This window comes from Hyperolius riggenbachi, chromosome 3 (genome assembly GCF_040937935.1).
Source record: "Hyperolius riggenbachi isolate aHypRig1 chromosome 3, aHypRig1.pri, whole genome shotgun sequence".
NCBI classification, from domain to species: domain Eukaryota; kingdom Metazoa; phylum Chordata; class Amphibia; order Anura; family Hyperoliidae; genus Hyperolius; species Hyperolius riggenbachi.
In genome coordinates this window covers 433551014-433667999 of record NC_090648.1, presented here as the reverse complement: position 1 = coordinate 433667999, position 116986 = coordinate 433551014, and the positions used below count along the sequence as shown (strand labels likewise).

At 45.4% G+C, this 116986-nt stretch overlaps 2 protein-coding genes across 2 annotated transcripts; one reads left to right on the top strand and one right to left on the bottom strand.

The window, feature by feature from the left end:
• Window positions 1–49356: 49356 nt before the first annotated feature.
• On the bottom strand, window positions 49357–50674 carry LOC137562389 (uncharacterized). The gene is made up of 2 exons (XM_068273726.1): window positions 50505–50674; window positions 49357–50341 (listed from the first exon to the last, which is right to left on the bottom strand). The coding sequence occupies exons 1-2, from the start codon at window positions 50672–50674 to the stop codon at window positions 49357–49359; spliced, it is 1155 nt and encodes a 384-aa protein (XP_068129827.1).
• Window positions 50675–60588: 9914 nt separating this feature from the next.
• LOC137561643 (embryonic protein UVS.2-like) lies at window positions 60589–116779 on the top strand. Its single transcript, XM_068272955.1, has 14 exons — window positions 60589–60697; window positions 66610–66637; window positions 72071–72118; window positions 72235–72300; window positions 76205–76336; window positions 80671–80788; window positions 84184–84359; window positions 86973–87054; window positions 87150–87277; window positions 92589–92704; window positions 97206–97431; window positions 98730–98851; window positions 112040–112256; window positions 116524–116779. The coding sequence occupies exons 2-14, from the start codon at window positions 66610–66612 to the stop codon at window positions 116529–116531; spliced, it is 1467 nt and encodes a 488-aa protein (XP_068129056.1). The 5' UTR covers window positions 60589–60697; the 3' UTR covers window positions 116532–116779.
• Window positions 116780–116986: the final 207 nt, after the last annotated feature.

The following is a 116986-nucleotide window of genomic DNA, read 5'->3' as shown; positions in this document are numbered from 1 at the left end:
ATAAGTGCTACTTACTTGTTTCTTCCTCCAGTCCCAAGCTCTCAGCATGTCCCTCACTGCAGCACTGCGATGAGCCGTTCCGCCGCCGCTGCCTCCCAGTCCCCGGCGATGATGTCAGGCCAACCCGGAGGTCGGCCTGTCCTGCACCTGCGCGAGCGGCGCTGTTAATCACTGCCACGTGGACCAGAGCATACTGCGCGGAGTGTACTGCGCAGGCGTACTGCGCAAGCGCAGTAATCAAGAAACTGACAATCCATCCTACACCATCCTAACATCTATCCTACAATCATCCCCACCTTCGATTGACTATTGATAAAAATGGAAAATGTGATTTTTTTTTTTGTTTTGTTTTGTACAACCAAATATTTATTATCGTATTGCCTCAGAATAATATCTTTTTATTATATGGTGTGTGGGCACCTTTACACTGAGAGAGAACTACACTGGGATTGGACTCAAGCTTGAAGACATGGGTGTAAGCAGACTTTTAATCAAGGTTGAAAGCTGGAGGACACCACAAAACAAGCAATTGAAAAAATGTTGTTTTTTTTTGTAATTTTAAACTTCTAACACAATTAGCAGTAGCAAATTATTTTCTTTTATCTGTGCTAAACCTCTCCAGATTTTTCCTTATTTCTATCCTTATGTGACTCACCGTCTATCTCCAGGACTGCCCCCCGGAGTGTACCAATAAATTTAATTTGCTCTAAATACACAGCTTGTTGTGTCTGCTTGCTGGAGGTAAGTCCACCACTGCCTCCTTCAGCAATTTTTAAACTTTTTAAATATTGGTTTTATTCTTTTGGCGCCTCTGTCCTTGTTATATCGAATATCCACCTTTGGTGGAGGGGGATACCCCACTTTTTCCTGTCTACAGAGAGCGACTTCTTAATCCTGAGTGGGGACAGGCTAATCTCCTCACCTGCTTATATAGTGGTTACCTGGAGGTAACCCGTGTTTGTGAGTATATTATTGTACTCTGCTTTATTCTCCCATTATCAAAACTTACTACACTATATTTTGGCTCTCGGTTCTTCTCTTCACATAGGTCTGTAATGGTGTGTGCCATTGGAAGGGGCATCATTACTAACCTACGGCGGTGTCATGCGCCCACATACACCGCAATGCGTGCTGGCAGTTGTAGTTCATGGATGGGAGTACAGAGTTGTACTCACATCCACGGACTATATCTCTCAGCATGCATTGCAGCATAAAAGCCAAATGGAGAGAATGGCGCATGTTGTACGGGGCGGGGGCCAGAGGAGAAGCACCCTGTAGTCTAGATAAGTAATGATGCTCAGTCCAACTTTCCCCCCAATGCCATGCACCTTTATGAAACTAAATATTCAGTGCTCAGGTCACTGTAACCTCTAGAGAGCTGGTTAGAAGGGAGCTTTTATTTAGTTCTGTTTTCCACAGCTCCGGGGTCTGGAGGATTTAGTCAGAATGGTCACATGATCACCACTTCTGCTTTACAAATAAAAGAAAAATATGAGGGTGCAAGGTTAAGAATCCTATTCTAATCAGTGTTGCTCAGATACAATCCGTGATCACAGCATAGCCCTGATTCACAAGCATTTTTTCACTTTCCGACTTCATGATCCGAATCTCTGATTGGAAATGGATCACCGCAGTCAATCACAAATTCAGCCGTTATTCCAAGTATTCGGCCTGTGATCATGGTCCGGATCAAGGGAAAAATATCCGTGATCACCAGAAAACCCGCCGACTTTAGCGGTTAATAGCAAAGTCTCCTTACATGGTAGAAACACCAAATTTGCCAGATATGTTAAGAATAACAGTGGGTATAAGAGGAAAAATCTTTCAAAAAGACCTTATAGTTTTTGAGAAAATCGATTTTAAAATTTCAAAGGGAAAAAGTTACATTTAAATGCGGTAAATTACAGTTAGTTAATGAAGCAAAACCCACCAACTTTAGAGGTTAATAGCAAAGCCCCCTTACATTTTAGAAACACCAAATTTGCAGGATATGTTAAAAAGATAGTGGGAAAAAATAATCTTTTCCTATTTTTTAAAAACTTTTTTTATGTTTAGATGGTGGGAAATAATATAAAAAAATGACGTGGGGTCCCCCCCTACCCAGCATATTTAACCTCTTGTCCTCCATGCAGACTGGGATAGCCAGAATGCGGAGCCTCGACCGATTTGCCTTCGCACCCTGAGCTTTACCAGCCCGCATGGTCCATGGCATGGGGGGGGGGGGCTCTAGGGGAGAGGGGCGGCCAAGCCTTCCCCTCTCCCCCCAAGCCCTTGTCCAATCCATGGACAAGGGGCTCTGCCCCACCTCCGGTGCCCCAGGAGGAGATGGGGTGATAACTCCCTGGGGGGGGGGTTCATGGTGGCATCTAGGAGTCCCCTTTAAGAAGGGGATCCCAGATGCCCGCACCCCTCCCAGGAGAAATGAGTATAAACGTGCCTCGGCCGACACACGCCGCTCACCACCGCAGAGAACACAGCTCTAGCTATTTTCTGTATTGCTAGAGCTGAAAGCATCTTTGAATTTTGGCTCCAAATCTCCCCATTGGTCTATTAACAGACCAATGGGGATCCTCCAGACCCCCATACTTTCTCGGTTTGAAATTCTAAAATCAATTTTCTCAAAAACGAAATGTTCTTTTTGAATTTTTTTTAAGTTGTAGCCACATCTCACCTATAATCCATGCCATTTTGGTGATTGTAGCATGTATGGGGGCTTTGCTATTAACATTAAAGTCTAATCTGTGATCACGGCCGTGATCACAGATTTTACAGGCAATCACGGGGAAAATCAAATTCGAATTCGTAAGTCCATTTCAAATCCAGATCACAATCACGACTTATCCGGTTCTTGATACTGCCGTGGCTGGATTTATTTGAGTCTGTGATCGGGGGAATCCGAGCATCACTGGTTCTAATTCTGCTGACTAAAAATCCTATTTCACTGCCTTGACCATTCACTTCAGAGAGGCCAATTTATTAAGACAGATGGAGTAGTTGTTGACCAGATAGTTCTCAGTTTCAGCTCTTTATTGCCATAACAATTGTGATAGGTCGCTTTGGGAAACTGCTTTATTTTTTTGCTCCTTTTTGGGGTTTTTTTGCAAATCAGTGCTGGAATCTAGGGATGATCAACGAGATCAGTCAAATCTTTGCATTAAAATTTAATGTAAATGTAATGCAGCTTGAAGTTGGACCAATAAAATTGACAGTAAGTTATTCTGATTGGTGCACACATTCAAGCTGCATATAATTTACCTGAAACTTGTAATCTCCTAGTTATTATTCATAAGAAAACCATAATTACTCTTGTTGACTTCCATAATCGCAGAGAAGGTTCCAGGAGATGCTTCGGAATTATGAGCTTCAGGAACTGCAAAAAAACATAGAAGTTATTCTCAAGTTACTTACAAACACATAAGAGCGACAAGGCTATTTTGGGGCATGCTACAATCACAATTTAGTGGTCATTTTTTTGTTGGCTCTCACCTGAGGGAGGGCCAGCTGCCTCTTTGGAAAAGTCTTGGACATCCTTATCTATAGTTTGAAATACAAATAAAATGAGTAAAGGACTAAATGTTAGTGATGAGCAGAAATTACGCCTATGCATAATTATGCAATTCACAACTACGCATCATAATCGTAATGCGAAACTTTGGGGAAAATTGTAATTAATATCATTTGTAATTGAAAAATTTCATAATTTCGCTTAATTTTTTTCGCGTTATTCTTGCGTAATTTTGTGCCGACTTTAGCAGTTAATAGCAATAGCAAAGCCCCCATACATGCTACTGTTACTAAAATTGATACATATGTTAAGGAGTGAACTGGATGTTCTTTTTGAATTTTTATTTAAGTTGTAGCCTCATCTCACCTTTATAATCCATGGCATTTTGGTGATTGTAGCATGTATGGGGGCTTTGCTATTAACATTATCTGTGATAACAGATTTTACAGGCAATCACGGGGAAAATCAAATTCGAATTCGTAAGTCCTTTTCATATCCAGATCACAATCACGACTTATCCGGTTCTTGATACTGCCGTGGCTGGATTTATTCGAATCTGTGATCGGGGGAATCCGAGCATCACTGGTTCTAATTCTGCTGACTAAAAATCCTATTTCACTGCCTTGACCATTCACTTCAGAGAGGCCAATTTATTAAGACAGATGGAGTAGTTGTTGACCAGATAGTTCTTAGTTTCAGCTCTTTATTGCCATAACAATTGTGATAGGTCGCTTTGGGAAACTGCTTTATTTTTTGCTCCTTTTTGGGTTATTTTTGTTTGCTAATTCAGCTTGAGGTTGGACCAATAAAAATTGACAGGAAGTTATTCTGATTGGTACACACATTCAAGCTGCATATAATTTACATGAAACTTGTAATCTTCTAGTTATTATTTATAAGAAAACCATAATTACTCTTGTTGGCTTCCATAATCGCAGAGAAGGTTCCAGGAGATGCTGTGATATTATGAGCTTCAGGAACTGCAAGAAAACATAGAAGTTATTCTCAAGTTACTTACAAACACATAGGAGCGACTAGGCTATTTTGGGGCATGCTACAATCACAATTTAGTGGTATTTTTTTTTTGTTGGCTCTCACCTGAGGGAGGGCCAGCTGCCTCTTTGGAAAAGTCTTGGACATCCTTATCTATAGTTTGAAATACAAAAAAAAATGAGTAAAGGACTAACTGTTAGTAATGAGCAGAAATTACGCCTATGCATAATTATGCAATTCACAACTACGCATCATAATTGTAATGCGAAACTATGGGGAAAATTGTAATTCATTTCATTTGTAATTGTAATATTTCATCATTTCGGTTAATTTTTTTCGCGTTATTTTTGAGTAATTTTGCGCCGACTTTAGCAGTTAATAGCAATAGCAAAGCCCCCATACATGCTACTGTTACTAAAACATATGTTAAGGAGTGAACTGGATACAAGTCAAAAAAAAGAATTTTTCAAAAAGACCTTGAAGTTTTTAAGAAATTTTTTTTCGAGTTTAAAAAACATTTTTCTTTGCATTTTTTTTTTTATCTTGTAGCCACTATTCTCCTTAACACATGTAGCAATTTTGTTGACAGTAGCATCTATGGGGGCTTTGCTATTCACTGCTAATTCGGCCTGAAATTACACAAAAATTACGCAAATTTAATTTACAAATCGTAATTACGTATAGGTGTAATTGCGGAAATGTATGCAAAATTTTACGAAATTATCTGATTACGATCATCACTTCTAAACTTCTACTTCTGAGCAGAGGCTGGGGACAATGAGTTGAAGGATAGTTCACTACAAAATTCAAATGGAAGTTCATATTTGGAAATATAGATACTCCTTTCCCAATAGCATATAAAATGTAGGGTGAATAAACCGTTTTATCCCTTTTCAGCCGATATATAACTTAACCATTGGAATCTAAGCCCTATCTTGCCTGTAAAATTCATCAGGTACATCTGACTAGTGCTGCTCATCAGGATTCCAGATATCCAGGTAACCCGGATAGCTGAACTTTTTTACGCTATCCAGATCGGATTCCGGATTTCTCGAGAAATCTGGCTAGCTATCTGTGGATATTTGGCCGCATAACCTGGATATCCGCATATATTCCGTATATCCGGATCCAAAATACTGTAACTAAGGAGATGACATCCTGGAGCCAATCAGAGGGCTCCCAGCAGAAGCCCTAGCAACCAATCACAGAGGGGAACCCTGGCCAGCCCCACCTGACCTCATTGAGCCAACCAGAGGGCTCCCAGCCTAAACCCTGGCACCCAATCACAGAAAGGAACACTGGCCAGCCCCCCTGTATAATAAGGAGGGCTGCCATGATGAGACATATCGTCTTAGCTTGCTGAATGCTCACTGAGAGACATGCTCCAGTGCTGGTGGCCTACCAAGGGCTGTACACAGTTATAAACCTAAAGCTGTTCAGTGATTAACCCCTTCACTACTATGACTACACTATTGTTAAATCATTAATTAGCTTGATTGATGTCATAGTGTGACAGTCAGAGTGTGTGCTCCAGTGCTGCTGGGCCTAGTAGCAAGGGCTGTACACAGTGATAAGCTGTTCAGTGATTAACCCCTTCACTACTATCACTACACTATTGTTAAATCGTTAATTAGCTTGATTGATGTCATTGTATGACAGTCAGATTCGGATCAGAAAATTTTGAAAACGGATATCCGACCCGGATCGGATATCTGGGTATCGGATCCGGATTTTGAAAAGGGGTATCCGAGCAGCACTGCAACTGACATTGTTCCACTGACATTCCAGGTCTCATTCCTGTTATGTCACTTTGGTTAGGGTCTATTTCTACTAGGCAGAGCCAAAGTGCGCCCCCCCCCCATCACTCCAACCCAGTGGCGTAGCTAAGGAGCTGTGGGCTCCGATGCAAGTTTTACATTGAGGCCCCCATGCACTCTATACATAACAATTTACATGATGCACCAAAACCTGCCAATGGCGACTATAGTGTCAGAGGTGCAAGAAGGGGATGAGGAGCAGTTTGTTAATGATTACTACTATTCAAAGTATCTATAGAATGCTAATACTGCAGCTGAGGGAAGGCCCCTCTGGGCCCCTCTAGCTCAAGGGGCCTGATGTGGTCGTAACCTCTGCACATCCTATTGCTGTGCCCCTGCTTCCACCCCAGCCAGTACACTGATTGCTATTAGACTAAGAGGCGCCCCAGTTATATGTAGTTATCTGGCGCGCAGTCACTGCCATGTATACCCTAATTTCTCTCTGCTTAAAACACAAAAGGGGAATGACAGCTGAGTTGAGTTGTGCCCCCTCCTACTCTGCCCTCTGAGGCCGGAGCATCTCTCGCCTCTGCCCAGCCCTGCTACTAGGATATTACATTTCACTCCTTTTTTCCAATATGCAATTTTTTTATGTGTCCAACAATCATTTCATGGGAAATGGATGCGCTGTGCAGAAATCTGCAGCATGCAATCAATATTTTCCATATTTTTTCTGCATTGCACCGCATGCAAAAAAATCACATTCAATGGAAATTACTCCATTGTCATTCATTGGTTTCATTTTTTAATGTGAAAATGTGCATTGCGAATTCATACTTAAATTGGACTGAACTCAGAATGTTCTCTCTGCTCTAAAATAAACACAACAACACAATAACCTTTAGACAAATAAACATTTTTTTTGTTACAGCTGATACAAATCCTAAAATAATCTGCACTGTTTCTACTTCCTGGTTCATGGAAGCAGACATATTGTTGTTAAAGTGGACCCAAACCAAACATTTTTTTTTTAATTCAAAATATTTAGTTGCACCACTCTGACACATACAAATATAAACAAACACTTCAAGCCTATGAGCATTTCAGTGCATGCTTTTCACCCTTCTCTTTGTATAATTAGGGTTATACAGGTGGCAGCCATTAGCAATTCCTCCTTTGCTGGACACCATCTACTCCACCAGTTTGCCAGATTATTTGCCAGCAATATGAAAGGAAGGGAGGGGTTTCTCCAATAAATGTAAAATATTTTATATTTGTCATCATGCAGCTGAAAAAAAGGCTGCTATTTATTTTTATAATTTAGAAAATAGATTTTATTTCTGAAATCTTGTATTTTTAATTTGGATCCACTTTAACATCCTGTGCTTGCCTTTCAAATTAGCTTATCTGCCATCTCTGCCTTGGCAGTCATGTGACACAGGGAAGAGATCATATTACAATTTGTGATTAGACACAAATGGTTAAACAGGCTAAACTCAGTAAATACACTGTAAAGAATAGCGGAGATGCCGCCGCGGAGACAGGCGGCATGGCGGGTGTCTCCGCGTATCAGCCGGCGGCAACTGCCGTGCAGTTTCATGCTGGTGATCTGCCTGGTCCTTCCATTGCACATAGATTGAGGGCTACGCGCATGCGTGCCAGGTGACAGGACCTTTATGCGAATAGAAGGGGAGTCAGCTGATCTGTCAAGTCAGCTGACTCCAACAGTACTTCGGATTGGCTGAGTGGCTGGGGCGGCGCTGCGGAGCAACTTAGTATATATAGTACCAGACTGTCAGTTGCTCGATGTCTGCTGTTGCCAATGCTTACGTGTGAGCGCTCAGACCTTAGTCAGATCCCAAAGTGTGCCAGAACCAGTCGGAGCTGGGAATCCACACTTAGCCAGATTCTGTTGATAGCTTAAAGTATTAATTACATTGTATTATCTGTTATGACCTTCTGCCTTCCTTGACTATTCTCCTGCTTGCTTACTCTGTACCTCTGCCTATCTGATTCACGTTGCCGTCCCTGCCTGAGCACAACACTGAATCAGCCTTCTGTCTTGGTACCTTGTCTGTCCGTACGTTGCCTACTCTGCTTGTCTGACCTCTCTATCCTCGCCAGTGGGCCTAGCCACGGGTGAGGGATTGGTAGCAGTCACCTGCTCCTCAGGTGAAGTTTTATTGTAGTACTGTCTTAACCACCTGCTCCTCAGGTGATTATCTTGCAGCTACCGGTGGCACCTGCTCCTCAGGTGTCCACTGGCTACAGTACTGTCTGAATCACCTGCTCCTCAGGTGATCTACCTTGCAGCATTACTAGTAGCTCCTGCTCCTCAGGTGCTCTTTAACTGTTGTACAGCCAGACTCGCTTGCTCTTCAGGTGATCCTCGGCTGCAGTATTGTCTGTAGTCTCCCGCTCCTCGGGAGACCTTATCTTCCTCATTACTGTTGCACCAAACACTATCTCACATTGGTAGTCCTGTGTCTGGCTATACTAGCATTATTGGTGATTTTGCAGATCACCACATAATCAGGTATAGCGTCTGTATTATTGGTGATACTGCAGATCACTAATAATCAGAAAATCTGTTTAGCTGACACGAATCGTTACAGAACAGCAGACCAGACATTATGGACGCACTGCGTGATCAGGTTGAAGTCCTGACCACCGCGGTAAACAATTTTACCGGGGTGATTAACACCCAACAGTCCCAGATCACACAATTATCTGGGACTGTGCAGGTACTTCAAACAACCGTTAATGCAGTGCGATCCCCTCCAGTCACGGACCTTCGGATGTCCGTACCTGAAAAGTTTTCTGGACATAGATCTGACTTTCAAAACTTTAGAAATCGTGTGCTATCTTATGAGTTGAGGCCTAATTTGTCAAGTTCAGAGCACCAGAGGGTTACATTTATAAAGACCCTTTTATCAGGAGATTCGCAAACATGGGCATATAGTCTTCCATTCAATAACACATTAACTGTCTTCAAACAATGCTTGTATTCTGTGCCATAAGACCTTGTTTTTACCCTCAGCTTATGCTCGGGTCAAGCATTTTCCCCCTTTTTTTTTTTAGGTAAAAGTTGGGGGGAGGTCTGCTCATACTCGGGTCGGCTTATACTTGAGTATATGGGTATGTGTGTAAATGCAGCTATTATTTAAAGGACTTAATTTCATCCTAATCAGTAGCTGATACCCACTTTCCCATGATAAATCTTTACCTTTTCCCACTGACATCACACTGTGGGAGCCTTGTTGCATTGTGGGAAATAACAGCTGTTTCTAACTGCCAAAAAAGCAAGCAGTGTCTCCTTCCACTGACATTACCTGCCAGCATTAAAAATGTCGCCATGTGATAAATTTCAGAATGAAAATCAGGCGAGGAAAGATTTTAGAATGGGCAAACACTGACTAAATCATTTACACATAAGTATTGTAAAAATTAAGCTCTTTTTTTCATTACGTTATTTTCACTGGAGTTCCTCATTAAAGTGTAACTTGTCGAGATTTCCATATGGCGGAATATCGTTTTTCCGATAAACTGAACTGTACATGATCAAATACAAATAAAACCTAATTAATTTCCTTCCCCTAAGGTACAGGAGACAAAGACTTTTTAATGTATGGTGATTGTAGGTTAATATATACATTGATCATTGAGAAAGGCAGAGCATATTTTTATATGGCGATATAATATTGCCAAGTAATACTGAATTGCACAGTATGTGTCCCTCTAGAAAGATTAGTTGGGAATAACAGGCAGTCAGCTGAGTGCTATTTGCAATAGGTAATCTCATTCACCTTACTTGAACAATGGAAGCAGACAAGTACCTTGTTTGACCAAACAATTGCCAAACAAGAAGAGTCTTAGGACAATGAAAGAGACAGACCAGACCTTAACTAGCTTTTGTCGGTAAATGAACCAGTTTTTGTAAACAATGGCTCAGACCTGGCTGTATTTAATGCATAGAAACCTTGGATGGGGGTTGTTTTCCTTTCACAATGTATGTGTTTCCAAAGTTCAGACACAAAAACAAAGCTTGGGAAATATATTGACTGTGCTGTCAGCAATAGTTCATATTAAAAAGCATAAAGTTATATTACAATTCCCCATCTAGGTTAAGAAAACAGACAGCACATGTATGCATCATTGCATAACAATTAAGAATGAATATAAAAAAAAGGTTATGGCATTGTATATGTATTAATATAAAGATTATTTGAATGAATATATCCAGGATGATATAGAGATGCTATATGTTTACCAGTGTTGTATGTTAAACAATAATGTTAGAGATATAAAACCCTGCTAACAAGCACAATGTGTTATAATGAGAGATCCATGGTGGTTTTAAGCATGCCAATGATTTTTGGATCAAATCCAATCTATCTTAAATATGGTAGAAAAGGTCACTGTATAATAAATAATAACCAGTGATTCCAGCAAGGTCAGCTATCCATAGAGGAATTATAACATTGATTTATTCACTGTTGGGTTATAATAAAACATGATTTTTGTTTTTAGTTTGCCAAATATCCCAGTAAGTCTGTGATTAGTTAGCCAACAGCACCTACAAAGGGTGAAAGCCAGTATTACACTTGGGTTAAAGATTAGTCACAGAAAGCTCCCATTGGTCACTCCCACTGCCCAGTGATAGGCTAGAAGATTTAATCTCCTGGGCAGGACCATAGGTAGTGAGGGGAATAAGATGAGAGGGGTCATTCAATGAGGAGGATCAGACCATCAGGAGATCTGAGCAGACCAGGACATAGAGGATTCATGCCATCTGAACACAGCCACGCCTAAGAGGAACACGCCCAGAGGCCATCTTGGTGACTATACTTGAACCCAGTTCTGATTTTCTTGTTAGTTAGACGGCTTATTACAGCGCAGAATATCTGAACATATGATGTATTGATTGAATTTCATTGGTTGATATTTTAAAAAGGGGTGAGCTTTTCCAAAGTTGCAAGTTGGAAACAACTCACCTAAGTTCTACCATATGTTCATTGATAACTGGCTGTTTAACTCAGTCTTGAATAAAAACTAGACCTTTCAAGCTACCTCCTCTAGATATTTTGATACTTTGCCGCAGCATGTGCAAGCCACACCTAGCCAAGTTTAGGACGACTCAATAGATATTTTATTCCAAAATTATATGTATTTTACCCGCCTGCTCTGTGTAGTAACACAGGCCAGCGGAGGTTAAAGTGTAGACAGAGGGAAAATTCCTGTCATTTATAGTTGATTGCATAGCGATTGTGGGGCAACGCCCAGTCGTCAGATCCACTGAGTCATCCTAAATTTGTTATATTGAATGGTATAGCTGACATCAGCCAGTTTATTTTGGATAGCGCATTTTTGATTTTGGACTGCGAAATTTTGATTTTTGATAGCCACCATTTTGTTTGCGATAGCAGCCATTTTGATTTTTGATAGCAGCCATTTTGATTTTGATAACAGCCATTTTGTTTTCGTTCAAGTCATCCATTTTGTCTCCAGACACCCTGTGGTAAATTGAGTAACAGGGCCGACGGCCATATTTGAGGAGTCACATCTATGCATTGTATTTGAATTGACTGCTGAATGGTTTAAGCCTTTTGTATTTGGTGATTAAGTATAATAACATTTTGATGTTTTACTGAAATTATTATCCAGCTCATTGCTTATTATAAGAATGACCTTATGAGTTTTGTTATATATCAAAAGTGCAATTTTATATTGTTTTGATATTGTAATATTTATTCGATATTAAATTGATATTTTTATAAATTGGTCTACGTTTATTTACATGTTTAAACCAGTACTGTAAAACCTCGAAAAACGAGCTCACACAGTTAGGCGTATGTTTGTATTTTAGCTCCTCCTATTTTCCCAGGAGCATTACATTTACATTTTTGATTTTATATTTATTTTTAAACAAGTTATACAAACATTGACAAAACGCCCGACAAACTCTAGTCACAGAAATGGGGTAGTACAGTTTTAAAGGGTACATGAAGCTATTTTGAGCACTTGTTTTGTTGCTGCTGCCTTGCTGCTTCATGCCTGCCGATGCCATCAGCCATAGTATCGCCTCTCATAGGTGCCCCCTGTGCCGCATTAATCCTGGATTATTGACAGTGCCGTAATTAGGAATCACTGGGCCCTGCTGCAAAACTTTGGATGGGGCCCCCTCCCGTGTGCAGGGAGCTCCACTGTGCAGAGAGCAGAAAGCTATTTTGTCCTTTAGTTGTGAGTCTCTCAGGACAGGGAAAAGAAACTTCTCTCTGACAGGGCCCCCTGCGGCTGCATCCCTTGCAGGGCAGCCAAACAGAATGAGAGGCATCAGCTGCAATCGGAATACCCAGTACACGCCCATTGCAGACAAAGATGCGCCCCCTACACGCCTCCTGCTCCGAAGATGCACCCCGCCCTCTCCCAAAACCCGCCAATCTGCAGTCTCCAAAAAAAACATACAGCTAGAATGCTCATATCTTTAGGAGCCCCTCTGTCCTAATTTTAGCCACTCCCTACTCCTTGTATGTGATTCAAAAACAGTTTATAAAATGTAATTATATTTGGGAAGATGGCCGCGACCCCACAAATACAGTAGTTACAATACTGAGTAAAAAGTGCTATTTAGCTTTGTGTTAATCTTTTCATGGCTAATATGAACTTTCACCTTGTGTAGGGGGGGGGGGGGGGGAGAAGAGGTAAAAAAAATTGTAAAAAGTATTGTAACGGACTAACGGGAGGGAAAGAGGTAGAAAAACAACATACTATCATGATGTTAGAGAGGAAGAGGAAGAAGCAGGGAGATATGTACAAACATAAACAGAGATAAAACTTCATCTTACCGCTCTCATCACTTCCAGGCTGGGACATCTGAAAAGTAAAGGCTTTTAGTCTATAGGTGTTTTTGGTGCAGCGGTATTCATGTTATAATAACTCTGATTATGGCTCTCAGCACTCACACACCATTGTTTGATCACACAGCTCACAGAATAGCTGCTGGCTGCTACAGCATTCCCTGTGGATTTGTATTTCATTCATATCATTCTAAGCACCTCCCTGTCTGCAGGAGTGTTGGGGTGCTATGTGTCTCTTTGAGGGTTAGGACCCACTAGGCGCACTTTGGCAGCACTTACCAATCACCAGCGTTTGGTAAAGTGCTATGCCAGTGGATCCCTATGTGGGTGGTCGATCACAAAACGCTACTTGCAGCATTGTGAGAGTGATCTACAGTATCCATATTGCAATTGCTCCAGGAAATCATGGCACTTCTGAACCCTCACAGCTGCATGGCTGACAATTAGAGATGCGGCGAACTGTTCGCCCGGCGAACATCTCTGGAGCTCATACTACTTCCGGGTCGCACTGACCCGGAGTAGTACGCCTGCGCTGCCCGGCGGAGCGCGTCCTCGATCGCGTTCCTGTAGCCGAGCACTCTCTGCGCATGAGCGTGACGTCGTTCATGACGTCACGCACACGCGCAGAAAGTGCGCGGCAACAGGAGCGCGATCTAGGACGTGCTCCGCCGGGCAGCGCAGGCGTACTACTCCGGGTCAGTGCGACCCGGAAGTAGTAAGAGCCCCAGGGATTTGGAGATGTTCGCCACATCTCTACTGACAATATGATTAAAGCTAGCAGATCTTTCCTGGTAGCACTTCCTGCTGGGAACTCAATGTGAAACATACAAAGCAGAACAGGCTGAAATGTCTCCTAAAAAGTGTATGGCTGAGCTTTAGGCGCAATTTCAATGGGAAAATCGCGGCAACAAATCCACATGCGGTTGCGGTTTCGTTGTGGTTTCTATGCGGATTTTCACGTGGAATCGCTCGCGGTTTGCACAACGCGAATTTAACCATGTCAATGCCGGCAAGCATTGACATGGGTTTTTAAGCGGAAACACACGCGGAAACGCCGGGAAAACTGCAAGACTAAAATGCTTGCGGTTTTCCTATTTGCAGTGGCTTGCAAAAGTATTTGGCCCCCTTGAAGTTTTCCACATTTTGTCACATTACTGCCACAAACATTAATCAATGTTATTGGAATTCCACGTGAAAGACCAATACAAAGTGGTGTACTCGTGAGAAGTGCAACGAAAATCATACATGATTCCAAACATTTTTTAAAAATAAATAACTGCAAAGTGGGATGTGCGTAATTATTCAGCCCCCTGAGCCAATACTTTGTAGAAACACCTTATGCTGCAATTACAGCTGCCAGTCTTTTAGGGTATGTCTCTACCAGCTTTGCACATCTAGAGACTGAAATCCTTGCCCATTCTTTCTGGCAAAACAGCTCCAGCTCAGTCAGATTAGATGGACAGTGTTTGTGAACAGCAGTTTTCAGATCTTGCCAAAGATTATTGATTGGATTTAGATCTGGACTTTGACTGAGCCATTCTAACACATGGATATGTTTTGTTTTAAACCATTCCATTGTTGCCCTGGCTTTATGTTTAGGGTCGTTGTCCTGCTGGAAGGTGAACCTCAGTCTAAAGTCTTTTGCAGACTCCAAGAGGTTTTCTTCAAAAAATTGCCCTGTATTTGGCTCCATCCCTCTTCCCATCAACTCTGACCAGCTTCCCTGTCCCTGCTGAAGAGAAGCACCCCCAGAGCATAATGCTGCCACCACCATATTTGACAGTGGGGAGGGTGTGTTCGGAGTGATGTGCCGTGTTAGTTTTCCGCCACACATAGAGTTTTGCATTTTGGCCACAAAGTTCTATTTTGGTCTCATCTGACCAGAGCACCTTCTTCCACATGTTTGCTGTGTCCCCACATAGCTTGTGGCAAACTGCAAACAGGACTTCTTATGCTTTTCTGTTAACAATGGCTTTCTTCTTGCCACTCTTCCATAAAGGCCAACTTTACTTTGTGCAGTGCACGACTAATAGTTGTCCTATGGACAGATTCCCCCACCTGAGCTGTAGATCTCTGCAGCTTGTTCAGGATCACCATGGCCCTCTTGACTGCATTTCTGATCAGCGCTCTCCTTGTTCGGCCTGTGAGTTTAGGTGGACGGCCTTGTCTTGGTAGGTTTACAGTTGTGCCATACTCCTTCCATTTCTGAATGATCGCTAGAGATGGGCCGAACCTCCAATTTTTGGTTGGCGAACCGGGTTTGCGAACTTCCGCAGAAGGTTCGGTTTACGCGAACTTTCGCGAACCGCAATAGACTTCAATGAAGAGGCGAACTTTTAAAACTAGAAAAAATTATGCTGGCCAGAAAAGTGATGGAAAAGATGTTTCAAGGGGTCTAACACCTGGAGGGGGGCATGGCAGAGTGGGATACGTGCCAAAAGTACCGGGGAAAAATCTGGATTTGATGCAAAGCAGCGTTTTAAGGGCAGAAATCACATTGAATGCTAAATTGCAGGCCTAAAGTGCTTTAAGACAAGACAAGACAAATAACATTTATATTGCGCTTTTCTCCTGGCGGACTCAAAGCGCCAGAGCTGCAGCCACTAGGGCGCGCTCTATAGGCAGTAGCAGTGTTAGGGAGACTTGCCTAAGGTCTCCTACTAAATAGGTGCTGGCTTACTGAACAGCCAGAGCCGAGATTCAAACCCAGGTCTCCTGTGTCAGAGGCAGAGCCCTTAACCATTACACCATCTTGCATGTGTATACATCAATCAGGTAGTGTAGGTAGTGTAATTAGTGTACTGCTTCACACTGACAGATCAAACTCACTGTGTAATGCACCACAAACAGCTGATTGTGTAGTGATGGCCTCTAAGCCTGGGTACTTTGACACAAATCTTTGAATGACCAGATTCAACACATGTGCCATGCAGGGTACATGTGTCAGCTTTCCCAAATTAAAAGCGGAAAGGAGATTGCTGTCGTTGTCACACACCACGTTGCCGATCTCCAGCTGGTGCGGGGTCAGCCAGTGTTCCACCTGTGTGTTAACAGCAGCCAGGAAAGCTGGTCCAGTGTGACTCTCCGCTTTGAGGCAAGACATGTCTAAGATGGCATGACACCGTCGTACCTGGCATGCAGCATAGGCTCTGGGGAGATGGGGCTGTGTAGCGGGAGAGGAGATGGCAGCACCACTAGAGTTGAACTGCCCCTCAGCCAAGGAGGAGGAGGAGGAGGAGGACCACAGCGAAGAGGATGTAGCAGGAGGAGTAGGAGAGGAGGTGGCAAGAGGCCTGCCTGCAAGCCATGGAGGTGTCACTAGCACTCCCTGCTTGCCATCGTTCACCAGGTTGACCCAATGGGCTGTGTAAGTAATGTAGCGGCCCTGGCCGTGCTTGGTAAACCAGGCATCCGTGGTCAGGTGGAGCCTTGACCCAGCGCTGTTCGCCAGAGATGACACCACTTGCCTCTGAACTTCACGGTACAGTTTGGGTATCACCTTTCTAGAAAAATAAGTGCGGCCTGGTATCTTCCACTGCGGTGTCCCAATGGCCACAAATTTACAGAAAAAAAAAAAGAGTCCACCAGCTTGTATGGTAATAGCTGGCGAGCTAATAGTTCCGCCATGCCAGCTGTCAGACGGCGGGCAATGGGGTGACTGGCAGAAATTGGCTTCTTCCGCTCAAACATTTCCTTCACGGACACCTGGCTGCTGTGGGCAGAGGAGCAGGAACCGCTCAAGGGCAGAGGCGGAGTGTAGGAGGGTGGCTGTGAAGGTGCAAGGGAGAAAGCGGCTGAAGATGCTGCACCTGAAGGAGGAAAAGGAGAAGGAGGGTGGCTTTTCTTTTGTGGTTTTGCTCAGGTGTTCTTCCCATTGCTGTTTGTGCCTTTTCTCCAGGTGCCTTCGTGAGGCACTTGTCCCTACGTGAGTGTTGGCCTTTTCATGGCTCAATTTTTGGAGACAGCGAGAACAGACGGCTTTACTCCGATCTAAGGCGGACACATCAAAAAAATTTCACACCGCTGAGCCACCCTGGGGTTATGGCACTATGGTGGCCTCAGAGTCAGCAGCTGACGTTGAAGGGCATGTTGGCTGGCTGTCCATAGCTGGCGATACATGGCGCCAGACACTGCCACCAGCTGTTTCTGAGAACGAGCTTCCCCTGCTTCTTTGAGAAACTCGTCTCCTCTTACTTCTCTCTGACTCCCCCTCCGAACTGTCCCCCTGTTCATCTCTTCTATTGGGAACATACGTGGTATCCGTATAATCGTCATCATAATTATCCTGCCCAGCTTCGCTTTCCCCAGACACCTCCAAAACTGCACCAACAGCAGGTACTTCATCATCATCCTCCTCCTCCATTACGTCCATATTGTCGCCTAACTCACACATATGAGGTGGTGTAACTTGCTTAGCGCCTTCATAATTTTGTAGCAGTAGTGGGTGTGAATCAGTGATTTCACCACCAAATAACTCCTGCGAAGTGTCAAATGCAGCGGATGTGGTGTTTGTAGTAGCGCTGGTGGCTGCGGGAGATGAGGTGTTCTGTGTTAAATAGTCAACCACGACCTGACAATTTTGGGAGGTGATGGGACGTGAATTCCTCTGAGCACTGTACTTTGGGCCAGGGCCGCACTAAATCACATCAACACAACCACGCACACACCTGCCAGGTGGCCTTCCTCTGGGTCTGCCGCTACCTCTACCGCGACCTGGTTTGTCCATTTTGTCCATATCGGGAGGGGGGAGGAAGTGAAAGATATGCACTGATTTGATTAATACAATGTGCAGTCACACAGGTGCAGCAGGTATGCACGGAGTGGTATATCACACTGCTATATCACACTGCGTGCACTCATGTAGGTAGGTGGGTTCACTGAACCCAACAGCTAGGTAGGTATATGCAGTAATGGGTATTACAATGTGCAGCTGCCTATCACACACACAGGTACAGTAGTCACTGAATGTGCTGGGCCTGGGCTGGCAGTGGCACTGCACTCAGTATGAATTACAAAAGCTGTCGCCACAACACAAGTGCAGTAATAATGGGTATTACACAATGTGCAGCTGATACACTTAGTCACTGAATGTGGTTGGCCTGGCTGCCTGGCAGTGACACTGCACACAGTATGAATTACAAAAGCTGTCGCCGCAACACAAGTGCAGTAATAATGGGTATTACACAATGTGCAGCTGATACAGTTAGTCACTGAATGTGGTGGGCCTAGCTGGCAGAGGCACTGCAAACAGTATGAATTACAAAAGCTGTCGCCACAACACAAGTGCAGTAATAATGGGTATTACACAATGTGCAGCTGATACAGTTAGTCACTGAACGTGGTGGGCCTGGCTGCCTGCCGCCTGGCAGTGACACTGCACACAGTATGAATTACAAAAGCTGTCGCCACAACACAAGTGCAGTAATAATGGGTATTACACAATGTGCAGCTGATACAGTTAGTCACTGAATGTGGTGGGCCTGGCTGCCTGGCAGTGACACTGCACACAGTATGAATTACAAAAGCTGTCGCCGCAACACAAGTGCAGTAATAATGGGTATTCCACAATGTGCAGCTGATACAGTTAGACACTGAATGTGGTGGGCCTGGCTGCCTGGCAGTGACACTGCACACAGTATGAATTACAAAAGCTGTCGCCACAACACAAGGGCAGTGATAATGGGTATTACACAATGTGCAGCTGATACAGTTAGACACTGAATGTGGTGGGCCTGGCTGCCTGGCAGTAACACTGCACATAGTATGAATTACAAAAGCTGTCGCCACAACACAAGGGCAGTAATAATGGGTATTACACAATGTGCAGCTGACTGACACAGGTAGTCAGTGTCACTAGTCACCTGGGCTGGCACAAACACAGTATGAATTATCAAGGTTGTCTATAATGCAACACAAGTGTTAGTGACACACAGAAAAAAAAATCACAAGAACAGGATTAGCTCTCAAAAGAGCTGTTGTGGGGTGCTATTATAGCAATAAGAATCAGCCAGGAGCAAGCTAACAAGCCAAGAGCCTAACTAATCTTTCCCTAGGAGAAACAGTCTGCAGCACCTCGCCCTACTCTCACTATAGCAGGCACACGAGTGAGTGTAATGGCCGGCGGAGCCTGTCTTATATACAGGGGGGAGTGGCTCTAGAACTGAGTGTAGCCTGATTGGCTACAATGTGCCTGCTGACTGTGATGTAGAGGGTCAAAGTTGACCCTAATGGAGCATTATGGGGCGAATCGAACTTCCGGGAAAGTTCGCCTTTGCTTGCGAAGGCGAACCACCCAAAGTTCGCCTGAAACCGTTCGCCGGCAAACCGTTCAGCCCATCTCTAATGATTGCTTGAACAGTGCTCCGTGGGATGTTCAAGGCTTTGGAAATCTTTTTGTAGCCTAAGCATTCTTTAAATGTCTCAATAACTTTATCCCTGACCTGTCTGGTGTGTTCCTTGGACTTGGTGTTGTTGCTCCCAATATTCCCAATATAGGTCATCACAGAGCAGATGTATTTGTACAGACATTAGATTACACATAGGTGCACTCTATTTAGTCATTAGCACTCATCAGGCAATGTCTATGGGCAACTGACTGCACTCAAACCACAGGGGGCTGAATAATTACGCACACCCCACTTTGCAGTTATTGATTTGTAAAAAATGTTTGGAATCATGTATGATTTTCGTTTCACTTCTCACGTGTACACCACTTTGTATTGGTCTTTCACGTGGAATTCCAATAAAATTGATTCATGTTTGTGGCAGTAATGTGACAAAATGTGGAAAACTTCAGGGGGGCCGAATACTTTTGCAAGCCACTGTAGTTACATTACCGACGAATCGTGTGCAGGTGTGCAGTGTGCAAATTCTGATGGGTCAGCCGTGCAGATTTTTTTCTGCACGACAAACTGCACAGAATTCCGCACACAAGTGGAAACAGTCCCATCCACTTGTATTGTCTATGCGAATCTGCATGCAGGAAACGCATGCAGATTCGCTCTAGTGGAAACGGGCCCTTAGGGTACAGTCTGTTTGCAACGAAAGGAAATAATGAAGGTTCAATTTACAGCACACCTAGCTCCAGAATAAAAAAAATCAGATGAGACTTATGCAGGTCCGGTTGTATACATTTTGCGGCCTAAGGCACACTTTTGAGGATGCACAACCCCCTCCCCCTTCCCGGGCAAAATTGTGAGTAATCTGAGGATGCGCCAGCACACTGGCTGGCTGTGAGTCTGTGACAAACAAACTGCTCACCCTCAGCCACTCCATTACTCCTCATTCAGGACAGCAGTGCCACCTCCTCCCTTCTGCTGTGCAAGTCAAATGAAACACTGCTGCTCTCCTGCATCCCCCCTCTTCAACACTGTCAGACTCCTCACACAGCACAACAAGCTGTTTTTCCCCAATGAGCACCTCTTCACCTCACTCTCCTCTTGTTTCTCCTCCTGCTCTGTTATTAGTATAAACACAGTACAAAAATTCCGCCCCTGTAATCTCTGCGCCTGATGCAAATGTTTCACCGTGCCTCATGAGAGAACCGGCACCTGGACTTATGTCTTTGCATTCTCTCACCTGTGATGATAGAGAGTCCACCGGGAGACTCATCACTGAGCCAGCAGCACAAGCCAAAACCAAGAGAAAGACTCTTCTATCCATCATGCTCAGACTTCTTTGCCGTAGTGTGAAATATCGTCAGTCTGAAGCTGTTGTTGTGCTCAGTCTCCAGAACCCTTTTTATACAGATCTGGGGAGGTCCTGACCAATCACAGGCCAGGATGGTTGACGTGAGCGTGACACACATGGACATTACATTTGGGCTCATGGATATTGTAGATGTATAATTATACTGTATCAGGCGTGGCAGAACAGTGTTATTATAACAGTAATATTTCATATATCAGAGAGGAATCAATTTTCATGGTCTTCTGACAAGGAAAATCCTTGAAATTATGTGAATGGACTGGAAAAAGGCCTATTTGCCGGACAGGAGCTGATTGGGCCATAAATGACTTGAAATAGAAAGGCATCCCCATAATTCCCCAGAGATCATTACAATGAAATTTACAGTAGAACAGTACTGCTCCGTCAGTCCACCCATTATTGGGCAAGCTTAGAGGAAAAGGAGAGGGGAGAAAAATGAAGTGTCCAGTAACTCCAAATAGGGGCTTTGAGAGAGTAAACAGTGCACAGGGCCGGATTTCTGGGAAGGCCACAAAGGCCATGGCCTAGGGCGGTAAAATCAGATAAGTTAAGATAAGAAGGGCGGCATGACTTGGAGAGAGAAGAGGTCATATGTCAAAGTTAATCACCTCTTCTTGTCCCACAGAGCAGCCAGCCAGCGCCCTGCTCTGCACTAATAGCTGAATTCCAGAGTTCCCCAATTCCAGCAAGTCTCTCTCTCACAATTCCTGGTGTGTTATGACAATCAACATCTGCTGACACCTCACCTGATGATCCATTCCTCTGTATCATGATCATACAAGTTGATGTGAGAAATACCAGGGATTTAAATTACAAAGCAGATAGAACTAAGTTCCGCTGAGTTTTAATGCAGGCATTCACAGACATCAGTGAGCTCTGCTAGTTTCTTCACTTTCTTCTTTACAGCTGTGACACTGACCCCAGCAGCTGTAAAGTACACTTTCTTATCTCTAGTCTATGTAAATTTATGGCTTTAGGTTTTTTTTTTCTTCCTAGCCAGCAGTGGTCTCAGTTAACTCTTTCCTGACTCATTTTCTGTCCTTCAGTTCCTATCATCTATGAGAACTGCAGGAATAAAAATGCTGTTTGCTTTACTTTCATTGCTAAACTGTTACTGTTACCTGAACTGTTACTACCTCTTGTAACGATTGTATAGCGTTTTGGTGTAGCAACACAGGCATCTGATTATGTGGTGATCTGCAGAATCACCAATAATACAGACGCTATACCTGATTATGTGGTGATCTGCAGAATAACCAATAATGCAAGTATAGCTAACAGGAACACAGAATGAGATGTGCTTGGTGCAACAGTAACTGATTAGTTTAATGTGACCTCACCAGAGGAGCTGGTGGGTACTATCAGAAACAGTAACTGAGTAGATTTAACTAAACCTCACCAGAGGAGCTGGTGGGTTCTATCAGAAGAGCACCTCACCAGTGGCATGGAACCACTGGTGAGTAGAGCGGTCAGACAGGCTAGGTTCGGCAACTGAGAGGCAGATACAGTACAGAATCAGTAGGCAAAAGAGTAGTAGGTATTCAGGCAGAGGTTCAGCAACTAGATCAGATGGGCAGAGGTACAGAAACGTAAAGCAATAGCAGTCAGAGATAAGCCAGAGTCATACACAGAATATCAATAATAATACAATAAAGCAATAGTCCTAGTCTTGTGTGAAATCCCTGGTTTCCTCCCAGATCAAAGCACACCGGATACTAGTCTAAGGTCTGAGCGCCAACAGGTATGTATTCGCAACAGCAGACAGGTTGCGAGTGAACCATGAAGGCTTAAGAAGCAGAGGAGACCTCACAGCCACGCCCACTACAATTAGCCAATCCTGAGCGGCGTGAATCCCCTCTGACGTCAGCCGACCAGCGGGTCAGCTGACGCGCCTCCTCCCAGCATAAAGGTCCTGTCTACGCGCGCGGCCGCGCGATACAGCAACCCTATGTGCCAATGACAATTCCGTCCTCGGCGTGCTAGATGCCGGCAGAACGGAAAAAAACTCAGAGCAAGGAACCGAGGCGGCTGCGGAGACACCCTGCGTGCCCGTAGCCGCAGATGTTACACTACCCCACCCCCCCCCCCTTGAGGCGTGAACTCCGGACACAGGCCACCAGGTCTGTCAGGATGCAACCTATGGAACTCTTTTCTAAGTTCTTCCTCATGCATACGATGACTGGGAACCCAAGATCTCTCCTCAGGCCCATACCCCCTCCAATGAACCAGTTATTGTATAGAGTTGCGCACAAACCGAGAATCCAAAATTTGTTCTATCTCATACTCAGGTTCCCATCAATCACCAAGGGGGGGGGGGGGGGGAGGGAGAGGAATCCACATGTACTGCAGGTTTTAACAAGGACACATGGAATGCCTTAACACCTTTCCAACTGGACGGAAGTGAAACAGCAAGCATATGTGACCTTATTGATTCTCTTGGAGACAGGGTATGGGCCTATATATCTAGGGCCCAATTTGGCAGAGGGCTGCTTCAGAGCTAAATGTCAAGTAGACACCCACACCAGATCCCCCTGTGCAAAGTCCCACTCTCCCGAACGTCTCCTGTCTGCCTGTTTTTTCTGGGTCACAAAAGCCTTCTTGAGATTTTTCTGAACCAAGGCCCAGATCTCTTTCAAAGTTCCCTGCAACTCCTCCAGTGCTGGGAAAGGAGAGGCCACCACAGGCAAAGAAGAGAACTTAGGGGATCTCCCCGTCACAACCTGAAACGGAGAGAACCCCGAGGAGGAACTCTTCAAATTATTATGGGCAAGCTCTGCAAACGGCAAGAATTTGACCCAATCAGTCTGGGTGTCTGCCACATAAAACCTCAGAAACGGTTCCAGGGACTGGTTAACCCTTTGCGTTTGCCCATTTGTCTGTGGGTGGTAGCCGGAGAAAAATAATAGGTTCATGCCCAGATGATTACAAAAGGCCCTCTAAAATTTGGAGACGAACTGGACTCCCCTATCTGACACCACATTCTCTGGGATACCATGCAAACGAAAAATGTGGTGAATGAAGAGCTCTGCCAGTTGAGCAGAGGGGAGTCCATCCAAAGGAATGAAATGGGCCATTTTACTGAACCTATCGACTACCACCCATATGACAGTTTTTCCCTGAGACCTGGGCAGTTCCCCTATAAAGTCCATGGACAAGTGTGTCCATGGCTGCTCAGGCACAGGTAGTGTAAAGTGCCAACGGGAGCTCGTCTGGAGGGTTTACTCCTGGCACAAACAGAACAGCTCCCCACAAAGTCCTTACAGTCAGATACAATGGAGGGCCACCAAACACATCTGTCCAATAACTCCTGCATACGGGCAACACCAGGGTGACCTGCATTTTTATGGGAGTGAAACACATGAAGAATCTTAAATCTAAACTGGAGAGGTACAAATAGAACTCCATCTGGTTTCCCTTCTGGGGCTTCCTGCTGAAATGGGCTCAGCATAGTTGCCCAGTCCTTCCACGCCTCAATATCAGTGGAACCAGAGGAGTGAGACGGCAACCCCTCCACTTGGATCTCGGTAGCTCCTACTGTGACTTTCTCCAAACAATGACGATGACAGTAGGAGGACCAGGCTAACAATTGTCTGGAACTCCAGTCAATCTGAGGGGAGTGTTTTCTAGGCCACGGCATACCGAGAATCACTGTGGAGGTTGACATCTCTAGAACCAAAAACTGTATCTGTTCTTTATGCAACACCCCCAACTGACACAACAATAACAGAGTCTGAGTGAGTGGTAATTTCCCTTGCAATGGTGAATAATCCATTGCAGTCACTATAATCTGACATCCCACAGGAAGGAGAGGAAAACCAAACTTAATGGCAAAGTCACAGGGGCGTAGCAATAGGGGGTGCAGCGGTAGCGACCGCATCGGGGCCCTTGGGCCAGAGGGGCCCCGAAGGGCCCTCCCTCAACTACAGTATTAGTTCTCTATTGGTCCTGTGCTCATAATAATCACTTCTATATATACATTGAGTAGTGGTAAACATTAACAAGCTCTTCCCCATCCCCTTCTTGCACCTCTGACACTGTAGTTGCCATTGGCAGGTTTTGGTGCGCCGTATCAATTGTTATGTATAGAGTGCCTGGGGGGCCCCATTGTAAAACTCGCATCGGGGCCCACAGCTCCTTAGCTACGCCACTGCAAAGTCATATGCCATTACGTTAACTGCAGAACCCGAATCTACAAAGGCCTGGGGGGAATGGACTTGATCCTCCCAGGTAATAGAACACGGGAGAAGTACACGCTTATTCTTTAGAGGTAAGACTGGATCGCCTAGGGTAGTACCTCCAGCTACACCTAGGTGATGGAGTTTTCCGCCTTTTTGGGTCAATTTGCTACGATATGCCCCTTCCCTGTACAATAAAGACAGAGTTTCTCGGTATGCCTCCTGTTCTTCTCAACCTCAGTGAGCTTGGACTGTCCAATTTGCATCGGCTCATCAGGCGGAGGAGAGGGAGGAACAGGAGGAGAGAACATGCAAGAAGCAAGTCTCCCTGGCATTCTGACTCGAATCTGCTTCTGGTATCGCATTCGGCAATCAATTTTAATTGCCAGGGAAATGGCCTCATCAACTGACTAAGGCTCAGGGTGACCTAACATAAGATCAGCCACTGCATCGGATGATCCTGACAAAAAACAATCTAATAATGCAAACTTATATATTCTTATATCTGCGCCAGATATACAATAAGTCCCATCAGCTGCCAAGAGGCTAAAAAGTCCTCAGAAAGACTCCTAAATGTATACTCTTCAATACACCTCAGCGCTACAGGACATTCCTCACAGTTGTTGCCATCACCAAACACCCTTTAAAGTGCAGGCTTACCGGATCTAGGTCAGACCCAGATTATAAGGTCTCATGCGCTCAATCAAAAACCTCTACGATCACCACCGCATCCAGGTTCTTCCCAGATCCTCAATATTCACCTCTTCTTTAAATGCCCGTTGCTCTCAACAACGCCGGCGGAAGCGAAACCGGTCGGGCCTACGGATGATAGATAAAGGCAGTACTCCAGAGGAGATTGGTATTATACGCGAGAATACTTCATGGGTCCCTGTCGAAAGGGTCCGGAAGTGAGTATTTGAGAACATATTGGATTTGTGATTTTACATGGATGTGCAATAAATGTACTGGTTTTAAACGGTATACGCATAGATCTGCTTTTTTTGGTTTTATATTATATACCATATGTTGAGAGCAACGGGCATTTAAAGAAGAGGTGATTATTGAGGATATGGGAAGAAGATATATTTTACTGTATTGTGTGTAGCTGAGGGAGACCTTTCAGGAATCCCCCCCTTGAAAATCCTGGGTTTGCCCCTGTTGTATGTTTTTAGAGAGCCTGTGTAATTCCCCCTCATCTGTGTCTAATCTGAAGTTGTAATTTGATCTCTCCCCTGTGTCCCCTGACTGCCACAACATCTAAGATCATTTGAAAGCACAGGATGTTAACAATATGTCTGCTTCCATGGAAGCAGGAAGTAGACACTGCCGATTTATTGCAGGATTTGTATTAGCTGTAACAAAGAAATGTTTTGTTTTTTTATTAAAGGTTATTATGTTGTTATGTATCTTTTGAAGCAGAGATGAAGTTCTGAGTTCAGGTCCGCTCTAATTACAACAGAACATCCAAAGTGGGAATTGAGAGGATGTTTGCTACATACGTGTTCTCTGTTTTGAATGGGCTTCTCTCCATTGAGCTGCCCTGCCACCTGTTTGTGGCTCTGACTGCAGCCAGTCGCACAGAGGAAAAAGAAGCCGCGCATGCTCTGGCCACTTGCGACTTGCGCAAGTTTTCTGCTCCTGCCCAGATGTGCACAGCAACCAACGCCAGTATAGTGTTACGCATTCTTGGTTACATTGGTTACATTCTAGGGGTTACAGCAGGCCTAGGGCACTGGAAAGTACAAATCCGGCCCTGTCTGCAGCCAATTTTATGGACTATGATTTTGTACTTCGGCTTGGCCTTCCTCTCCAATCATTGGGTCAACACTTTGTTGTTACTGCAGTGGATAATTCACCACTGCAGGGCAAACGATCTCCCTCACAGACTCCTGTATTGTTATGTCAGATTGGGGCTCTCCATAAAGAGAACATTCAATTTCTCGTTATCAAAATGGCAACCACCTCAGTCATCCTTGGTATGCCTTGGCTCCAGAAACATTCCCCTCGTATTGACTGGAGTTCCAAACAATTATTAAGCTGGTCCTCCTTTTGTCAGAACCACTGTTTGGGTAAAGTCACGGCATGTACTACCAAGGTTCAGGTGGAAGGGCTGCCTAGTCAGTACTCTGATTTCGCAGACGTATTCTGTCCTCGGGCTGCTGACAAGCTTCCACCACATCGAAGCTTCGACTGCGCCATAGATTTAAGATCAGGTTGTATGCCCCCTAGGGGCCATTTGTATAATTTATCGGGACCTGAAAAACTCGCTATGCAAGAGTATATAACTGACAATTTGGCCAAAGGCTTTATTCGGCCGTCAAAGTCCCCGGCCGGGGCTGGTTTCTTTTTTGTTAAAAAGAAAGACGGTGGTCTCAGACCATGTATCAACAGGGGTTTGAACAAGATTACTGTGAAAAATCGTTATCCTTTGCCCCTGATCGATGATTTATTCTCTCAGGTTACGGATGCTGGGGTCTTCACCAAACTTGATCTTAGGGGGGCATACAACCTGATTCGTATAAGAGAGGGTGACGAGTGGAAGATGGCGTTTAACACGCCCGACGGGCATTACGAGTACCTTGTTATGCCCTTTGGATTGTGCAACGCACCTGCCGTCTTCCAGGAGCTCATCAATGAGGTCTTCAGGGAGCTTTTGGGGCGAATCGTCCTAGTTTATTTGGATGATATCCTCATTTTTTCCCCTACCTTGTCCGAACATAGGGAACATGTAAAATATGTTTTGGGCAAATTACGACAAAACTCCCTTTTTGATAAAATTGAAAAATGCCTCTTTGAGGTTTCTGAGGTCCTTTTTTTGGGGTATGTAATTTCCACGGCGGGATTATCCATGGACCCCAAAAAGGTCTCTGCGGTAATGGAGTGGCCTCAGCCTGTGGGCTTGAAGGCACTCCAGCGATTCTTAGGCTTCGCCAATTATTATAGGAGATTCATAAAGGGTTTCTCTTCTATAATTGCACCCCTTACAGATCTTACCAAGAAGGGGGGCGGACACTTACAACTGCTCCTCAGATGCACAGGCCGCATTCTCATCACTCAAGCAATTGTTTTGTTCCGCCCCCATCTTGAAGCATGTGGATGTGTCCCTTCCCTTCGTGGTAGAAGTGGATGCTTCGGAGATTGGGGTGGGGGCTGTATTGTCTCAGCAGTCCGGCATGCGGGGTAGATTGCATCCTTGTGCTTATTTTTCTAAAGAATTTTCGCCAGCTGAGAAAAACTATGATATTGGGAATCGCGAGCTCTTGGCCATTAAGTTTGCATTCGAGGAGTGGCGTCACTGGCTTGAGGGGGCTGAGCACACAATAACAGTGTATACAGATCATAAAAACTTAGAGTATATTGAAGGGGCCAAACGGCTCACTCCTAGACAGGCTCGGTGGTCCCTATTTTTTACGTGGTTTAGGTTTATTATCACCTACAGGCTAGGTAGCAAAAATGTGAAAGCAGACGCGCTGTCAAGATGTTTTGAGCCTGAGTCTGTGCAGTCACTCACTCCAGTTGGCATTCTTCCTGAAAGTATTGTTATTGCAGCCATGGGACTTCAAGTTGGGCAGTCTGCCAGAATTGGTTCACTCTTTGATGGATAGTGGAGGACAAATAGTGGATTGGAAAGTCAGTCCAGCGGAGATACTTTGGGCTTTGCCAGCCAGGCCTAGGAGGTCAAGAAGTCTCCGCCTTTCGTCCTGTATTTTTGAAGCAGGGACATTCCTCTCCCTCCCGCCCTGAGATGGCTGGGGTAAACAGAGTGGGAGAAAAAGTCCAGGGATCGTGTCCGGAGTCCACGTCTAGAGGGGAGGGTACTGTAACGTTCAGTGAGTTGGCGGCTGCGGATAAGCAGGGTATGTCCGCAGCCGCCTCTGTCTCCTGCACTCAAACGTTGTTTCTCCTCTCGGCGTCTAGTATGCCGAGAGCAGCGCTGTCTCCAGCTCATAGGGTTGCTGTCTCGCGCGGGCAGGATCTTTATGCGGGCAGAAGGCGCGTCAGCTGACCTGCCGGTCGGCTGACATCAGGAATGACTCTCGCCGCTCGGATTGGCAGATTCCGAGGTGGGAGTGGCTGGGAGTCTCCCTCTTCTTCTTAAGCCTTCGTTCGGCATTTGCTCACTGTCTGCTGTTGTGAATACATTGTGTTAGCGCTCAGACCTTAGACTAGTATCCGGTGTGCTTTGATCTGGGAGGAAACCAGGGATTTCACACAAGACTAGGACTATTGTCATTATATTGTATTGATTATCTGTGTATGATTCTGGCTATTCTTTGACCTTGCTTCTGCTTAATGTTTCTGAACTTCTGCCTATCTGACTAGTTGCTGTACCTCTGCCTGATTACTGATTACTCTTCTATCTCACGATTCTGTACTGATACTTACCTCTCTGTTGCCGAACCTAGCCTGTCTGACTGTTCTACTCACCAGTGGGCCCTCGCCACTGGTGAGGTGATTATTACCCCCCAGCTCCTCTGGTGAGGTGTAGCCTTATTTAATCTGATAGTGACTATTAGGGCCTTTCCAGTTCCCCTGGAAAGGTCTGTTCAAAACTATACTAGTCACCTTCCTATTTAGTCCCTTTCCAGCTTCTCTGGTAGGGACTAGCTTCCTATTTCTGTACTCTCACTGTTAGTACCTTTCCAGCTCCTCTGGAAAGGCCAGGTTAAACTGCACAGTCTGAGTATTGATAGTACCCTACCAGCTCCTCTGGTAAGGTCTCGCAAAATTATTGAGTTACGGTTGCACCAAGCACTATTCACACACTCTCTTGTTACTATACCAGTATTATTGGTGATTCTGCAGATCACCACATAATCAGGTATAGTGTCTGTATTATTGGTGATTCTGCAGATGACCTAATCATCAGACATCTGAGTTGCAACACCCAACCGTTACAGGTAGAGAAAGAACCATCGAAAGTTGATAAGGCAGACCGACATTACCTAACCAGACATCACTGAGTGAGGAAGAGCAATCCTCGCCATGGTGCGCAGTAGTCCAGCACGGCCGTCACTACACAAAAAGCTGTTTGCAGTGCGTTACACAGTGAGTTTGGTGTGTCAGTGTGAAGCAGTACACTAATTACACTACCTGATTGATGTATACACATGCAAGATGTTTTAAAGCACATTAGGCCTGCAATTTAGCATTCAATGGGTTTTCTGCCCATAAAACGCTGCTTTGCGTCAAATCCAGATTTTTCCCTGGGACTTTTGGCATGTATCCCACTCCTCCACCTGGGGGTCCAGGTGTTGGACCCCTTGAAACATATTTCCCATCACTTTTCTGGTCAGCATAAGTGTTTCTAGTTTTCCAAGTTCGCCTCCCCATTGAAGTCTATTGCGGTTCGCAAACTTTTTCGCGAACTGAACCTTCCGCGGAGGTTCGCGAACAGGGTTCGCAAACCAAAAATCGGAGGTTCAGCCCACATCTACCACCTACAGTGTCCTCACATATACATGCTGAGACACACTTACCTGTTATTATCTGTGTATCTCTCACTTCTCCTGGGTATTGTAGTGAATCTTCCTGTCACGGCTGTTTCAAAACACCGGCATTTCCATCTACTAACATCCCCACATGGCGCAGGAGGAGATGCCAGCCACTAGAAGGCAGTGGTGCTAATCCGGATTCCGGATATCCAAATTACCCGGATAATCCAAACTTTTTCCACTATCCGACTCGGATTCGGATTCCAGATACCTGGGCCAATTCCGGAATGCTGTATACGGATTGGCAGCGGTATCCGGATAGGAATTCGGATATCTGGTCGGATATCCAGATTTGGGTACTGTAACTTTGGAGAATGACGTCCATGACGTCACTGAGCCAATCAGAGGGCTCCCAGCTAGGGATGATCGGAATGAGCAAATTCCGTTTTGCCGGAATTCCGCCAGCGCTAAATTTTGTCGCCATTACATTTCTGTGGAATTCCGCATTCCGGCGGAAAAATGAAAGTAATCGCAAATGAATCCTCGTTTTGGCTACATGGTAGCCCATGGGTCCTAGTGGCTGTTCCTTCGGTCATTTTTTTTTTTTTAATTTATTTTATTTTTATTTTTTTTGCAGCAGGAGGTGTCGCTTACACAATGGGATCTTGCGGTGGTCCCATGGCGGTCGTTTTGGCACCGCAGGAGGTGTCGCTTAAGCCATGGGACCTTGCGGTGGTCCCATGGCGGTCGTTTTGGCACCGCAGGAGGTGTCGCTTACGCCATGGGACCTTGCGGTGGTCCCATGGCGGTCGTTTTGGCACCGCAGGAGGTGTCACTTATGCCTTGGGACCTTGCGGTGGTCCCATGGTGGTCGTTTTGGCACCGCAGGAGGTGTCGCTCAAGCCATGGGACCTAGTGGTGGTCCCATGGCGGTGGTTTTTGCGCCACAGGAGGTGTCGCGTAAGCTTTGGGACCTGGTGGTGGTTCCATGGCGGTGGTTTTTGCGCCGCAGGAGGTGTCACTTACGCCATGGGACCTAGCGGTGGTCCCATGGCGGTCATTTTGGCAATGCAGGAGGTGTCGCTTAAGCCATGGGACCTAGTGGTGGTCCCATGGCGGTCGTTTTTGCGCCGCAGGAGGTGTCGAGTAAGCTTTGGGACCTGGCGGTGGTTCCATGGCGGTGGTTTTTGCGCCGCAGGAGGTGTCGCTTACGCCATGGGACCTAGCGGTGGTCCCATGGCGGTCATTTTGGCAATGCAGGAGGTGTCGCTTAAGCCATGGGACCTAGTGGTGGTCCCATGGCGGTCGTTTTTGCGCCGCAGGAGGTGTCGAGTAAGCTTTGGGACCTGGCGGTGGTTCCATGGCGGTGGTTTTTGCGCCGCAGGAGGTGTCGCTTACGCCATGGGACCTAGCGGTGGTCCCATGGCGGTTGCTTTGGCAATGCAGGAGGTGTCGCTTAAGTCATGGGACCTAGTGGTGGTCCCATGGCGGTCGTTTTGGCGCCACAGGAGGTGTCGCGTAAGCTTTGGGACCTGGTGGTGGTTCCATAGCAGTGGTTTTTGCGCCGCAGGAGGTGTCGTGTACGCTTTGGGACCTGGCGGTGGTTCCATGGCGGTGGTTTTTGCGCCGCAGGAGGTGTCGCTTACGGCATGGGAACTAGTGGTGGTCCCATGGCAGTCGTTTTGGCAATGCAGGAGGTGTCACGTAAGCTATGGGACCTATACAAAGTGGTTGGGATAACATAGGATTGATTTTTTTTTGTTAAAGGACTTACGAGCCCAAATAGGTAAAAAAAAGAGAAGTACCTTAATCACTTTTAAATGCACGGAGGACGCCATCCGCGCCCTCCGTGCAGTTCCGCCGGGTCCCCGCAGTGTGATAGCCCCCCATGCCGCTCCTAAGATGGCTGCCGGAGCTAGCCGCGGCTGCGCAGTCCGCATACACGTTAATGCGGCTGCGCAGCTCTAGGGCCCTCCCCCCCCGATCCACCCACAGTAGCGTGGATCGAGGGGGGAGGCCCTAGAGCTGCGCAGCCGCACTAACGTGTATGAGGACTGCGCAGCCGCGGCCAGCTCCGGCGGCAATCTTAGGAGAGAAAGGGGAGCCCGACCCTGTCCGTGGGGTCGGGAGCGGCACGGGGGGCTATCACACTGCGGGGACCCGGCGGAACTGCACGAAGGGCGCGGATGGCGTCCTCCGTGCATTTAAAAGTGATTAAGGTACTTCTCTTTTTTTTTACCTATTTGGGCTCGTAAGTCCTTTAAGACTGTAATTGGTGCTGAAATAATTCCGATTTTCATGCAGAATTCGTTTGGGTGGTTTTTGTAAGCCTCTGATTGGTGCAGAAATTCCTATTTTCATGAAGAAATCCAGTTGTTTTCACTTTAAGCTTCTTCTAGGGGCTTTCTTGTGAAAATTCCGCATTCCGCCACAATTACGGATCGTTCCGCGGAATTTCCACTATAGTGCTATAGCAATTCCAATCCGATGCGACGGAACGGAATCACCAAATTGCGTCCGGAATCGCGGAAAATGGAATTCCGCGGAATGCGGTGAGCATCCCTACTCCCAGCAGAAGCCCTAGCAACCAATCACAGAAGAGAACCCTGGCCAGCCCCTCCTGACCTCATTGAGCCAATCAGAGTGCTCCCAGCCTAAGCCCTAGCATCCAATCACAGAAGGGAACCCTGGCAAGCCCCCCTGTATATTAAGGAGGGGTGCCATGATGAGAAATCTCATCTTTGCTTGTGACTGCTCACTGAGAGACATGCTCCAGTGCTGCTGGCCTAGCAAGTGCTGTATACAGTGATAAACCTAAAGCTGCTCATTGATTAACACCTTCACTATCACTACACTATTGTTCTATTGTTTATTAGGTAGCTAGCTTGATTTCATTCAGTGACAGTCAGTGTGTGTGCTGCAGGCCTGCAGCAGCTGCTATAGGTCCTGTCCTGTGTCTGTGTGTGTGCTATGCACAGACCAGGCCAGCTACTGGCCTGCTATTAGCCTAGCCTTAGCTACAGTATAGGTTAGGGAATAGGATTACTGTGTTATTGTGTAGTTAGTACTGCAGTCAGTGCTAGTTAGTTGTTAGAGTAGTACTACTGTGTTAGCTTACTACAGAACTGCTGTGCTGCTGAGCAGTGCCAGTGTGACAGTTAGTGTGCACTAGTGTCTTCTCCTCTGCTATCTGACTGTCACTCCGTGCTGATTTGCTTTAAAGTCCAACCCCGATTTTAATAAAGTACAAGTACCCCACATCATGTGGCTGAAGCAAGCTGGAGCACCAGAACCCCCTCTGCCACTCCTGCCGACACTGAGGCCTGTTCAGGCAGCCAGTCCTCAGTGGCCTCCTCTGCTCCCTCCATCGCTTCCCGTGCAAGAAAAAAATGCTGCCAGACCCTGTTAGGCGAGTCTTTCCCTCTTGTTGACAAGAGGTGGACATGAAGTGGCTGGGAATCACTATGCCTGCCTTACCACCCTTTACCACCACCACCACCACAACCTCCTGGCTCCTCCTGATTAACTATTACTAACTAAGCCGCCTGGTTCACAATTTTTTTTACAGCTGTGGTACCAACAATGCTACGTGCCACGTACACGTGCCACGTGGCATTTGGCACGTGTACGTTGCACTTGACACTTGGACGTGCCAAGTGCCACATGCCTATACATTCCCCCCCCCCCCCACACCCCCCACACTTAAATTGTTTTTCTTTTTTAAAGAAGAAAAACAATGTTTGTTGCATCTCTGGTGAGTGTCACTGACGAGAGGCGGCGACTTGGCTCTGCACATGTATGTGCAGATTTATATACCAAAGTAATTTGACCAAAACTCCCCCACTAGTTTTGCAAACGCTGTAGCACAGGTCAGACAATGTCATGGCCTATACATTTTTACCCAAAATTGAACGTTTAAAAAAAAAAAAGTTTGTTGCATTCCTGGTGAGTGCCACTGACAAGAGAGCCATTGTCTACTGACTAGGCTGTGCAGATGATGGTGCAGGTTTACACATACAAAAATTTTTCACATATGAAAAAAATAGTTTTTTGGCAGCCACTGTAGCAGAGTCCAGAACAATGTTGTGTCATGGCATATACATTTTACAAAGGAAAAAAAGCATTGTTTTTTTTGGAAAAAATATATTGTTGTTGCAGCCGCGGTGACACTGACTGACAAGAGATGCAGTGACTTGGCTCTGCACATGGTACATGGATGGTACAGGTTTACATACAAAAATGTAAAAACGTGCGGTGTGTAAGTACATGGTGATCAGGTAGTGTAAGGGCTAGGGCCACTTGACAGACCAAACTCCCCATTTAACGCACCGCAAACAACCGCAAAGAGCTTTGACAACAGTTGAAACCTCAGGACATAAATGTCAGTCCTCTCAGCGGCAATCTTTCTGTAGTGTTAGCTATGCTCGTGCACAAGTTTGCGGAAGGCCAGGCGATGGTGGATTTTGATCCCCTATGGTCGGGCTGAGGTAGTTCAATGATAGTAAAGTGAGCAAAAAAACACTGATTCTGCAGTGTAGGCCCAGTGTTGGCTTAGTAGGCTTTATTGATCACCTGAGGTGACCATAAAAAAATTTGGTCTGTCCACAATGAAGCAACGACCTTGTCGTCTTAGGTGTGCAAAAATGACCATATAGGTACCATGTAGATACGCAAGCCCCTTCACCACAAGGAAATGATCACGAAGGGTAACTGACATCATGTACGTGCTTTTTTTTTTTTGGTTGTTGCAGCTATTATGTAGCACCAGAGGCCAGAAACATTGGACATGTACAGTCACATGCCAGAAACATTAGGTTTTGTAAAATTCAGGATTAACCTGTCGAAAATGTTATACCATATTGCTTCTTGGACCCTGGTTGGTGGTGGCGGAGAAGGACAGCTGTGAGGGTAGTCAAGGTATGCATCTGGCGTGCAAAGAGGAAAGACAGTTGTGTGGGTACTGAGTCACAAGTCTTCTGGTTTGTAATCCTTGGGGATCCATGCCTCAATCATCTTAATAAAGGTCAGGTGGTCATTAGTCAATACTTTGGTGTCCTAGGTGACTTCTCTTGTCAGTGACAATCCTTCCTGCTGTGCTGCTGAAGGTCCTTTCTGACAGGATGCTTGAGGCGCTTGAATCTGACAGTCTATGTGTCTGCTTCAAGGAGGTAAGTCCACCCACCACTGCCTCCTTAGTATTTAAAAACTTTTAGTGAATTTTATTATTTTGGCTCCTCTTTTCGCTGTATACTATACCAGTTTCCACCCCGGGTGGAGGGGTGTTTTACCTCCTTCTTTCTTCTGATCTACGGAGAGCGAATTCTTAATCCTGAGTAGGGACAGGTCTAATCTCCCCACCTGCATTTACAGTGGTTGCCTTGGAGGTAACCCTGGTTTGTGAGTATTACTTATCTACTCTACATTCAGGGCGGATTTACCATAAGGCACTGTAGGCACATGCCTACAGGCGCCTGATGATGGAAAGGTGGCTTACTCCCTTCCCCAAGTACCTCCCTCTCTCCTTCCATATGCTGAGTCCTGAGCGGAGTGTAAATAAGAAGTTACTCACCCTACTATCAGCCTTCCACTGACGAGATCTCCCTTCAGTCAGGGGCGCCTCTGGGTACCTAATACTGAGGGGCACCTGTAGCTACCTATAACAGACAAGGGAAGTAATGGAGAAGTGACAGCTGGGCAGTCAGCACACTTGCGGGGGGTTTGTAGATTCAAGGAGGTTGAAGTCTAAGGTGCCAGGACATCTGTGCCTATAGGCTCCTGTGAGGTAAATCCAGGCCTGTCTACATTTCACCATCCTGTACCAGTACGTACTACACTATATTGGGCTCTCAGTGTCCCTTTCCTTTCTATACACTGTGACCAGGCATGCTCGAATGTACCCAAATTAGATTCGAGTACATTCGAATTCGGGTCCAGGGCAAATTCGGGTTCGATTTGATCGCAACCACCGAATTCGATCTGAATTCGGTTCGGGTTCGGTAACTAAATTCGGGAAAAATTCGTGTTCACGAATTTGGGTGGTTTTTCTTTGCTTGTTTTTATTTTAAAGGGGAATCACATTTAAATACAGTGGTTTACAAAAGTATTCGGCCCCCTTGAAGTTTTCCACATTTTGTCACATTACTGCCACAAACATTAATCAATTTTATTGGAATTTCATGTGAAAGAACAATACAAAGTGGTGTACACATGAGAAGTGGAACCAAAATCATACATCATTCCAAACATTTTTTACAAATAAATAACTGCAAAGTGGGGTGTGCGTAATTATTCGGCCCCCTGAGTCAATACTTTGTAGAATCACCTTTTGCTGCAATTACAGCTGCCAGTCTTTTAGGGTATGTCTCTACCAGCTTTGCACATCTAGATTTGAAATCCTTGCCCATTCTTCTTTGCAAAACAGCTCCAGCTCAGTCAGATTAGATGGACAGCGTTTGTGAACAGCAGTTTTCAGATCTTGCCACAGATTCTCGATTGGATTTAGATCTGGACTTTGACTGGGCCATTCTAACACATAGATATGTTTTGTTTTAAACCAATCCATTGTTGCCCTGGTTTTATGTTTAGGGTCGTTGTCCTGCTGGAAGGTGAACTTTCGCCCCAGTCTCAAATCTTTTGCAGACTCCAAGAGGTTTTTTTCCAAGATTGCCCTGTATTTGGCTCCATCCATCTTCCCATCAACTCTGACCAGCTTCCCTGTCCCTGCAGAAGAGAAGCACACCCAAAGCATGATGCTGCCAACACCTTATTTGACAGTGGAGATGGTGTGTTCTGAGTGATGTGCAGTGTTAGTTTTCCGCCACACATAGCGTTTTGCATTTTGGCCAAAAAGTTCCATTTTGGTCTCATCTGACCAGAGCACCTTCTTCCACATGTTTGCTGTGTCCCCCACATGGCTTGTGGCAAACTGCAAACGGGACTTCTTATGCTTTTCTGTTAACAATGGCTTTCTTCTTGTAACTCTTCCATAAAGGCCAACTTTGAGCAGTGCATGACTAATAGTTGTCCTATGGACAGAGTCTCCCACCTGAGCTGTAGATCTCTGCAGCTCGTCCAGAGTCACCATGGGCCTCTTGACTGCATTTCTGATCAGTGCTCTCCTTGTTCTGCCTGTGAGTTTAGGTGGACGGCCTTGTCTTGGTAGGTTTACAGTTGTGCTATACTCCTTCCATTTCTGAATGATCGCTTGAACAGTGCTCCGTGGGATGTTCAAGGCTTTGGAAATCTTTTTGTAGCCTAAACCTGCTTTAAATTTCTCAATAACTGTATCCCTGACCTGTCTGGTGTGTTCTTTGGACTTCATGGTGTTATTGCTCCCAATATATAATACTACCTCAGAGGCCGTCACAGAGCAGCTGTATTTGTACTGACATTATATTACACTCAGGTGCATACTATTTAGTCATTACCACTCATCAGGCAATGTCTATGGGCAACTGACTGCACTCAGACCAAAGGGGGCTGAATAATTACGCACATCCCACTTTGCAGTTATTTATTTGTAAAAAATGTTTGGAATCATGTATGATTTTTGTTCCACTTCTCACATGTACACCACTTTGTATTGGTCTTTCTCGTGGAATTCCAATAAAATTGATTCACATTTGTGGCAGTATTGTGATAAAATGTGGAAAACTTCAAGGGGGGGGGGGGGGGGGGGGAATACTTTTGCAAACCACTGTAGGTGTAATTTAATAAAAAAAATTAATTTGATGGAAAAAATTTTGTCTGCATTTCTTGTGTCACGTGGCACTTGGCACGTGTCAAGTCATGTCACTTGGCACGTGTCAAGTGGCACTCGTCACTTGCCACTTGGCACATGTCACGTTTTACTTATCACGTGTCACTTGGCACGTGTCACTTGGCACGTGTCACGTGTCACTTGGCATGTGTCACTTGGCACATGGCACATGGCACGTGTCACTTGGCATGTGGCACATGGCACATTTCACTTGGCACGTGTCACTTGGCATGTGTCACTTGGCATGTGTCACTTGGCACATGGCACGTGTCACTTGGCATGTGGCACATGGCACATTTCACTTGGCACGTGTCACTTGGCACTTGGCATGCATCACTTGCCACATGGCAAGTGCCTAGTGACACGTGCCAAGTGGCAAGTGCCAAGTGGCAAGTGCCTAGTGACACGTGGCAAGTGACATGTGCCAAGTGGCAAGTGACACGTGGCAAGTGCCAAGTGACACGTGGCAAGTAACACGTGCCAAGTGGCAAGTGACACGTACCAAGTGACACGTGGCAAGTGACACATGCCAAGTGCCACATGCCAAGTTCCACGTGACACGTGGCAAGTGCCACGTGACAGTCAGACAGCAGAGGAGAAGACACTAGTGCACACTGTCACACTGCCACTGCTCACAGCACAGCAGTTCTGTAGTTAGCTATCACGGTAGTACTACTACTCTAACAAGCAACTAGCACTCACTGCAGTACTACAGTACTATAATAACTACACAATTACACAGTAATGCTATTCCCTAATCCTAACCTAACCTGTATTGTAGCTGGCTAATAGCTGGCCAGCAAGCAGCGGCTGGCCTGGTCTGTGCAGAGCAGTACACACACAGACACAGACACATAGCTGCAGCAGCACACACTCTGACTGTCCGTCAGACAATGACATCAAGCTAATTAACCCTCCTGGCGGTATGAAAAAATCCGCCAGGAGGCAGCGCGGCAGTTTTTTTTTTTTTTTAAATCATGTAGCGAGCCCAGGGCTTGCTACATGATAGCCGCTGCTCAGCGGCATCCCCCCGCCCGCTTCGATCGCCTTCAGTGATCTCCGATGAGGAAATCCCGTTCAAAGAACGGGATTTCCTGGAGGGCTTCCCCCTTGGCCATGGCGACGGGGCGGGATGACGTCACCGACGTCGTGACGTCATTGGGAGTCCCGATCCACCCCTCGGCGCTGCCTGGCACTGATTGGCCAGGCAGCGCACGGGGTCTGGGGGGGGGGCCCGCGTGCCGCAACGTATAGCGGCGATCAGGCGCGGGGCAGCGGCGATCAGTGTGCTGGCGCAGCTAGCAAAGTGCTAGCTGCGTCCAGCAAAAAAAAAAATTAAGAAAATCAGCCCAGTAGGGCCGGAGAAAACCTCCTGCGCGGCTTACCCCGAACTACGTTCGGGGTTACCGCCAGGGAGGTTAAGGAATGAACATAGTGATAGTGAAGGGGTTAATCACTGAACAGCTTTAGGTTATGTATACAGCACTAGGCCAGGCAGTAGGCAGCACCACACTGGAGCATGTCTCTCAGTGAGCATTCAGCAAGCTAGGGACGATCTGTCTCATCATGGCAGCCCTCATTACTATACAGGGGGGCTGGCCAGTGCTCCTTTGTGTGATTGGTTGCCAGGGTTTAGGCTGGGAGCCCTCTGATTGGCTCAATGATGTCAGGTGGGGCTGGCCAGGGTTCCACTCTGTGATTGGTTGCTGGGGCTTCTGCTGGGAGCCCACTGATTGGCTCAATGACGTCAGGTGGGGCTGGCCATGGTTCCCCTCTGTGATTGGTTGCTGGGGCTTCTGCTGGGAGCCCTATGATTGGCTCCCAGGACGTCCTGCACCTCTTACAGTATTTCAATGGTCATATTCCCCAGAATACCGAATCAAACCCAAATTTGCGATCATTCGGCCAAATTTGAGAGGCACTATTTGGGTAGCTTCGAATTCGCCAACAGCATCAGAATTCAAATTCGGATTCAACTTCAGCAACCATGAAAACTCACCCGAATTTTGGGGTACATAACGAATTCACGAATTTGTAGAGCAACCCTGGCTGTGACATACAACTCAAGATACACTGCACAGAAAGATCCGCAGTCCAGACCAGGTTGAGGTAAAAAGCTGATATGTTTATTCAAAAAATCCACAGACATGCAATAAAATCACAGGATCAACTCACGCGTATCGGGCCTACCATCTGCCCTTAATCGTGTTACACCCGGACACAAAACTTAAAACAATCCTGGATAAGGGGTGTCGTTTTTCTGCTAGAAGGGCCCGAACTTTAGGGTCCATTCTTTCACCCAGTCTTTTTTGGTCTCCCTCCATGTCTCGCACTCCTACATGGTTAGCCACAGTGGGTTCTTACCCTTGTGGGTTCTCCACATGCAAATACTGTCACTGTCACAAAAGAGGCAACACAATATTTTCCTTTGTGCATAATAAGGATTTTCCTATTAAACAGTACGTAAATTGCGACACTAAATGCACGATTTATGTGATATCTTGTTTGATATGCCACATTCAAAATGTGGGGTGCACTACCCGCCACCTAAGAGCGCGTATAGCGGAACACTATTGTGGCACCAATTGGAACACTTTTCGTAAATCCGCTGTTTCTAAACACTTTGAAACTGTGCATAGGGGCGATCTATCCTCTTTCAGTTGGTGGAGCGGGTGGTAAGTCCAATTAGGGGGTGTGACATTCAAAGATTGATGTTAAAACGTGAAGCTTTTCGGATTCATAGATTGGGCACTCGCACACCACAGGGTTTGAATAAGAAGTGGGATTTAAGCTTAGTTTACACATACTGAGTATTTGTTCCTCTTTCAATTGTAATATGTGCTATGCCCAATTATTGCATTATGTGGTCTGTCACTGACGTTCTTCTCTTTCTTTTGCTTACATAGAATTTTGTATATTTCAGTGGTAACGAAACATTTTTACATCTTTTTATATGCTATTTTTCAATGATATTATTGTATTTTTGTATTTTTTGTATTGTACCTTTTGAGGATGTTTGTCTCTTTAAGGAGCATTTTGCATGGCTCCGGGGGTGGAGTCCACTCCTCCCTGGTCCCATATAGATTTCTCCTTGGACAGGTTCACTTTTAACTACGATTAAGGGCAGATGGTAGGCCCGATACGCGTGAGTTGATCCTGTGATTTTATTACATGTCTGTGGATTTTTTGAATAAACATATCAGCCTTTTACCTCAACCTGGTCTGGACTGCGGATCTTTCTGTGCATATCTATTTCGTTATGGCTTGGCTTGCCTGATCCTGCACCGACTGGTATGATGCCTGGGGGTTCTGAGCATATATGAACTTTCCTTGCTCAAGATACACTGCACTGGACGCAGAGAGCTGTGAGATAATCAAAATACAGCAAGAATGGCACTTATGATGTTGTGCACTTCTGCACACACACTCACTGGAAGTCTGCACAAAATCACTGTGACGTACAGCTCAAAATACACTGCACAGGACGCAGAGAGCTATGATATAATCAAAATACAGCAAGAATGGCATTTATGTTTGTCGAACGGTTGAATGGATGTGAGTCTTTGAATGGTATGTACGAGTGTGTTGTTGCTTATTCTGACCTGATCTGTCGACGCGGTCCCGCCCTTCTGCTCCATCTTGCGCAACCTGTACAGAGTGTACTCCCTTCTCTTCTGGCCTTAATAAATAAACCTTTAATATGACTGATAAATTAAGAATTCTTACACTTAATGTTAAAGGTGCCAACTCCGGATGTAAACGTAGAAGAATTATTGATGAATTAATAAAGAATAAAATTGACATAGCCTTTATTCAAGAAACACATTTTCAAAAGGGAAAAACCCCGAGATTCTTTGACAAAAGATATAAAGAATGGATCATTAACTTCAATGAGCAAAAAAAAACATGCGGAGTTGCGATTGCAATAAGATCTGGGATGGACTTCTGTATAAATCGCGTATACAAAGATAAAGAAGCCAGGGAACTGATAGTGTTGGGGACGGTTAATGGCAGACAAATAACATTAGCTAATGTGTATACCCCCAACAAAGGTCAAGTGGCCTTTTTGACTAACTTCCTCAATAAAGTCAAAGATAAAGCAGTTAGTTTAACCGTTATTGGTGGGGATTTTAACCTCACGATTGATCCCAAATATGATACCTCCAAAGGGCTATCATGTATTCCCAAACGTGACATTGTTAATCTCAAAAATGAACTCAAGACCTTAAAACTTGTCGATATATGGAGAATTAAAAATCTAGACGAAAAAGACTACACTTTTTTCTCTAGCGTACATCAAAACTATTCCAGGCTAGACTACTTCCTAGTCCCTGAAAATCTTATCACTTCAGTTTCTGACGTCTCAATTGGCCATATTACTTTTTCAGACCATGCCCCCGTAATTATGACAATCTATTTAGGACTTAAATCACCTCAGAAAAAAGTCTGGAGACTAGATAAAACGTTACTAGAAGAAGAAGACACCAGACGTCAGATAGCTGAGTCATTAAATGAATTTATTAAATTCAATTTGACGTCTGTAACGTCACCATTGATCCTCTGGGACACTTTAAAATGTGTATCTAGAGGAGTTCTGATTCTGGTAAGTAATAGGAAAAAAAAGGCAAAACAGAAAAGGATTGTTGAGCTTCTGGCCCACCTACAATCAGAAGAAGCAGAACATAAAATCTGGCCCTCATCTAAAACTTTGCTTAAGCTCACAAAGATTAAGACAGAACTAAATCAGTTGCTTGATAACAAATGTTCACAGGAGTACAAAAATTTAAAAAAACAGTTCATACACGGGAAGAACAAACCAGGTAAAATACTATCAGACCTACTCAACAAAAAACAAAGAAATAACTTCATTCACCAAATAAAAAATCAAGATGGAAGCATTGTTCAGGACACCGAAACCATAGGTAAGATATTCTCTAGTTTCTTTGAAGGTATATACAATACTGACATACCAAAACCCACAAACACAAGAGAATATTTAGAAAATATTAACCTACCTGTCTTAGATAACAGTGACCGCGAAATGCTCGAAACACCAGTGACTGAAAGTGAATTTCTGGAAACAGTGTCTAAGCTTCAGAAGGGGAAAAGCCCGGGCCCTGACGGTTACTGCATAGAATTCTATCAGCACTTTGCTCATATTTTGGCCCCTCTTTTCTGCAACTTGGTCAATAACAAAGAAGGAACTGCTACCTTCTCAAAAGAATCTAACCAAGCTATACTAACACTAATCCCTAAAGAAGGGAAATCAAATTTAGACTGTGCAAACTTTAGGCCAATTTCACTATTAAATTGCGATGTGAAAATCTATGCAAAAATATTGGCAAATAGACTGACCAGGGTTGCCGATAGAATTCTGGGCAAACAACAATCGGGCTTTGTCAAAAATAGCCAAATTCAAGACAATATCTACGCTGCAACAAATCTGATCCATACTTGTAAAAAGAGAAAAATAGAAGCAGTTATGGTTGCAGTAGATGCAGAAAAGGCATTTGACCGTCTATCAAGGGAATTTGTCTTTGCTATATTGGAAAGATTGGGTTTGGGCCGGAACTTTATAAACAGAATAAAGAAATTATATATCAATCAAAGTGCAGGCGTCAATATAAACGGATCCGTATCCAATACTTTCAATATTAAGAATGGGGTTAGGCAAGGTTGCCTATTGTCTTCATGGCTCTTCAATTTTAGTTTAGAAGCATTTATACAACTAATTCAGAATGACAACATGGTTAAAGGAGTTAAAACAAAGACGGAGGAGATTAAAATACTTGCCTACGCCGATGATTTATTACTAACTTTGATCAAACCAATCCAATCCATCGCCAGGTGTGAGAAACTTCTCGAGGTATTCTCGTTACACTCTAATTTTAAGATTAACCAGGTTAAAACTATAATCCTGAATTTGGGTTGTTCACATGACACCGTGAATGCTATTAAAACACACAGTAAATTTAGATGGAGTGATCAAGCAATTAAATATCTTGGTATTACCCTCACTAGAGACCCTAACGACCTGTTCACGGCTAACTTTTCTAAGACTGTTAAAGAGTACAAGGGTAAACTCCAATCATGGGATCGACCCTGTTTTAATGTCATCGGTAGGATCAGCATATTAAAAATGCTGGTTTTACCAAAACTTATTTTTCTCTTGCGGAGCCTGCCAGTGGCTATCCCCAACTCATGGTTCCAAAACTGGCATAAAATTTTTCAAAATTTTATCTGGAGTAAATCCAGACGTAGAATTAGTTATAAACTTATTTCTAGGCAAAAAGAGGAGGGAGGCCTAGCCGCACCAAACATTATAAATTACTATAGAAGTGCACACTTGGCAAGGGTCTTGGACTGGAAGATAGAATCTTCCCCCATTGGATCTGGTAAAGCTTGGTCTATCTTAGAAAAGGACGAATGTAACTTAGATTTAATTTTCTCGTGGATTCCAGTAAACATCTATAAAGTTTACTCCACTACGGATCACCCTTTGATTAAACCAACAGTAAAAACTCTTTTTTGGTTCGTCTCAAAATGGCACAAAGACACAGGCCCATCCCCACTTACCACTTTAAGGGAGAATCCAGATTTCATGCCTGGCTTGGTGAGGTCCTGGTTTTCCAGAAACACGATAAGCCCCGATACGCGCATTATCAATCTCTGGGGAAACCCTGCATTGGGGATACCTGGCATATTAAACAATCGTAGGCAAAAGGAGACTTGGTGTACAATGCAAGTGAGAAGTTTTATACATAAATTAAAATTCAAGTTTGTCAGATTAAGGAACGACCCAAATATTTTTGAAAAACATATTCTCCTTAATAAAAAAATGGACAAAGCTTTATCCAAACTTAATAGACTTATTTGCCAAGGAGAAAGGCAAAATTTTACTCCACACTATTGTACAAAATGGGAAAGAGACCTCGGCCCTTCGCTTAAAAGTAAATGGCTCACGATTTGGCATAAAAATTGGATGATCCCGGATATTGATCTCCAGCTTACCCAGTACAAGACCATTGCTAGATGGTACATTACCCCGGAACGTATACAAAAATTTTCCAAACAAAGAGAATTGTGCTGGAGGTGTGGGCAGGAGGACGGGTCCGAATTGCACATGTGGTGGGCATGTCCCATATCAAAGACCTTTTGGGATAGTATAATAAGCTTTTGTAAAAACCTGCTAGAAGGGGGCTTTAAACTTTCTCCAAGTGAAGCTATTTTTGGCATATCTGAAGCAGGCGATAGTAAAGAAAGTGCTCTTATTAAAGAGCTAGGAACAAAAGTCGCAAAAAGAATGATAGTAGAAAAATGGAAAGACTCGACTCCCCCCCATCTCGATGACTGGTTGAGCAGAATGGATCGGTTGTGTGGCAGTGAAATCAACGGCGACACAGCAGATCACACACCTGACTTAGATTGTACTCAGTGGGTCAGATCCTATAGGGATACCTGGCTGTCAATTACAAAAAATTATATGGATAAGCAATAAGTATACATATAATAAGATGGGTTAGGGGCTACGCTGTATAACACGAGTGGGGGTAAGAGTGGAAAAGTGGGGTGGTCAGGTGGGTTGGGCCAGGTTAATATGGATGGGTTATGGGTTAAGGAAGGGTATGCTTGGTTGAATGTAAGAGTTTCTGAATGTGTATACATACTCGGTTGCAAGAACAACAGGTTATTACACCTCCCTTTCATTTAAGATATAGGGGATACAGGATATGGTAAGACATGGTTAATTCTGGAATGGGGAGGGTTGCGTAAGGGAAGGGGGGAGTTTATGGTTTTTGAAGCACGCATAGACATAAATATAGTGAAATAAAGTTTCAACTATGTATGGCTCAAACAATGATGAAAGCATTTTTCAGCGCTGGTTTGGGCGTCCAAGCGACTAGACCATAAGCTGATAAACTTCCCATATCAAAAATGCATCTGAGTTTGAAAAAAAAAAAAAAAAAAAAAAAAGAATGGCATTTATGATGTTGTGGTGTATTGCACGTCTGCACACAGTGTCACTGGAAGTCTGCACAAATCTCTGATGTGCAGCTCAGATACAATCCACTGGACACAGACAGCTGTTATAAAATAAAACACAGCAAGCATGGCACTTATGACATAGCTCCCAACTGTCCCTCTTTTGGAGGGACAGTCCCTCTTTGGGACCCCTGTCCCTCTGTCCCTCTTTCCTCCTCATCTGTCCCTCTTTCAGGACTTTGTCCCTCTTTCTATGTAAATATATTTATTTCTCTACTAAAAATGTGTTTGACTCTAAACTTTATTCCCACCTGATATATTACAAATTTTAAAATGTTAATATGAAGGAAAATGAACCAGGAAAGAAAAGACCAGTGTGGTTTGAATTATAAAGCAACATATTTTTCTTAAGAAATCTTTATGATATGCGTGACTAGGGATGTGACGTAGGCGTGATCAGGGGTGTGGCTAAAGTGTCCCTCTTTCTCATCTCAAAAAGTTGGGAGGTATGCTTATGATGTTGTGATGTAGTGCACTTCTGCACACAGAGTCACTGGAAATCTGCACAAATCACTGTGACGTACAGCTCAGATACACTGCACTGGACGCAGAGAGCAATGATATAATCAAAATAAAGCAAGAATGGCACTTATGGTGTATTGCACTTCTGCACACAGAGTCACTGGAAGTCTGCACAAATCTGTGACATACAGCTCAGATACAACGCACTGGATGCACTGGGTGCAGTGTCAGGAGCCAGGACACTTTGCAAACGCAACCTATGAACCAATAACAGTCCTGAGAAGGACTCTTTGGGTGCTCAGGACACTGTATAAACAGCTAGCAAGGCAGAACAGAGGCATAACTATCGATTTCCCTATCTCAGGCAGTGCTTCATCCCTTCCCTGTCTAACAGCAGTCAAAGAATGAATCCAATATGGCTGCCTCGCTAGCGTTTTTATAGGGGGTGGGAGGATGCGGGAGGGAGTGCTACCTGATTGGCTGCCATGTGTCTACTGACTGTGAGGTAAGGGGTCAAAGTTTACCTCAATGTTAATATATAGGGGGCGGATCGAAAATACTATGTATTCGCCCGAGTGGTCGAGCTCGAATACCCCATCTTCGCTGCATAATATTCAACAAGCGAATACTTCGGCCCATCTCTAGTGAAATATCGTCAGTCTGAAGCTGTTGTTGTGCTCAGTCTCCAGAACCCTTTATATACAGATCTGGGGAGGTCCTGACCAATCACAGGCCAGGATGGTTGACGTGAGCGTGACACACCTGGACATTAGATCTGAGCTCATGGTTATTGTAGATGTATAATTATATCAGGTGTGGCAGCACAGTGGTTATTATAACAGTGATATTTCGTAGATTAGAGAGGAATCAATTTTAATGGTCTTCTGACAAGACCAAAACCTTGTTCAGTGACAAGTGAAATGATGTGTGCATGGACTGGGAAAAGGCATATTTTCTGGATAGGAGCTGGTTGGGCCATAAAGAGCTTGATATAAAATGGCATCCCCATGATTCCCCCGAGATCATCACACTGCTCCATCAGCTCCCCATCAATGGGCAAACTTACAGGAAACAGAGAGGGGAGAAAAATGAAGTGTCCAGTAACTCCAAACAGGGGGTTTGAGGGAGTGAACTATACATACAGCAACATAGGTTAGAATATTACTTTCAATATATTGCATCGCAAATCAATAAATGTAACACTATTAAAGAACTGACTCTGCTATATTTTTCATTGCTAGAATAGGTGAACGGGGACTATGCCTTCACAGCAAAAAAATGGTAGTGGCTCAATCAGGCTGAAGACAAACATATGAGGAGCTCAGCAGGCTGGGCAGAGACACCATGCAAAATTCAAAGAGACCTGGGCCCATATGCAATTCATTTTTTTTCCTGAGTTTTCTGCTAGTTGATATCTTCACACCTTTTTATAAAATGCCTTTTAAACCACCAGCCAGCAAGAAAATACTCAAAATAATTTTGAAAGTACTTTTCACCACCTTTTGGGTACCTTTTTCAAATATAAAACGCTGAAAAGTTAATTTAAAGAGAAGTTGAAAATTATCTCCTAGGAGATTGGTTAGGAGAAAAAGTGAATTGCATATAGGCCCTCGTCTCAAACTCACAGATAGCCAGCAGATTCACACAACACCTCAAAAAATGAGATTGTTGGTTCAACATATCCAGGGCTGTTAGAGGGGGATAGCAGGGAGGGGACCAAGTAGAGTCTGGGGCCCCAACAGTGGCAGTGCCACTCAGGCCCCAGCAGGCAATTATTCTCCCGTGGCCAGGGCCGGAGCTACCATAGGAAAAAATAGGCAGCTGCCCCAGGGCCCCAGAGCCTGTAGGGGCCCCAAAGATGTCCCTCCCCATCTTAACTGTTGCTCCCCAGGGACTCTGCAAAGTCTGTTAAGTTGGGAGGTGATTGGGGGAGGGTCAGCAGCCAGCTCAGGGACCCAGGGGGGAAGTTTGGCTGCAACAAAGGGCCTCTAATGACGCTTTTTGGTCGGTGGGTGTCTGTTGGGGGGGCCCCCAGGCTAATTTTGCCCTAGGGCCCCATTGTTACTTGAACCGGCACTGCCCGTGGCCCTTTAAGCCACGGGAGCCGTGTGGTCGTCCAGGAGCTGCTGCTTCCGCCTTTTTAAAACAATTAGGGTCACGTGGTAAAACTTTACAGCCCTGTGGCTGCTCAATACTTAGCCCCACCCCCAGCTTGAGTCTAATTCACCCGGCTTGTCTGTGGGGGCGGGCCACAGTGCAGCGTGATAGGTCTCCATGCAGAAATACAGAAGGGTGAGGGTGCAATGGGCGACAAGCTGCTGTGACTTTGTAATCACAGTTCCGCCCCCGAACAATGTGACCCCGCACGCGGTCCCGCCCCTGCGACTCCATGGATAAGGTGATGGATCGCCAGCTAGAGAAAGAAGAGGAGGATAGAGGGAAAGGAGCCTGCCAGCAGCCCCCACCTCCATGAATGCCAGCAGGAAGGTAGGTAAGAAGGGAGGTAAGAGCTGTAACCTCCTACTGTCTTGGCTTCTGGCTACCTTTCTCACTCCTTCCTTCTCTAGTCTTTGTCAGTCTTCCCCTTCCTGCTATCGTGGCTGCAAGTCTCCCGCTTCCCGCTGTCATCTCTGCTACTCTCCCCCTCCCTGCTATAGCCGCTGCTAGTCTACCAGCTTTCCGCTGTCATCACTGCTAGTCTCCCCCTTCCTGCTATCGTGGCTGCAAGTCTCCCGCTTCCCGCTGTCATCTCTGCTACTCTCCCCCTCCCCGCTATCGCCGCTGCTAGTCTCCCATTTCCTGCTGTCATTTCTGATACTCTCCTCCTTCCCGCTGTTGTTGCTGCTAGTCTCCCCTTTCCTGTTGCCACTGCTAGTCTCCTGCTTCACACGGTTGTCGCTGCTAGTCTCCCACTTCCCACTGTCATCTCTGCTACTCTCCCCCTTCCCGCTGTCATCTCTGCCAGTCTCCCCCTTCCCGCTGCCATCCCCACTACTCTCCCCCTTCCCGCTGTCATCTCTGCCAGTCTCACCCTCCCCGCTGTCATGGCTGCCAGTCTCTTCCTTCTCACTGTCATCTCCAATACTCTCCCCCTTCCCGCTTTCATCTCTGCCAGTCTCCTCCTTCCTGCTGTCATGGCTGCTAGTCTCCCGCTTCTCGGTGTCATCTCTGCTACTCTCCCCCTTCCCGCTGTCATCTCTGCCAGTCTCCCCCTTCCCGCTGTTGTGGCTGCCAGTCTCTCCCTTCTCACTGTCATCTCCAATACTCTCCCCCTTCCCGCTTTCATCTCTGCCAGTCTCCCCCTTCCCGCTGTCATGGCTGCTAGTCTCCCGCTTCTCGGTGTCATCTCTGCTACTCTCCCCCTTCCCGCTGTCATCTCTGCCAGTCTCCCCCTTCCCGCTGCCATCCCCACTACTCTCCCCCTTCCCGCTGTCATCTCTGCCAGTCTCACCCTTCCCGCTGCCGTGGCTGCCAGTCTCTCCCTTCTCACTGTCATCTCCGCTACTCTCCCCCTTCCCGCTTTCATCTCTGCCAGTCTCCCCCTTCCCGCTGTCATGGCTGCCAGTCTCCCTCTTCCCACTATCATGGCTGCTAGTCTCCCGCTTCCCGGTGTCATCTCTGCTACTCTCCCCCTTTCCGCTATCGTCACTGCTAGTCCCCCGCTTTCATCACTGCTAGTCTCAAGCTTCCTTCTGTCGTTTCTGATACTCTCTACCTTCCCGTTGTTGTCGCTGCTGCTAGTCTTCCGCTTCCCGCTGTCATTTCTGCTAGTCTCCCCTTTCCTGCTGTCGCTCCTAGTCTCCGGCTTCACGTGGTTGTCACTGCTAGTCTCCCCTTTCCCTCTGTCATCTCTGCTACTCTCCCCCTTCCCGTTGTCTTGGCTGCTAGTCTCCCCCTTCCCACTGTCATCTCTCTAGTCTCCCTCTTCCCGCTGTCATCGCTGCTGGTCTCCACCTTCCCGCTGTCATCTCTACTACTCATCCCATCCCACTGTAGTCGCTGCTAGTCTCAAGCTTCCTTCTGTCATTTCTGATACTCTCTACCTTCCCGTTGTTGTCGCTACTAGTCTTCCGCTTCCCACTGTCATTTCTGCTAGTCTCCCCTTTCCTGCTGTCGCTGCTAGGCTCTGGCTTTATGCCGTTGTCACTGCTAGTCTCCCCTTTCCCTCTGTCATCTCTGCTACTCTCCCCCTTCCTGTTGTCGTGGCTGCTAGTCTCCCCCTTCCCACTGTCATCTCTCTAGTCTCCCTCTTCCCGCTGTCATCACTGCTGGTCTCCACCTTCCCGCTGTCATCTCTACTACTCACCCCATCCCACTGTAGTCGCTGCTAGTCTCTTGCTTCACACTGTCGTTGCTGCTAGTCTCCCCCTACCCACTGTCGTCCCTAGTACCCTCCCGGACTGTTGCTCATCACGACCGCGTGATCACGGAATAGCCGTGATTCATGAGCATTTTTTCACTATCCGCCGCCGTGATCCAATTCCGTGATCGATTCTGGATCACGGAATTCAATCACGAGTCAGCCATGGTTACTATTATTCGGACCGCGATCATAGTCATGATCGCGGTGCGGAAAGCTGTGATTGAGTCGTGATTGGTGGAAATGAGCGGAAATAGGCAGAAATGTTGTCCCTGGGCCAATCAGAGGCCCCCAACCAGGCCCCAATCATAGGAGGGGAGGCCCTCCCCTCCTGTATATAAAGCAGTGGCCATGATGAAAAGCTCTGTCCTTGCTAGACTCTGTGGACTGAGAGCATCTCCAGCCCATATTGTGCAAAAGCAAGTGTGTTTTTGAGTGTAAAACTCCAGCGTTTTCACTAATATCATTGCTCTATTACTGTATTTGATACTTGAATGTAGCTAGCTAGCCAGTTATTACCTTAAAGGGAACCTTAACTGAGAGGGATATGGATGTTTCCTTTTAAACAATACCAGTTGCCTGGCAGTGCTGCTGACCTATTGCTGCAGCAGTGGCTGAATCACACACCTGAAACAAGCATGCAGCTAATCCAGTCTGACTTCAGTCAGATCACCTGATCTGCATGCTTGTTCAGGGGCTGTAGGTAAATGTATTAGAGACACAGGATCAGCAGGAGAGTCAGGCAACTGGTATTATTTTAAAAGGAAAAATCCATATCCTTCTCAGTTTAGGTTCCCTTTAAGTTAGTTGTAGTCATTGTAGTAGTCGTCAGTGACAGTATACTGATTGCTGTGCTTAGCGCAGGCAGGCAGGTTCACTGATTCTATTACTGTATTTGATACTTGTATTTATTTAGCTAGCCAGCCAGCCAGTGATCAACTTCAGTTAGTCAGTGACTCAGTGTAGTCAGTATAGTCAGTGTCAGTGACATTGTACTGTGCTAGCGTGCAGCCAGTTACTTTGCTGTGCGTAGTGCAGGCAGACCGCTGCCCATTAATTTTCGTGCTCTATTACTGTATTCAGTATTTTCACCGTCTGCGCATTTTTTTTCCTGAAAAATCAATAAAGAAAGCCCCTTGTTATATTCCGTCTGTCCCCAGGCCCACACACGTATTGACAGTAAAAAAGAAGCACACTTTCTCCACCTTGAAATATTGGCAGGGGTCGTGGGCATGGCAGGAGAGGGAGTGCCATCGCCTCTGCCGCTTCTGGGACTTGTCCATGGCCAGGGAGAGGGTGCTCAGCTGTAGGGGATGCAGCAAAGAGGCGTCCATCAGCAGAACAGCCGAGTCAGCCGATGCCGGTGAGACCCAATTTCAGCAGTTTGACTCGACGTGTGGTCATTCAGGAGAGCCACTCACAAGCAGTGGTGGACATGATGATGCAGAAGAAGTCCATTATTACTTGTTCCCAGACCTCCGTTGTGACTGGCACTAGCAGCAGCAGCCAACGCCCCACGCTTGTTGTGACATCCACCCCAGCAGCCAATGGTCAGCACCCCTCCCCAGACAAGAGCATTCTGTCCCTCAGTCCGGCATCTGGGAGAGTCTTGATGGCTGCCGTTGAGGAGATGATGGGGCCTGATGTGGAGGAGGTTGTGCTCAGGCCAGCATCACAAGTATTTTTTGAGGATGAGGAGGGGTCTGTGTCTGGGGATGTTGGGGCAGAAGAGGGGGTGGTGGAGGGGGGGGTGGTCAGGAGAAGAGATGTTTTCTGGCGAAGAGGATGATGTGATGATTATCAGGACCGTCCTTATGTGCCTGAGGTCCCAGGAGACAGCTCGGAGGAGGATGAGTCACCTCAGGAGTGTAGGCAATTATATCGCCACGTCAGGCAGATCCAGCAGTGGGCGTGTAACACAGGCCGCTGCTTCAGCCAGCACCGCCATCAGCACCAGCACTGCCACGCAACCCCCAACCAGAGGGAGAGCCGCTGCACCCTCTGCTGGCCGTAGGGGGTTGTTTATGTCCACAGTATGAATTTTTTTTCCATGCGTCCACTCGGGATGAATGGTACGCAGTGTGTAACTCCTGCAAAAAAAAACTTTCGCTGTGGGCGCAACATGTCCAAGATAAGTACCTCATCCTTTCAGGCCCACCTGAAGAGTCATCACTGTCATGATTATGCAGAGTTAAATAGGCTAAAGGACAATGAAGGGGGTGGTCAGAGCAGGAGACCCACCGCAGCAGCATCATCCCTCCCTCAGAGTTGTGAAGCCGCTGCAACAGCACGCAAACGCACTTCTTCCTCCAGTGCGCTTTCGGCAGCTCATGACACAGACATTGAGGCTGGTGAGGCCAGCCAGTCCTCATTGGCCTCCTCTGCTTCCCCTGCAGGACATCGGCTGCAGACTCTACTGAGCAATTGCTTTCAGGGTTTGACCAAGCCTCCTGGTCACAGGGGCATCCGTAAGCTCAACATCTTGCTGGCCCGGGCCATGTGTTCCCAGCTGCTTCCATACTCCCTGTTGCAGGAGCGGAGCGATATGCGCACGCTGCTCCAGTTTGGGATCCCAGAGTGGCAAATCCCCAGCCGCCGCTACTTTGCAAGAACCGCCATACCAGCACTGCACGAGTTTGTGGTGGCAAACGTGGCCCATTCGTCCGTCTACGCCATGGACGAGCAGGTCCATAACACTATGGACTCAAGGCGCACTGGGTGACATTGGTAGAAGGGGGGAATGAGAAGAATGCAGCAGCAGCAGCAAGCCACTTGGTGGTGCCACCACGTGGAATCAGGGGGATGCAGCAGGCTCCTTTGATCCCATTCCCTCCACAACACGCAAGCAAACTCGCCTCAGCAGCAGCAGCACAAAGCCTCGCCACTGCCAAGCGCTGCTGAAATTGGTCATCCTGGGGAAGAATAAGCTTATGGCCACTCACATCCTGGCCGCCTTCAGGGTGCAGGAGCAGAGGTAGCTGACCCCCAGAGGCTTGAAAGTAGGTTACTTGGTGTCCGATAATGGGGCCAACCTGGTGGCTGCACTGCAGCAGGGACACCTCCAGCACATCCCCTACTTGGCCCACGTTCTTAATTTGGTGGTGCAGCGCTTCCTGCGCACCTACCCAGGGATGAACAACCTGCTGGAAAATGCCCGGAAGGTGGTGCACCATTTCTGCCGCTCCGCCACTGCCTCTGCAACCATGGCCCACCTGCAGCAGAGCAAGGACCTGCCATGACACTGCCTGATAATTGATGTCCCAACTCACTGGAACTCAACTCTGGTGATGTTGGAGTGGCTGTGGCAGCACAGGCCGTCTCTAAGAGGTACATCTATGATCAAGACAACCTGCAAGTCATCATCACCGCATCTCAGTGGACACAGATGCATGAAAGTGTGCCTGGTGTTGACTCCCTTCCTGCAGGGAACGAAGATGGTGAGCCGGGAGCGGGCATCAGTTTGTGAGTGGGTGCCCCTGGTTTGCCTTCTGGACAGGGCAATGTGTGATCTGATGGAAGAGGGGGAGGCAGCCCTGAGCCAGCTAGATCAGGAGCAGGCAGCACAATCCACCTCACAGGAGGAGGAGGAGGACAATGATTCACAGATAGTGGAGGAGGAGGAGTTGGAGGCAGTGCTGCTCAACAGGATTCTGGATATCCGGGTCCGGGTACTATTGCCGTGGAGATGACGTCCATAACGTCATTCAGCCAATCAGAGTGTTCCCAGCCTAAGCCCAAGCAACCAATCATAGAGGGGAACCTTGGCCAGTCCCTCCTGCATATAAGGAGGGGGCCATGATGAGAATCACGTCCTTGCTTTGTGACTGCCACAAAGATACATTGTCCAGAGTGTTTGGCTAAAGCAAGTGCATCATCTGAGTGATAAACCCAGCGTTTTAACACTTAAACACCTTATCTATACATTTGTTTTACTGTGTTGTAGTTAGCTAGTCTGTGTAATTTGTTAGTCAGTCTTGTCAGTCAGTCTGTCAGTCAGTCTTTCAGCTGCAGCAGCTGCCTGTGCCTGCTGGGTGCCTGCTAGGTCCTGTGTGTTTGTCTGTGTGTGCTGTGTGTGCACACAGTCCAGGCTCCTTGGTGCTGGCTGGCCTGCAATTAGCCTTAACTTAGGTACAGTGGCGTTTCTACCACAGGGCGCAGGGGGGCGTGGCGCACCGGGTGCCAGACAGCCAGGGGGTGTCGCCACGACCCCCCATAGATGCCGGACTCAGGAGTGGAAGAGCAACGCTAGGAGGAGCGGTGACAGCAGGGATAGCGGCGGGGAGGGGGGGCATATCCCCCCCCTCCCTCACCTGGGTCCCCTCCTTCTGCCTCTCTTCTCCCCCCTCAAAATGCGGGCAGCGGGCCGGGGGCAGTGGTCAGCGAGCAGGCGAGCGCGGAGAATACTCACGTTACTTCCGCGTATCAGCCTGGAACGCTGCGTCACCGTCACGTGCCTCTTCTGCGCCTCCAATCATTGGAGGCGCAGTAGAGGCACGTGACGGCGACGCATGTTCCAGGCTGATACGCGGAAGTAACGTGAGTATTCTCCGCGCTTGCCTGCTCGCCCTGTTTGCTGCCCGCTGCCCACATTTTGGGGGGGGGGGAAGAGGCAGAAGGAGAGGACCCAGGTGAGGGAGGGGGGAGACATGTCCCCCCCTCCCCACCGCTATCCCTGCTGTCACCCCTCCTTCTAGCTACACGGGGGGGGGGGGGGTACTATACTACCTAAACTGGGGGCCACTATACTGGGGGCAGCTAAACTGGGGGCCAATATACTACCTAAACTGGGGGCCACTATACTGGGGGCCACTATACTACCTAAACTGGGGGCCACTATACTGGGGGCAGCTAAACGGGGGGCCACTATACTACCTAAACTGGGGGCCACTATACTACCTAAACTGGAGGCCACTATACTACCTAAACTGGGGGCCACATACTACCTAAACTTGGGGCCACTATACTAGCTATACTGGGGCCACTATACTGGGGGCAGCTAAACGGGGGGGGCACTATACTAGCTACACTGGGCCTGGGGGTCACTATACTAGCTATACTGGGGGCAACTATGGGGGCCACTATATTACCTATACTGGGGGGGGGGGGCACCATACCAGCTACAATGGAGGCTACACTGGGGGCAACTATACTATCTAAACTGTGGGCCACTATACTACCTATACTGGAAGGCAGCTGTACGGGGGCCACTATACTAGCTACACTGGGGGCAGCAACACTACCTACTTTGGGGGCAGCAGCTATGCTGCCTATACTGGGGGCAACTGCTAGCTACCTATACTGGGGGCAATGGCGGCACCGGGGGGTGCTTTGGGTGCTGAAGCATCCCCTAAAATTCTCCAAGCACCCCCCAGCGTGAACTGACTTTCGGCATCTAATAGATGCCGTGTCAGTTCACCGCAGCGGAGGGCAGGGCTATAGTAAGATGTCTGAAGCCCTGCTCTGGAGACTTTGGGAGTTTCAGTTGCTGGCTGCAGAGGATCGTGGGAGCTGCGCACTGGACGGAGGCCGGAACAGGAGCTCTGCTGCAGGTGAGTAAATGTTTTTTTTTTTTTATTTATTTATATTAGCAGCCAGGTGTAGCGTTTATGTCTTGGCCAGGTCTGCTACACGATTGAAGTGTTTTCTGGACTGGTCTGCCACACGTTTGCATGTATTTTCTGGGCAAATCTGCCGACATGATTGCATGTATTTTCTGGGCAAATCTGCCGACATGATTCCATGTATTTTCTGGGCAAATCTGCTGACATGATTGAACTTATTCTCTGGGCAAATCTGAGGACATGATTGAACGTATTCTCTGGGCAAATCTGCACACATTACGTTTATTTTCTTGAGAAAACCTGCACAAGTATGTGAATTTTCTGGGGAAAGGGTCACCAAAACTTGGGTCCACTGTCTTTGGGTTGCACTTTTAAAGGGAACCCGAGGTGAGAATAATATTGAGGCTGCCATATTTATCTCCTTTTAAGCAATATCAGTTGCCTGGCTGCCGTGCTGGTCCTCTGCCTCTAATTCTTTCAACCATAGACCCTGAACAAGCATGCTTGTTTCTGGTGTGATTCAGTTCGCTACTGCAGCCAAATAGATCAGCAGGGCAACTAGTATTTTTTAAAAGGAAATAAATATGGCAGCCTCCATATCACTCTCACCAAGGTTCACGTTAAATTACAGTTAGCTCCGCCCTCATCCGGTCATGGCCACGCCCAATTTTTTTGCCGCATGTTATAGCGCCACCCATTTTTTGCCCCTTTACTTTTTTTTTGGGGGGGGGGGGGCGTATAATACCCTAGGTACGCCACTGCTTAGGTAGTTAGTATTACTGTGTTATATTGTATAGTTGCACTGACTTTTTAAAAAATGACCCAGGCTTGGGCGGTTGGTGAGTTCCTGGTCCCTGTTGTTGGCAAGAGGGGGAAATGAAGTGGCTGGAAATCACTATGCCTGCTTCACCACCCTTTACCACCACAACCTCCTGACTCCATCTTGATTAAGTCAGATTCTAATTTTTTTCACAGCCGTGGTACCAACACACTAAGTGCCACGGTCAACTATGTAAACACAATAGCTGTGTAATTTTTTTGGAGGTGTCTGTGCTGTCCGGGTTGTGGGAAGGCCCCAACTCCGGCAGTACGACCGCTTCCTGGAACCTCTCCTAATTTTTTACTGAGCCGTGGTACCTACAAGTGCCATGGTGAACTATGTAAACACAATAGCTGTATAATTTTTTGGGAGGTGTCTGTGCTGTCCGAGTTGTGGGGAGGCCCCAACTGCGGCAGTACGACCGCTTCCTGGAACCTCTCCTAATTTTTTACTGAGCCGTGGTACCTACAAGTGCCATGGTGAAGTATCTAAACACAATTGCTGTGTAATTTTTTTGGAGGTGTCTGTGCTGTCCGAGTTGTGGGGAGGCCCCAACTGCGGCAGTACGACCGCTTCCTGGAACCTAGTCCTGATGTTCATTGACAGCCATTTTTTTTGGGGGGGGGGGGGGATTTTAAGTCCCCACATCATCAATTAGTGTTTCCCTTTACAAAATAATGATGCTACATGCCTCATATACCCTAAAAAACGCTTTTAAAGAAATTTAAAGACCACTTCCGGTTTTCCATCCGGATATCCGAATCCGGCTGGATACTGGGGTTGGATATCCGAACCGGATCGGAACATTTTTAATTCGGATATCCGACCCGGATCGGATAGAAGGGTATCCGTATCCGAATTGGTCCCAGATAGTGAAAAGTGGTATCCGAGCAGCACTGGTTGGAGGTTCCTAACCTGAATGCTGAGGGGGAGCACCAGAGCGCCGCTGCCGTTGTATGGGGGGTGGCGGTTTGAGGAGGAGGACACGGCGCAGGAAGAGGACAGGCATGTCTTATTGGACGACAATGAAGAGGTGGCTGCTAATGCCAGCCTTTTCCGCATGGCTGCGCACATGTTGCACTGTCTTTGCAGGGACCCCTGGGTGATCCAGATGCGTAAAATAAAGGACATCTGGATCACCTTGTTGCTGGACCCACGTCTGAAGGGGAAGCTGGGAGAGTTCATGTCGCCATCCACCACCGAGCAACGCACAAGGGAGTTGCAGGAAGCCCTTGTGCGCAGACTGCAGGAAGCATTCCCCCAGCCTTCCACCCCCACTGTTGCCGTTCTGCCAACCCGGCAACACGTGCCTGCAGCCACCAGCAGCAGCACCAGCAGCATTTGGCACCCCAGAGACCTGCTGATCCTAACTAAGAGCCTGTATGCAGTACAGCTGCCCAGAGCAGAGGTGACAGCTACAGCATCCTCCTCCAACCAGCACCAGCAGCAACTTACCAGCATGGTGTCTGACTACATGGGGTAATTCAGCGAGCTTGACACCGACAGCCCCGTGTACCCAATGGAGTACTGGGTCAAGAGACTAGAGATCTGGAGGGAGCTTGCCCAGTACGCCCTGGAAGTCCTGTCCTGCCCCCCTTCCAGTGTCCTCTCCAAGAGATGCTTCAGTGCGGCCGGTGGCGTGGTCACCTAGAAGTGCTCTCGGCTGTCCCACGCCTCTGTGGAAAAACTCACCTTCCTCAAAATTAACCAGGCTTGGGTGGAAGGGGAGTTCCTGGCCCCTGCTGTCGGCCACAGGGGGAATTTAAGTGGCAGCTGGAATTTTTAGAATGTCTGCCTTTCCAAAGCAAGTTAGAACCAGGCCAGTACACGTAATTGGCCTGGTTCATTTCATTTTTTCATGTGGTGACACCTGTCATGTCCCATGGCCTCATATGCTGCTGCTGCTGTGCTGACACACGCTGCTCCTCCTGCTGCGGCATTTCCTTAAATCCCTACTAAAGTCTGTCTTCCCACTGCCAGGGTCCACGGATGCATATTATGTTTGGACAGCATTATCATCCTGTGGTTCCCCCAGTGAGGTGCCATAGCTTTTTGGGCTGCCACGCTGACTGCTTAGTCCTCCTCCTGCTTCCGCTGATGTTCTATTTCACTACTAAAGTTTGCGTTCCCACCGCCAGGTTCCACGGACAACTCTGCTGCCATGTCATTGCTATTGCTGCAAGTAAAAAAAAAATTACAAAAACCTCTCTGGGTGTTTTTGTTGCATCGGCCACTCATCCACCTCCAGTGGTACCACCACCCCCAGGTGCCATTGGGACTCACCATCACCTGCCTGCATGGTTGTAGTTTGCTAGGGACTCTGTGATTGCTTAACCTCCTTGCCGGTTATCCCGAGCTCAGCTCGGGGTAACCTGCGCAGGAGGATTTCTCAGGCCCCGCTGGGCCGATTTGCATAATTTGTTTTTTCCTACACGCAGCTAGCACTTTGCTAGCTGCGTGTAGAACGCGATCGCCGCCGCTACCTGTCGATTCGTCGCTACCCACCGCGCCGAGGTGACCCCCCCGCCCCAGACCCCTGCGCAGCCTGGCCAATCAGGGCCAGGCTGCGCTGAGGGGCGGATCGGGATTCCCTGTGACGTCCCGACGTCGATGACGTCGGTGACGTCATCCCGCCCCGTCGCCATGGCGACCAGGGAAGCCCTGCAGGAAATCCCGTTCTGAACGGGATTTCCTGCTTACTCTGATCGCCGAAGGCGATCGGAGTGGGTGGGGGGATGCCGCCGCTTAGCCGCTATCATGTAGCGAGCCCTGGGCTCGCTACATGATTTAAAAAAATAAATAAATAAATAAAAAGTGCTGCGCTGCCTCCTTGCCGGCGGAATTAGACCAGCAAGGAGGTTAAAGGAGTTAAAAATTAGCTCTACTCACCTGGGGCTTTCTCCGGCCCCTTGCAGCTCCGGCCCCTTCTGAGTACAAATTTATGAAGATGTTTAAGACATCAACAGAGGGTTTAATTTGTGGAATGGGATTCATGACTCCTTATGCAACATGATTTACTTGGTTTCATCATCTTCAGAAACCTGCTAGATTTCATGTTTGCTTGCATGAGCTCACTGGCTCCAGCCTGCTGATCACCTGACATCTAACTGCTAAACAGTAACCAGCACAACTGCCATCTTTGTGTTTACTATTTATCTGCATCAGTGTTTTACTTCAGCTTACATCTGGAAATATTCCATGAAGAAGGGGACTAGATCCCAGAAAGCTTGCATTATTTAACTGTATCAGTTAGCCATTAAAAGGTATTACTTTTACAAGACTTTGTTTTTTTTTCTACCTTCACAGGCATTTATTAGATGCCTGCTGATCCCCGTACCCAAATGATCTGATCCTGGCACGGGCTCTCCCAGTGGGCGAAGTCAAGTAGCAAATGGTCTTCCCGCAAGGATCGTTGGTCCCCTAGTGCATTGCACATAAATTATGTTTGCATCGTTCAATTTTTGTTACATGTCTTGCTGGATTTGCAGTGCTGGCTTCCTGTGCTATCTCAGATGCTGCTTGGCTATATTATGCAATAAGGGAAGAGCTGGGAGGGTACACCAGCCAGCCATTTCATGTAAACACAGAGCTGACTCTCTGTGTACCAGTGGCATAGCCGGCCTTTGATATGAGCGACCGGAGCGGTCGCTCAGGGCGCCGGCTTCCAAAGGGGGGCCTATAGCTCGTTACCTATACTGAGGGCACCTACACCTGATTTCTTATACTGGGGGCACCTATAGCTGGCTACCTTTACTGAAAGCACCAACACCCGGCTACCTATACTGGAGGAACCTACGCCTGGCTACCTATGGGGGGGATGGAGACCTTCAACTGACTTCCTGTACTGGGGGCACCCATGCTTGGCAACCTATATTGAGGGCACCTACACACGAGATCCTATACTATGGCACCTATACCTGGCTACCTACCTATACTGAGTCTGAGGGCGTTTATTTTTTTTTTTTTGGGGGGGGGGACACTGCGGCTATTACGTGTGGTGCAAATTGTCTTTCCTTGTCATTCTACATGGGGGGGGGGGCGGCTAACGGTAACAGTAAAAAAGGGCGCAGGAGGCTAGTGGACAAATCGGGCGCCGCCATTCACTCCTATAATAATTATCGTTTAATGGCGCCGAACAAGAAAAAAGGACGCCCGAGAATAATAACGTTTTCCAACGGCGCCCGAAGATTTTTCATGTTTTATAACTGCTTGTGATGATTTACGTTTCTTATTTCAATAAAACATTATTTTAAATGTTATCCCTTACTGTTTGTAAAACATTATTATTCACGAAACAAAGCGATCAGTACGTAATGTAAATTGTAATATATTTTATCCCTTACTGTTTTTAAAACATTATTCTACACACAATACAGTGAGCACTAAGGAGGGTCTTAGGTTTAGGCACCAACAGGGTGGTCTTAGGTTTAGGCACCAACAGGGGGGTCTTAGGTTTAGGCACCAACAGGGGGGTCTTAGGTTTAGGCACCAACAGGGGGGTCTTAGGTTTAGGCACCAACAGGGGGGTCTTAGGTTTAGGCACCAACAGGGGGGTCTTAGGTTTAGGCACCAACAGGGGGGTCTTAGGTTTAGGCACTAACAGGGGGGTCTTAGGTTTAGGCACCAACAGGGGGGTCTTAGGTTTAGGCACTAACAGGGGGGTCTAGGGGTTAGGGGTAGGTACAGGGAGGGTTACTTAGGCACCAACAGGGGGGGGGGTCTTAGGTTTAGGCATCAACAGGGGGGTCTAGGGGTTAGGGGTAGGTACAGGGAGGGTTACTTAGTAATTTTTTTTTTTAAACGTTATTATATGTTTCACTATTTAAACGGAAGATTAACGTTTTTACAATTGCCGATTTAATGCACATTATTTAATGATTTATAACTTTATAAAACATTAATTTTAAACGAAATACAGTACAATACATTTTTAAACGTTATCCATGCTTATCGTTTAAAACCCCGCGCCCTTTTTTCCCAGCGCCCCTTTTTAACGTACGCGCGGCTAACTGTCCCACTGATTGTTTTTATTAATATTCCTGAAAGGTTCTAGCCTTCATTTTTAAGTATATTTAAGATAATGCACTCTTTCCATGCATTTGTGGTTATTAATAGTATATTTTTTCAATTATACATATGTGACGTGTCACAGAGATCTGAGCATTTGGCGTGATGTGTAACAACGTCAAGAAAGGTTGGGAGCCACTGTCCTAGGAGATATCTCAGGAGAAAAGGAATTGCATATGGGCGTGTGTGTGTGTGTGTGTGTGTACACTGTGTGTGTGTGCGTGGGTGTGCACGCATGCACAAAGAGGATGAAGGGGGGCACAAAAATCAGATTTCGCTCAGGGCGCTGTGAAACCTAAGGCCGGCCCTGACCAGTGGTCAGTCCAAAGCGAGGGGATGGGCATGGTTAGATGATGGTGCTGTACAGAGGAAGTAGCTCCCACTCTGATGGCAGCTATATACTTTTGCACAGATCTCTTGGTCATATGGCAGATGCCAAAGGGAATTTGAAAAAAATATGAACTGCGTAAGCAACGGCATAACAAGAAATCACTGCCCCCCCCAGCTTCCCCGCGAAACTTTGGATGCCCCCCCTCAAAACAGAAATTGGAGAGGCAGGCAAGGCAAGATAGTAATCAAAAATACCCTTAAAGTATAGGTAGCCAGGTATAGGTGTCTTCAGTATAGATAACCTGTATAGGTACCTTCTGTATGGGCAGCCTGGTATAGGTGCCCCTAATATAGTTAGCCTGGTATAGGTGCCCCCAATATAGGTAGCCAGGTAGAGGTTCCCCCAGTATAGGTAGCCTGGTATAGGTTCCCCCCAGTATAGGTAGTCGGGTATAGGTGTCCCCAGTACAGATAGCAAGGTATAAGTGCCTCCAGTATTGATAGTCAGGTATAGGTGCCCCCAGTATAGATAGCCAGGTATAGATGTCTCAGGTATAGGTAGACTGTTATAGGTGCCCCAGCATAGATAACCAGGTATAGGTTTCCACGATATAGATAGCCAGTCAAAGGTGCCCCATGTATAGGTAGCCTAGTATAGGTGCCCCAGTATACATAGCCAGGCATTGGTGCCCCCATTATGGATAGCCAGGTATAAGTGCCCAGTATAGATAGCCAGGTATAGGTTCCCCCAGTATAGGTAGTCTGGTATAGGTGCCCCAGTATAGATAGCCAGGTATAGGTGCCCCCAGTGTAAATAGCCTGGTATAGGTGCCGCCAGTAAAGATAGCCAGGTATAGGTGCCGCCAGTAAAGATAGCCAGGTATAGGTGCCCCCAGTATATACAGCCAGGTATAGGTGCTCCAGTATAGATAGCCTGGCATAGGTGCCCCAGTATAAATAGCAAGGTATATGTGCCCCCAGTATAGATAGCTGGGTATAGGTGCCCCCAGTATAGATAGCCAGGTATCAGTGCCCCCAGTATAGATAACCAGGTATAGATGCCCCCAGTATAGCTAGATATAGGTGCTCCAAATATAGGTAGCCAGGTATAGGTACCCCGAGTATAGATAGCCAGGTATAGGTGTCTTCAGTACAGGAAGCCAGGTACAGGTGCCCACAGTATTGATAGGTATAGGTGCCCCAATATAAATAGCCAGTTATAGGAGCCTCCAGTATAGATAGCCAGTTACAGGTGTCCCAGGGTTATGATGGGGGAGCAGTGGGCACACACAGCAGTGGGGAGAGGGCCTAACTCCCCCCTCCGTCACCTCAGGCTCCCCTTTCAGCTCTTCCCCCTCCACAAATTACAGCAATTGCTGGGCAGGGAATGCAGACTCACCTTTTGCATTCCATGTGACAGAGTTCGGCTCTTCTCTGCAGTACCGCACTCTACTTCCTGAGCTAATCAGGAAGTAGAGTGAGGCGCTGCAGAGAAGAGCGGAGCTCCATCGCATTGAATGCAAGAGGTCAGTCCACATTCCCTGCCCAGCCGCTGCTGTAATTTCTGGAGGGGGAAGCGCTGAAGGGGGAGCCCGAGGTGAGGTAGGGGTAGAGTCGGGCCCCTCTCCCTGCTGCTGTGTGTGCCTGCTGTTCCTGCACTGCGCCCCCTCCTGCCCTGGTCTGGCCCCAGAGACGCAGGGCCCCACAGGCTTCTCCTCCTACAGGCCCTCTGTGGTTGCATACATTGCGGGGGTAATTGTTACGCCTCTGTGCATAAGTGACGGCATAGTCCCCTATTCACCAATAAAAAATAAAAAATCGGGTAGAGTGAACTAGGTCTTTAACAGTGTTGCACATCTTTATTTTAGCTGAACTGTATTGAAAGTAATATTTGAACCTAAGTTGCTATATGCACTGTTTACTCTCTCAAAGCCCCTATTTGGAGTTACTGGACACTTCGTTTCTCTCCCCTCTCCTTTTCCTCTAAGTTTGCCCATGAATGGGTGGACTGACAGAGCAGTACTGTTCTACTGTAAATTCCATTGTATTGATCTCTGGCGTATTATGGGGATGCCTTTCTATATCAAGTCCTTTATGGCCCAATCAGCTCCTGTCCGGCAAATAGGCCTTTTTCCAGTCCATTCACATAATTTCATTTGTCACTTACCAAGGATTTTCCTTGTCAGAAGACCATGAAAATTGATTCCTCTCTGATATATGGAATATCACTGTTATAATAACACCGTTCTGCCACACCTGATATAATTATACATCTACAATATCCATGAGCCCAAATGTAATGTCCATGTGTGTCATGCTCACGTCAACCATCCTGGCCTGTGATTGGTCAGGACCTCCCCAGATCTGTATAAAAAGGGTTCTGGAGACTGAGCACAGCAACAGCTTCAGACTGACGATATTTCACACTACGGCAAAGAAGTCTGAGCAGGATGGATAGAAGAGTCTTTCTCTTGGTTTTGGCTTGTGCTGCTGGCTCAGTGATGAGTCTCCCAGTGGACTCTCTATCATCACAGGTGAGAGAATGCAAAGACATAAGTCCAGGTGCCGGTTCTCTCATGAGGCAAGGTGAAACATTTGCATCAGGCGCAGAGATTACAGGGGCAGCATTTTTGTACTGTTTTTACACTAATAACAGAACAGGAGGAGAAGCAAGAGGAGAGCCAGGTGAAGAGGTCCTCATTGGGGAAAAACAGCTTGTTGTGCTGTGTGAGGAGTCTGACAGTGAGTGAAGAGGGGGGATGCAGGAGAGAGCAGCAGTGTTTCATTTGACTTGCACAGCAGAAGGGAGGAGGTGGCACTGCTGTCCTGAATGAGGAGTAATGGAGTGGCTGAGGGTGAGCAGTTTGTTTGTCACAGACTCACAGCCAGCCAGTGTGCTGGCGCATCCTCAGATTACTCACAATTTTGCCCGGGAAGGGGCAGGGGGTTGCGCATCCTCAAAAGTTTGCCTCAGGCAGCAAAATGTATAGAACCAGACCTGCATAAGTCTCATCTGATTTTTGTATTCTGCAGCTAGGTGTGCTGTAAATTGAACCTACATTATTTCCTTTCGTTGCAAAGAGACTATACCCTAAGGACTCGTTTCCACTAGAGCGAATGCTTGCCGGCATTGACATGGTTAAAATCGCGTTGTGCAATCCGCAAACAATTCCGAAATCCGCATAGAAACCGCAACCGCATGCGGATTTGTTGCCGCGATTTTCCCATCGAAATCGCGCCTAATGCTCAGCCATACACTTTTTAGGAGACATTTCAGCCTGTTCTGCTTTGTATGTTTTACATTGAGTTCCCAGCAGGAAGTGCTATCAGGAAAGATCTGCTAGCTTTAATCATATTGTCAGCCATGCAGCTGTGAGGGTTCAGAAGTGCCATGATTTCCTGGAGCAATTGCAATATGGATACTGTAGATCACTCTCACAATGCTGCAAGTAGCGTTTTGTGATCGGCCACCCACATAGGGATCCACTGGCATAGCACTTTACCGATCGCTGGTGATTGGTAAGTGCTGCCAAAGTGCGCCTAGTAGGTTCCAACCATCAAAGAGACACATAGCACCCCAACACTCCTGCAGACAGGGAGGTGCTTAGAATGATATCAAATACAAATCCACAGGGAATTCTGTAGCAGCCAGCAGCTATTCTGTGAGCTGTGTGATCAAACAATGGAGTGTGAGTGGTGAGAGCCATAATCAGAGTTATTATAACATGAATACCGCTGCACCAAAAACACCTATAGACTAAAAGCCTTTACTTTTCAGATGTCCCAGCCTGGAAGTGATGAGAGCGGTAAGATGAAGTTTTATCTCTGTTTATGTTTGTACATATCTCCCTGCTTTTTCCTCTTCCTCTCTAACATCATGATAGTATGTTGTTTTTCTACCTCTTTCCCTCCCGTTACAATACTTTTTACAATTTTTTTTTTTACCTCTTCTCTCATCCCCTACACAAAGTGAAAGTTCATATTAGCCATGAAAAGATTAACACAAAGCTAAATAGCGCTTTTTACTCAGTATTGTAACTACTGTATTTGCGTGGTCGCGACCATCATCCCAAATATAAGTACATTTTATAAAGCAGATCGCTCAAGTCCGCTCTTATCAGCCGAACGACAGACTGTACACACGCCTGATTTGACGTCAGAACGACCCGTCGTTTGCAGAAATCCAGCGTGTGTATGGGCCTTAAGAGCTACTTTACTGTAAATGCATTTTAACAGGAAGAATAAGAAAAAAAAAACGGAAACAATTAATTATTTCTCAGTTTTCAGCCATTATAGTTTTAAAATAATATATGCATCCATAATTAAAACCCACGTATTGTATTTGCCTCATAGTCCCGGGTATTACACCGTTTAAATTATGTCCCTATCACAATGTATGGCGACAATATTTTATTTGGAAACAAAAGTGCATTTTTTTTTGTTTTACATCCATCACTATTTACAAGCCTATAATTTAAAAAAAAAAATAGAAATATTTCATCTTAACATGCATATTTAAAAAGTTTAGACCCTTTCTGCCGGGAAAGGGATCACTGATCGGGCTTCATGGCCTGATTCATTGATCCCTCGGCTAACGAACCGCGGGAGCGCACATGGCCTTCTGGGCGTGGCCTCTACGTCCAGAAGGCTTAAATGGTTAAAGTGGGCCTGAACTCTTGCACAGGAGAGAAGGAAAACATAGAGAAATGCATACTGTGTGTATTTACTAAGTTTAGCCTGTTTAACCATTTGTGTCTACAGCAATCATGAAAGGTCCGCACCATCCAATATTCAAGTTTCTTTATTTATAGCTCTTGTAAAAATGCTCTCAGATGCTGCAATGATTTGAGAAAGAAGGATCGAAACGCCTGTGCGTCATCATCATGCAGACCTGTTTTTACCTATGTCTTTTTTACAAGAGCTATAAATAAAGAAACTTGAATATTGGATGGTGCGGACCTTTGATGATTGCTGTGGATTCCCTGTGACTCCAGGGGTGGTCTCTGCACACCAAACCCATTGGTGCAACAACGCTGGTTTTGATTAACCATTTGTGTCTAATCACAAATTGTAATCTGATCTCTTCCCTGTGTCACATGACTGCCAAGGCAGAGATGGCAGATAAGCTCATTTGAAAGGCAAGCACAGGATGTTAACAACAATATGTCTGCTTCCATGAACCAGGAAGTAGAAACAGTGCAGATTATTTTAGGATTTGTATCAGCTGTAACAAAAAAAAATGTTTATTTGTCTAAAGGTTATTATGTTGTTGTGTTTATTTTAGAGCAGAGAAAACGTTCTGAGCTCAGGTCCAATTTAAGTATGAATTCGCAATGCACATTTTCACATTAAAAATGAAACCAATGAATGACAATGAAGTAATTTCCATTGAATGTGAATTTTTTGCATGCGGTGCAATGCAGAAAAAATATGGAAAATATTGATTGCATGCTGCAGATTTCTGCACAGCGCATCCATTTCCCATGAAATGATAGTTAGACACGTAAAGAAATTGCATATTGAAAAAAACAGTGAAATGTAATATCCTAGTAGCAGGGCTGGACAGAGGCGAGAGATGCTCCGGCCTCAGAGTGCAGAGTAGGAGGGGGCACAACTCAACTCAGCTGTCATTCCCCTTTTGCGTCTTAAGCAGAGATAAATTAGGGGATACATGGCAGTGACTGCAAGCCAGATAACTACATATAACTGGGGCGCCTCTTAAGGTAGCCACACACCATACAATTCTTTAATTCTGTTCAATTTAAGAATTGCAATCAATTTTTCTGACTGATTGTAACATTTCAAAAATCTGACCAATGTACTACACACATGTTAAATTTTTCCCCAATTATGATAAAAATGATTGGAAATTCTGCCAAAATTGCTAGGGTGTGTATATTAATACATTGACAATCTAACACACACCATACAATCTTTAGAAAAATTAAAGAAAAATATCTGGCATTCCGGATCGCTAAAAATGGAAGAAAACGGGAAATCCGATCAGATTTTTCAGTCGAATGAAAAAAAGCTTTCGATTTTTCCGGGAGAACCAATCGTTTTTATCGAATTGTCGTAAAATAAGATCATTTTATTGTATCGTGTGTGGCCACCTTTAGTCTAACAGCAATCAGTGTGCTGGCTGGGGTGGAAGCAGGGGCACAGCAATAGGAGGTGCAGAGGTTACGACCGCATCAGGACCCTTGGGCTTGAGGGGCCCTCCCTCAGCTGCAGTATTAGCATTTTTATATATACTTTGAATAGTAGTAATCATTAACAAACTGCTCCTCATCCCCTTCTTGCACATCTGACACTATAGTCGCCATTGGCAGGTTTTTGGTGCATCATGTTAATTGTTATGTATAGAGTGCATGGGGGCCCCAATGTAAAACTTATCAGAGCCCACAGCTCCTTAGCTACGCCACTGGGTTGGAGGGATGGGGTACGCACTTTGGCTCTGCCTAGTAGAAATAGACCCTAACCAAAGTGACATAACAGGAATGAGACCTGGAATGTCAGTGGAACAATGTCAGATGCAGTGCTGCTCGGATACCCCTTTTCAAAATCCGGATCTGATTCAGATCCAGATACCCAGATATCGGATCCAGGTCGGATATCCGATTTAAAAATTTTCTGATCCGACTCCGAATCGGATATCTGACCCTAGTATCCGGGATATCCGGGCAAATTCGGATATCCGGATAGAAAAACCGGAAGTGGCTTTTAAATTGCTTTAAAAACGTTTTTTAGTGTATATGAGGCATGTAGCATAATTATTTTGTAAAGGGGAACACTAATGATGATGTGGGGACTTAAAATCCCCCCTCCCCCCCAAAAAATGGCTGTCAATTAACATTAGGCCTAGGTTCCAGACAGCGGTCGTGCAGCCCACATTGTGTCCAAAGTCCAACCGCACAACTGGAACATGACAGTTTTCACTTTTCAGCCAAGACACCTACAAAAAATTACGCAGCAATTGTGTTTTGGGTTAAATATAGGTGGTATCAGTGGCATGTGGCACCCTGGCCTGGCAGTGGGAGCTGCACAGGCAGCAGGAGCAGGGCAATGCAGCAGCAGCAGGTGTAATGTGTGCCAGTAGCATGCCGGATGTGGCACCCTGGCCTGACGGTGGGAGCTGCACAGGCAGCAGGAGCAGGGAAATGCAGCAGTAGCAGGTGTAATGTGTGCCAGGAGCATGCCGGACGTGGCACGTTGCAATTGGCACTTAGCACGTGGCACTTGACACATGGTAAGTTCCATGTGACAAGTGACACGTGGCAAGTGCCACGGGACACGTGGCAAGTACCACGTGACGCATGGCAAGTGCCACATGACATGTGACAAGTGCCACATGACACGTGGCAAGTGCCACGTGACACATGCTAAGTGCCAATTGCAATGTGGCAAGTGCCACATGACACATGCCAAGTGCCACGTGACATGTGCCAAGTGCCGAGTGACAGTCTGACAGCAGAGGAGAAGACACTAGTGCACACTAACTGTCACACTGGCACTGCTCACAGCACAGCAGTTCTGTACAAAGCTAACACAGTAGTACTACTACTCTAACAACTACAAGCACACTGACTGCAGTACTACAGTACTAACTACACAATAACACATTAATCCTATCCCCTAATCCCTAACCTAACCTATACCTAAGGCTAATAGCTGGCCAGCAGGCAGCAGCTGGCCTGGTCTGTGCACAGCACACACACAGACACATAACAGCTGCCTGCAGCACACACTTTGACTGTCACACAAATGACATCAAGCTAATTAATGATTTAACAATAGTGTAGTGATAGTGAAGGGGCTAATCACTGAACAGCTTTCGATTTATCACTGCTAGGCCAGCAGCACAGGCAGCAGCTGGCCTGGTCTGTGCACAGCACACACACAGACACATAACAGCTGCCTGCAGCACACACTTTGACTGTCACACAAATGACATCAAGCTAATTAATGATTTAACAATAGTGTAGTGATAGTGAAGGGGCTAATCACTGAACAGCTTTCGATTTATCACTGCTAGGCCAGCAGCACAGGCAGCAGCTGGCCTGGTCTGTGCACAGCACACACACAGACACATAACAGCTGCCTGCAGCACACACTTTGACTGTCACACAAATGACATCAAGCTAATTAATGATTTAACAATAATGTAGTGATAGTAGTGAAGGGGTTAATCACTGAACAGCTTATCACTGTGTACAGCCTTTGCTACTAGGCCCAGCAGCACTGGAGTACACACTCTGACTGTCACACAATGACATCAATCAATCTAATTAATGATTTAACAATAGTGTAGTGATAGTAGTGTAGTCACTGAACAGCTTTAGGTTTATAACTGTGTACAGCCCTTGGTAGGCCACCAGCACTGGAGCATGTCTCTCAGTGAGCATTCAGCAAGCTAAGATGATATGTCTCATCATGGCAGCCCTCTTTATTATACAGGGGGGCTGGCCAGTGTTCCCCTCTGTGATTGGGTGCCAGGGTTTAGGCTGGGAGCCCTTTGATTGGCTCCAGGACGTCATCTCCTTAGTTACATTATTTTGGATCCGAATATTCGCAATATCCGCGGATATCCGGGTTATGCGGCCAAATATCTGCAGATAGCTAGGTGGATTTCTAGAAAAATCCGGAATCCGATCCGGATACCGTAAAAAAGTTCGGATATCCGGGTCACCCGGATATCCGGAATCCTGATGAGCAGCGCTAGTCAGATGTACCTGATGAATTTTACAGGCAAGATAGGGCTTACATTCCAATGGTTAAGTTATATATCGGCTGAAAAGTGATAAAGCAGTGAATAGCAAAGCCCCCATAGATGCTCCAGTCAACAAAATTGCTACATGTGTTAAAAATGTTTTTTAAACTCGAAAAAAAAATTCTCAAAAACTTCAAGGTCTTTTTGAAAAAATATTTTTTTTTTGACTTGTATCCAGTTCACTCCTTAACATATGTAGCAATTTAAGTAACAGTAGCATGTATGGGGGCTTTGCTATTAACTGTTAAAGTCGGCACAAAAGTACGCCAAAAATAACACACAAAAAATTAAGCAAAATTATGAAATATTACAATTACAAATGAAATGAATTACGATTTTCCCCAAAGTTTCGCATTACAATTATGATGCGTAGTTGCGAATTGCATAATTATGCATAGGCGTAATTTCTGCTCATCACTAACATTTAGTCCTTTACACATTTTTTTTTTTTTTGTATTTCAAACTATAGATAACAACGTCCAAGATTTTTCCAAAGAGGCAGCTGGCCCTCCCTCAGGTGAGAGCCAACAAAAAGATTTCCACTAAATTGTGATTGTAGCATGCCCCAAAATAGCCTTGTCGCTCTTATGTGTTTGTAAGTAACTTGAGAATAACTTCTATGTTTTTTTGCAGTTCCTGAAGCTCATAATATCACAGCATCTCCTGGAACCTTCTCTGCGATTATGGAAGTCAACAAGAGTAATTATGGTTTTCTTATAAATAATAACTAGGAAATTACAAGTTTCATGTAAATTATATGCAGCTTGAATGTGTGTACCAATCAGAATAACTTCCTGTCAATTTTTATTGGTCCAACTTCAAGCTGCATTACATTTACATGAAATTTTAATGCAAAGATTTGACTGATCTCATTGATCATAACTAGATTCCAGCACTGATTTGCAAAAAAAAAAAAAAAAAGGAGCAAAAAATAAAGCAGTTTCCCAAAGCGACCTATCACAATTGTTATGGCAATAAAGAGCTGAAACTGAGAACTATCTGGTCAACAACTACTCCATCTGTCTTAATAAATTGGCCTCTCTGAAGTGAATGGTCAAGGCAGTGAAATAGGATTTTTAGTCAGCAGAATTAGAACCAGTGATGCTCGGATTCCCCCGATCACAGACTCAAATAAATCCAGCCACGGCAGTATCAAAAACCGGATAAGTCGTGATTGTGATCTGGATTTGAAACGGACTTACGAATTCGAATTTGATTTTCCCCGTGATTGCCTGTAAAATCACGGCCGTAATCACAGATTAGACTTTAATATTAATTGCAAAGCCCCCATACATGCTACAATCACCAAAATGGCATGGATTATAAAGGTGATATGTGGCTACAACTGAGAAAATCGATTTTAAAATTTCAAACCGAGAAAGTCTTTTTGAAATATTTTTCCTCTTGTTCCCACGGTTATTCATTCCAAAAACATACGGATAAGTTAATTGGCTCCCCCTAAAATTGGCCCTAGACTACAGTACTTACACTACATAATATATACATATGGCAATGGTAGGGATTAGATTGTGAGCTCCTTTGAGGGACAGTTAGTGACAAGACAATATATATATATATATATACACTGTACAGCGCTGCGCAATATGTCGGCGCTATATAAATACTAAAATAATAATAATATTCTTAACATATTTGGCAAATTTGGTGTGTCTATCATGTAAGGAGGCTTTGCTATTAACCGTCGGCGAGTTTTCTGGTGATAATCACGGATATTTTTCCCGTGATCGGGACCATGATCACAGGCCGAATACTTGGAATAACGGCTGAATTTGTGATTGACTGCGGTGATCGATTCCCAATCACAGATTCGGATCACGAAGTCGGAGAGTGAAAAAATGCTTGTGCATCAGGGCTATGCCGTGATCACAGATTGTATCTGAGCAACACTGATTAGAACAGGATTCTTAACCTTGCACCCTCCTATTTTTATTGTATTTGTAAAGCAGAAGTGGTGATCATGTGACCATTCTGACTAAATCCTCCAGACCCCGGAGCTGTGGAGAACAGAACTAAATAAAAGCTCCCTTCTAACCAGTTATCTAGAGGTTACAGTGACCTGAGCGCTGAATATTTAGGTTCATAAAGGTGCATGGCATTGGGGGGAAAGTTGGACTGAGCATCATTACTTATCTAGACTACAGGGTGCTTCTCCTCTGGCTCCCATCCATGAACTACAGCTGCCAGCACGCATTGCGGTGTATGTGGGCGCATGACACCGCCGTAGGTTAGTAATGATGCCCCTTCCAATGGCACACACCATTACAGACATAGAAATAGACGGTGATTCACATAAGAAGGATAGAAATAAGGTAAAATCTGGAGAGGTTAAGCACCGATAAAAGAAAATAATTTGCTACTGCTAATTGTGTTAGAAGTTTAAAATTACAAAAAAAAACAACATTTTTTCAATTGCTTGTTTTGTGGTGTCCTCCAGCTTTCAACCTTGATTAAAAGTCTGCTTACTCCCATGTCTTCAAGCTTGAGTCCAATCCCAGTGTAGTTCTCTCTCAGTGTAAAGGTGCCCACACAACATATAATAAAAAAGATATTATTCTAAGGCAATACGATAACAAATATTTGGTTGTACAAAAAAAAATAAAAAATAATCACATTTTCCATTTTTATCAATAGTCAATCAAAGGTGTGGATGATTGTAGGATATATGTTACGATGGTGTAGGATGGATTGTCAGTTTCTTGATTACTACGCCTGCGCAGTACGCTCCGCGCAGGACGCTCTGGTCCACGTGGCGGTGATTAACAGTACAGGCCGACCTCCAGGCACCGGGAGGCAGTGGCGGCGAACGGCTCACGGCAGAGCTGCAGCGAGGGACAGGGGCTGGAGGAAGCCCTGGGTAAGTAGCACTTATTTTCATTCTAGATGCCTGATAACTCCTTTAGGATGATTAGCCTCCCCCACCCAGTCTGGCTTGTATCCTAGCCATGCCCTTATTAACAGAAGTTGTGATGAAGTTTACCTACTTTCTATCCTAACAAGAATGCAATATGTAAATTTCCCTCCAACAGATCCATAACATTGGTAAAGTCCAAAATAGTTTGTTAGCCTTTTCCGATGGATCTAAAGCTAGAACAAAAGTTTTGGATGGAGTTGTACTATAATGGTTGTATAAGGATCAGTATCATCAGTAAGATGTAGTGGAGCTGCAACCGAGCAGTTTTGATTTCTCTGCCTGCATTTGCTTGCTCGGTTTTGATTGTATTTGCAATGAGTCTCATTGCTATCTGCAATCACAGGATGTTGTCATGAATCCATCTAAGGCTTACTGCAGTTGAACTGCAGTCAGACAGCTGTGGATTTCTTGCATGCATGTGGTTGCATAATCTGGCATGCATTTGTAATGAAAGTCCTTCCATTCACAGGCAGCAGCTTGCAGCTTTCAGTCAGGCTAACACAGGATTGCATGATTACCATTCAGCTGGGAATTTGCATGTCTGCTCTCATTGGCTGATGTCCATAGAAAAGCCTGCCTCTCCTCTCAGACCTCGCCCGACATAGCGTATAGCTTAGCCATAGTTGTTTGCTGGGTTCCTGGTGTGAAAGTTGTATTGTAGTATTGTATTGCATTTTGTTGCCTTGCCTGCCTGGACGTTCACTGCACCTGCGTGGATACAGTAAAGTCTTTACCCATCCTGATAGTTTGGAGACTGCCTTCACCATGTTGGTGACTGTTAGTATTCCTGCTTGCTCTATTACTGTGGACGTGACTGTAGCAGTGGTTGCTATTAGTTACGCTCCTACCTGTTTGTTTTGTCCTTGTCAGTGTGGATGTTTGCTATCGCTGGCAAGCATTCTGTCTGTCTCTCTGTTGTCTGTCTTTGTTACTCAGTGTGTTGGACATCAGAGAGTCAGGGCTGTGGTTGCCCTGAGAAACCAATGTATCTTGTTTGCTAATAAGCATTCTGTCTGTCTGTCTGCTGTCTGTCTTATGTGCTGGACATCAGAAGCTTAGGGCTGTGGTCGTCCTGAGCAACCATTGTGTCTTGTTTATTTGTGGCGGTTATCGGAAGCTCAGAGCTGTGGTTGCTCTGAGCAATCTTGCTCCTTTGTTTATAGCTCCTGGTGTGATCTGTGCAACTTCCTCCACAAGAGCATTCCGCTCTACTACCTAATATCAACCAGCTGCATAGTCTTGTTTGCTCTGGTGGTACTCTGGCTTTCTCGGCCTCAGCCACAATATCTTGCACCTACAAGGCCTGGGTGTAACTGAAGTCGGGCAGGTGTTATTTTCTCACCTCCCGTTCAAGCCGGGACGCGCCACATAGGGCGAAGAAGGTTGGGATAGATTGGGGTATAGCGGTTGAAAGAAAGCAGGAGTTCTGCCAGGCATTACAGGTTGCCATGTTACTGGAGTGTGATTCAGCATTCCTCCTCTCCCGTAGAGTCAGAGGAAGGATGGGAAGTCTCAGAAACTGGGGAAGTCACATGACCACCACTTCTCTCATAATAAGAACAAATAAGAATAGTGTATTTTGTATGATATGATCAGCTGACATTGATCAGCCACACTCAGCTATTTTCCTTGTATTGGACTAATTACTTTTCTTTGTAATGTTATATTTAGACCAAACTTTGTTGACGCACGGAGGTGACATGCTGGTGCCACCTGGACGTAGTGCCTTCCGTTATGCAATCAAATGGCCTAGTGCTGCCGATGGGACTGTGCCTGTTCCCTACGCCCTAGACCCAGCTTACAGTGAGTAATTGCCTCTTCCTCATCTTATAATAACATCTTCATTGCTTGGTGGCAACACAGCTGAATAATATACATCTGTAATATACTTCATGGAAACTTTGCCTAAGTAAAATGAGTTCTATTAACCCAGCTCCTTGTTGTGGACAGTTTAGCCCTTGACATGAGGGGGAGGACAGAGACACTTTGGCCTGGACTGGTGATGGAAGTGGTGAAAAGGGATGTGTTCACAATCACCACGGTTTTGGTGGCTAGGTCTGAGCTGAGCTTCATGGCTCCCACTATTGAGTACCTTTTTCTCTACAAATACCACTAGATTTCTGGACCACTGAAGCTTTTATTGTATCTGGATGTTCCAAGCGGTTCTTTTTGATAAATATATAAATATTATCTGACTGTGGCGCACATTAGATATCAGTGTGCTTTAAGTTAAGTAGAAGAACTAATACTTCAACTGGTAATCTTCTTTTATATTTTCATGCAAAGTTCCTGGATATAGCTTGGTTTTATACCATGAATAATGCAAAGACCTGCATGCAACATGCATTGGCTCTCAGAAAGTAATCAGTGTCTCTCTTATAATGGCAAGAAGTTTTAAATCAGGATGATACCATTTATTGGCTAACTACAAATAAATAAGAATAAACAAGCTTTCGGCCTTGCAGCCTTCATCAAGTTTACATCCTGTTAGTTTGCAAGCTGGTGGTACAGACAGCTTATATACATGCAACATCAAAAGGGAAAACAGATATTTTTTTCAAGCATAAATATGTCATTAAGATGCCTTAATACAAACAGACCATCTAAATGGGGTAAGATAAGGCTCCTTGTTTACTCCATTGCTCACAGACCTGGTATTTAGGATTGACCCAGAGGTATCATAAATTCTTAGTTCACAAGTTCAGCTAGAGTGGCTGAGACAGTTCATATTTCATCAATCTCATACCAATATAGAAAGTTGTTGTCCTTATTCAAACCCTTCTGCACAGCTTTGAACCAATTTATAAATTTTGTTTCTGCTATTAATCGGTCATTTGACGTTTTGAAGCCGCCCTTCAGGGCAGTGACACGAAGATCATCCATGCTGTGTCTGTTGGACTGAAAGTGTGTAGCAACTGGGAGTCCAGATTTGGTATCATTAATAGTGTGCCTGTGTCCATTCATACGTGTGCGCAGTGTTTGTCCAGTTTCTCCCACGTACATAACATTGGGGCATTTAGCACACATGATCAGATATACCAGATTGGTGGACCCACAGGAAAATTTACCTTGTACTCTGTACGCCTGTTGTGAACCTAGTATCGTTACCCTGTCAGTGGAGTAAATGTGTCTGCAGGTCCCACATATTTTTTGTCGGCAGGGTGATGTTCCGTTTTGTTGAGGCCTATTCAAAGAGCTCCTGACAATCATCTGTTTTAGATTGTGTGGTTGCCGATATGACAAGAGTGGAGGTTTAGGGAATATCGTTCTCAGTCTGTGATCCTTGTGTAAAATGGGATGAAATTCCTTAGCAATCCTCCTTAAGGTTTCCAGGTGTGGGTTGTAGGTGACAACCAAAGGGACACGTTCCTCTTTCTGGTTTTGCTTATATTTCAGGAGTTCAGTCCTGGGGATGTTGCTGGCTTTCCTGATTTGGGCCTCAGCCATGGGAGGACTGTAACCTTGTTTAATGAAAGTGTTCTTAAGGTGATCCAGGTGCTTGTCTCTGTCCATCCTGTCAGAACAAATCCGGTTGTACCTTATAGCTTAGCTGTAAATTATAGAGTTCTTAATGTGCTTGGGATGAAAACTGTCATATCGTAGGTATGTGGGACGGTCTGTAGGTTTGCGATACACAAAGGTTTGTATGTTGTTACCCCTGATGTATATGGTGGTGTCCAGAAAGTTATTCTCTGTGTGAGAGTAGGTAAGTTTCAATTTGATTGTAGGATGGAAGGCATTGAAGTTTCTGTGGAACTGGAGAAGATCATCCTCACTTGCGGACCAGATGATTAAAATATCATCAATGAAGCGGAAGTAGGCCAAGGGTTTTATGCCACATGCATTGAGGTATTCCTCTTCGATTTTGGCCATGAATAGATTTGCATACTGTGGAGCGAATCGAGAACCCATTGCCACGCCCATCTGCTGTAAATAGAGGTCCTGTCCAAAAGTGAAATAATTATGAGTGAGAATGAATTTGATCAGTCACATACCTAAGATATGACAGTTTTCATCCCAAGCACATTAAGAACTCTATAATTTACAGCCAAGCTATAAGGTACAACCGGATTTGTTCTGACAGGATGGACAGAGACAAGCACCTGGATCACCTTAAGAACACTTTCATTAAACAAGGTTACAGTCCTCCCATGGCTGAGGCCCAAATCAGGAAAGCCAGCAACATCCCCAGGACTGAACTCCTGAAATATAAGCAAAACCAGAAAGAGGAACGTGTCCCTTTGGTTGTCACCTACAACTAGTGTTGGGCGAACAGTGTTCGCCACTGTTCGGGTTCTGCAGAACATCACCCTGTTCGGGTGATGTTCGAGTTCGGCCGAACACCTGATGGTGTTCGGCCTTTTAAGTTCGGGTTCGCCCCGAACTACTAATTGGCCGCCGAACAGGGCCCTGTTTGGCCGAATACTGCCCCCCTATGGGGTCGCAGGCATAAGGGGGGAGCATGCCCCGATCGCGGGGGGGGGGTCGGAAATTCCCCCCACCCCCTCCGCTAGCACTCCCCCCTCTGCCCGCTTCCCCATACAAAAGTTTCAGGAAGTACCGGTCCGGTGGTAGTGGGTGGCTGGCAGTGGGCGGCACTGTGAAGTGAGTGACTGAGGAGGAGGAGTCCGGAGAGTGACGCGTTGAGGGAGGCCGGGCAGCGGGCGGTTCAGCAGTAGTACGGTACTACTGCTGAACCGCCCGCTGCCCGGCCTCCCTCAACGCGTCACTCTCCGGACTCCTCCTCCTCAGTCACTCACTTCACAGTGCCGCCCACTGCCAGCCACCCACTACCACCGGACCGGTACTTCCTGAAACTTTTGTATGGGGAAGCGGGCAGAGGGGGGAGCGCTAGCGGAGGGGGTGGGGGGAATTTCCGACCCCCCCCCCCCCGCGATCGGGGCATGCTCCCCCCTTATGCCTGCGACCCCATAGGGCCCCCAAAAGCGGGATGTTCGGGGAGTTCGGGGTTCGGCCCGAACATGCCGAACATTGCGGCCATGTTCGACGAACTTTCCCGAAACCGAACATCCAGGTGTTCGCCCAACACTACCTACAACCCACACCTGGAAATCTTAAGGAGGATTGCTAAGGAACTTCATCCCATTTTACACAAGGATCACAGACTGAGAACGATATTCCCTAAACCTCCACTCTTGTCATATCGGCAACCACACAATCTAAAACAGATGATTGTCAGGAGCTCTTTGAATAGGCCTCAACAAAACGGAACATCACCCTGCCGACAAAAAATATGTGGGACCTGCAGACACATTTACTCCACTGACAGGGTAACGATACCAGGTTCACAACAGGAGTACAGAGTACAAGGTAAATTTTCCTGTGGGTCCACCAATCTGGTATATCTGATCATGTGTGCTAAATGCCCCAATGTTATGTACGTGGGAGAAACTGGACAAACACTGCGCAAACATATGAATGGACACAGGCACACTATTAATGATACCGAATCTGGACTCCCAGTTGCTACACACTTTCGGTCCAACGGACACAGCATGGATGATCTTCGTGTCACTGCCCTGAAGGGCGGCTTCAAAACGTCAAATGACCGATTAATAGCAGAAACAAAATTTATAAATTGGTTCAAAGCTGTGCAGAAGGGTTTGAATAAGGACAACAACTTTCTATATTGGTATGAGATTGATGATATATGAACTGTCTCAGCCACTCTAGCTGAACTTGTGAACTAAGAATTTATGATACCTCTGGGTCAATCCTAAATACCAGGTCTGTGAGCAATGGAGTAAACAAGGATCCTTATCTTACCCCATTTAGATGGTCTGTTTGTATTAAGGCATCTTAAGGACGTATTTATGCTTGAAAAATACATCTGTTTTCCCTTTTGATGTTGCATGTATATAAGCTGTCTGTACCACCAGCTTGCAAACTAACAGGATGTAAACCTGAAGAAGGCTGCAAGGCCGAAAGCTTGTTTATTCTTATTCATTTGTAGTTAGGCAATAAATGGTATCATCCTGATTTAAAACTTCTTGCTTTTACTGATGGCTAACACGGTACAATACCCTACTGCTACTCTTATAATGGTTGACCCCATTCACCACTGTTTATTGCAATGCAGCATGTCATCTAGTTCCCACATCCTCTATTATCCCCAGATTCCGACCAACTCAACTTGTTCAAGAGGGCCTTTGAGGAGTTCCAGACTTTGACTTGCATAAGGTTCATTCCTCGAACAACAGAGAACGACTACGTGAACATTGTGTATGGAAGCAGGTAGGTTGTTGCCCATCTCCTGAGTCATTCCCAAAGGAGAAGTTTATGTCAAGAACAGTCAGATAAAAGAGTAGAGAACATGTATATAGCATAACAACAGCAAGTGTGTTCATCATCAACATCCACTTAACTTTCAAAACCTAGGATAGATTGTGTTTGTTTAAAAAAAAAATTGCCACAGTTGCTGCACATCTGCCATTTTACTAACCTTCCAGCAACCCTACTATGTTCTGTAATGACCATGGCAAACCATGCAAGCTTTTTCAACCCAATAGCAAACATGTTAAAGTTCAGTCCAGATTTACTGAATGACTTACAGTATATTCGCTAATTTCTACTGTTATCCATCTGTAGTAAGGCTTAAAGTGGACCTGAACTCAGAACTTCCTCTGCTCTAAAAGATACACAACAGCATAATAACCTTTAAACAAAAAACATTTATTTGTCACAGTTGAAACAAATCCTAAAATAAATCTGCACAATTTCTACTTCCTGATTCATGGAAGCAGACATATTGTTTATAGCCTGTGCATTTAAATGGGCTTATCTGCCATGGCAGTCATGTGACACAGAGGATAAGCCCATTTGAAAGCACAGGCTGTAAACAATATGTCTGATTTCATGAATCAGGAAGTAGAAACTGTGCAGATTTATTTTAAGATTTATATCAGCTGTAACAAAGAAATGTTTTTTGTTTAAAGGTTATAATGCTGTTGTGTATCTTTTAGAGCAGAGAGGAGTTCTGAGTTGAGGTCCACTTTAAAGAGACACAGAAGCAAAAAAAAATTGTGATATAATTAATTGGTTGTGTAGTACGGATAATGACTAGAATATTAGAAGCAAAGAAAATATTATCATATTTTTATTTTCAGTTATATAGTGTTTTTTATAACATTGCATCATTTTCTAATATTTGCACCTAACACACTACTCAGCATTCTAAATGATTTTACAGAGCAGCCCAGTGAACTATTGACCTGTCCTCTGCAAAAGAAAGAACAAATTAGTGACTGACAGTTGAGATAACAAGCTTCAGAAGAGAGAACTCTCTGTGACTTTGAAAGTGGTGGAGCTCAATGGCTTTTTTGCATAGATAACAACTGGAGTTTCTTAACTCTTCCTGTACTGGAAATAGTATTAGACGTATGTCTCTGCACCTAATGTTTTATTTCTTAGCTGTACTACACATATAAATCATTATATCATATTTTTTTTTTCACTCCAGTGTCTCTTTAAGTCGTTTATTTCCGGATGCAGTCTGTCCTATTCTGGTGGGTTTGGAGTCACTTCCTCATTACTTTGAATTTACTAAGTGGCTTGGTGAGGCCATGCAGGTTCTGAATACATCCCAAATATGTCCCAAGCATGTTATGTTTGTGCCTTTATATTGTGTTTCGGATAGCTCTTGAATAATTGCTGTGGAACTACTGCTGAATCCAGACTCAGATGTACACTAAGTAGCCAAAAAACTAGAGATACCCTCTAATAACAAGTTTGTCCACCTTTAGCTCTGATCACAGCTGATTTTCTTTTTGGCATGGATGCAACACTATGCTGATACCAAGGCTGAGGAATGTTGGCATATGCTGACATAATGGCAGCTCTAATTTGAGTCAGATTGGATGGTGTCATTTCCATGCTGTGATGTGATCTTTCAACTTCCTTCTACAGGAAGCAGGTTTAACTCTGATTAATGTTCCTCAATCCAATTTGAGACTGATTGAGCAAGATGGAAAGGGCCCACAACAGGCATCGTTTCCTATTTTTCTGTGATACCAAAGGCACTCTTGATGGTCTCCTGTTGCTAAAGCCCATCCCTTGCAAAGTCTGTCTTGTTGTGCATTTAGATATGCACCTGCATTGAATTCAGCTATAATCTGTCATGTTCTTGCCCCTCTGTTGCTGCAGACTATGCATACTTCTCGCCTTTAACCTTTCTCAATCACCAGCCTTTTTCGACCAGAATAGTCCTTATCGCTTACGTTTTTTTCTCAAATGCAATTCTCTAAACACCCGAGATACTATTGGGTGAAAAAATCCTACATTCTGTAATTTTTGTGTAAAATTGTTGCATATTCTCTTAAATATTAGAGCTTTTGATTGGTTGCATTGATGAAAGAAGACCCTGAGGCAGGATGTGAGGCCATATCTCTCCAACTGACTAAGGCCTCGTTCACATTGGGTGTGTTCAGAAACGTATTTAAGCACATGATAAAAAATGCATGAGCTCATTTGCATTTCAGTGGGTTGCAGTGCGCTTTTTATAAACAAACCTATGCTTTACATGTGCTTAAACGCGCTTGAATACAATTTTTGTACAGCATACGTTCTGCTTTTTTGATGTAGCAGTTGTCCACTTGCTTTGCTGTGCGCTTCAAAGCACAACGCACGGAAATGCATGCAACCAGTGGTGGGCCGAAATTTTGCATCGAAATTCGCAATTGCGCATCATAATCGTAATGCAAAATTCCAGAGAAAATCATAATTCATTTCGTATGCAATAGTAGTATTTTAAAATTTTGCGTAATTTTGTGCTGACTTTAGAGGTTAATAGGAAAGCCCCCATACATGCTATTGCTACCAAAATGTTTACATATGTTAAGAAGAACAGTGGGTAGAAGTCACAAAAAGCCCTTGTAGTTTTTGAGAAACTCGATTTTAAATACGCAAAGAAAAATGGTTTTTAAACTCATCTTTCTAAGTTTAAAAACCATTTTTTACTTGTATTTTTAAAATTGAGTTTCTCAAAAACTACAAGGTCTTTTTGCAAAATTCTTTTGTTTGACTTGTACCCACCATTCTCCTTAACATATGTAGCAATTGTGGTGTCCATAGCATGTATGGGAGCTTTGCTGTTCACTGCTAAAGTCGGCAAGAAATTATGCAAAATTTCGCGAAATTTTATGCAAAATTATGACCACACAAAATCAATTGCATTTGCAAATCTTAATTACATATAAGCATAATTGCGAAAATTTACGCAAAATTTAGTGAAATCGTAATTTGTTGATTACGATCATCGCTACATGCAACACCGTGACAGTAACAAAGCGCATAGATGTGAACGTGGCACATTAGAATCAATGTAAAAAGCTGTGGAAAGCATCGGCAATGTCCCTGGTGTGATCGAGGCCTGACAGCAATAAAAGACTAATAGAATACTAGGTTCTATCTCTTCCCCGTTCTCCTGCAGAAGAGAGTTCTGGGATTCCCTTTGTGTCTGTTGTCCATCATACAGAAAGAGATGCAATGTAAATCCTGAGCTCACAGATACTGATTATCTTCACAATATAAAGATGCTTCATCTGTTATTTCAAACAAAAATAAAAAGCCATTATGCTCTGTGGCTATCCACGACTGAAATATAAACACATTGTGATTTGCTCTGTCTCCAGCTGTGTCTCCTTTATTGGAAAAATTGGTGGTGGCCAATACCTCTCGCTGGGTTCCGGCTGCATGCTCAGAGGGATTGTCCAGCATGAGCTTGACCACGCGCTGGGGTTTGTCCATGAGCACATGAGAGACGATCGGGATAACTATGTCACCGTTTTCTACCAGTATATTAACCCAGGTAACACAGATCTTTCAAGGTGTATCTTATTATCTTATAACTACTTCTTAAGCAGGAATGGCAATAACATTTGTTATGTATACATTTTATATAATGCTTCTCCTTATCAATGGGAAGATTAAAAAAAAAGGAACCAATAAGAAAGGAGGCAGAATTTCATAGGCCAGAATGACAATGTGGCCGGTTATTTACTCACTGCAATGTTCCAGGTTTGTCCATGTTAATTAAATGATCCAAGCTGATACCTGGGGGTGAAGCAATAAGTCTCATGCAAAAGCAGGAAGCACACTGTGGCAATGAATAAGACATGCCCTGGCTATAAACATATTAGAAGAGTTTGATACAAAACAATGATATAGTAAGGAATGTGTGGTGGAAAAACAGAAGAAAAACAAAACACACTATCAACATATGTGATAACAGTTCTAATAATTCATCGAGAATCTCTATTTCTTGCTAGCTACGCCTCTCATCATATGTGTCTGTATATACCCCTCTGTGTCAATGTTTACAGGTCCACCTTCATTATGTACATCCTCTTTGTTTGGCCATCATGGCATCTTAGGCCTCCCAAAATAAATGTAGCATACCACAAAATTACTGCAAACTCCCCACACCCTGCCCCTAACCGATCATCACTCTGACTCTTATACCCACCTTCCACATTTATTGCTTTAATAACCTGTACTGCTGCCACATATGGGCACCTATTTACTAGTCAATGGAAACACATGAGGACGCACACACGATATGCAGGAGATAATATTTGCAAAAGTAACACTGAATTGGGTGCTGTGTATAAATAAGAGTCTTTAAGTATATATACAAAACACACACCATGCAAGTTCAAATGCAAAAGGAAAGTATTGAAAAGATATAGGCTGACAAAATCAGTTAGAAAAACATGTATCACAATGCAACAGGGCATATATACAACTATATACAAAGCTCAGCAACAACTGTAAGTACGTGTGCATGAAAAAAGGGCCCGGGTTATTAACGAATTTGGCGCCAGGTATTAAGGAAATTTGCTAACGAGAATTATCATTGTCAAGCTTTATTAACAATAATTACTGTTGCAAAAACAAGCAAAAAATAATAACGAATAAATATTAATGTTAAATGTTGTAACGTTTTTCATCAATACTGCTTAACCCAACCCTACCCTAACACAGATCCCTCCCCTGGTGGTGCCTAAAACTAACCACTCCCCTAGTGGCGCCTAACCCTAACCATCCCCCCGGTGGTGCCTAACCCTAACCCCCCCTGGTGGTGCCTAACCCTAACCACCCCCCAGTGGTGCCTAACCCTAACCACCCCCCCCCCCCTGGTGGTACCTAACCCTAACCACGTATTGAAAAAAGGGTGTGTGCATCAAACACCAAGTGAACCCTTATATACCTGCCTTTGCAGATAAGGCCTAATTAGCTTATTCATGAGACACTGCTCAAGCAAATCTGCATTCGCTTTCGCATGCCAGGATATGCACGGTTGTGCCAAGTAACTCATCGCAAAATGTTTGCCCTGCGGGGGATTAGTTTGTGCAGCAATTAGCACTTATCCAGGATCGCCACGTGGAGGCTCCCCCAGGATCCCTTAACCACCCCCCAGTGGTGCCTAACCCTAACCTCCCCCCCACCCCCCGGTGGTGTCTAACCCTAACCACCCCCCTGGTGTTGCCTAAAACTAACCGCAGCCTAGGTGGTGCCTAACCCTAACCACTCCCCTTGGTGGCGCCTAAGCCTAACCACTCCCTCTGCAGAAACACCCCTTTACAAATATTAATGATAATACCTTTGAAAACATAAAATCTGTACTTATTAACGAAATAATATGACAAAAACTATACCGTTGTAAACTTCTAAAACAATAACCACCTCAAAAACGATAACGTCATAATGTTATTAACGAAATTTTTCGCGCCGCCCTTTTTTCATGCTTTTTTCACCGTATTAACGATTATTGCATTAAAGTCTATGGCGGCACCCTTTTTGTCCACCCTCAGCTGGCGCCCTTTTTTCCTGCTCCCGTAAGTACAACATATGGGGTAACAATGGATGTGCAAAGTACACACTTTACCGCTCTGCAAGCTGCTCTGGCTGCCTCCTTCACTTACCCCATTAAAAAAGGACATTCTGAAATGCCGCGTCTGGGTAATGCAGCTGTGTTCGTGCCTCGCTCTTGCGCCATTATATTGTCTTGTACTCTGTGCGATCCTTTGTACATTTATTGTGTTACCAGCCAGCACTCCGTGTTAAAGCTAAAGCAGTTGCTACTCTTTCTTGTTTCCCTGCATGTAATTTGCACATCTATGTTACCCCCTTTGTTGTACTTACAGTTGTTGCTGAGCTTTGTATATAGTTGTATACATTCCCTGTTGCAGTGTGATACATGTTTTTGACTGATTTTGTCAGCCTATATCTTTTCAATACATTCCTTTTGCATTTGAACTTGCGTGGTGTGCGTGTTTTGTATATATACTTAGCTACCTATCTACTAGTGTCGTGTAATAATGGAAATAAGGTGAAACAATTGTGAAACAATGAGAACAGTCATCTACACAAATTGGTGTCCATAAGAAGTGAAATCAGAATTGTGTTGTTCTTATTGCAGATTATTATGCTGCTTATAACAAAATGGACACTGATGACCAAGGCTTGGAGTATGATTATTCCTCAATAATGCATTATGACAAGTAAGTGCATTCTGCTGTGCCCATCACCAAACTACTACTGATCAGTGATGAACATCATGCAGTGACATCTTTACATGCTTTTGTGTTTTGATCAGCTCTGCCTTCGGCAACACTTCAGGCAAGCCCACCATGGTTTCCAAGCCTAACCCCAACATACCATTTGGGCAAAGAGATGGACTGAGTGTTCTGGATGTCTCTAAAATCAACCGCCGGTATAACTGCAGTAAGTATCTGTAGCTGTGGAACCTGTCAGGGTGATGTGTCTGGCTGACTCCCTGGAATAGATTGAGCTATAAAAGACTGGTATATATTACTTTTACTGTGTTGGTGAGATCCCATCGCCCCACATTCCAGTATTCTCACTACATTTACCTTATATACTCACATATAATCCTCATTTTTCGGCACCAAAATGTGCTGAAAAGTTATTCCCTCAGCTTATATGCATGTCAGTGGAGCAGAACAGATGGTGGAGCAGGTTTTGTTACTGACAGAGGAATGTAAGGATTGTGCACTAGTGATCCTGCTCTTGCCAGCTGGCTCCTTGCTGTGTCTATGGTCCCCACTACATGTGTAGTCTTGTGAAGCATGCAAACAACGTGTCAGCAGTGCAATGACCGGGGAGTCTTCCTGTGTGGCAATTGCTGTGTCTCATAACTATGATGCCATCTAGTGGAATCTTGAGACACAGCTGTATCTTCCTTGGGACACATCTGGCTAAGGGGAAGGGGGCTGACTTGTACTGGGGGCACGTCTGGCTACTGTGGAGGGGCTACACTGTGGAGGGGGCTTATATGCAAGTCAACCACTGTTTTATGGTTTCTGAGGGAAAAGTAGGTACGTCGGCTTATACGTGGGTCGGCTTATATACGAGTATATACATTACATAAGCTGCACACCAGTAATATGTATAAAATGACTGATCTGGCAGAATCTGTTACCATATTTTTTGGACCATAAGACATACTTTTTCTCACCTACAAGTGGGGGGACAAAGTCAGTGCGTCTAATGGTCCGAATACAACGATTCCACTGCTGCAATTTGTCCCCCTACACGTGCTATCCCTGCTGCACCCTCTGCCCCCACCGCAAGTGTCATCCCTGCTTCTCCCTCTGTCTCTCTGTGTCCTCTTCTGTCCCCATTGCCAGTACTTTTGAGAATACTTCCTTAAAGTGGACCCAAATTAAAAATACAAGATTTCAGAAATAAAATCTATTTTCTAAATTATAATAATAAATAGAAGCCTTTTTTAAGCTGCATGATAACAAATATAAAATATTTTACATTTATTGGAGGAACCCCTCCCTTCCTTTCATATTGCCAGCATTTTTCCGGCAAACTGGTGGAGTAGATGGTGTCTGGCAATGGAGGAATTGCTAATGGCTGCCCCCAGTATAACCCTAGCTATGAAAAGAGAAGGGTGAAAAGCATGCACTGAAATGCTCATAGGCTGGAAGGAGTGTTTATTTATCTTTGTATGTGTCAGAGTGGTGCAACTAAATATTTTTAATTAAAAAAATGTTTGGTTTGGGTCCGCTTTAAGACCCGCTGAGCTATCCATCTATTCCCTTAAGACCCTCAGAGCTGTCTTCTTAAGACCCACCAAGCTGTCCATCTGCTAATTTAAGACCCACCGAGCTGTCCCCTTAAGACCCACCAAGCCAAAGAACCAATCCTTTAAGACCCTCGGAAGCGCAGTGATTGGCCCCAATGACAGACCCATGGACCCGCCACGAGAGACCGTCAACTCCTGTCAGCATACAGAGCAACTGTGATTGGCAGCTCTCGTTCCAGCAGCTGATTGGCCAGTGTGTGTCTAGTGGATGATGATTGGAGCCGCCACATGCTGCTTCGAGCACAGTAACAGCTGGGACAGCTGTGGGGGTCTTAAGAGGATGGCTTGGTGGGTCTAGAAGGAACAGGTGGGTGGCTCGGTAGGTCTTAAAGAGGAACTCCAGTGAAAATAATGTAGTAAAAAAAAATGCTTCATCTTTTACTATAATTATGTATAAATGATTTAGTCAGTGTTTGCTCATTGTAAAATCTTTCCTCTCCCCAATTTACATTCTGACATTTATTACATGGTGACATTTTTACTGTGGGCAGGTTATGTAGCTGCTCCTAGCTGTTTTGGCTGTTAGAGACAGCTGTAAACAGCTAATTCCTGTCTGTGAACATTGTTACATTGTGGCAGTTTGCCCAGAGTACCGCGGTACTCAGAGCTTCTTGTGGGTGGGGTTTCAGCACAAAATCAGTCATACAGCGCCCCCTGATGGTCTGTTTGTGAAAATCATTATATTTCTCATGTAAAAGGGGTAAGTCAATAGTAAACACAAGAAAGGTTTGGATCAGCACCCTTCAAAATAGAGAGAAACGTGTGCCCAAGCTTATAGCATTCCACACCACTGGAGCCGTTGATTCAGTAAATCCACATGGAGCAGGCACCAGCGATGAAAGTAATTGTCTCTTTATTGATCACATCAGTTTTAAAAGCAGCAGTATAACAACGACAGACGGCTGTTTCGAGCCACCATGCTCTTTATCAAGTTGCCAAGACTGCAATACAAACAATCACCTTCCACCACTCCTTATATACCCTATCAACACCAATCAGTGGTCAGCGTTTGAATCATCCAATCACAGTGTATAAACAGCATGGAAGACCTGATGGGGAACTGTGTGATACACAAAAATTCACACCCCCTAGGCCAAACCATTCCCACTGCCTGTAAATGTAAAAGATTAAGAATAATAAAAAACCTCAACTATTAGAAATAAACGATTGTCCTATCTTCCTATCATTCCTGCTGTACATAGAGAGAACCTCCACATCGCCGTGTAGCCCAAAACCTTAAAACGCCGCTCTCGCCGTCGCCAGCCAATCAGCTGTTCCAAAAGCCAGCCAATGAAAGACCTCCATCTAACAAAGCGGCAGCCAATCCGCATCCACATGTGTCTTGACCAATGAGCGATGCGTTCGTCACGGCGCATCTAAACGACAACCAATCCGCATCAGTATGCGTCCTGGCCAATGAATGATGCGTACGTCATGGCGCATCCAGGCGGAGGCCAATCCGCAACCACATGCGGTTCAAAAAGTAAATAATGCGTACATTATGACGCATCAGGGCGCTGGCCAATGAGCATCTAGGCTCAACTGACCAATCACGCGTCCTTAATCCCCGCATGATAGGTATACAATCAGACCAAAGGCCCCGCCTCTTCAAGCAGAAAAACCAATGGGCATCACACTGGTTGCCTAAGCAACCATACACCGCAACAACAGGCTCTCCCCATGTCAGCAGTGAAAGAAAAGCAGTCAATACTGTACGTTACCTATATCTTACACTGTATTATCGAAATTGATTCAAACGCCTCACACTAGCCAATTAAAACATAAAGTATGTAACCAAAAAAGAGAGACAAACATACCACTACGAGTGGCGCCTGGATGCGCCATGACGTACGCATCGTTCATTGGCCAGGACGCATACTGATGCGGATTGGTTGTCGTTTAAATGCGCCGTGACGTACGCATCGCTCATTGGTCAAGACGCATGTGGATGCGGATTGGCTGCCACTTTGTTAGACGGAGGCCTTTCATTGGCTGGCTTTTGGAACAGCTGATTGGCTGGCGACGGCGAGAGCGGCGTTTTAAGGTTTTGGGCTACGCGGCGATGTGGAGGTTCTCTCTATGTACAGCAGGAACGATAGGAAGATAGGACAATCGTTTATTTCTAATAGGTGAGGTTTTTTAGTATTCTTAATCTTTTACGTTTACAGGCAGTGGGAGTGGTTTGGCCTAGGGGGTGTGAATTTTTGTGTATCACACAGTTCCCCATCAGGTCTTCCATGCTGTTTATACACTGTGATTGGATGATTCAAACGCTGACCACTGATTGGTGTTGATATGGTATATAAGGAGTGGTGGAAGGTGATTGTTTGTATTGCAGTCTTGGCAACTTGATAAAGAGCATGGTGGCTCGAAACAGCGGTCTGTCGTTGTTACACTGCTGCTTTTAAAACTGATGTGATCAATAAAGAGACGATTACTTTCATCGCTGGTGCTTGCTCCATGTGGATTTACTTTTTCATGTAAAAGGGGGTATCAGCTACTGATTGGGATAAAGTTCAATTCTAGGTTGGAGTTTCTCTTTAAGGGAATTGCTCGGTGGGTCTTACAGGAACAGATGGATGGGTCTGTGGGTCATAAGGAAATGGATGGATGGCTCAGTGGATCTTAAGGGGACTGGTCGGCGAGTCTTAAGGGAACAGATGGACAGCTCGGTGGGTCTTCTGGTGAGAGCTCGGTGGGTCTTAAGGGTGGTGGATGGCTTGGCAGGACTTAAGGGAATATTCTTAAAAGTACTGGCAAATGGCATGAGCCACCAATTCCAATCGTGTCTACTCTCACAAGTATGTTAAGAGAGGGTAGGAGGCGCCCAAGGTATAATTATTCAAGTGGACTAATAAATTGGTAAGAAGATCTTACCTTAGAGTTGCCGATTTCAACAAGAATACAAGGTTTTCATTAGAAATATACTTTTTATTGTGCACATAAGACTATTGTGCACAATAAAAAGTATATTTCCAATGAAAACCTTGCATTCTTGAAATTGGCAACTCTAAGGTTAGATCTTCTTAACAATTTATTAGTCCACTTGAATAATTATACCTTGGGCGTCTCCTACCCTCCCTTAACATATTTAAGTACGCTTCCTTAGGGGATTGTACTGAGTCCTAGACCCCCTTGAAGGTCAAAAGACTCCCCTTTTTTGTCTTTGGAGCAGCGACGATAGACATTCCTCTCACAAAGGCCAAGTGGGGACGGTACTTCCCCATATGCCAGTACGAGTTCTTTGCCTTGATTGCAACCTATCTATATATCGTCAAATTTGACCTGACAATATTACACGAGATTGGGCTCCCGGTGTCTCTGTATCTTTTTCTCGCCCCTACAAAAAACACCCTCACAAGTAAGCCTGTGTCTCTGATGGAACAGAGGACAGAGGAGGACACAATGGGAAAGAGGGACACAGGAGGGACAGAAGAGGACACAGGGGGGACAGAGAATGACACAAGGGGACAGATGGGGGCACAGACACAGGAGGGACAGAGGAGGACACAGGAGGGACAGAGGAGGACACAGGAAGGATAGAGGAGGACACATGTGGACAGGAGGGACAGAGGAGGACATGGGGACAGAGGAAGACAGAGGGGGGCACAGAGGGACAGCGGAGGAAACAAAGGGTAAAAAGGGGGGCATAATAATTGGGTGGAGAAATTCCACAAGATGCCTCTGCACCATAGATGCAACTGGCTTACTATATTTTTTTTTTCACATGGTTTTTGTTGTCTAAACCTAGGTCTTATGATCAGGAGCGACTTATGGTCCGAAAAATACGGTACTTCAGATGAGTGTAAATGAAACATCTGTAAAATGAGATCCCCCTGTACACATGGGATGACTAATGTTATATATCTGCTTTCTTCACAGAGTGGACTCACTCATTGCTATCTCTCTCTTTTTCAGATGTCTGTGCCAATTTGCTGAACAAGGATAGTGGAGTTTTCACATCAGCCAATTATCCCTCTCCTTACCCCAACAATGTTAACTGTGTTTGGTTGATCAGGACCCCAACTGGACAGGTAATTGCATGCAGAAGTAGGAGACACCCAGGGATTTAGTGGAAGGCCTATATACTGTATATATGGGCTTTAATTCAGTAAAGCAGGGGTCTCAAACTCGCGGCCCGCAGGCCATTTGCGGCCCTCGATACAATATTTTGTGGCCCGCGCCGGCAAAAGCAAAAGAGACACGGAAGTGAACTATTTTTGCCTATTTTACCTTATAGTTCGCTTCAGTGCTCCCAAGTAATCCACCGCATATATATATTATAATGCAGATTAATGTTGGTATTCAAATTCGGCATCGCCAAACTAGAAAGAGGAATTATTGTTCAAAAAAGGTCCGCGCTCGTTTACAAGGATTAAAGATCAAAGAAAAGTCTCACGTCCCCGTTCAAGTCCTTAGCAGATACTCCAAACTAGGATCCAGGCAAGACCATCCACTTCAATTCATATAAACCATGTATTCACGTCACATGTAAGAAAAATACAGAGAAAAAACGCACATATAGTGCATCACTGATGGACTGATGGGATTCCAACACCTCTCCACAGTGTTATACCTCCACCTCACACTACACCATCCGTGCTGGGACACCCCCCCCCCCCCCCCCCACAGTGCCCGCACTCACCCAATTGCCCTCCAAAATATCCAGAGGTTGGAATTACAGCTTATGGGGGTTACGACCGTCAGTGTACCGATCAATCCACTCCTGCTTCTCAATAGTCACTTGACTCCTCAGTAGCACTAAGACTAAAACATACTGACATAGTGTAAAAACGTCAGGTTTTAATAGTTAAAAAGAAGTATTGCACTCACAAGCGTATGTTTTGGACAAGCATATCAGATACAGAGAAGTCCCCGGGTGACCATCCCTTCTGCTGCCGTCTTAGAAACTCGCCAGACGCTGCTCCGCGCACTTCCGTGTATTCTCAGTCTCTCCTCGCTGGTCGCGTGTGCCGTGGCTCCGCCCAATGCATTTCGTCAGGTACTGACTCATCAGGGGCTGACGGCACACTGTGGAGTGGAGAAACTCCGCCCAGGATGGAGAGGTTCAAACAGAGTAAGGGAACTGTCAAAAAAAGAGACGAGATGGATCTATGAATTGGATGCTCTAAGTCCAAAAGGATTAAACGTGGAATTAGATTTAAACTGCTTTATTAGCAATAGTTAGATTAGTGGCACTTTAATGGATAATAATAGAGTTTTCTATAACTCCTGAAACAGTGTTTTTTGTAGCTGACCCCCTGTCCTTATCCTCCTTTTTTTTATCCTCCTTTTTTATCCTCCTCTTTATCTTTTTATTTTTTGATTTTACCAGATCGATCATTTTTGATGGTATATGTGTGGGGCTTTGAATGGGAGGGAAATGCAGTTTGAGGAATGTGTAAGAGCCCGCTGAGGGATGCAGGTCTGCAGTTGCAATAAAGATCTTGAAAATGCATGAAGTTCTCTCGTAGGTGGAATGTTATTCTTATTCTTATTTTAGTGCAGTATGTCTATGTATTAGTGCAGGAATCGGGTTGTAAGGCAACCTTCTCCTCTGCTGGCCGCTGAGGAGAGCGGTTTTTAAACATTTGGGGGACGTTTTTCCAGCTGAGCTGAGTGGGAGGGGCGGGTACCCTTTTTAGACGCTGGCCTTGCGTGTGCCGTCAGCCCCTGATGAGTCAGTACCTGACGAAATGCATTGGGCGGAGCCACGGCACACGCGACCAGCGAGGAGAGACTGAGAATACACGGAAGTGCGCGGAGCAGCGTCTGGCGAGTTTCTAAGATGGCAGCAGAAGGGATGGTCACTTGGGGACTTCTCTGTATCTGATATGCTTGTCCAAAACATACGCTTGTGAGTGCAATACTTCTTTTTAACTATTAAAACCTGACGTTTTTACACTATGTCAGTATGTTTTAGTCTTAGTGCTACTGAGGAGTCAAGTGACTATTGAGAAGCAGGAGTGGATTGATCGGTACACTGACGGTCGTAACCCCCATAAGCTGTAATTTCAACCTCCGGATATTTTGGAGGGCAATTGGGTGAGTGCGTGCACTGTGGGGGGGGGGGGGGGGGGTGTCCCAGCACGGATGGTGTAGTGTGAGGTGGAGGTATAACACTGTGGAGAGGTGTTGGAATCCCATCAGTCCATCAGTGATGCACTATATGTGCGTTTTTTCTCTGTATTTTTCTTACATGTGACGTGAATACATGGTTTATATGAATTGAAGTGGATGGTCTTGCCTGGATCCTAGTTTGGAGTATCTGCTAAGGACTTGAACGGGGATGTGAGACTTTTCTTTGATCTTTAATCCTTGTAAACGAGCGCGGACCTTTTTTGAACATTTTCTTTGATATTGTTTACACAGCAATAGTGGAACGCGAACCACGCATGTAAATCTATCTGATCCTAAGCGCATAAGTTTTTTGTTTGATAAAGAGGAATTATTGGAGTCTCATGAAACACAATGTGACACACAATGCAGTAACCTCCTCCTGGCCTTGTCCACTTGTTCGGTACTCAACAGTCCGAGAGTCGGGAGTATTCTGGTGTTCCAAATTGGCTATGCTGGATTTAAATACCAACACATATGCTGATATCTTCGGAAGCACTTTACAGAGTGTATAGTCTTGTGACTCGCAGTGGGGCTCAGAGTCTCATCTCTACCACAGTCATACATCCATCACAGTCTAAGGCCAGTGTTAGGGGAAACCAATATACAGTCATTGGTGGAAACAAGGAAATGAAAAGAAACACTGATCACATCTCAGACAAAGAGAATATAAAAGAAGAGAGAAACTAGACCTGACCAGTTTAATAAAATGTAGCACATTTGCAGATTAATGCATCAACGGGAAGCTGTAGATTCCTCCTTCAGCATTTAAACTTTTTATTTAGCTACAGACATACAACTCTTTGTACTTAACCCCTAAGAAATTAGCCACCCCACCTCCTCTCTGCATGCACAACCAGACTCCACCTTATCCATTATTCATGTTCACAGCAACCTAAAAGGTTACCCCTTCTCTGTCTGCACAGACCTTCTGAATCGTACCTCTTCTCTTGTTGCAGTCACCCACAACTTTGCCCCTCCTCTGTCCATACAGCTGTTGCCAGAACTTCACTTGCTCTATATCTGCATAGGCCCTAGAACCCAGAATTTGTATACCTTCTTTGCCTACACAATCACTTAGGACGTCATCCCTTCTCTGACCACAGCTATGCAGAAGCAATTCTTATTTTGCCTGCATAAGGTTTCACTTCCTCTTAGGCTGTGTTCCCAAATGTGCTGGACCATGTGCAGCCAACGGGAGCTGATGGTCCGCCATGGACTGTTACTCGGGGCAGATGCGCTTCCCCATAGGCTATAGGCTATATGGGGGAACGCATCCACCTGCACAGGATTATCACAGACTGCACAGAAGTGCACTCTGCTTACTGCATCGGATCATGCAGATCCCTTGCAGTGTGACAAGTGTGTACAGCTCCTATGTATAAAATAGGAGCCATTCACTATGAAGTGGAAAATGGTCAAAAAATGTCTGTTCTTCTGCTCAAGTGGGAACAGAGTCTAAAGGTGGCCACACACCATAACATTTTTTAAATATCTGTTCAATTCAAGAATTGCAATCAATTTTTCTGACTGACTGTAACATTTCAAAAATATGACCAATGTACCACACACCTACGTTCAATTATTCCCCAATTATGAGAAAAATGATTGGAAACTCTGAGAAAATTGCTAGGGTGTGTATATTAATAAATTGACAATCTAACACACACCATACAATCTCTAGTAGAAATTGAAGAAAAATATCTGGCATTCCGGATCGATAAAAATCAAAATAAAATGGAAAGCCTGATCAAATGTTTTAGTTGAATGAAAAAAAAAGCTTTTGATTTTTTTTATTATTTTTTTTTTGGGAGATTTGATCGTTTTTATAAAATTGCTGTAAAATTGGATCATTTTATTGTATTGTGTGTGGCCACCTTTAGCCTTTATGGTGGGCATACACGGCATACTATCTAGCAGATCCTCCGCGTGGATCGATTCCCGCTCGTCCCCGCGGGCACTTTCTTCTCAGCGCTTATCAGCGCTTCGTTTTTGCCTATTGTCCGACCACGGGGATCGAGACGGGAATCGATCCACGCGGTGATTGGACATGTCGGAAATTATCAATCGAGCCATCAGCGGCTCGATTGATAAGAAAGTACACTGCCGTGTATACCTAGCATTACAGCCACTTAGATTCCACTCATTCTTTGCTTCCCCAACCACCCAAGACTAATCCTATTCTGCTAATTGCATGGCCTATTTTGTACCCAGTGTTTACAAATTTTGTTAATCTTCATTATGGTGATCTCTTTTACAAATATCTGATAAAAAATGATTTTAAACAAACAATTTGTGTTTGACTCAAGTCGTTGTCACACTATAGTGCTATCTGTGTGGAGTGTCTTACAGAAGAATACAGAAGTGTTTTCACAAGTAGCTATAACAACACTAAAAGTTGTTTTCTATGTCTTTCAGGTTACCCTGAATTTTGTTGCATTTAATCTGCAGTCCTCTCCTGGCTGTACATCTGACTATATAAAGATCTATGATGGCCCCACCAAGTCTTATCCTGTGCTGCTGGATAAAGCGTGCGGCAGCAGTACGTTTCCCCAAATCATTGCCTCTACCAATCAGATGCTAGTTGAGTTTGTTACGGACAGTGACTCTACCGATGTTGGATTTAAGGCCACATACAATTCAGGTAAGGGACTGTATACATACAGTTTTGGGGGCCTTTTTTTCTAATTGAGAGGCAAGACCACATTTACTAACCCAGTTCTAGCGTCTTGGATGATTTGGGCCACACGTATTACAGGCAGAGCCGGGCCGAGGCATAGGCTGGAGAGGCTCCAGCCTCAGGGCGCAGTGTAGGAGGGGGCGCACAATTCATTCAGCTGTCATTCCTAATTGTGTTTGAAGCAGAAAAAAATAAGAGAAGGGGATACATGGCAGTGACTGCAAGCCAGATAACTAGATATTAAGGTGTTGGGGAGGTTGTGGGCCCTGTGGCCCTCTTAGTCTAATAGCAATCAGTGTTTGATGGCTCGGGAGGCAGGGATGGAGGGGCGCACTTTGGTGTCTCAGCCTTGGGTGCTGGAGGACCTTGTCCCGGCTCTGATTACAGGTGGTTTTTTGGGTTGTTGGCTTAAGTCAGACAAAAAGTATTATCTGCTCAGACACTGAGATGGTCTACATATTAAGAGAAGGATCTTGAAATGAAGGGTGAGGGTAACAAGGCAGAGACAACCGCGCAGCAAGGTCATCTCCAGTCTTCATGTCAGCATGTTTGCTGGTTAGTGGAGGAAGTCACAAGGAAGAACACAATTTCCATCTCCCATAACTAAAGGACAGAACTGGTTGATTCCATAATCTGAAGTATATATTCGCTTTGTATGCATTTCGTAGACTACGCATTAAAATACGCAATTACGCGTAGTGCGAAGCGTAGAGTATGCGGATGCTTAAGCCTGTATGCAGAAAATTGTACGCATGAATTCTTCTTTAAATGTTCAAATCGGGAACTCTTCTATGCGTACATTCCCCTTTCCAATGCATAAAATTGTAAGCATGCAATCGCACGCGGAAAATTAGACGCGAGTAACGCATTCGTAGTTCACTACGCAATACATATGTTATTGTGGGTCATAGTGGGCATAAGCTATGCGTAGAGGTACTTTGCTAAGCGTAAATTCGTAACCGTAGTTTTGAAACTTCACCTACGAACTACGATGCGTAGATGCGAACTAGGATGAGTAAATTCGCACTGGCGTAGTTTCTGCCCATCCCTGCTTTATGGCAATCACAGTAGAAAATGTCTAAGAGAAGAGACAGTGACTTCCCATAACACACTGGAGGTTTCCCTGCTGAATTTCTTCTTAAACAGGATTGTAATACATAACAATGTAGAGATGGATGCCTCATTTCAGTTTACAAAAAAAAACCTTTAATTTTGTGGAGTTTACATATTTAACTGACACTGCTGTGTTATTTTCCTAACAGTTCCATGTGGAGCAAGTTATTTCTACCCTAATGGAGTCATTACTTCTCCTGGGTATCCTAACAACTACCCCACAAACATGAATGCCTGCAACTTCACCATCACTGCGCCTCCGGGATACAAGGTAAACATAAACACCTCCTGTTTAGACATAGAAGTGACCTTGTCATTTTGGAAACCTCTTGGAACAGGGATGAATGGATTTTTTAAAATGCGGTCTGCTGGTGATTAGAAAGTGCAGTGAATAACTTCTGTGAACAGAAGGAGCGAGCAGTGGAAATTCAATGTGGTTACAATCAAAATAAAAAAATGGGTGTTGCTCTTTAAAATCTACTGCAATGGTAACTCAATCTGAAGTGCAAGACAGAAAATAGAGCACACTCAGGGAGCGGTATATATCAGATCAAATAAAGCTGGAATAATCTCACCTTGTGCAGCAGCTGGCAAGCCCATATAGGTTTGTCCAGCAGGGCTTTTGTCCCTCTAGCCGGGGACTGGGCTTGGCAATTTAGCTGATCCTCCTCTGTTGTAGATAAAACCAGGATTTGCTGGCACACCTCTGTGAATATCTGTCTGGTCTGTGTGCTGGTTCTGCTATAAGCATCTGCACTACAGACTGTGGTAGTGAGGGCTGACAGGCAGCGCTGTTTGAATGGAGAGCTATCAGTGGCGTAGCTAAGGAGCTGTGGGCCCCGATGCAAGTTTTACAGTGGGGCCCCCCATGCACTCTATACATAGCAATTGAAACGGCGCACTAAAAGCTGCCAATGGCAACTACAGTGTCAGAGGTGCAAGAAGGGGATGGGGAATAGTTTGTTAATGATTACCACTATTCAAAGTATATATATGTAAATGATTATTATGAGAACAGGACCAATATAGAGCTAATACTGTAGTTGAGGGAGGGCCATTCGGGGCCCCTCTGGCCCAAGGGCCCCGATGCGGTTGCTACCGCTGCACCCCCTATTGCTACGCCCCTGAGAGCTATCAAGAAACTCCTCTGTTGCTCTGCAAGGCTATAGAAACAGCTCACAGGCAATTAGGAGTATGAATGAATAAGCTGTGCAGCATGTATACGAGAAAGATAGGCGGCTGCCATGTAATGATAAAAGGTTTTATGATAAAAATAATAAAACCTTTTATACTTACACAGAAAATAATCCAAAGCTATGCCCCTATCATAAAAATGTGCATCAATAATACAATCAGAATCAGTTGAATAAAGGTCTTAAGTTTATCCGTTTTTATTTGATTCCATGTATTTATTAAGAAGTTTGTATGTTCTCCCCGTAGCTCCATGGGTTTCCTCTGGGCACTCTGGTTTCCTCCCATGTCCCAAAAACATACAGAGAAGTTAATTGGCTTCCCCCTAAAATTGTCCCTAGACTACGATACATACACTGCACCATACATACACAGACATAGGACTATCAGGGCCGGATTTGTACTTTTTACTGCCCTAGGCCGAATATCTCCAGCCGCCCCATGATTACAGTGAGATTAAGATAGGATTATCTGACATGGGGAAGGGGGGTGGTTAGGGATACTCATAGATCAGGCATATCTAAAGTTAGGCAAAAGTAACATAAATACAGTTAGTGGAGATTAGGGCCACATTCACAGTGGTGTGTTACGGTGTATAGCAATAGCACCACCTATGTTCAAACTGTGGCAGGTGCATTGCGGTATAACAGCTTGCGGTACTGTAACATACTGCATGCAGTGTGTTACTACTAAGTGCTCACAATAACAGTGAAAGTGATGCATGGTTTTAATTGACTGTATACTTCACTGTACCCGACACAAGGCTAACATAACATGCAGCACCGCTGTCCCGATCTGTTGCGTTCCTGCTGTCACAGGAAATGCAAGGATCACTGTGAATGTGGCCTAAAAGCTAGGCCCTTTGGCAACCTTGGGTGAGGCTACAAATTTGAGAATAGAATTATGGGAAAAGGGATAACAAGTATCAGCTTAGGGTTACTCATCACAAGATTAGGGCGATTGCATTGACTTAGGACTCAGTGACATGTGGCTATGTAGTCTGTAACATACTGCAGAAAATGTTAGTGTTATATAAATAAATAATAATAATATGGTAGGACATTAGTCTATGACTATGGTAGGGATTAGAGTGTGAGCTCCTCTGAGGACAGTCAGTGACATGACTATGTACTCTGCAATGTGCTGCAGAAGATGTCATTGCTATATAAATACATAATAATAATATGGTAGGACATTAGACTATGACTATGGTAGGGATTAGAGTGTGAGCTCCTCTGAAGACAGTCAGTGACATGACTATGTACTCTGTAAAATGCTTCAGAAGATGCCAGTGCTATATAAATACATAGTATTAATATGGTAGGACATTAGACTATGACTATGGTATGATTAGAGTGTGAGCTCCTCTGAGGACAGTCAGTGACATGACTATGTACTCTGTAAAGCGCTGCAGAAGATGTCAGTGCTATATAAATACATAATAATATGGTAGGACATTACGGAACAGGCAAAAATGGCGCACAGCGCCAACAGTATAAAAAGGGCGCAGGAGTAATTAGCATAAAACGATATTTATCGTTTTATATCTTTAAAAACTTAAGGCAGCGGGGTTGGGGGGGAGAGGCAGCGGGACAGGCAGCGGGGTGCAGGGAGAAGGATTAGGCGGAGGATGTGTGCCGAGGGATACATTACCTAGTCCCGGCCGGCGATCGCTCCTTCACTTCTTCTGTTAGTTTTCAGGAGTCCTGCATCCAGCCAATCCCCATGCGGCTTCAGATTCCGCATGATGTTTGGCTGGATGAGGACTTCTGCAAGCTAACTATGAAGTGAAGGAGCGATCGTCGGCCGGGACACGGTAATGTATACTAATGCTACCTAATTCTCCCTCCTCCTAATCCTACTCCCTCCACCCCGCTGCCTAGTGTCCCGCTGCCTCCCCCCCCCCAACCACCGATGCCTCCCCCCCCCCCAACCACCGCTGCCTCACTAGCCCCCCTGCAATGGCGCACCGTTCTGCTAATAAATCTTTTATAAAATGTTATTTACCGTTTTAATGTACTTACATTAAAACGGTAAATAGTGTTTTATGATCGGCAGAACGGTGTAACATTATTCACTCTATGCCATTTTTAACTGTACCCGGACATTAGACTATGACTATGGTATGATTAGAGTGTGAGCTCCTCTGAGGACAGTCAGTGACATGACTCTGTACTCTGTAAAGTGCCGCAGAAGATGTCAGTGCTATATAAATACATAATATTAATATGGTAGGACATTAGACTATGACTGTGGTAGGATTAGATTATGAGCTCCTCTGCAATCGCCGCTAGGAGACTGTTAGACAGTGAAACCGCCCTCTATTTACTATGTACAGCGCTGCGATCTACGGCAGCACTGTACTGGGGGACACAGGAGCGATCCGCTGTGATAGGCGGACAGAGGGAGGGAGGGTGGCATAATAAAATAAATTATAAAATAGCGAAATTTACTTTAAAAATAAACAAATATTTATCAAAAAATAAATAAACAAGGCAGGAGGGATGAGACCCCACCAACAGAAATCTCTGTTGGTGGGCAGAAAGGGGGGATAACTTGTATGCTGAGTTGTGCGGCCCTGCAGCGAGGCCTTAAAGCTGCTGTGGCCTATATTGTAAAAAATGGCCTGGTCACTAGGGGGGTTTAACACCGCGGTCCTCAAGAGGTTAATATATGTGTTTTCTTGTGTTTGGCTGGAGTTAAACTACCGTATTTTTCGGAATATAAGACGCTCCGGCATATAAGACGCACCTAGATTTAGAGGGCAAAAATCAGGAAAAAAAAATAAACTAAACCTAGGTGCGTCTATGGTGCAGGGGCTTCTTATGGACCTCTAACTCCCCCAAAACTGTCTTTATCTAAGCTACACTGCCCATCTATACTAACACCTGCTACACTACACTTCCCTTACCCCTGCTGCCCCCATCAACTACACATTACTTCACTAACCCCTACTACAACTACACTACACTACACTACACTACAGTATACTACACTTCCCTCACTAACACCTGCAGCCAACCCAAACTACACTACACATCACTAACTAACCCCTCCAGCCAACCCAAACTACACTACACTTCACTAAGTAATCCCTCCAGCCAACCCAAACTACACTACACTTCACTAACTAACCCCTCCAGCCAACCCAAACTACACTACACTTCACTAACTAACCCCTCCAGCCAACCCAAACTACACTACACTTCACTAAGTAACCCCTCCAGCCAACCCAAACTACACTACACTACACTACAGTATACTACACTTCCCTCACTAACACCTGCAGCCAACCCAAACTACACTACACTTCACTAACTAACCCCTCCAGCCAACCCAAACTACACTACACTTCACTAAGTAACCCCTCCAGCCAACCCAAACAACACTACACTTCACTAACTAACCCCTCCAGCCAACCCAAACTACACTACACTTCACTAACTAACCCCTCCAGCCAACCCAAACTACACTACACTTCACTAAGTAACCCCTCCAGCCAACCCAAACTACACTACACTACATCTCTGCTGCATCTCACCTGATCCTGTCGCCGCGATCCTCCCCTCCTCCGTCTGCCTGCCATCACCCCAGAGTCGCAGCAGCCGTCATCTGAGGGTCCCATTAGGTGTCATCAGAGGGTCCAGCAATCCCATCCAGTATCCCCACTCTTTAAGTGTCCAGGTTGCTGGCTCCTCTTCGCTGCAGTCATGCTTGTATGCAGCCTCGTGGTGATCACGCGGTGATTACGCGCTGCCGGGGCCGACTTCCTCCATAGTTACGGCGTCCTCTTCTTAGTTACAGTGCCCCCTTCTGCGTGACGAGCGGCGCACGTGCGCCTGACGTCATGCTTGACCCCGGCGCACATGCGCTGCTCGTCACACAGAAGAGGGCACTGTATCTAAGAAGAGGACGCCGTAACTATGGAGGAAGACGGCCCCGGCAGCGCGTAATCACCGCGTGATCACCGCGAGCCTGCATACAAGCATGACTGCAGTGAAGAGGAGCTGGCGACTTGGACACTTAAAGAGCGGGGATACTGGATGGGATTGCTGGACCCTCTGATGACGGCTGCTGCGACATTGGATGACAGCGGACAGACAAAGGAGGCGAGGATCGCGGCGGCAGGATCTGGTAAGTATGTTATGGGGCGAAAATACCGTACCTTTGGAATATAAGACGCACCCACTTTTCCCCCCCCCAGTTTTGGGGAAGAAAAAGTGCGTCTTATAGTCCGAAAAATACGGTATATTATAGTGCAGCATCTCCATCTGTGCCTGGTCATTTGATTTAAATGTTTTTTGTTTTTATAAATCTTTTTATTGTGGGATAAAGAGATATATAAATACATCATATAATTAGCATACGTTCAATAGCAAAAAAACACATTTTGTTGTAAAAAGGAGAACAAAGAGTAAAACAAAATAACATATTCAATCATGCTACATATTGGATTTCCTGGTTTGGTAGATTTTTTCTGATCAAATACAGGAGTAAACATACCAGTAAGCAAATAAGCATGTGGTGAAATTACCTGAGTTAGGTCGCGGTGCTGTGCGCGATGTAGCTTTCCGCGGCTATTAGTGCCCGCAAAGCTACTTTTCGTGCACTAAGTGGCTTTTCACTCCGCTGCTAACACTTAGCGCCGGTTAGTGAATCAAGCCCATTGTGTTCCAATCACACGGCCATTTGATGTGAACGTACCCTGAAACTTATGCAATATAGTTTATATACACCCAGATATGGAATTAAACAAAATGACATGTAGCTTATAATAGAACCTAACACGCCTACCAAACTTTACAGCACTTGTAATCAACTAATGCTAATGAGGCCCATCGGGGGGATCTCTACTGGGCTGAAGCTAGGGCTATTTCCTCTAATGATGTGGTTATGAGCACAAGCTGCATAATAATAGAAGGGTATGTTTGAGGAATGAATTGCCAATTCCTATGGCTCAAGATAAAACATTTGTTTGTTCTTGTTTTTTTGACTTTTCAAAGGAACAGTCTCCATGAGAATTGGCCTACCCGATGGCAACAAACAGGGCTTCATTGCTTTGCTGTCACATGTAGTATGACAGTCAAGGGGTAGGGTGTATAAAGTCAAACTTAAGGGTGGCCACACACAATACAATTTTTTAAATATCTGTTCAAGAATATGAATCAATTTTTCTGACGGATTGTAACATTTCAAAAATCTGACCAATGTACCACACACATATGTTCAATTATCCCCCAATTATGATAAAAATGATTGGAAACTCTGAGAAAATTGCTAGGGTGTGTATAGTAATAAATTGACTATCTACCACACACCATTTAATTTTTCTAAAAATTGATCAAAATAATCCACCATTCCTGATCCAATAAAAACAGGAAATCTGATTAGATTTCTTGCTCGAATGAAAAAAAGCTTTTGATTTTTCGGGATTCTTTTTTATCGAATTGCTGTAAAATCGGATCATTTTATTGTATAGTGTGTGGCCACCTTTAGATTATCTAGCAGATCGAGGGTATATGAAAGGAATATCCTCTCCTTTGGGGTTTTGATGTCCCTTACTTAGCTTAGGTCATTTTATGTATGCTCCTGTGTGATTAGAATATTTCTCAATGTACTAAAAATATCAACTTCGCAAAAGTGCAACTAAACAAAAATGTATAACTTTAACTTTATACTTGACTGCCTGCATTTTATCCTCCTTACTGCGAGCCTTTTATCGCTGTGGTTAGGAAACTTTGATTACTTTAACCTTTTGGGGACCGCCTGCATTAGATTCTACGCCGCACTTGTGGCTGTTCTAGCCTGATGCGGCATAAGATCTATGATCGGATGATAGTGATCACTTATCGAGCTGCGGCGGTAGGTGGGGAAGAAGAGGATCCACTCATCTCCCTGCCGTTCCCCTGACGATTAGCGTTCCCCACAGCTCTGGCTGGCATCTCTGCTCGATGTGATGTAAGTCCCGGGCCGTGACTTGATGATGTCATCAAGTCGGGACCCAGGACTTAGCGTCAGAATGTGCGGGGATGTTGGCGAGAGCGGAGGGGTCCACAGCGGCTCATAGCTGGAGCCTGGAAGGTGAGTGAAGGCTGCTGGTAAAAGGGGGGACATCTGGCTCCAGGGGGGACATCTGGCCCTGCAAGCCCTAACAGGATCCGGCTGCCTGACCCCCCAAATGTGCCAACCCCATGCAAAAGTGCCTGGTCCTTAAAGTGAACCATAGACGAAGCGCCCTCATGTATTTTACCATATATATCGGTGGGAACATTAGAGAAAACACCTACCCTGCTCTCTATTTCATTTTTAACTGTTCAGCTTGCTTCTTATCAGCCCTGAAAAAATCCCTGAATGAGCATTCAGTCTGGCTTTGCTCAGGAATCTTTATAGCTGAGTCATTATAGCAGAGCCACAAGGGGCAGGCTTGGGCTTGAAAAGACATCAGAAAAGACACACTCAGCTATAAAAATTCCTGAGCAAAGCCAGACTGAATGCTCAGTCGGGGATTTTATCAGGGCTGTTAAGAAGCAAGCTGAACAGTTAAAAATGAAACAGAGAGCAGGGTAGATGTTTTCTCTAATGCTCCCACGGAATATATATGGTAAAATATATGAGGGTGCTTTGTCTCTGGTTCACTTTAAGGGGGGTCAGGTGGCCGGTCCTGAAAGGGTTAATGTTTGCTATACTTTTGAACTGCATATTTTACCCCACCTCTTGTGTATCCTACACCCTCATCATCCTGCACCCTTCCCACTAGGTGAGTTGAATTACTTGGTCTATTAAACCATCATTACTTTGCATGATCTGTAGAGATGGCCCGAACGGTTCGACCACGAAATTATTTGCGCAAACTTCGGTGGTTCGCATTCCCAATCAAATGCGAACTTTATGGCGGTTGACCCGCCCCCTATATTACATCATTAGGGTCAATTTTGACCCTCTACATCACAGTCAGCAGGCACAGGGTAGCCAATCAGGCTACACTCCCTCCTGGAGCCCCCCCCCCCCCCCTTATAAAAAGCAGGCAGCGTCAGCCATTTCACTCACTCATGTGGCTGCAGTAATTAGAGAAGAGAGAGGTGCTGCAGAGACATTAGGGAAAGCTTAGTTAGGCTACAGTTAGGCTTGTTAGGTTGCTCTTTCTTGTTGATACTTATTGCTAAAAAGCACTCCTCATCCTCAACAGCTCTTTTGAGAGCAAATGTTGTTCTTGTGATCTATTTTGTGTGTGTGTGTGTGTGTGTCCCACAGACACTTGTGTTGCATATACAGCCCTGTCTGTCAGTCTTAGCTGCTGGGCCTTGTCCCCTTGGTAATTCCTACTGTGCCACTGCCAGGCCCAGCATATTCAGTGACCTGTGTGTGTGACAGGTGCTCATTTGTAATACCCATCACTGCATATACCTACCTGTTGTTCAGTGCACCCACCCACCTACCTACATGAGCGCACGCAGTGTCACTGTACCTGTTCGGTACCTGTGTGTGTGTGTGACAGCTGCACACATGTAATACCAGTCATTGCATAATTGTTCACAGTACCTGTGTGACCGCACACTGTGTAATATATCACACTGTGCATACCTGTTAACTGCACCTGTGTGACAGCTGCACATTGTATTGTAATACCAGTCACTGCATACCTTTCACTGCACCTGTGTGACTGCACATTGTATTGGTCAAGTCAGTGATTACCTAACACTTCATTCCCCCCCCCCCCCCCCGATATGGACAAAACAGGCAGAGGCAGAGGCAGGGGCAGACCCAGAGGCAGGCCACCTGGAAGGTCTGTTCGAGGTTGTGCTGACGTGATTTCGTGCGACCCTGGACCAAAGTATAGTGCTCTGAAGAAGGCTCGTCCCATCAACTCCCAAGATTGTCAGGAAGTGGTTGACTATTTAACACAGAACACCTCATCTTCTGCAGCCACCAGCGCTACTACAAGCACCACACTCGCTGCATTTGACACTTCGCAGGAGATATTTGGTGGGGAATTAACTGATTCACAGACATTATTGTTACAACCAGATGAAGGCACTAAGCAAGTTACACCACCTCATATGTCTGAGTTAGGCGACACTATGGACGTAACGTGTGAGGAGGAGGAGGATGAAGTACCTGCTGTTGGTGCAGTTTATGAGGTGTCTGAGGCAAGCGAAGCTGGGGAGGATGATTATGATGATAATGATGATACGGATGGCACGTGGGTACCTAAAAGACAAGATAACCAGGGGGACAGTTCAGAGGGGGAGTCAGAGAGAAGTAGGAGGAGACGAGATGCTGAAAGAAGCAGGGGGAGCTCGTCGTCAGAAACAGCTGGTGGCAGTGTCCGGTGCCATGTATCGCCACCTATGGACAGCCAGCCAACATGCCCTTCAATGTCAGCTGCTGATGCCACCACAGAGCCATCACCCTAGGGGGGCTCAGCGGTTTGGACATTTTTTAGTGTGTCTGCCATAGATCAGAGCAATGCCATCTGTTCTCTCTGCCTCCAAAAATTGAGCCTTGGAAAGGCCTACACCCGCGTAGGGACAACTGCCTTACGAAGGCACATTATGAAAAGGCACAAACTGCAATGGGAAGAGCACCAGCGGAAAAGCAGCACACAAAAGAAAAGCCAACCTCCTCTTCCTTCTTCAGGTGAATCATCTTCAGCCTCTTTCTCCCTTGCACCTTCACAATCACTCACAATCACAGACACCCTCCTCCACTCCTCCTCTCACCTTGAGTGGTTCCTGCTCCATCTAACCATGGATGCCTGGTCTGCCCAGCACGGTTAGGGCAAGTACATTACTTACACAGCCCATTGAATCAACCTGGTGACTAACGGCAAGCAGGGAGTACGTGGAGTGGACCAACTTGTGACACCTCCCTGGCTTGCAGGCAGGCCTCCTGCCACCTCCTCGCCTCTTGCTACATCCTCTTGGCTGTCGTCCTCCTCCTCCTCCTTGGCTGAGTGGCAGTTCAACTCTACTGGTGCTGCGATCTCCTCTCCAGCTACACAGCCCCAGCTCCCCAGGGCCTATGCTGCATGCCAGGTACGACGGTGTCACGCCATCTTATACATGTCTTGCCTCAAAGCGGAGAGTCACACTGGAGCAGCTCTCCTGGCTGCTCTTAACAAACAGGTGGATTAGTGATCCCACACCAACTGGAGATCGGCAACGTGGTGTGTGAAAATGGCAGCAACTTAATTTCAGCTTAGAATTTGGGAATGTTGACACATGTTCCCTGCATGGCACATGTGCTGAATCTCATAATTCAGAGATTTGTGTCTAAGTACCCAGGCTTACAGGACGTACTGAAGCAGGCCAGGAAGTTGTGTGGCGGTCTTACACGGCCATGACACGCTTTGCCGATATTCAGCGGAGAAACAACTTGCCGGTGAGACGCTTGATTTGCGATAGCCCGGCTTGCTGGAATTCGACCATCCTGATGTTCGACTGCCTGCTACAACAGGAGAAAGCCGTCACCCAGTATCTCTACAACTACAGTAGAAGGACACACCCTGAGGAGATGGGGATGTTCTGTCCGAAGAACTGGACACTCATGCAAAATGTCTGCAGGCTCATGCGGCCATTTGAGGAGGTGACAAACATGGTGAGTCGCAGTGAAGGCGCCATCAGCGACTTGGTCCCGTATGCTTTCTTCCTGGAGCATGCCATGCATAGAGTGGTGGATCAAGCTGTGGAGGAGCGTGAACAGGAACAGGAGGAAGAGTTGTGGGATTAATTCCCATCAGAACAAGATGTTTCCTCCACACCTGCGGCAGCACAGAGGGGGGAGGAGGAGGAGGAAGAGTCATGTTGGAAAGAGGAGTCAGACTCAGATGATGAGGAAGGTGTTTTTGTTTTGGAGGAGGAGGCGGCAGAAGAACAACCGCAGCAGGCGTCGCAGGGGGCTTGTGCTGCTCAACGTGCCCTTGGTATTGTTCGTGGCTGGGGGGAGGAGGAGAACTTACCTGACATCACTGAGGAAGAGCAAGAGGAGATGGATAGTACGTCTGCATCCAAATTTGTGCAGATGGCGTCTTTCATGCTGTCCAGCCTGTTGAGGGACCCCGTATAAAAAAACTCAAAGGGAATGAGCAGTACTGGGTGGCCACGCTACTAGACCCTCGGTATAGGCACAAAGTGGCGGACATGTTACCAACTCACCTGAAGGCAGAAAGGATGCTGCACATGCAGAACAAGCTGGCAACTACGCTTTACAGTGCATTTAAGGGTGATGTCACAGCACAACAGAATAAAGGTACCACTGCCAGTAATCCTTCTCCCATGTCTTTTGTTTTGCAAGGACAGGATGCTCTAGCGATCTCATGGTGATGTTGGACATGCGGACATTCTTTAGTCTAACACCTCGCCTTAGCCCTTCCGGATCCACCCTCCACCAACGCCTCGACCAGCAGGTAGCCGACTACCTGGCCTTAAGTGTGGATGTAGACACTGTGAGCAGCAATGAACTCTTGGACTACTGGGTGCGCAGGCTTGACCTGTGGCCAGAGCTGTCACAATTTGCATCCAACTTCTGTCTTGCCTCAAGCGTCCTGTCAGAAAGGACCTTCTGTGCAGCTGGAGGCATTGTCACTGAGAAGAGAAGTCGCCTAAGTCAAAAAAGTGTTCAGTACCTCACCTTTATCAAAATGAATGAGGCATGGATCCTGGAGGGCTACTGCCCGCCCAAAGACTAAGTCAGTCCTCACAGACAGCATCTCTGCCTGCACACCGTGGGACTGGCTGCCTGCCCGAGGACTAAGTCGGTCCCCACACAGCATCTCTGCCTGCAGGCCACTTGACTGCCTTCTCCGCCACCACCAACAGGGTCCAGGACTGCAGGCGGATTCCTGAATTTTTAAGGCCGCTGCTAGCAGCGGCCGCTATAATCATTTTTCTGGTGCGTGTACATGCCTGCCTAATTTTTCTTGCTGCACTGCAGCTGCAACAACAAAACAAAAGGCATGTACATGTGTCAATTCCCCTTCGTGATCATTGCCTTGCCGCGGTGAAGGGGCTTGCGTATCACAATGAAGCAATGACCGCCGGCTATATGAGTGTCTCGGGGGGGCACACCCAAGATAATAACGTCGTTGCTTCATTGTGGACAGACCAAATTCGGTCAGCTGGACAGCCACTGTTGTTCTGTCATTGAACTACCTCAGTCCGGCAACCATATGGGCTTGATATGGGCTTGAAAACCGTCATGACCTGCACTCTCGCCATGGTGCGCACCAGTCCAGCATGGCCGTCACTACACAAACAGCTGTGTGCGGTGCGCTACACAGTGAGTTTAGTCTGTCAGTGTGAAGCAGTACTCTAATTACACTCCCTGACTAATGTGTACACATGCAAGATGGTTTAAAGCACTTTAGGCCTCCAATTTAGCATGCAATGTGATTTCTGCCCTTAAAACGCTGCTTTGCGTCAAATCCAAATTTTCCCCCGGGACTTTTGACGTCTATCCCACTCAACCATGTCTCCCTCCAGGTATTAGACCCCTTGAAAATCTTTGCCAGCATAATTTTTTTAATTTTACAAGTTCGCCTCCCTATTGAAGTCTATTGCGGTTCGCAAAAGTTTGCGCGAACCGAACTTTTGCGGTAGGTTTGCGAACCTAAAATCGGAGGTTCGGGCCATATCTACAAGCCAGCACCTCTATTTTGGCGTGTATCCCACTCCGCCATGCCCCCCTCCAGGTGTTAGACCCCTTGAAACATCTTTTCCATCACTTTTGTGGCCAGCATAAATGTTTCTAATTTTCAAAATTCGCCTCCCATTGAAGTCTATTGCAGTTCGCAAAAGTTTGTGCGAACCAAACTTTTGCGGAAGTTCGTGTTTGAGGTTCGCGAACCTAAAATTGGATTTTCGAGCCATCTCTAATGATCTGGTACATTGTATCCTTGTATGACCTTTTACTGTCTTTCACCCCTATTATCATTATCATTATTGCCTGTGTTGTGACTCTATTTATTGTACAGCGCTGCCTAATATGTTGGTGCTTTATAAATAGAATAAATAATAATTATAGCATATTGTGTCCTTGGGACTCCACGTATGCCATATTTCACATAAACATTCTAAAGAAAATATTTGATTATTTATTTGCATATTATTACATTATATTAACAAAAGCATTATTTATTTTCATCACCTCAATGCTGGAATCGGTCATTGATACTTGTCAATATGCATTTTTGGGACCTGAGTCTTTCTAAACAGGTTCCTTTCCTGATATTTTCCAAATGAATCACAGTTATGACCAATTGTGTTTACAGATTTCTCTGAAGATCTCAGACTTCCTACTTAATCCTTGCTCTTCCTGTGCATGTAATGGTGTAAGATTTCTGTTTGATAACACCAATTGGACTCCTAAGGTCTGTGGCATCATGTTTTTCAAACAAGCATTTATATCCACTACCAACGTTATGGTGATCCAGATGAGCAGTAACTACGAGTCAACAAACAGAGGCTTCAGTGCAACTTACAGCTTCAGTAAGTATAACCAACTCACCTGTATGTGTGCCTGTGGCTGAGCCTTAGTGGGAATTATCAGGCCCCCTCCAGATAAAATGCAACAACATTTTCTTCTAACCTCTCTGCCCTACTGAGAACTCAGTTGTGCTTTTTCTTTCTTTCTTTCTTTCTTTCTTTCTTTCTTTCTTTCTTTCTTTCTTTCTTTCTTTCTTTTTTTTCTTTCTTTCTTTCTTTTTTTTCTTTCTTTCTTTTTTCTTCTCCCTGTAAGGATTGGAATCGGGGCTGTACAACACAGCATGACTTTACAGAGCAGGGCCAGAATTACAGCTACCATGTAGGTTTATGGGCTTTGGGACTTAATTATTGCAATGCTGGAGCAGCAGCAGTGGTGCTCAGATAATTTCCATGATCACGGAATAGCCGTGATTCACTAGCATTTTTCTACTATTCGACTGCCATGGCAATTCTGTGATTGCAAGTATTCGGAATTCGGTTACGGGCCGTGATCGTGGTGAAAATCCGAGATTAGGTCTTGATTGGCGAAAATGGGCAGAATTTACTTCCCTGGGCCAATCAGAGGCCCCCAGCCAGGCCCTAGCAACCAATCATAGGAGGGGAGGCTCTGCCCACCCCTCCTGTATATAAAGTGAGGGCCATTTCGAGAGCTCCGTCCTTGCTAGACTCTGTGGCACTGAGAGGATCATCTCTAGGCCATATTGTACATCAGCAAGAGCGTTTTCAGTCCTTACATTGCCCTTATACTGTATCTGATACTTGTATTCAGCTAGCTAGCCAGTGAGTGATTACTTAAAGAGAACCCGAGGTGTGTCTAAAGAATGTTATCTGCATACAGAGGCTGGATCTGCCTATACAGCCCAGCCTCTGTTGTTATCCCAAACCCCCCTAAGGTCCCCCTGCACTCTGCAATCCCCCATAAATCACAGCTGTGCTGTGAGGCTGTGTTTACATCTGTAGTGTCAGTCTCGGCTGCTCCCCCGCCTCCTGCATAGCTCCAGTCCCTGCCCCCATCCCTTCCCTCCAATCAGCAGGGAGGGAAGGGATGCAGGCGGGGACTGGAGTTCTGCAGGAGGCGGGGAAAGCAGCAGACTGACACTATAGAGATAAACACAGCCAGCTCTGACAAGCTGTTTGTCAGCAGCGTGGCTGTGATTTATGAGGGATTGCAGAGTGCAGGGGGACCTTAGGGGGGTTTGGGATAGCAACAGAGGCTGGGCTGTATAGGCAGATCCAGCCTCAGTATGCAGATAATAATCTTCAAACCCACCTCGGGTTCTCTTTAACCTCCTCGGGGTAAGCCGCCGGAGGGTGCCGCTCAGGCCCTGCTGGGCCGATTTGTTTAATTTTTTTTGCTGGACGCAGCTAGCACTTTGCTAGCTGCGCCAGCACACTGATCGCCGCCGCCCCGCGCACGATCGCCGCTATCCGTCGCGCCGCACGCCCCCCCCAGACCCCGTGCGCTGCCTGGCCAATCAGTGCCAGGCAGCGCCGAGGGGTGGCCCGGGACTCCCAATGACGTCCCGACGTCAGTGACGTCGGTGACGTCATCCCGTCCCGTTGCCATGGCGACGGGGGAAGCCCTCCAGGAAATCCCGTTCTTTGAACGGGATTTCCTGATCGGAGATCGCCGAAGGCGATCGAAGAGGGCGGGGGGATGCCGCTGAGCAGCGGCTATCATGTAGCGAGCCCTGGGCTCGCTACATGATATAGGAAAAAAAAATTTAAAAAAAAAACTGCTGCGCTCCCTCCTGGCGGATTTTTTTATACCGCCAGGAGGGTTAAGTCAGCCCCACGCTTGCTGTGACATCCACCCACAGACATCCACCCGCCAGGTGCCATTGTGACTCACCTTCACCTCTGTGATTGCTTAAAGTGTATTTCCCTGTTTAAAACCACTTATTACCAATTAATAGCTGCATTGAATGTGTTGATTTAACTTTAAAATCCATTTTCTCAAAAACGAAAAGTTATTTTTTGAATTTTGTTTAAGTTGTAGCCCCTTATCACCTTTATAATCCATGCAATTTGGGGGACTGTAGCATGTATGAGTCGAATTCGTAAATCAGTTTCAAATCCGGAATTTAATCACGGAATTTCTGGATTTTGTTTCAATCACGTCCGAATAGTCGAATCCGTGATTGGGGGGGGGTATCCAAGCAGCACTGAGTAGCAGACAAGCTTTTCTAGCCAGAAGGGGCTGGGGTGATTGCTTATTTTGGAGGGAGCCTTTAATCCCAAATATTTGACATTTTTATATATCTGGCCACATTCATTGCACACAAATAATTATAGCAAATTCACAATCCCCAAAGAATATGGATCACATTAATACCAGACATGAATAGTGTGTGACATTCCCTTCCTGAGAAGTTTAATAACAGGGTTGCTGGTTATGTCAGCTCCTTGAAAGTACCAAAAAAATCCGGCAGGACGTTAGCTGTCAAATGATATAGTTTCCATACAAATCACAAGTACGGTATCTCTAAAAAAGGCAAAAATCATATGATACAACTATTTAATATCCGGTACTAGTGGCCCCACTATGTCTGCTGTCCTGCCGTTCTCAGGGTTGGCTTTTTTTGCCCCAGTAGTCAAATGGTGCATTTCAGGCCAGAGTCCACACTCCTGTGTGAGCCACCTGCTGAAAGAAGATTCAAGAAAAATATTGTCATCCCAGAATAGCAGCTTGTATCCAGCTGGAATAGGCAAGACCCCAGGCGTTTGCTCTGTACTACAACTACACATACAATTTGAATTGTAATTGTGAATCCCATTCAGCAATAAGAAAACCAATTGTGATTGCGATTTCCACAGATTGTTCATGACATATATCATTACAGATACCGATCTTTAAACAATCTTCCTGCTAATGTCTTTGGAACTTCCACCAGTATCCTTCTTTGCTTAAATCTTCTTGCCTACTATTGCTGTTGTCCACATCCAATCAGTAAAGATCTTCAGTATATAGATTGTGGAAACGTCATCTGCAGTTTCTAGCAATTGAGTCTTGCAGTGGGTAGTTAGCTTTATGCTTTTAGCCATAGACCTTGAACAAGCATGCAGATCAGATGTTCCTGACTGAGGTCTGACTGGATTAGCCACATGCTTGTTTCAGGTCTGTGATTCACACTACTGCAGCCAGATAGATCAACAGGACTGCCAGGCAACTGGTGTTGTTTAAAGGAAATAAACATGGCAGCTTCTATTTCCTTCTCAGCTCAGGTGTCCTTTTAAAATAACATTCCATAACCGGTCAGTTCTACATATTGCATGGTGTAAAGGCAATCATTATTTCAGCTTTCTTAGTTGGTCTTTATTGTGGTATAAAACACAGTCATACCGCAGTGATTACAGCAGGAAGTGACAGGAAGTGTGGCACAGCCAGATGGCAATCACTCCATTAGTCTACACATGTGTGAACCCAATAACCCGGGCAGGGTTGGATTTTGTGTTGTCTATGCAGTATGGTATTTTTTAAATGGCCACATACAAGGATAATAAAACTTAATCTGGCCATACACTGGTCAATGTGGTAAACAGAAAGACCCCTCTCAGATCATTATCTGATCAGAGAGGGATCTATCTGATTGAATTCCTCCACTCACTATACACAGACTTTCAATAGATTTCAGCATGAAAATATGTGCACTGCCTGCTGGGTGTCCTCATCTATGCCCCCATGGGCCACTCAGAGTGTAGGGGCAGCGGAGCTACTGTCACCTGTCTGCCAGCATGTATCTTCTCTCCACTGCTGGGGCTTCTCTCTATCTCTTCACTCCTGGGTAGTTGTGTTACTAAATGCTAGAGGCCCAACACTAGGAGCACCCTGGCACATACCTTGGCTTACATGACTGATGGAGGCCTCTAGTGTGTGGCCTCTAGTGTCATATGACACCCAGCTTGCTGGAGTGAAGAGACAGGTAGAAGCCTTGGCAGTGGAGAGAAGATAGAGGGAAAGCACTGGTGACAGGTGAGAGTAAACTCTGCTGCTGCATAAGTTGCCCCTTAATTGAACACTGCTAGCGACACACACCCTACCAGTTGTTGATCAAGCAAAACCTTCAGTCCGGCGCATTCAACCACATTGTTTGATTTTGGCCAAAAAGCAATCAATGAAGCATAATTTGCGGCATCAATTTCTAGAAGATTTAATTAAATGATCAAATCGGCCGGCTATCAATAAAAAAAATCGACTAATGTATGCCCAGCTTTACAGACTGGTACAATAAATGTCTTCTAAGTCTTTTTTGTTTTGCTTTTTTCACAGTTCAATGAAGGAAAAACTGACTGCTGGGAAGATACAATGAATGGGATTGGCAGACACACCACAGAATTGGGACATGCAACTTTGCAGATTTGACAAGATTCTTCTGCATCATGTCATTATCCAGTCCTGACTGCTTTATACTCTGTATGATTTATGGTGTAAACATATTTGGATTTTCCTATCAAGTTACATATTCATTACTAATTATTTCCTTATAATATTAGACCTTGTGCTTGTTCTGTGCTGCCTGTCACCATTAAAGGGAATCTGAAGTGAAAATAAACTTATGATGTAATGAATTGTATGTGTAGTACAGCTAAGAAATAAAGTACAGGAAGTACAGTACAGTACAGGAAGAGTTAAGAAACTTCAGTTGTTATCTATGCAAAAGAGCTTATCTGAGCTCCACGACCAAAAAAGTGGTGGAAAGCACTGTCTTTTGAAGCTCTTATCTCAAATGTCT

What these genes read in the sequence shown, in the direction of transcription:
- LOC137561643 (XM_068272955.1), top strand. Translation starts at nt 66,610, where the DNA reads ATGTCCCAGCCTGGAAGTGATGAGAGCG. An exon ending in CTACCAGTATATTAACCCAG is followed by an intron (nt 84,360 to 86,972) that starts GTAACACAGATC and finishes TTCTTATTGCAG; the next exon opens with ATTATTATGCTGCTTATAAC. An exon ending in TCAGGACCCCAACTGGACAG is followed by an intron (nt 92,705 to 97,205) that starts GTAATTGCATGC and finishes TATGTCTTTCAG; the next exon opens with GTTACCCTGAATTTTGTTGC.
- LOC137562389 (XM_068273726.1), bottom strand. Translation starts at nt 50,674, where the DNA reads ATGAGTAGTAGAGATGACAGCGGGAAGGTGGAGACCAGCAGCGATGAC. An exon ending in AGACTAGCAGTGACAACCAC is followed by an intron (nt 50,342 to 50,504) that starts GTGAAGCCGGAG and finishes GGGGACTAGCAG; the next exon opens with TGACGATAGCGGAAAGGGGG.